Below are 139,161 nucleotides of genomic sequence, written 5' to 3' on the forward strand. Positions count from 1 at the left end.
TGGAGGAAGAAGGGGGGCATTTGCAACCCACAGGGACCTGGCAGACCCAGCTGTCTCTACAGCTAGCCTGCCCTCCCCAGGGCACTTACGTGGCATTGTGGTTCTTTACTGTGAGTGGGAGGGGCGTTCCATTCCAGGCCCTTGGGGCTACTCTTGTGTCTCCTAGCTGCCTGTTCCATAGAGGACAGGGCTGTCCTGTGGCTCCCAGCCACCCTACATGGCTATCGCAGCTATGCAAACCCACCCTTGCCCTCCTTGCTCTGGGCCCTTCTCAGCATCTCTTCCCAGTCCCAACACGGGAAGGCTGCTGTGGGTGACCTGCTCAGACTGCCCTGACGCTAGTCACTGTCACAACCCCAAGGGGCGAATGTGGCTTGGGGGTGGGTGCTCCCCAGTTCTCCTTGCATAAGCTGAGGCAGGCAGGCCTGTCTCCAGAAGGCAAGCTGATCCCACTAGGGCCAGATCCCCGGCTGGTGGGGAGCTTCCCAGCTTGATCTGGCCCTAGTTACCTGGCAAATTGTGGGCTTTGCTGGGTACACAGGCTCTTGTGCTCTTCCATGGGCAGGGCCCTGTGTCCCATTCAGCCACAGTCTGGGGAGGCCTGGCTAGCAGCTAGGAGCTCTCAGGCTTTCTGGCCCTGGGATGCGGCCATGTGGGGTCACTTGGAGGAGGGTAGAGTAGGCCAGAGCGCCTTGGGGCACAGCAGGGAGGGGGTGGCCAGGCCTGACCCTAGGTCATGCGTAAGTCTGGGGACCTCAATGGGACCTTTTGTTTGACTCTGGGAACCCTGGAGAGGGGATTGTTTGGCCTTCTGCACCAACCCCCTCCTGCCTTCTTTGAGAAGCCACCAGAAGAGCAGGCTTCCCAGGGAAAAGGAGCCCCTCTCAGCCAGTCAGCTCACCCAGTGGTAGATGGTTTCCTTTGGCCTCACAGCTCTGCAAAACAAGCTCTTCGAGGCTCAATCTTGGGTCCTGACAGGAAATGACCTGGTTTCTGGGAGCAGCCCTCAGTCCGGGGGAGGTCCGGCGTGGGCAAGAGGGAGACCTTTGGGGTCAAGGTCAAGGAGGCGGGGGGGGGGACTGTCATGGAAGGAGACCCATTTCCTTGTGGCCAGCAAAGAGGTGGGAAAGGCTGCACCATGGGGTGGGCACCCAAGGGAGCCCCTTGTCCTAAGTAAAGACTGTGGTGGCCAAGCTGGAAGAGCACTGGCGGGCAAGCTTCTTACAAATGTACCGCTAGGGACACCCAGCCTCACTCCTGAAGGCTGGCATGGGCAGAGTGGGCACTGTCTAGCCCCAGGGCTCCTTCCTTGGGACCTTCGATTCATGAGAATGTGGAGCTCAGCTGCTCTTGGATGCTCTGGAACTACATGAGGCCACTGAGGTCAGTGAGTGGTCACCAATATTTCTGGGGACCAGTGTGCCAGAGGTGGGCACTCCCCTATTTCAGACGTTTGGCCTCCAGAACGGGGAGAGAAGAAATGTCTCTTGATTTAGCCACTCAGTTTGTGGAACTTTGTTATAGCAGCCACAGGAAACTCACACATCTTATTTAGACCATACAGAAAAATGATTTTGACATGGGTTGTAGACCTAACAGTAAAAGCTGAAACAAAAAAAAAACCCATCTGAATAAAACATGGGAGAAAATCTTTGTCGCCTTGGGCTAGGCAAAGGTTTCTTGGACAGGATACAAAAAATATTAATCATAAAAGGAAAAATTGATAAATTGGACTTCATAAAAAATCCAAACTTTTGTTGTTTAAAAGATACTATCATGAAAATGCAAAGACAAGCCACTGGCTTGGAGAAAATAAAGTTAATACTTGTATGACCAAGGGCTTATATCCAGAATACGTAATACATATATAAACTCCTACAAGTCAATAAAAATGAGGCAAACATCCTAATTAACAAAATAAATAAATAACAGGCCAAAGATTTGAATACACATGTCAAAAAACTGTGTAGGACTGGCAATGGTGCTTGGAAAGATGCTCGCTGTCCTCATGGTGATGGCGAGCAGACTGGCAGCCACCTGGAACTGGGTGAAGGGTCACTGGCTGTGAGGGAACTGCAGAGAGGCCTTGCGGCTGATGGATATGGTCCGTGTCTTCTCCAGAGGGTGGTACAAAGAGGTACACGTTTGCCAAAACTCAACATCTGCCAAAACTCAATGACATGTCCTTTTCATGAAGATGGCGTCAAAAGCGAAGAAGATAGCCCCAGCCCCTCCCAAAGCCGATGCCAAAGCAAAGGCTCTAAAAGCAAAGAAAGCAGTGCTGAAGGGCATCCACAGCCACACACACAAAAAAAAAATTAGATCCACACACCACCCACCTTCCGAGGGCCCAAGACACTGCGGCTCTGCATGCAGCCCAAATATCCTGGGAAGGGAGTGCCCAAGAGAAACAAGCCTGACCAGTATGCCATCAGCAAGGTCCCCCAGCTACCGAGTCAGCCATGAAGAAGACAGAAGACAACATACAGTTGTGTTCACTGTGGACGGCAAGGCTGGGAATAAGCTCTATGACATTGACGTGGCGGAGGTCAGCACCCGGATCAGGCCTGATGGAGACAGAAGGCATATGTCCGACTGGCTCCTGACTACGACACTTTGGATGTTGCCAGCAAAATTGGGATCATCTACACTGAGTCCAGCTGGCTAATTCTAAATACAAATATTTTTTTGCTGTAAAAAACCAACAACTCATTGAACTGTACACTTAAAATGGGTCATTTTTTCCCTTCAAAGTGTACATAAATAAAGCTCATTATAAAAGGAAAAAAGAAAAAGAAGGAAATTAATGAACTTGATTACCTACAGGGGGTGGAAGGGACCTGAGTGGCAGGAACATGGGAGGGAATGATGTTCCCCTGGGTATATCTTCTTGTGTAATTTGACTTCTAGACACATGTTTTTATTTTACTACTAAAAAAAAATCAACAGGACGGGAGGGGAGGAAAAATTGAATACAAACAGAAATTACCCCAAGTGTATTTCAAATGAATAACATAACTATATTAAAGGGGAATTAAAAAAAAAACAAGCAAACTATCCAAGCAAAGTTTAAACACAACACTTTTACTTTATACCCTCGGTCTGATAGCAAAAGAGACCAGACAACAAAAATCCTGCAGACAAATCCCAAACTCCATTTAGTAGATTTGTTTGTCTTGGGCACATGGGTGCAGCTATTCTGAACGTGCTCTGTATGCATTGGATGATGGAGCAAATGAGTCCATAGATTGCTGATGGGAGGGAGCCAGGTCCCCTGCTGTTGGAGAAGGGAGATACAAATACCATAGATCAGGCAAAGGCTAAGAACTTTGTTGTGGAGTTGGAATGGGAGATACCAGTAGATAGATAGATAGATAGATAGATAGATAGATAGATAGATAGATACATACATACATACATACATACATACATACATACATACATGATGGATAGATAGATGATAGATTGATAGATAGATGATAGGTAGATAGATGATAGATAGATGATGGATATCTCCACACACACACGCATCCCACCTCTGCCCACTGAAAGTGCCAAAGAGCATGACATCCCAGTAGCAGTGAGCACAGCTTGCCCCTAGATCTTGGTTTCTAAATATTATTCTCCCTAAAAGGAACCAGGGCTCCTTAGAAGAATGGCTGATTCCAGGGCTGGGGTGAGGAAAGTGCAAGAGGCATCCCGAAGATCTTGTGCCAAAAGGAATAAAGTGCTTAAAGAATGATGGGGACATGTCAGAAGGATACAGGAGCCAGCTCGAAGGGGCCAAATCTGGGACAAATTGAGCATCAAAATAAATAGTTTACAATAATGGAGTCTAATCCATTGAATAAAATCAGTATCCACAAGTCCATACTGATAATGAATACATAGAAAAACAGAGGAACGCTTCCTGACAGTAGGATGCCAGCAAATAAATGTAGGAGGGACCGTGGAGGGAGGAAATCACTATTTTGCAAGCATCAGAGTAATCATTGATTCAGGCAAAAATTACCAATGATTGGGGACACTTTGATGAGTAACAGAATATTCACTTACTTTCAAAGTATTTTCCTACAAACTACTTCTTAGTTACAAAGGGAAAAATAGTAACTGGCCATTTGAGAAACTGGCAATCATGACCCTAGCCAAGTGTTCCAAGCGCACGTCACAGTGAAGGGGCAGAGACAACTCGTGTCTCCTGATAAGCACTGAAAGGGCCCAACCTTACAGCCAAGGGACAGTGCTGGTAGCACAGCCTGAATTTCATCATGAGAGAAAAATCAGGCAAACCAAAACTGAGAGACATTCTTCTAAATACCTGGCCTGCATGCTTCAAAAATGTCCATGTCATGAAAGGCCAAGAAAAGCAGAGGAATGTTCCAGGCTCAAGGGGACTAAAGAGGCATGAGAACTGAATGCAACATGGACTCCTAGACTGGATCCTGGATCAGAAAAAGCAAAGCTATGAAAGACATCATGGGGACAATTGGTGAAATTTGAATGAGATCTTAGAATGAATAATGTTATTGTATTAACATTTGTATGTTAATAGTTATACTATGGTTATGTAAGAGGCTATAGTAATTATATTGTGGTTATGAACTATGGAGTAAAGTATTGAGGGGTAAAGAGGCAAGATGTATGCAACTTGAAGTAGTTCAGAAAAACATTATTTTTATATGTAATAAATATGTTATATATGTATACATGCCATGGGGGGGAGAGAGAGAGAGAGAGAATGGGGCAAAATATGAACTACAGGAAAATCTCAGAGATATTGTGGGTTTGCTTCCAGACCACTGCAATAAAGCAAGTATCACAATAAAGCAAGTCATAATCTTTTTGAAGGTGAAGGGTCTTGCCTACAATTTATAAAAAACACTATACCTGAGAAGTGCAATAAAATGGGGTATGCTTGTATTGGTGAATCTGGGTTAAGGGTACACGGGAGGTCTCTTTACTATTTTTACAGCTTTTCAGAGTCTGCAGTCCTCCAACTTTGTTCTTTTTCAAGAATGGTTTGGCTATTCAGGGTCCTTAGCAGTTCCGTGAGAATTTTAGGATGACTTTGTCAGTTACTAAAAAAAAAAAAAAGCCAGTGGGAATTTGCTAGGGATTGATTAATTTCAAATCATAAAATTAAAAAGAAAGCAACCAAATCTATCCAACATTTGACTGGAGGTTCTAGCCAGGGTAATTAGGCAACAAAATGAAATAAAAGTCATCCAGATCGGAAAGGAAGAAGTAAAACTATCTCTATTCTCACATAACATACTCTTGTATATGCAAAATCCTAGGAAATCCACTAAAAAACTATTAGAGCTAATAAACAAGTTCAGCAAGGTTGCAGGATAAAAAAAACAATTGCATTTCTATACCTTAGCAATGAAGAGTCCAAAATGAAATAAAGAAAGCAATCCCATTGACAAATAGCATCAAAAAGAATAATAAAATAGGAATAAATTTAACAAAAAAACTGCAAGACTTGTACACTGAAAACTACAAATATCATTGAAAGAAATGAAAGAAGACCTAAATAAATAGAAGGACATCTGTTTAGTCAGGGTTCTCCAGAGAAACAGACGAGCACACACACACACACACACACACACACACACACACACACTTTATTTTTGAGGAAATAGCTCATGTGATTGTGGGGGCTGGCAAGTTGGCAAGTCCAAAATTTGTAGAGCAGGCCAGCAGGCTGGAGACTTCAGGCAGGATTTCTACATTTAGTCTTGAGGCAGAATTTCTACTTCTCCAGGAAACTAATTTTTGCTGATAAGGCCTTCAATTGAGTGGATGACATCCACCCACATTACGGAGGGTAATCTTTTCTCAAACTTAACCGATTGTTGAGGTTGACCACATCTACAAAATACCCTTAAGCAACACCTCAATGAGTGCTTGATGAAATCACTGGGAACTATAGATGAGCCAAATTGAAATTAATAAACACATAACATTAATCATCACAACATCCCATGTTCATGGCTGAAAAGGCTTAATCTTGTGAAGATGGCAACATTCCCCAAAGTGATGTACAGATTCCATTCAATCCCTAGCAAATTCCCACTGGCTATTTTTTTTTTAGTAACTGACAAGCTCATCCTAAAATTCACATGGAACTGCTAAGGACCCTGAATAGCCAAACCATTCTTGAAAAAGAACAAAGTTGGAGGACTGCAGACTCTGAGATATGGGATGAAAGGTGGGGACAAGAATGTGTAGACAAGCCCTGTGAGACCCTGGGCAGGGCGCAGCCCATAGAGCAAAGGGAACTTCCCAGCCTGGGCTCCAGGAGCCTGGCCTGGCCTGGCCTCGCATTTCCTGATTTTAAAACTTACTACAAAGGGGTGGCTGGTTAGCTCAGTTGGTTAGAGCGTGGTGCTGGTAGCACCAAGGTTGCGGTTTGATCCCCGCATGGGCCACTGTGAGTTGTGCCCTCCTTACAAAACAAACAAACAAAAAACTTACTACAAAACTACAGTGTTCAACACAGTGTGGCACTGGCATAAGGATAGACATAAAGATCAATGGAACAGAATTGAGAGTCCAGAAACAAACCCACATATCTACTGTCAATTGATTTTTTTTTTTTAATTTTATTTTATTAAATTTATTGGGGTGACAATTGTTAGTAAAATTACATAGATTTCAGGTGTACAATTCTGTATTACATCATCTATAAATCCCATTGTGTGTTCATCACCCAGAGTCAGTTCTCCTTCCATCACCATATATTCGATCTCCCTTACCCTCATCTCCCAAGGGGGGTGATTTTTTTTTTTTTTGGTGAAGTTGGCAAGACCATTCAATGGGAAAAGAATAGAATAATAGTCTCTTCAAGAAATGGTGCTAGGACAACTGGATAGTAACCACCTGCAAAAGAATGAAGTTGGACCACAACCTCACATCAGATACTAAAACTAAACCCAAATGGATCAGAGACCTAAATTTAACAGTAAAAATTATAAAACACTTAGAATAAAACATGGGGTAAATCTTTGTGACCTTGGATAAAACAATGGGTTCTGAGCTATGACAAGTAAAGCACAAGGAACAAAAGAAAGATAAATTAGACATCATCAAAATTTAAAACTTTTGTGCATCCAAGTACACTATCAACAAAGTGAAAAGAGAACCCACAGAATAAGAGAAAATATTTGCAAGTCATATATATATTTATAAAATTAATATCGAGAATATATAAAGAACTTCTACAACTCAAAAGCAACAACAAACCAAAACCTGATTAAAAGATAGGCAAAGAACTTGAATGGACATTTCAGATTTCTTTGTACTCATATATCAAAAAAGACATACAAATGGCCACCAAGGTCATGAAAAGATGCTCAACATCATTAGTCATCAGGGAAATGCAAATCAAAACCACAAGATACTATTTCACACCCACTAGGATGGCTAGAAACAAAAGTCAGATAATAACAAGTGCTGGCGAGGATGTGGAGAAATGGGAACCTTCATACATTGCTGGTGGGAATGTAAAATGGTGTAGCTACTTTTGAAAGCAGTTTGGTTGGTTTTTCTCAAAAACATTAAAAATGGAGTTATCATGTGACCCAGCAATTCCACTCCTAGGTGGAAGGGAAACGAAAATGTGTTCACACAAAACCTCATGCACTGATGTTCCTAGCACCATTATTCACAATAGCCAAAAGATGGAAACAACCCAAATGTCCACCAATTGATGAATAGATAAATAAAATATTGCATATCTATGTAATGCAATATTATTTGGTCGTAAAAAGAAGTGAAATACTGATACATGCTAGAACATGGATGAACCTCGAAAACATTGCATTAAGTGAAAGAACCCAGACACGAAAGACACATGCATATTGTCTGAATTCATCTATATGAGCTGTCTAGAACAGGCAAATCCTGCTCAGAAAGTACATCAGTGGTTGCCAGGAGCTAAAGGGAAGGGGACAGGGGAGTGACTGCTAATGGGTATGGGGATTTCCTTAGGGCGTGATGAAAATGTTCTGGAATTAGATAGTGGGGATGGTTGCACAACTTTGTGATTATACTGTTATTGAATGTTACACTTATATGAGCGACTGATATGATAGGTGAATTATATCTCAAAACTGTTTAAAAAGAAAGCAAGGGAATGAAACCCCCAGATTAGGGTCTGCTGGCCCGCTGGGGAAGGGGCCAGGTGTACATCACTGACAGGCTGGAATCCTTGCGCTGGGTATTTGCATATTATTAGCCATGGGCCCTACAGGTTATGGAACGTCACGGGAAGAGTGTCCTAAGCTAGGGCCGCGAGTCCTTGGCTGGTGTGTACCGGAGGGGCCAGGACAGGAGAGGCCGCGCCCCGGCAGCAGGTGGTCTCCGCGCGTCTCCGAGCGCTGGGGCGGGGCGGGGCCGGCGCGCGCCCGAGCCAGCCGGGCGCGCGCCCCGGACCCGAGGGGGTGTGGCACGGGCGCGCGCGGGTCCCACGGTTGCCCGAGGCAGCGGGTGGGGAGGAGGGGGAGAGGTGCGCGCTGCGGACGCGGCTTTTGCGCGAGGGGGTGGTCGGTTCGCTGGGCGGGGACCCCGGCAGCTCGCGGAGCTCGGGCTGCGGGCTGGGCCTCACCCCAACCCTGGAGAGGAGCGGCCCCGGCCCATGCGCCCGGCCCTCCCTGGGCTCCCCCGCCCGGCGCGGTGGTACGGTCCGGGTTTAAAAGGCCCCAGCGGCCGCGGGCTGGCCCAGTGTGTGGGCGGTGGCGGCGGCGGCAGCGGTGGTGGTGGCTCGCTGGGCGCAGGGCACGGGGTGCGGCAGTGGGGTCGCTCGAGCGGGGCGGGTGTGGGGCTCGGGGGCGCGTCCACGTGGCTGGCAGGCGGCCACCGGGAGCCAGCGGCGGTGGAGGGACAGGTAGGTGGTCGCCATCCCCCGCGGTCGGTGCGTGGCCAGCCTGCTCGATGGCCCGGGGCTTAGGCAGCCCGAGGATTCTGTCGGCCTCGAGAGGGTCGGGCCCTGCCTCTCCGTGCCCCTTGGGCGCTGGCCTGACTGGTCCTTAGTGTCCCGCGCCGGTATGGACGATCAGTACGAGCCCAGCCCCCTGCCCGATAGGGACCCTTTGTGGCGGAGGAGCGGCCTCTCCAAGGACTGCTGTGGCGTCTTCATCCACTAGGGTCCCCGTGGGTCGGCTGAGGGGTGCCCCTGGTGGGGGCAGGGAGAGCCGGGCCAGCAGCACGGTGGGGGGCATCGGGGAGCATTGCCCGGAGCTGCATCTCTGCCAGGGTCTGTCCCCATCCTTTGGCTTTTTGCTGGCAGTGCTGTAAGCAGAGGGGCTGGGTGTGCCTGTGATGCCCCAGGCTCCCATTTACAGGTGGAGGTTGGGATCCGGGCTTGGGATGCAAATCCTGCCTCCCGTCCTGTCCGGTCCCCATTCCGAGGCTTGTGTTCTTGTCTGGTGTGGAGGAGGTGAGGGTGGGATGAGACTTCTCTTTCGCCTTCCTTTCTTCTCTGGCTGTTGCGTTCCGGGTCCAGGATTCGGACCTGACAAAAGAGCCCTGGAGAGGTGATCAGTCTGAACTGAAACTTTGCAGTTTCAAGCTGGGCCTGCTCCTTGTTCTAGCAAATGCATTTTTTCCTTTCTCTCTTCTGCACCTCCTTAGTTTGGTCCCCTTTTCCCCTCCCCCAAGCTGGGTACCTCGAGTCTCCCTTGAGGCTTGGGCACTGAGACGGTAGCACTAAGACCTGTCCCGTTGTCTGCTATGACACTGATCTGCTATCTTTGCCACCTAGGGCTGGCAGGAGAGCTGGGTGTGGCCTGGGGGTGAAGACCCGGCCAAGCTGGCACTGTCAGTACAGCCCCAGGCCCATCTTCCCAAGGTCTCTCTGTATTAGGGACCATGTTCCCCTTTCATAGGGCTCCTTGGGCCCCCTGGCACCTCCCCTTCTCCAGCTACCCTCTGGATCTGGAGGGAGAGTCGTGCAGGACTGCCTGGGCCATCTGTCTGGCTGGGCTTGAGCAGAGCCTGACTTATATCTGTCTCGGTGGTGGTGTGTGTGTAGCTGTGGGGGTAGGCGCGACTCGGCTTTGTGTTGCAGCCGGTAGGCCAGACAGCAGGCTCCTGGACAGCCAGCCGAAGGAGGCCCTGGGGGTGAGGATGCAGCTGGGGCCAGGAGTGGGAATGTGGCAGTGCTGAGTCCAGTCTCAGGCCTTGCTGCCTCTTCAGACCTCTGTCCCAAGGATCCTGCTGGAAATGCCACTCTGGGGTGGTGTTCCCCCCAACCTCTGGCCTGTGATTGTTCTCTCCCTGCCTTTCCCCTTCCCCCAACTTGGGCGTAGGGTGTCTCTGTGGCCTGGGGTTTGTCTGTGGTGGCTCTTATGTGCGGCTAGCTGCCCTCAGCTCTTGGATCTGGTGTTCAGGGTCTCATTCCAGGAGGGCCTCCTGCCCTGCCTTTCCCAGCATCTGGCTCTGCTGCCCCCTTGGGTGTGGCCCAGCTGAGGCGAGGCCTCCTGGCTCCTTTCCAGGGGTGGGGGGTGGGGGAATGATTGATGGCCCCCAAGCCTGCCCGCGCTTACTGCTCACTCATTCGCCCTGGTGGAGGCCCCTCCTTTCCCAGCCGTGGTCACCATCTGGGGCTCTGACTGTGGCATGGTGGTGGGTGAGTGAGTGGCTCCCACCCACCGTGGCATGGAGCTTGGCCTGCTGGGGGTCCTAGGCCAGGTGTTGCAGGAGGAGGGCTGGCAGCCTGGGCCGGGGTGGGGGTGTCTGACTTGCATTCGCCATCTCTCCTCAGGCCCACCCCGGGGCACAGCCGCCGGCCATGCCCACTGTCTGCCTCCTCCTGCTGCTCCTCCTCACCATGGAAGGGGCCCTGTGTGGCAGCAGGCCCTTCCCCGCCTTCTCGGTGACAGACACCACACTCACCCACCTGGCTGTGCACCGGGTGACTGGGGAGGTATTCGTGGGTGCAGTAAACCGTGTCTTCAAGCTGGCCCCCAACCTTACTGAGCTACGGGCCCACGTCACAGGACCCGTTGAGGACAATGCCCGCTGCTACCCACCCCCTAGTATGCGTGTGTGCACCCACCGCCTGGCACCTGTGGACAACGTGAACAAGCTGCTGCTCATAGACTATGCAGCCCGCCGCTTGGTGGCCTGTGGCAGCATCTGGCAAGGCATTTGTCAGTTTCTGCGCCTGGACGACCTCTTCAAGCTGGGCGAGCCCCACCATCGCAAAGAGCACTACCTGTCAGGGGCCCAGGAGCCCGACTCCATGGCTGGTGTCATCGTGGAGCAGGGCCAGGGGCCCAGCAAGCTATTTGTGGGCACTGCTGTGGATGGCAAGTCTGAGTACTTCCCCACTCTGAGCTCCCGCAAACTCATCAGCGATGAGGACAGTGCTGAGATGTTTAGTCTGGTGGGTGAACCCACCTGTCTGTTCACCCTCCTCCCCTTGCCTCTCGTGCTGCCCCTCCCTCAAGAGCCAGCACCTGTCTCCCTCCTGCCTTCGCTCTGTCCTGGCTCCACCTCTAGAAGAGCCCTGGTCCAAGATGGACAAGCTTCTGAAGACAGGAGGATAGGCTGACGCACGGGACAGGGCTGTTTACCCTGCCCTCTGTGGCCCTTCTGCCTTGGGCTCCTGTGACCATGTGGGGCGGGGGACATCTTGTGAGGGAAGCCCTGGGGGGCTGTGTTGTGGGGGATGAGGAGCCAGGGTTTGGGAGGGTGACAGTGGACCCAGGCCTTGTCCCATGCTCTCTCCTCAACCTGCTCCCCAGGTGTACCAAGATGAGTTCGTGTCCTCGCAGATCAAGATCCCTTCAGACACCCTGTCCTTGTACCCCGCCTTTGACATCTACTACATCTATGGCTTTGTGAGTGCCTCCTTCGTGTACTTCCTGACACTGCAGCTGGATACCCAGCAGACGCTGCTAGACACAGCAGGGGAGAAATTCTTCACATCCAAGATCGTGCGCATGTGTGCGGGGGACTCCGAGTTCTACTCGTACGTGGAGTTTCCCATCGGCTGCTCCTGGCGTGGTGTGGAGTACCGTTTGGTGCAGAGCGCTCACCTGGCCAAGCCCGGCCTGCTGCTGGCCCAGGCCCTGGGCGTACCAGCCGACGAGGACGTCCTCTTCACCATCTTCTCTCAGGGCCAGAAGAACCGAGCCAGCCCGCCCCGGCAGACTGTCCTCTGCCTCTTTACGCTCAGCACCATCAATGCCCACATCCGCCGCCGCATCCAGTCGTGCTATCGCGGGGAGGGCACGCTGGCCCTGCCCTGGCTGCTTAACAAGGAGCTGCCCTGCATCAACACTGTGAGTGCGGCGGGTCTTAGCCCTGGAACACTCACTTCCCTCTCTCAGGGACCCCTGCCCTCTCTCATCGTCTTCTTGCATCTGCTGCTTCTCCTTCTCCCCTGGCCTGCCTTCTCACCGTATCTCCTGGTGGGCACTGTTTGTGGACCACCCCTTCCTTTGCCTGCCCCTCCTCCCAGCCCCAGTTTGCTGCTTCTCGCTCTATCTCATGGATGGCCCTCTCTGTCTTGAGTCAGTGACAGTCTCCTGGCCTTTCCCCACCTTACAGGCCCAGGCCTCGCTCTCCTTTCCCAAACTCTTGCTCCCTCTCCTTCCTCAGCCCCCAATTTCCTGTGGGGCAAACAGTTGGTCTTGGCTGGTGGGGAACAAGTCCCAGATCCTGCTCCCTTCTAGAACACAGGGTCTTATGGCTTCTGTCCAGCTGCTGCCCCCAAGCTTTGATTCTTACATGTATCCCTCCTGTTTCTCCAGCCCATGCAGATAAATGGAAACTTCTGCGGGCTGGTGTTGAACCAGCCACTGGGTGGCCTGCACGTGATTGAGGGGCTGCCCCTACTGTATGACGGCACTGATGGCATGGCCAGTGTGGCGGCCTACACATACCACCAGCACTCTGTGGTTTTCATCGGCACTCGCAGCGGTAGTCTGAAGAAGGTAGGCCCTGGTCCCCTTGGCATGTGGAGATTGGGGCAGACTCTGAGATGTGGGATGACAGGTGGGGACAAGAATGTGTAGACAAGCCCTGTGAGACCCTGGACAGGGCACAGCCAACAGGACAAGGGGAACTTCCCAGCTTGGGCCCTCGGAGCCTGGCCATGCTCCACGGGCCACCCCGGAGCCATCTGCCTGTGCCAGCACCACTAGTTGCTGCAGCCTGACTTGCTGACTTCCTGTGGCCATGGGGACAGAGACCAGACCTATCTCAGGGCCTCCTGGCCAAAAGAGGAGGTGGCTGTGGTTCAGGAACTGTCGTTGCTGGGTCCTCAGTTGAATGAATGCAGACATACGCCCTTTGCCGTCTTGTCCCCTCATGGGCAGCAGGGCTGCAGCTGCTTCCGTCCCAGGTCTGGGGGTGGCGTGAAACGGGGAGATGAGCTTCTGGGGGCTCTGATGTGTTCTAAAGGGACAGGAGTCAGGATAGCTGCCACGTTCTCATCCTGCTGGCCTGGCAGTTGTGGAGCGATCCCCAGGGAGGTCAGAGGTAGCCGGGGGAAGGTTTGTAAAGGGAGCTGCTGAGCTCTCAGCCGGGCCTGCTCCCCTCCTGGGCCCTTTTTGTCATTTATAACCACTTTATTGAGATATAATTCCCATCCCATATACTTCCCCTGCTTAAAGCATACATTCCAGTGGTTTTAGTATGTTTGCAGAGTTGTGCAACCCTCACCACTATCTCATTCCAGGACATTGTCGTCACCCTAAAAACCCCTTCCCGTTTGGATATCACCCTGCTCCCCCATCCACCATCCCTAGGCATCACCAATCTCTCTGTCTCTATCTCCTGGGAACCTTTCCTGGGTGGCTGTCACCGCCGAGGGCCTCCAGGGGGTGGCCTTTGAGCACTTGTTTTCCTGCTCTTGGTGCTTGTGGGGGCCAGCAGGTCAAGTGCTGAGCCCCAGCAGCCCTGGCTTCAGCTTGGCCACAACCTGGAAAGCCCCTGGCTTGAGGAGAGGATGCCTGGGGATGTGTGGTGCTGCTGTGGTGTCACATTGGCTTGTCATCCCTCTTCCCTGGCCTTGTGGCCCAGGTGCGAGTCGATGGCTCCCAGGATGCCCACCTGTACGAGACGGTGCCTGTGGTGGATGGCAGCCCCATACTCCGAGACCTGCTCTTCAGCCCCGACCACCGGCACATCTACCTCCTGAGTGAGAAGCAGGTGGGCCCGTGGCGGGCAGCGGCGGGTGGCAGTGTGGAAGCCGGATGGGTGCTGATGAGGCTGTCCCCAGGTGAGCCAGCTCCCAGTGGAGACTTGTGAGCAGTACCTGAGCTGTGAGGCCTGCCTAGGCTCCGGGGACCCACACTGTGGTTGGTGTGTGCTACAGCACAGGTGAGGGCAGTGGGAAGGGGGTGGGTGGTGACGATGGGCTCAGTGGAGCCGGCCAGGCCTGCTGTTGGCTGGGGAGGTCAGGACCTGCCGTCACCTGTGTACTCACTTCTCCCAGCTGTGGCCTTGTGGCCTTCCCCTCCCTCCCCTTCCACTTTCGCCAGCTAATGAGTAGAACCTCCACCCTGAATGACGTCCTTTGGACCCCAGGGGACAAGGCTGAGGCATGCTGTTGCCTGGCACTGTGGGCTGGGCCTGCTGTCCCCTTCCCCTCCAGGCCCCCACGGAGCTCTGGACAGGGCCCTCCCAGGGCAGCTGTGGGATGGGCTCTGGCCTGACCCCATGCAGATGCTGCCGTGAGGGGGCCTGTCCCGGTGCCTCAGCCCCGCATGGCTTTGCTGAGGAGCTGAACAAGTGTGTCCAGGTGCGGGTGCGGCCCAACAACGTGTCAGTCACGTCACCTGGGGTGCAGGTGAGTGGTGCGGTGGTGGTGGGGGTGTGCCAGTGCATGCACATGTGGGGGGACGCACCCTGCTGAGTCCTCTGCCTCCCCCAGCTGACTGTGGCCATGCGCAATGTACCAGACCTCAGCGCAGGCGTGAGCTGTGCCTTTGAGGAGGTGACGGAGAACAAGGCCATCCTGCTGCCCTCTGGGGAGTTGCGCTGCCCCTCGCCCTCCCTTCAGGAGCTCCAGGCTCTCACCAGGGGGCACGGTCAGTGGCTGGGGCAGCTCGGGATGGGGGCACTCTGTGTCCCCAGTGGGCTCACAGCCACCCTTGGGCTCATTACAGGGGCCACCCGCACTGTGCGTCTGCAGCTGCTCTCCAAGGAGACCGGGGTGAGGTTCGCCGGAGCCGACTTTGTCTTCTATAACTGCAGCATCCTCCAGTCGTGAGTACTGGCCTTCCTCACTGTCCCCACATGTCTCTGTCACTTGCTATGCTGTGCAGATGTCACTTGGGCCCTGGCACCTTCTTCCTTCGCTTCCCCATGTGTCCGACAAGAGGGGTGGTGAGGGGGCAGACTTGCCCTTCTCTTATTTCTCAAGCCTCTTTCCCCCAGGTGCATGTCCTGCGTTGGCAGCCCTTACCCCTGCCACTGGTGTAAGTACCGCCATGTGTGTACCAGCCACCCCCACGAGTGCTCCTTCCAGGAGGGCAGGGTCCACAGCCCCGAGGTGAGGCGGGCGCCACGCGAGGGGGCTGGGCTCCGTGTGGGCTGGCCTCTGGTTTTTCTGTCTTTTGGTCTCGGTGGTTTTTTGGAGCCTCCTCAATGCGGGGCTGGCCCAGCTAGGCCTGGATGTCAGCAGTCAGTGTGTGGCTGATGGCCGTTCTCCCTCCCAGGGTTGCCCTGAGATCCTGCCCACTGGGGACCTCCTGATCCCGGTTGGTGTCATGCAGCCTCTTACCCTGCGGGCCAAGAACCTGCCGCAGCCCCAGTCGGGCCAGAAGAACTACGAGTGTGTAGTCCGGGTGCAGGGGCGGCAGCAGCGCGTGCCCGCTGTACGCTTCAATAGCAGCAGTGTGCAGTGCCAGAATGCCTCAGTGAGTCCCCCCCACTTCCGCTGGTCTGCAAGCCTCAGGTGGCTGTGGCAGGGACCTTCTGACAGGTCACGTGCTCCATCTCTCCCAGTACTCCTATGAAGGTGATGAGTACGGTGATACCGAGCTGGACTTCTCCGTGGTCTGGGATGGAGACTTCCCCATTGACAAGCCTGCCACCTTCCGAGGTGAGGGGTGGGATGGGGCTGGGGAGATCGCCTCCTGCAGCAGAGTTGGCATACAGTGGGGCCAGGTGCAATGGGGACCTTCTGTCAGAGCTGCCAAGGCTCCCTGTAGCTGCCCCCCAGCAGTGTCCTCTGTGCCCACAGCTCTCCTGTATAAGTGCTGGGCACAGCGACCCAGCTGCGGCCTCTGCCTCAAGGCTGACCCCCGCTTCAACTGTGGCTGGTGCGTCTCGGAGCACAGGTGCCAGCTGAGGGCCCACTGTCCCGCCCCCAAGACCAACTGGATGCACCCGAGCCAGAAGGGTACCCGCTGCAGCCACCCCCGCATTGCCCAGGTTAGCCTTCCCCATCTTCCACCTGCCAGGCCCCTGCGTCTCCAGGCTCACACTCTAACCTCTCATCCTGTTCTGCAGATCTACCCACTCATGGGGCCCAAGGAGGGGGGCACCCGGGTCACCATCGTGGGCGAGAACCTGGGCCTCACCTACCGAGAGGTGGGCCTGCGGGTGGCTGGCGTGCGTTGCAACTCCATCGCCACCGAGTATGTCAGCGCCGAGAGGTAAGTGTGGTGTGCAGGTGCCCAGGCTGGTGCTCCGAGGCCGGGCTTGACATTCTCTGACCCCTAGGATTGTGTGTGAGATGGAGGAGTCGCTGGTGCCCAGCCCGCCACCAGGACCCGTGGAGCTCTGTGTAGGTGACTGTTCCGCTGACTTCCGCACACAGTCTGAGCAGCTCTACAGCTTCGTGGTACGTGAGCCTCCTACCCCTTCCCACGTTCACCCCTTCTGGGGGGCTGTAGCCCTGCCTGCACTGGGCTGCTTCCTCGCTCCCCTCAGGGCTGCTTCTCCCACAGACCCCAATGTTCGACCGTGTGAGTCCTAGTCGGGGCCCGGCTTCTGGGGGCACACGGCTCACCATCTCTGGGAGTTCTCTGGATGCCGGCAGCACGGTCACGGTGACTGTGAGAGATGGCGAGTGCCAGTTTGTGAGGTGCGCAGGGCCCTGCCATTCTTGGGCTGGGCATTGAGTAGGGGCTACAGGGGTGGAGTAGGGCCTGGGAGGGCCCTGGGCCACCTGCTCCAAGCGTGCTGCTTCCTGTTATAGGAGAGATGCCGAAGCAATCGTGTGTATCTCGCCCATCTCCACCCTGGGCCCCAGTCAGGCCCCCATCAGCCTGGCCATTGATCGTGCCAACATCTCCAGTCCTGGAGTCCTCTACACCTACACCCAGGACCCCACTGTCACTCGTCTTGAGCCCACCTGGAGCATCATCAAGTAAGCCCTGGGGAGAATGGGGCCCTGAGCTCCTGTCTCAGGGTCTTGCCTGGCGACTGGGTCCTTGGGCATCAATTCCACCTCCTGGGAACCTGAGCCCTTATTGGCAGAGGGGGCAGGGTCCTCCTGACCGCATAGCACCTGGCACCCACCCAGCGACCCCGGGTGTGGGAGGCTCCAGGCTCCCATGGCAGCCTTGATAGCTCTTCAGGGCCTGGCTGGGGGCAGTGGGTGATGGAGCCTGAGCCCCCTCCCCCTGTCCCCAGTGGAAGCACCGCCATCACTGTGAGTGGGACCCACCTGCTGACAGTCCAAGAGCCCCGGGTCCGGGCCAAGTACCGAGGCATCGAGACCACCAATGTGAGTGCCAACTGCCCTCGCCCCGCCCCTGACCCTGCCACCCATGGCCTCATGTACTGGGCTGCCTGCTCTTGTCCACACAGACGTGCCAGGTGATCAATGACACTGCCATGCTGTGTAAAGCCCCTGGCATCTTCCTGGGGCGGCCCCAGCCGCAAGCCCAGGGCGAGCACCCTGACGAGTTTGGCTTCCTGCTGGACCACGTGCAGACAGCCCGCTCCCTCAACCGGTCCTCCTTCACCTACTACCCTGACCCCAGCTTCGAGCCACTTGGGCCCTCCGGTGTCCTGGACGTCAAACCTGGCTCCCACGTAGTGTTGAAGGTACTGGTAGGGTGCAGGGGCTGGGAGGGGCAGGGAGGTGGGGAACCCTGGTTGACCGTGCCCTCTATACACAGGGCAAGAATCTGATTCCTGCAGCAGCTGGCAGCTCCCGCCTCAACTACACTGTGCTGATCGGGGGCCAGCCGTGTGCACTCACCGTCTCGGACACCCAACTCCTGTGTGACTCACCCAGCCAGACCGGCCGGCAGCCTGTCATGGTGGGTGGGGGTGGGAAAGCCACCAGGGGAGTGTGGGCTGGGGGTGGGGCTCAGCTCACAATGGGCCTATCCCTGCAGGTGCTGGTGGGCGGCCTGGAATTCTGGCTGGGCACCCTGCATATCACGGCCGAGCGGGCACTGACCCTGCCAGCTATGGTGGGGCTGGCAGTGGGGGGCGGGCTCTTGCTGCTAGCCATCACTGCTGTGCTGGTTGCCTACAAGCGCAAGACTCAGGATGCAGACCGCACGCTCAAGCGGCTCCAGCTCCAGATGGACAACTTGGAGTCCCGCGTGGCCCTGGAATGCAAGGAAGGTGCCTGGGGTGGGGGTGCACTGCAGGGCGGGCAGACTGGGGGGGCCTCCCTCCTCCTGCTCTGTTCACGCTTCCTCCCTGTCCTTCCTAGCCTTTGCTGAGCTGCAGACAGACATCAACGAGCTGACAAACCATATGGACGTGGTGCAGATCCCATTCCTGGACTACCGGACCTACGCTGTGCGTGTGCTCTTCCCTGGCATCGAGGCCCACCCGGTGCTCAAGGAGCTGGACGTGAGTCCCCCCTTACCTGCCCACTCCCTGTCACCCCCAGGGCCACTGCTGCACCCTCTGAAACTCTGCTGTCCCCTACAGACACCCCCCAATGTCGAGAAGGCACTTCGCCTCTTTGGGCAGCTGCTTCACAGCCGTGCCTTCGTGCTCACCTTCATTCACACACTGGAGGCCCAGAGCAGCTTCTCCATGCGTGACCGAGGCACCGTGGCTTCGCTCACCATGGTGGCTCTGCAGAGCCGCCTTGATTATGCCACAGGGCTGCTCAAGCAGCTGCTGGCGGACCTCATCGAGAAAAACCTTGAGAGCAAGAACCACCCAAAGCTGCTACTGCGCAGGTACTGTCCCAACCCCAGCCCTGCCCTCCGTGGGCCCAGCCCCTGAACGGTCCCACCACCTGCCAGGCCAGGGCCCCAGCAGTCTTTTCACCCTAGGACGGAGTCGGTGGCTGAGAAGATGCTTACCAACTGGTTCACATTCCTGCTGCATAAGTTTCTGAAGGTGTGCTTGGCAGGTGGGCTGCAGGGGAGGTGATGTGGGGAAGTAGCTGGCAGGTAGGCAGGCAGGCAGCAAGCTGTGTGCCCGACCCTGGCTGTAGGAGTGCGCTGGAGAGCCACTTTTCCTGCTCTACTGCGCCATCAAGCAGCAGATGGAGAAGGGGCCCATCGACGCCATTACAGGCGAGGCGCGCTACTCCCTGAGCGAGGACAAGCTCATCCGGCAGCAGATAGACTACAAGACCCTGGTGAGTGGGGTGCCAGGCGGGCAGGGCTTTGGGCATCAGGGGAAGCCTCGCCCAGAACCCACCCTGTGGTTCCCCTTGCCCTCAGACCCTGTACTGTGTGTGCCCGGAGAGTGAGGGCAGCACTCAGGTCCCGGTGAAGGTTCTCAACTGCGACAGCATCACCCAGGCCAAAGACAAGCTGCTGGATGCTGTGTACAAGGGCATCCCATACTCCCAGCGTCCCAGAGCTGAGGACATGGACCTAGGTGAGGCCCCCCAACTTGTGGCCACATTACCTCAGCTGGTGCTCGCGCCCCCCACCTGGGCTCTGTCCTCTGAGTGGAATGGGCCCCGGGTCTCAGGAGACGCTGAGCCGGACTGTCTGTGGCCCGCAGAGTGGCGTCAGGGACGCATGGCTCGCATCATCCTCCAGGATGAGGATGTCACCACCAAGATCGAGTGTGACTGGAAGAGAGTCAACTCACTGGTCCACTACCAGGTGAGGGGCTGGGGGCTGTGGCCCTGCCCTGAGGACATGGGAGCAGAGGCCCTGGCTCCTTGCCTTTCTGGCCCTTGAGCTCAAGGAACCTCGGGAGCTGTTCCACATGCACACTGCAGGGTCTGGATGGGTGGTGGCTTGGGCCGCTTGGCTTCTCAGCCTCCTGCGCTGCCCCTTCTCTGTCTTTGGGGTCTCCAGGTGACAGATGGTTCCTTGGTGGCACTGGTGCCCAAACAAGTGTCCGCCTATAACATGGCCAACTCCTTCACCTTCACCCGTTCCCTCAGCCGCTACGGTAGGTGTCCTCAGTGTAGTGGCCTCTGCTGGCCCTGTGCCCTTTGAGGCTGTGTTAGCCATCATGGGGAGCCCCTGTCTGAGCAGCCAGCTTGGCTCTGGTGGCCTCCCCGGGCCCTGCCCTTGGGAGGTCTCCAGTTCCTTAGAGCCTAGAAGTGGGGTGGCCCTGAAAGAGCAGACAGGCTTCCCTCAGCCTGCTGGGCTCCTGGGACAGAGTGGGGCAATAGCTCCAGCGATGGCTGGTGTGGTCCCACGGGCCTAAGGGGCAAACTGGTCCTCTGCCCCAGAGAGCTTGCTGCGCACAGCCAGCAGCCCCGACAGCCTCCGCTCTCGGGCACCCATGATCACGCCTGACCAGGAGACGGGCACCAAGCTGTGGCACCTGGTGAAGAACCATGACCATGCCGACCACCGTGAGGGGGACCGTGGGAGCAAGATGGTCTCAGAGATCTACCTGACCCGGCTGCTGGCCACCAAGGTGTGGGCCTGCCCCGTGCCACCCTGGCCTCAGGGCTGCTGACCCTGCAGGGAAGCCCTGCTCATTGTCAAGCCTCTGTCCCCCGTCTGTCCTTCTGTGGGGACATCCTGACCTGGCTCCCTCACAGCCTGTGTTTTGGCTGCACCCCCACAGGGCACCCTGCAGAAGTTTGTGGACGACCTCTTTGAAACTGTGTTCAGCACGGCGCACCGTGGCTCGGCCCTGCCCCTGGCCATCAAGTACATGTTCGACTTCCTGGACGAGCAGGCCGACCAGCGCCAGATCAGTGACCCTGATGTGCGCCACACCTGGAAGAGCAACTGGTACTGCTCTGTGCCTGGCTACTGCTGGCCCCTCTGGGGGCGAGTGGTCAGAAGAGGCTCGAGGCTGTGCCGAGACTCATGGACCACAAGGGCAGGGCTCCTGATAGGGGCTGGCTTGGTTGTGCAGGCAGGAGAGGACTGACATTCATGGTACCGCCAAGCAAAGGGGCTGAGAGTGCAGTTTGGAGGTGGGCTCTGTGGGGCATGTGGCCAGTTGGTAGTGGGACCAGCACCCAGGGATGGCCCTTAGCTGCCAGGGCCTTGTCCAGGGCAGAGAGGCTGGTGGCTGTTTACTTTTATGTTCACTGTCGGAAGTCTGGCAAAAACTTCACACAAAGACTCTTAACCCTAAATGTGTCAATCTTGCTGCTCTGGGCAAGGTATGGGCTGGCCAGACAGGAACAGGGTGGGAGGTGCTCACGGGGAGACTAGAGAGCTGCAGATGTGTGTCCTTCCGTCCAGCCTGCCCCTGCGCTTTTGGGTGAATGTGATCAAGAACCCACAGTTCGTGTTCGACATCCACAAGAGCAGCATCACGGACGCCTGCCTGTCGGTGGTGGCCCAGACCTTCATGGACTCCTGCTCCACGTCTGAGCACCGCCTGGGCAAGGACTCACCCTCCAACAAGCTGCTCTATGCCAAGGACATCCCAAACTACAAGAGCTGGGTGGAGAGGTGTGCCCCGTGCTGGGGGGAGGCAGGGCCAGGCAGTCCAGGGGAGACTGCTGTGGGCTGAGGGAGGCATCAGCTGCCCCTCTCTGGGCTGGCTTGTCTGAAGTGGGCCGACCACAGGAGAAAGGCCCAGAGTCCGGCCTGGCAGCCAGGGCAGGGCCTTTGGCTTTTGTGCCACCTGTCCACTTGACTTACTCAGGGTCCCAACAGGTACTACCGGGACATTGCAAAGATGGCATCCATCAGTGACCAGGACATGGACGCCTACCTGGTGGAGCAGTCCCGCCTCCACGCCAGCGACTTCAGTGTCCTAAGCGCACTCAGTGAGCTGTACTTTTATGTCACCAAGTACCGCCAGGAGGTATGTGCCATCCCTGGTGTGGCAAAGGCCCGGGCTTGGTGGTGGTCAAGGAGTACCACAAGGAAGTGTAGGGGACAGGGAGCCCATCTTTTAGATTGTTCATGATCCCTCTCCCGAGCAGGCCCCTGGACCGGTACAGGTGACACTCTCCTAGATGCTGGGATTTGAGGAACCCACAAGAGACGCCACTGGCTAGGGCAAAAGTGGAGGGTGGGGAGCACGGGGAAGGCCAGGATGAGGGCATGGGCATGGTTAGCCCTTTGTAGGGCCTGTGGAATTTGTGACTGGGCGTTTGAGTAGGCAAGGGATGTAGAGGTGTGGACCTCAGGATGTGTTTTTGGCTGGAGGTAAGAATTTTGTAAGCCAGGATATGGCCCTGGGATCCCTGCACCTGGACGAGCTTGGCAGGGGGGGCCGAGTGGATGGAGAGGGAGTAGCGACCCAAGCACTGAACCCTGGGGCCCTGAGACACTCAGGCGACAGAGAAGAGGGGGAGCGGACGGTGGAGACAGAAGGGGTGGCCAGCAGCGTGGGAGGGACCTCGAGTGCTGAGCTGATCCTGGACCATGTGTGAGGACACCCCCCTGGGGGGGGTCAGGGAGGAGGTGGTGATGGGCTGTCAGATGCTGCTGCTGGTCAAGGGAGGGGCCGAGAACACGGGCTGGGTTTGGCGACCAGATCATGGAGACCTGGACAAGAGAGGTTTGGGTGGGGGAGCTTAGGAGGGGACAGGAAAGAGGAAATCAGGAACAGTGATTGCCATGCCGCTACTGGGAGGGGCTGCACTCTGGCTGTGCAGAGGAGAAGAAAGTTGTGCAGCTGGAGGAGGATTTGGGGTCAAGAAGCTGGAGGATGTGTTCAGAGGTGAGAGGCTGCAGCCTTTCCCATGTGCCCAGGGCCCACGGGGAGGACGGATGTGCTGAGGTGAGAGGGATGGAAGAACTCAAGCTGGGGAGGGGCGTTGCCCAGGAGGAGCTGGCCCTTCCCCTCGAGCCCAGTTTTGGGGCCCTCCTCCCCCAGGTTCTCACTGCTTTGGACCGAGATGCCTCTTGTCGGAAGCATAAATTGCGCCAGAAGCTGGAACAGATCATGAGCCTCATGACGAGCAACAGCTAAGGGTGACAGGACCGGTGAGGAGGGGGCTTCTCAGTCCTGGGCCCTCTTCCCCTTGATGGGGGCGGGCTCTTGCCTGGGGCTCAGGGCTGAGCCCGGGATTGGGTGGCACGGGTGTGGTCATAGGGCCAATATGCCCCTGGCACACCTGGGCCCCCTTTATTAGTGCCTTGCTTTGGGCCCTGCAGGCGGGGAGAGGTGACAGGACCAAGCCCCCCACCCCAACAGCAGCAATACCCCCAGCCTCCTGCCCTTGTGCCCAGGTGTTGTGACAGCCCCTGCCCTCCTTGCTATTTATACCCCCAACCACCTATTTATTTAATTTATCTCCACCTCACCATCTCCATGTGTAAATATGTGTCCCCCCTGGGATCTTGCCAACCTCACTCACCTTCCCTCCTTGAGTCGTCCTGGCTCCCTCGTGACACTGTCAACTTTGGCCTAGCTACTGGCACCTCACCCTTGCCACAGCTGGCCCCACCCATTCCGATAAGGGGGCCTCGGAACCAGCAGCACTTGGGGTGGGGTGATGCCCCCAAAGCTTCCCTTGGTCTGTGGCTGTGCCAAGGGGTTCCCTCCAAACTTCTTGGGAGATGGACTGTACATTCTCACAGGGCCCTGTTTTCTCTGGGCACCTGGAGAACTGTAACCAGACATGTGCCAGGGCCTGACCTGGGCCCAGGGGCTCCAGAACTCTCCGTCTCCCAGCCCTACTGCCAAACTTCCTCAGTGTTGTCCGCACTTGCCCTGGACCCCCTCATCCTCAGCTGCCCTGTCCTGCACCTGCCCCAAGGGGCCGAGGCGGCAGTGCCTTACTCCTTTGTTCTGCCTCTTCTGAGGAATCTGGCCCCGTCTCATGGTCCCAGAAACCCCATTCTCTCCTCTTTTGTTGCATGAGTTTTCCTTTGTTCATGTAATTTTTTTTCCTAATTAAATCGTGGGAAAATGGAGTCAGTGTGTGGCTTTGCCCTTGGGGCAGGTGGGTGGTCAGTGAACATGGGAAGCAGGTGGGGAGACTGTTAAAACTCCAGATGAGCTGGACTCCCTTTGTGGGAGGAAGGGTACCTCACTGCAGGGTTCCTGAGGATTTAAGGAGGCCCAGGGTCATGTCCAATCCATCAGCAAGTGCTGGTGGCTCTACCTTCAAGGTCCATTGAGGACCTGGTCCCTTCTCCCCCTCGTCACCTGCCTGGATGCCAGTCTCCTCGTTTCTGCCCTGCCCGCCCTCAGCCTCTTCTCAACGTGGGAGGCACTGGGATCCTGGAAAGATAGAAGGTAGATCTTGTCCTGCTCTATTCAGAACCCTCCAGTGGCTTCATTGCGTCCCAAACTCTGTATCTGACAACTCCTTACTGTCCCAGTTGTATCTCCTTCATGATGTGCCTACCTACCTCTTACTCCCCCACACCTGTTAAGGTCATGCAGGTGGGGAGAAAGTGGGATGCAATTTTAAATAGTAGCCAGGAATGATATTTGAGTGTGCCAGGTGGATCTCTGTGGGAAGAGCGTTCAAGAGAGGAAACAGCCAGTGCAAAGGCCCTGAGGCAGGAGTGGGCCTGATGTGTCTCAGAAAGGGCACGAGGCCAAAGTGGCTGGCCCAGTGAGCAAGGAAGAAAAAGGAGGGGAGGACGCTGTAGAGGACGCGGCCCTGATTGTGTAGTGCTCTGTAGGCCACTGTGAAGGCTTTGGCTGTGTCTCTGAGTGAGAGCGGAGCTCAGGGCGGGTTTGGAACAGAGAAGTTCCGTGACCTGACTGAGGTGTGAAAGCCACCAGCAGCTTCAGCAGTCCTTCCATGGGGACAAGGCAGTCGACTCTGGTGATAAGGATAGTTACACAACCGTACGTGCTTGGCAAAAGTCCTAGACCTGTATACCTTAAAAGGGGGAAGTTTACAGTATGGGAATTAGACCTCACTAAACCGGAGTTCAAACACAAACAAGTAAACAAAAAGAAGAGATAAAAGAGTAAAGAGAAAGCTGCATGATCTAGAATAAGGATTCATGCTCAAAGGGAAGTTCCAGTGTGACAGTTGTGTGGGCAGGCAGCCTGAAAAGAACCAGGCAGGAACAGGAGAGAGCATGCCAAGGAAGATGGTTTTCAAAATGACCATTGTGAGATTACAGAAACTAAGCCAATGACAAGATAGGCAGTTTTTAACCTCAGGGGAAAAAGAAACCCTAAGAAGTGAATAGAACCATTTGGGGAGGAGGTGGAGTGGAAGGATCGTGGTGTAAAAGCTAAATTCTCATCTATCCATCATCAGTAATTAAGGTCTTAAGTCTGATTTCTTAAAAAAGGTAAAAAGAGACACCCCACTGTTGCCACTACAGCTGCTGCATGCTGTCAGGCGAGATTCTTCATCGCCATCATCATGACCCCATCAACAGCTTCTTTCTCCCTCCAGCTCACAATACCAGAGGTCTCCATGTTCTACAGTGGTAGACTGTTCACGCACATGCAGTAACAGGGACCAGATTTACCCTGCCACTTACTTGAAAGACACCCCCAACCACACAAAGTATACAAAATAGGCTGTAAAGAAATCGGGTATCAGGTAATGAAGGCCGGTGATCTCTGGCAAATGAGAGTTCAGCCATGCATTTGCCCCAGCTGACTGTCGGGAGAGGGAGAGGAGTTTCCTGGCAGAGCCCAATGGATACCCCAAGTTTAGGAGATGGAACTGAAATTCTCAGCACCTGGAACTGGCAGGATGGAGGACCAGAGAGAAGAGAGCGGCAGAGGGAGAGGACCCTGCACACACGCGGACAGTCCCGCTGGAGAATTCTGCAGACCACTGGTCAGCACAGGCATGTGAGGAAAGCACGCGAGGCTGGGGGAAGGACCACCCGAAAGGATGAAAGGAAGGGGACGATGCCCAGGGCTCAAGCAGGACAGGTACTAGTGGCTGTCCCCACCAGCCAGAATTGTTGTGACCTGCACAACACAAGCCGTGGGAAGGCGAGGGAGGCGGCGAGGGTTAAACTATAATAAAGAGACAGAGACTCATATACAGTTAAATCACAGAGGACCAAGGGACTCACAGCCTCAAGAGACTGGAGCCCCGAATCGGGTCACTGACAGTATTTATTGATTACAAACAATGAACATCACATGATTAGAGGCAGGGTCTGTGAAACTCTTACACCATTGCAAAAAAATGATTTCAATACCCCATTATTTGTCCCAAAGCAGCCAAAGCATGTTTCGTCCTAAGATGACTAAGGTGCGGTATGCACCTCCCTGGGGGTGAGAGTCTCTCATGGTGAAACTGTTCCATGAGCTGAGAAGAGAGAGCTTGATCTTATCGCTCTAATGGGCCTCTCTCACAATAAGGTGAGAGGAAATAGCAGAGGCAGGCAGCAGCTTCCCACAAGAACAAGAGGAAGGAGGGGCAAGGCTCCTTCCTATTATTTCTTATAACAGCTCATTGGGGTCTCAGCGGGGGGTCCTGTCTGGCTTGAGTTGTCCCTCCTGCAAGGAATCTTACTTGTCGTTGACCGCAGACCCTTCTCTTGAAGACCAGAGGGAGAGACTCAGGATATTATAAACTCCATCGCAGAGAGGCGCAGTCCCACAACTTCTTCTTTCCTTAGGGAAAGGTTGGGGGGGACAAACGGCTAGGCTGCTGTGTGACCACACAGAATGGTAAACCTCACAATTTGGGAGGCATCGGGCAGGGCGCTCAGGAGGAAGGGTCTTGCCTCAGTCGTGTGGGGAAAAAAATGACTCCCACACTGAAAGAGCCCACGCAGCAAATTTTCAGAGTCAGACTCTAAAGGATCCGACTGTTTCCAGCATCCAGAACAAAGCTCAAAACATATGTCTAGGCCTACAAAGATATCCAGCCCCCAAGGGAAAATCATGTCTGGCATCCAATCTAAAATTACCAGGCATGCAAAGAAGCAGGGGAATCCAACTCCATAACGAGAAAATATACTAACCAATAAAAAGCATCCAAATTGAAAAGGAAGTAAAATTGCCTTTATTCTGAGAAAACATGATCATCTTAGAGAAAATCTGACAGCACTTAAAGAGGAGCTGCTAGAATAAGTGAGTTTAGCAAGCAATGCAATGTATTTTATAGGGAGCTCATTCCTGCCAACGAAAGGCTTAACCAATTGTCCCAGCACTTTTCTTCACTGACCTGACACACTGCCAGTCAGCCCACAAAGCTCTGACTCTAGTATATCTGGGTTGTTTGCTCTTCTCATGCAAACTACGTTTTTAAAAATGTTTGCCAAGGAGACCCAGCAGTGGCAAGGAAGTGGGAAACCAGCATTCTGGTGGGAGGGTATATTTTCTGGAGAGCAATTCTGCACTGTAGATTGACAGCTTTAAAAAATAAATCATAAATATTTAACACAGTAAGTCTACCTCTTGGAATCTATCTTATGGAAACAATCATTCATGCAAAGATTTATATACAAGAATTCCATTGACTCATCCATTACCTATAATAGGACAAAAAAATTGAAAATACAGTTTCCCTGAAAATAAGACCTAGCCGGACAATCAGCTCTACTGTGTCCCCTGGAGCAAAAATTAACACAAGACCCTGTCTTATAGTAAAATAAGACCAGGTCTTTAATATAATAATATAATATAACATAATATAAAGACAGGGTCTTATTTTACTATAAGACCGGGTCTTATATTATAAGACCCGGTCTTATATTAATTTTTGCTCCAAAAGACACATCAGAGCTGATTGTCCGGCTAGGTCTTATTTTCGGGGAAACACGGTAATTTAAATAGCCAATAATTACATTATAATGTATCTTTTATGCCTCCATTCAATAATGCTTTTGAAGAATTTTTAGTGGAAATGTTCATGTTAGATTAAAAATATCAGTAAAAATGCAAAATATTATACATTATATATTATTGTTATACATTTACTATATAAAATACAGGTTTAAAACTAAGGAAAGATTCCAAAATGTTGACAGTAGTTAATACTGAATGACAGGCCCCATCTTCCATTTCCTAAATTGTCTTCAGTTACCTGGTAGTGCTTGAATATCTGAATCCCAGACCTCTCCTCCAACCCTGGGACAAAGGCAAGACTATTAGGTGCTGTAGTTTAAAAGAAAATCAGACATGGAATAGTAGCTCAGTTGTTGTCTGCAGTAAGGACCAAACAAATGAAGTGAACCCCCAGTGTCCAAGGGCCGGTACAGGCAAAAGATTTAGGGCTCCATAATAAAGTGGCAACTACTGCAATAATCACTGTCGTAGGAAGGATCCAGTGCCTAGGATGGGACACAAGGTTTTCCTAGCTCAGGCTTAGCGGGAAAGAGGGGGCCCAAAGCGCTGCATGGTCCGCATCACCAGGGAAAGCTGGTCAAGAAAGTTGATGATGGACATTCGGAGGAGGCGAGAATCATCAGCTCTCCAGCGGCTAAATGTGAGGAAAAAAGAAAATCAAGTTAGAGGTGGTGACGCCTCCCCATCCTTGCTCTGCCCCTCAGGCATCTGAAACCTTTGCCGTCTCCATTACGATATCTCCCCCTTAGACTGCACCAAGTCCCTCCCCTAGACCTAACCCTTGAGTGTCTCCACCTCTCCAATAAAGCGCCTCTCGGTAGAGACTGGCCCTGCCACCCTCCACCTCCTGTCCCTCCTAGAGCTTACACCGCTAGGACGCTGCCGCTCACTGTGAACTCCTTCCGAACCGCCCCTGGGTGGGGTTCCGCATCTGGGGCCAGAGACCCACAGGCGATGTCAGCCTCCAAGGGGGACGGGAAAGGCACACTGAGGGCGCTGGAAATTGTGTCAAGGCACCATCCACACAGACTTTGTGCCTCGGGTACCTTCTCTGGCCACCTTGACTAGTCTCACTCCTTACAGGACTCACTCCCAGACCACCCCTGGCCCTAATCCCCGCCCCCAGCCACCCCGTTCCCCACCTGCTCTCATTTCTTCTCCTCCTCCAGACTCCTCCTGGCCTGTACACCCCCAAGCTGCCCCTGGTTCCTTCTGTTCCCCTTTCCACACCCGACGCGTCCGTCCCTCTGCACCCAACGCCCCCCTCCCCGCAGACAGCCCCCAGCGTATTCCCCGTTGTCCCTTCGGGTAGGATACAATATATGTAGTGGGTTTCCCGGTCTTCTGGCCGTGGACGCTGCATCTCCGCCCGGCTCTGGGCCATGCTGTGCTCGCAGGACACGAGGAGCTCCGCCAGACGCTGGGGCCGCCGTGCTCGCACTGCCCGGGCCTCCCGGGCCTCCCGGGCCTTCCGCTCCGGTGCAGCCTGCGTCTGCTGCCCGCTGCATGGCCACGGCGCTCCGCCTTCGACCCCGCCCTCGCCCTCGGAGAGCTGGTCTAACCGACAGAGTGCGCTCTCCGCGGGAGGCTGAGGAACTGCCGCTCCTTTCCGAAGCTCTGCCCCTTCGCACTGACTCCGACCAGAGGCCGGCCGCCACCGGGCCCTAGTAAGGACTCCGGGTGTGTGGTGAGTTCCCGCCAAACCTGCCCGGCAGCCCGTGGGCCCCGGGAGACCCTGTGGTGGCCTAGACAATGAGCCCTCCCTCATGAAGCTCTGCCCCTAAGAGCAACATGTGGCCCCCAGTGTGCCCGCCTAACCCGTCCTGCCTTAGCCCCCTCCACCTACCTCGTGTGAAGCACCAGACAGGTGGTTGCTTTCCCGCCCTGTCACTTCCTTGGGCCCAATGTCCCCAAGAGATGTGGCTCAACGTACTTGCAGTGATTTGTGGAGGGAGGTGAAGTCGGGTAACCCACAAGGGATGGTGTTCTGCATCCCACCCCCATTGCCAATGTAGATGGGGAAACCAAAGGGGGCTTTAAAGGGGACGACGGCCCAATCATATCTGCATTTTTAGAAACGAAGTGGGCGGTGTGAAGGTCAAGCCTGACAGCAGGGAGACCCAAACAGAGGCAAGGAAGGAAACAATAGGGACCTGAGATAAAGTAGTGGCAGTGCTAACAGGGCTAATGTCATCTGTGAAAAATCAGGATGCAAAACCAAAATCACTAAAATCCCAATTTAGTAAATTACCATATACATGCACTGAAACTTAGAACAATACACCAAAATGTAAATACTCATTACCACTGTGTGATGGCACACTGGATTATAACTGCCTTTTTGTGTTTGTCCGCAAATTTTTGACGATGACCTTATATGACATTTTAAATCAAAAACAAGTTCTTAAAGTGACATGAAATTTCTGACAGTGATTGTCATGGTAGTTTTCTATTTTCCTCTTTTGTAATCATAAGGAAGGACATAAAGCTGAGCTATATCACCAAATCCTGTTGGAGCTCCCCCTCAAAACAGCCCCTCATCAGTCCACTTTCTCTACTGCTCCATTGCTAGTCTCCAGTGGGAGCCACCATCTCTCCCTGAACAGCTTCCTGTCTGGTTTCCTTCTACACTTGCTGCTCTAGAGCCTGTTCTCCACACAGAAGAATCAGGTCTTAATTTTTAGTATAAATCACATCATATCACATCCCTGCTTAAAATCCTAAAACGATTTCCCATTGCCCTTGGAATCAAATCTAAACTCTTTACTGTAGCTTATGTCAACTGATGGTTGTTGGTGCCAATTCAATATTACCTGGAATCCCCAGTTTGGGATGCAGTGAAGGACAATTTATTCAGCACAAAAAGCTTAATTGTGCCACAGCCCAGCTGTGAGAATGTTCAATAGTGTTACAGCTCAATTATGAGAGAACACAACTGTGGAACAGCATGCCTGTGAGGTGGCTCTGGGGCAAATCAGCCCCAGGGTGAGGGCCCTCTAAGGCTAGACAGCTCTGCTCTGCTCCACTCCATTCTGCTCCACTCTGCCCTGTTCTGCTCCACTTGCTCTTCTCCGCTCTGGTCCACTGAGACTTCTTGTGTATTTGGTCTTCAGTGTTTCAGCTCCAGCCTGGGAAACACACTCCAGTCTTCGGTGTAAAGGGAAAGTGTACTCTCCAAGACAGAAGTTAAGTCTTGCCCCTGGTCCCTGATTGGTCCATCCTCATGCAAATGACACTCCAAGTTCTTACAGTTTGATTGGTCCAAAAAGCACTGTCCTGATTGGTTAGAATGGAGCTTCTCTGATTGGTGGGTGAAGATGCTGATGAGGGTGTAATTACACAGCTCTGGTTGGATGGGGAAAGTTTCAGTCTTATTCGTTGAAATAGGATTCCAGGAACTACTTTATAAGGGTTGGCCCAGACGGCAGGAACACACTACAGGCAGGCAGTTCACTGTGTAGGCTTCTCCTGAAGCAGGGCTTGCATGAAAGGCCCCTGTTTAGAAACAGCTGCTAGGCTCTGTTTGATTTTTTGTTTGTTTTTGTTTTTGTTGTTGTTGTTTTTTGAACCCAGTAATCCACTAAGATCCCTTCTTAGTAGGTATCTTGTTAGGATCCACACTTGTAAAAGCCCTGGGTGACCTGGCTGCCACCTCCTCCACACTCTACCCTCACCTGCCTGCTTCCTCATTCTCTGCAACCTCTGGGGGTTTTCTGTACTCCTGACCAGAGGTGACCCACCCCCAGTCCTTTGCACTTACTCTTCTGTTTGGAAGACTATCCCCAAACTTTCCCATGGCTGGCTCTTTTTTTGTCATTAGGATCTTGGCTCCAATGTCACCTCTGAGAGGACCTCTGGGTCACCAGTCTAACATACTACCCCCAGGCATGCTTCATCACATTTGCCCACTTTAATTTGCTGCATAGCATTTCTAATAATCTGAAATTATAACCTTGTTTTGTTCACTTCTATATTGTTGATATACCATCTCTAGTACCTTTATTTTTTTTGTTCAGTGCAGTTTATGCAATAGGTGGTTTGTTGCCTGTTGAATAAAAGAGTATTACTAAGTACAAAACTCGATCACTGTCATGGACCCAGCAATCTGCAGGTAGAAAGTTACTTCACAAATAGGAAACAACATATGTACAATGTTGCTCCTTATAACCTAATCAGTAACAGAAAGTTATTGGATACAATGTACATGTCCACCAGCAGGGAATTGGTGAAATAAACTACAGCACCTTCATGCAACAGTCCTAAGCAGCAATAAAAAAAAAAGAATGAAAAAGTGAAATGATTTGCAGGATACATTATTATGTGAAAAAAGCAGAGTGCAAAGGATACACACACTCATGGACACCACGCACTCTCAGACACACATACTCATTGGGAAAAAGACACAAGAAGGAGATACCCCAAACTAATGAAAATGGTCACCTGGAGGAGGTTGACATGGGTATAGCATTTCTTGGAATATACCTTTTTGTGTAGTTTTGACTTTGAACCATGTAATATTTTACATGTCCAAAAATACATTTGAAAGAGTGGAAAAGATCAAATGCTAAAATTTAATAAAATCAAAAACAAATGAGGCTAAGTGAATATCCAATTTATAACAAAACCATACAGAGAAAATAATTCAGGTGCCTTTTAAACTCAGCAGTCTGACTGTACTCCCTTCACAGGATGTATTCTAAGGACAAAAGTCACTGGCCTTACTCTTAAGATGTTTGTTGTTGGCAACGGTAGTGATGATGTGACTCTGAAACTATTTTGGGTGTACTTTAAGACAGACTCTATCTGGTAGAGCAAATGAGTAAATATATCTATGTTGTCGGGAATGAGAATTCTCACTGTGGAATAAGGGAAGGTGACAAAGAACTGTGACACTGGATTGAAATTGGGGATTGCAGTATGAACTCTTAAAAATATATTTCCTAGTTTTGTCCACTGAAAGAGTCTAGAAGCAATGACACCCTGAGAGCAATGAGCACACCCTGCACCCAGACCTTGTGTCCACGACGACATTCTCCACTAAAAGGAACCAGACCTCCTCGGAGAAATGGCTGATTCCAGGGCTGGGACAGGAAAAAAACACAAGATGAGCCTGAAGTACATTACTCTTAGGAGTTGCTCATGTGGTTAAGGCAACCTGCACCTTGACCACGTGATCAAATTGAGCCTTCTCAACAGTGGGATGGCCTGACCAGAAAGTAAGGAAGTGCTTTAAAAACAAAAGGTCATGAGGCGTGTCAAAGGGACATAGTTGTCAACCAGGAAGAACCAAAGCTAGAACAATTTGAGCATCCAAAAGGATATTAAACCTATTGGAGAGGAGTATGACTGGAAGGGGGCACCAGGGAAGGTGCTGCAGTGCTGGCAATATTCTGTATTTCAATCTGGAGAGGATAGATACGTAGGAGTATTCACTTTAAAAATCCATCAATCTGTAAAGTGATGATTTATGCACATTACTGTACGCATGCTATAGTCCAATAAAAACTGCCCCCTAAAATGACACTCTTGGATTCTAAGTTGTTGAATAATAATAATAATAAAATGCATCCACGGTGATAACTTTGATAACTGGGCAAAGAGAGCAGGGAAAAAGGAGAAATGCCAACTAATAATTGTAGAAAAAAAGAATCAGAAAACCATCATTTGCAGCCACCAATGCAATTTATTCAGGGAAGAATCATCCTTGGATGGTGAAACCATTAGATAAAGGCTGTTGGGGAAGAGAATATTCACAGGGCCTCAAGGTATCACCCTAGATATTACTTGTGCATTAGGAAGGGAAAAATGCAACTTTGCCACCGAGAGACCTGGCAGCCTCCTCCTTGACCATGTGATCAAACTAACAAAGCCCCCCTAAGAGTGGGACAGCCTGACCCCGTGCCTCCTGATGGTGGGTGGGGGGGAGGGAAAGACACAGCACACCCTTGGCAGTGCTCTAGTCAAAACGCTTAAGCGGAATCTAATGAGGAAGGAATCAGGCAAATCCAGACTCTGGAACATTCTACAAGGCAACAGCTCTGGACTGTTCCAAAAATATTGTTCCCTGATTGCCTATGGAGAAGGGAGAGTTGGGAGAGGCAAAGGTAGCTTCCTGCTTCCTGTCATTAAAAGCCTGGCTGAGTGACGTTGCCATTCATCCAGGCAGGCTAATGTGGGTGCCAAGATGAAGGGAACTGTGTCTTCCAGTCCCGGTGTTGCTAGCATTTGGGACATGACAGGCACTCAGTGGACGTGTGCTAAAAGCATGAATGAGATGTCTGCAGGAGAGCCAGGAGCTGTCTCAGAATCACACCACAGACGCGGGAGTGAAGGTGGACAAGCTCCCCTGAGAGAAGAGAAGGACTCCAGGGACAGATAACTGTGCAGACAGAGTCCCAGAGAGCAGTTTCCAGGCTCTCGGCCTCACTGGGAAGGTGCTGGCTCGGGTAGTAGGTGGCCGTCAGCTGTGGCCAGTTAGCCATTAACCACTGATATAGCTGCCGGGGCTACATTGGTTGGTTGGCTGGCTGGCAGGCAGGCAGAGAAGTAGACAGTAGGTTGCAGATCATGTGGATCCTACTTCATGTGCTTTGCTCAGCCGCCAGTGAGACTGGGGTGCAGGAAGACCCCTTGTTGGGGTACTGGCGGATGTTTGCTCCCTGTGTCTCCAACCCAGCTGCCAGAGGGAATATAGTGGTATGACTCCCCTATCTATGGCTCCGTGGGTGTTCCATTTTGGCCTCACCATATCCTGCGTTCTGGTGCGGGGAGTGGGACCAGAGTCCCTGCATGACAGCCCTGGAGCCCCCCAACATTAAGAGGTGATGTATGTGTGTATATGGGGTTGGACAGGGGAAGAACCAGCAAAGGAGCCAGAGAAGGAAGGAGCAATGAAGTGGAAGAAAAAGCAGGAGAGTGAGTACAGAAGACAGCGAGGGATGAGGAATGCCAGAGTCATTTGTTTACCCCAAGAGGGTGGGAAGGGGGTCAATTTCCCAGGAGCTCAGGGAGGCCGCTCTAGCTGGGCCCTGGAGGTGGACAGTTCCATTGTCTCTCCTGCAAGCTTTTCAGAGCTCGTAGTCTGAGCCTGGCCACAGCTGTTGCATCTTTTTCAGGAGTGCCTGGCCTGGCTAAGCAGTGCCCCTGCTGAACCTATAGGAGCTGGCAAGGCCTGGTTTTGGCCAGGGGTGCATGGGAGGCCTGAAAGGTGCCAGCAAATTGTGGGCACAGCTAACCTGTCACCTGGGCACTTCCAACTGAACAAGCCCACCGCAAAGCAAATGCTGCTGTCCTCTGCATCTGCCCCTCCTCCCTGAGCCTTTGGGAAATGGCACCACAAGCATCTCAGTCCAGGTGCCAGACCATTTCTGTCTGAGAGGCCACCACTTCTCCTGTCTTCTAGTGTCATCATGATCACAACAGAGCCTGCAAGCTGCACCATGTCCCTGGGGGGCAAGGACTGCTCAAGGCCCCTCCTCGAGGCAATGGGTGTCAGGGCCCCACAGTGGGCAGAGGACAGGGAGGCACCCCCTCCTGGGTGGCCACTTGGTACAAGGGGCCTGCAGAAAAACATTCTGCTGCCTGTTGCAGGATGTTAGCATTTGGAGCCTGCAGGTATACATGGGGCCATCTCCAGACTCCAGAGGCTAAGGCGGAGTGCAGCCTGTGGTTGCTGCATCCTCACGGGGAGTCCCTCGTCTCCTGTCATGATGGCACAGGGCCTGGACCAGAGCCTCCTGGCCCCGAACCCCTGGGGCCTCCTCCCATCTCTCACTCCTGCAGCTTTTCCTCCCTCTCCTGCCTTCCCTTCCCCACCTGCCTGTCCCTGCTGTGCCATACACAAGCTTCTGAATTGACAGTTCCCCCGTCACCATCACCGCCTCCTCCCCTCCCCTTGCAACTGCTTCTGGCCCACAACATCACCAGCCAACTTGTTACTAACGCAGAGGAGGCTCCGTTCTGCTCTCACTTTGCCTCTTGGCAGCACTGGACAGCTTCCCGTGTGGAGGGCATTCTTGGCTTCTGACTCTGAGCTCTCCCCATGGCCTTTCATCTGAGGGGTTCCTGGCCTCTACTGCATCTTCAGTTGATCCCCAAGGCCTGGTCCTCCCCTCTCTTTTCATGCCCCATGCTCTGGGAAGCCACCTCATCTGTCGTCACAGCTTCTAGGATGTCCTGTCTACAGATAACTCCCCACCATCGTTGTAGAAGGCTGTAGAGGGCTCTGGCATCAGACTGGGCCTGGGTCCCAGGCAGCGCTTCCTTCAGCAGGGCTCCCATCATACATCCTAAAGACTCCACTCGTGTCTCCCCTCTCAGTTCCTGACCCCATGCCCAACTGCCCAGCAGATGGCTCCTAACTACCAGATGATTCTGCCACCCCCAAGCCGGGAGCCACTCGCCCAAGGGACTCAACAGCGACCATCTCTAGGGTCTGTCTGAAATGTTCATCTGCATGTGTCACTCCCCTGCAGCGGACAGTTGCTGTTTGGGGCCACTGTACAGCTCTCCCCAAGAACCTGGCTTTTGTTGCGAATGACCCTCTCCCTCCCACAACCCATTTATGTCCAGGGCGCTGGCATCCCACCACCCAGCTCACGACGGCCAAAATGATTGGAGGCACGACCCAGTTCTGACCAATGAGAGGACAGCATTTATTTGCTGGAGGTGGGAAAGAAGCTACACTACAGGGTGCGAAGGTGCTCCTTGTTGGAAGGTGCTCCTTGCTGGCTGTGAATGAGGGATTCGGTGGAAGCGGCAGGCAGCCATCTTTTGATCCTGAGGCGGCGGCCTGGGATGAAGCAGACACTGCAGAGTGCAGAGGGGAGGTAGGAAGAAACTGGGTATTTGGTAAAATTGTTCATCTGCTGCCAATACCCCTGGACTTCTCAGTTTTGTAAACCGGTAAGTTTCCTTTATTGTTTAAACCAATTTCCTTTATGGTTAAACCAGTTATTGGAAACCAAAAGCAGCCTAGCCAACAGTTCTTTTTGGATCAAAGTCTCACATTCACCTTTAGTGCTATTTAAAATTTCAACATAAACTTCCTGACTCAATATAAATCAGAGCATTGGCAAGTCTGTCACATGAGCTGCCAGACGACACAGGCTCCTAAGCTGGCCCTGCTGTTTGTTCCCAGCTCTCAGGTGGGGCCAGGGGCTTCTGTCTGCTCTTCAAAGCCTTCATCCATTGGGCCTCTGTCTGTCTTCCCAGCCCAGGGACCCAGCGTTTGCCCCACGAGGCCCAGGTAGGAGGGCCTCACGCAGGGAGGGTGGTGAGGCTGGAGTGTCCTCCTGTGCACGTGGCTTCCTTCCAGCCTTGGCTGCCCTGGGTGCCCCCTTCCAAGGAGCAGGTGCTTGGATGATGTCTAGTGCCCACACCAGGCAGGGTGGGATGACCAGTGTCACTAGCCTCTGCTTCTGCCCCCTCCCTGGTATCCCAAGGTTTCTTCTCAGGCAGTGAGGGGCGTGCAAGGTGAAAAGTTCCTGTGCACACTCGTGGCCAGGGAGGGTCCGCTTCCACACTGGGGGTGAGTGCATGGTGTTGGGGCCTGGCTCTGGCACTTCACCCACCATCCCTAAGAAGCAAGAACTACCCGCGTCCAGAGGGAGAGAAGCAGAGGGGGTACCCAGGGAAGAGCTGTGACAGGAAGGGCCAGGACCCCCCTCTCTGGGCCACAGTGGCCACTGATTGGCTTTTGGCCTCAGTTTGTTTAGAGAACACAAAGGGGAGTACTGCTGCAGACCTCCGCCCCCCAGGGCTGGGGTAAGGATGAAGGAAATTGAATGAGGTTTAAGGAGTGTCCCTCACTGGGCAGAGTCAATGATTGGGGATGCACGTGGCACAGGGACTTGCCTGAGGTCACACCACAGAGCTGGGCGACGTTCATCCCCGACTCCCCAACCTGCTTTTCCCACGTCGAGTGCACACGGGCTGCAGCAGCTGAGGTGCCCAGGGCTGGCTGTCACTTGGCTTCCTGCCAATGCTGGACCTGCCAGAGGTCTGGAAAGGAGTCACTTGAGGGTTTATTCTCAGTGGGCTTAACACGAAATGTCAAAGCCCATCCCTCGGAACCTTCCGAACAGCCCCTCTCTCCTCATCCTGAGGCACTTCTAGAAGCTGGATGGACTTGGATTCTGGCTCCCCCACTTCACTGCCAGGAACCTCGGCTGTCTCACCTTCTGTGCGAGGTGCGGGAGCAAACCCAGGTCGAGTGCTTTGAGTGGTGCCTGGCACCTAAAAAGAGCTGGGTACAGGTACCTGGTTACCTGCCAGCTATTATTATTATGAGCCAAATTGCAACATGAGAACACATTTAATGCTACATGCAGCTTGCAGCCTGGCTGGGCTCATCCCATACTCCATGAATCCTATTTGGAGAACCCCTTCTCCACAGCTTCAGTGACTTCGGGGTGCAGGAAGCGGCTAGCTAAACGTTCGATGTCATCCAGGGTCAGGCGGCTGAGGGACCTCTCATAATCCTGAGGAGAGAAGGCCCGAGGATTCAGGGATTGCCAGTGGGGGCACACAAGGGCAGAGGCCGGGGCTGGGAGCAGCTGGGGCAGGAGGGACCCGCTCAGGCTAGCCTTCTCACCCTCTGTAGTTGATCCAGGACTCTGCTGGCATCTGCAGCACTGAAGTGGCGGGCCAAAACTTTGGCAATCAGCTGCCAGGCCGGTGGACGCGGGGGTGGGGCCTCGGTCAGTCTGCGGGCGGCGGCACTTTCTTCCAGTAACACCTTCTCCAGAGGTTTGACCACTAGGTTGAGCTTGGAATTGGGCCCAATGCTGTAATCGGAGAGTCTTTTCCCATCTGCCAAAAAGAGATGGATGAAGTCGTTACCCACAGCGGTGGGGGTGGACTCAGAGAGCTGCGGCATCTGGCTCAGGAGGTTCTGCCACCGACCGGACGGTCAAGGCGCCGCCACCCCATCCATCACACTGCACCCTGGCTCGGCCTGGACACCCGGTCCGCCGACCTCCTGCGGGGCTCCCTGGGCATTTCCTCTCCCCGTTACCTGCCAGGGCCTTGCCCTTGAACAGCAGCCGCTGCTGGCGCACCGGGATGTTCAGCTTCTCTGAGACCACATGTTTCAGCGTGGACACCAGCTCGTCTTCCGACACCTGGCCAGGCCGAGGGTGGGAGCGGCGGTTGAGCCCGCGGCCCCCGCTAAGGACAGCTCTCTCGGCCTCCCCGGCGCGGCTGGCCCGCCCGCCCCATCCCCGCCCTCGGCCCGGCCCAGCGCCCGGTGGGGGGAGGGGGGAGTGCGCTGGCCGGACCAGCGGCGGAGACCCGGCGACGCTACCTGCAGGCTGCACTCGCGGCCCTGGAGTGCCTTCACCGTTAGCTGCATGGCGGCCGCGGCGTCCACTCCCGCGGGCGTGCACCCCAACAGTCCCCGCCGCCGCCCCGGGCGCGCGCCGGAACAGCCCGCCGCCGCCGGAAGCAGCGAGAGGGGCGCGCCCAGCGCTCTGGCTCCGCCTCCGCCCCGCCCCTTCCCTGTCACCCTCGCTGTCCCGCCTCGCACCCGCACCGGGACACCCCAGGCTGACAGGTCCCCGCTGGCGACCGTGCAGGAGGGCTCGCCAGGACGGGTAGGAGGACTGAGCTGGGCCAAGTGGGCTTAGTCTGGGAGCCGCTCGCCCGCCTGGGGCCTGGCCCGCCCTGAGTTCCCAGCCTGTTAGTGGAGCAGATCTGTGCAGTTGCCAAGTCACCGTCTCCCTGGAGTCAACAAAGGGCCCCGCCCTGCCACGCTTGCCCCACTCACTGCCCAGGGGCCTTCTGCCCCCTCCTTTCTAGTCTGGGGGCGGAAAGCCAACTGAGCTTGGGAACAGGCAGGGGAGGAAGGCCTCTGCCCTCATTCTCCCACCGCTCATTCTAGAACAGAGAGGCCCACCTCTCACAGAGAGGGGATGGAGGGGAAGGAGGACTGAGAGAGAAAGTCTGTGCATAAGTCACCGTGGCACCCAAGCCAGTCCTCCACCCTGGCCCACACCTACCCAGTCACACCCTTCGGACCCCCACCACCAGGCCCCAAAGGGCAAAGATCAGAAAGGACCCAAGCTTGCTTCTCTCTTTTATTGAAATATATTTTCTGGGCAGTGCCCACCTACCTAAATCAGCAAGGCCTCTTTGGCACTGAAAGCTGGAGAATAAAAAACCAGTAAAAAAAATAAGCCTGGATTTTTCTGAGTGCATAGTGCATGAAAACTAAAGGCCTTTGGTACACAAGAACTGTGGGGACAGTAGGTGGAGGGTAAGGGCTGAGGGTGGCCAAAGCTTGACCCAGGGGCCTCAGGGAACTGGGAACAGGCTGCTATAGATGAAGTGGCCAATGACCAAGGCCAGCATCTCTGAGGTGCCACTCAGTGCTACAATGAAGGGGGCCTGGGAGGCGTAGTCAGCCTGAAGGCGGCGGAGGGACAGCTGCAGCATGGCCAAGGCCAGTAGGCTGTTCTGTACCCCTACCTCAATGCTGACTGTCCGCCGTTGGGCCACTGGCAGCTTTAGGCATGTGGCCAGGCAGTAGCCTACCAGCAGGCCAACCAGGGGCACAGTGAGGCCCACCAGCACGATGGGCAGCCTGACGTCTGCCAGGATGAAGACCCCCATGCGGTAGGCGAGGAAGAGGCCGCCCAGGAGCAGCACAAAGCTGAAGGGCTTGATGACCTGCAGCAACAGCTGGGAGAGCTTGGGAAGCTTGGACTTGATAAGCACGCCTGCTGCGATGGGGATGGCGACGAACAGCAGGCTCCCCAGGATCTTGGAGATGGGCACGTGGAGTGTTTCGTGGATACTCAGCAGGCGGCTGTAGACAGCTGAGGACAGTGGCAGTAAGCAAGTGGCAGCCACTGTGGAGATGAAAGTCATGGAGATGGCCAGGGTGACATCCCCTCCCAGGAGGAGGCTGAAGAGGTAGCTCCCGCCGCCGCCAGGCGACGAGCAGGTGATGATGAGACCCAGAGCAAGGGCCTTGGGCAGCATGAAGACCTTGGCCATCAGGAAAGCATAGAAGGGCATGACTAGAAACTGGCCCAGGAGGCCCAGCAGCATGGGCTGGGGGCTCTGCAGGAGCTCCTTCAGAACCTTGAGCTCCACTTTGCACCCGAACGAACACTTGTTGACAAAGATAAGAGGCAGGAGCAGGTAGAGTATTGGGTTCTCCGAGAAGTGGACCTGGTCGGCACCAAGGATGGCGGGGGCATCTTCGGCAGGCAAAACCTTGATGCAGAAATCTCTCCGCTCCTCGATCAGCACGGGTGGGGTCTGACGGGGATCCATGAGCTGGATGTGGAGTGGGGCTTGCCCGGACAGACCTGAGTAGATGCTCACCACGAAGCCGCCGCCGCCGCCGCCGCCCCAGGTTATGGCACTCACATTCTTGATGGTCAGTACCTCTGTGTCCAGAGAGGTGACGCTCAGCACCGGGCTGGGCCCTGCCCAGTTGCCCTGGCCCGGGTACTGGCTTGAGATCACAATGATGCCCTCACTCTTCTCTGGGAATTCGAACTCCACCACGGAACCATCCCCGATGCTCAAGTAGCGGCCCCCTGGCAGTGGCCCAGGATGGCCAAGCGCCGTGCTGACGTTGGCGCAGGCTGCTCCCTGGGCCCCCCACGGTAGGCTGACAAGCAGCACGGCAGCCCTGAGCATGCCCAGGGAGGCTGTGCAACGACTGCCACCTCCCAGGCCAGGCCGTGACTGGGACCTGCCCCTCCGAAACACCATGGCTCCTTCCGGAGGACGGTGTGCCCAGGCCCTTTGCAGCTTAGGAGAGCAGCCCCACTGGTGCCTTCAGGATGTCATGAGAAGGGTCCATGGGTAGGGCCTGGCCCTGTTCTGCCTTCCTTGATGGCAGAGCTCTTCCTGAGGAGAGAAAGCACACAGAGAGGTGGCTGGTGAGGGTGAGCAGCAGGAAGCCCAGGAGCGTGGGGACCTGGAAGCTCACTGCTGAGACACCCATCAGGGCCCCCTGCCCCAAGCCTGGAAACAAAAAGGCAATGCCTAGTGCTGGCCCTTGAGTGCCATTTGGCTGTCCCCTCCCCCAGCACAGCTGCCTCAAGCTTGCCATCCCTCACCCAGAGAGGCCACCTACAGATAGGAGCTCCCGATCAGCCTGCCTACACCTGCTGACTTCCCTGGGCTTGCCCCCAGCACGGCGACCCTCTGGAGATGTCCTGATATCAAGGGATTCTGGAGAGTCACCTCCGATCCTGTCACCACTAGCCTGCTCCGCATCAGCTTCAAGACACAGTACAGCGGAGCCACATCAAGCAGTGCCACAACCAGGATGAAATCTCGGAAAGGTTGCCCAGCGACGACAAAGAGACAAGCCCAAGGAGAGCAAAGGGTGCTGATGGGAAAGATGGGCTCAGGCCAGATCAAGAGGCCATTAGAGAGCAGGTTAGGGCGGCTAAGTGTCATCCCTCGGGCAGAAAGCAATCGGCAAAGTGGTGTGGGCAGTGGTGACCATCAGGCCAAAGGCTGGTGTCCACAACTGACATGCAGCTGTGGCTACCTGGCCTACCCTACCTGCTGCCGGCAGTGTGATAGGGGTCCTGGGGGAGGGAGCAGGGAAGTTGCTGGAAAGGGCAGCAGGAGGGGGTCTGACAGGGCCACATGTCTGCTGGGGGGCTTCTCCTCCTTTTGTCAGAGTTCCCACTCCTCTGGCAGTCCCGGAATTGGAGCTCCTACAGCCGCTGTGTCACAGCTGACAGGCTTTGCTCGGAGTCCGGGGGCTCCTCCCCAGGCCCATATGCAATCCTACCAGAGCCCGGAACTCCCAGTGGGACTATGAATGTTTCTAGGAAGGACGGGAGCCTCGGGATGAAGAGGAGGTTCGCCTCGTTCTACTTCTCAATTTGGCCAGCCAACGCCCTATTGTCACATCCCCTGCTGGAACTGGGGCAACTAGGATGGGGACACGATGCTTTTTCATCACTGCTGTTGGTTGCTTCATGCCCTGCAGTGTCCCAGTCCTGGCAGAGGCCCCCGCTTCTCTAGATCCTATCAGTCTTTGGCCCTGGGCTCCCTCATCTGAGACCGGGGATCAAGAGTAGTAGGTGGAGGGCAGGTTAAGCAAAAGGCTCATCTGCGGGAAAGGTTCCTCTCTACCCCCTGGGACGCCATGGCCTCTGCTGGTTTGGAGTTTGGGTTACTTACCCTGGAGGCTTTGATCCAGCCTTGTGTCCCACCGCTGAAGAGGGAGGCAGGAAAAGCAGAGGGAGTATGAGGAATAAAGTGGAGGGGAGTCACAGGGAAAAGACGAAGGCACACGGGACTGCAGCCACCGTGGTGGCGTGAATCAGTTCAGAAGGGAGAGGAGGCTAAGGGCCATTCACCCCGTCCTTCCAGTACAGCTGGCGGCTTTGAGTCACTGCACGAGGGGTCTGGCCCAGATCCCACACCATTTCTGCTTGAAGGGTCGGAAGACTTTGAACAGATGCACCCCAAGGCAGGGAAGAGAACCCCGGGCCGGCCGCTTTCTCCACACCGGCCGAATGACTGTTCGGTGTTAGGGCAGTAGTCAGTGCTGACCCAGGGCTCCTCCCTACCTAGGAGTCGGGAAGTTGTCGGATTGGTCACCAGCAGAGCTCGGCGCGAACCCGGGAGTGAGGGAGGGAAGGGAAGGCGCGCCGTTGCCGGGCTCCCGCTGCCGCCCCGCAGCTGACAGCCCAGCGACCCGCCCGGCGGTCCCGGGGTTGCAGCGGGGGAGTCCTCACGTCATTCACAGGCCCCGCGATCGCGCCAGGCCTCACCAACACCGGGCGGCGGCCCTTCCACACCGGGCCTGGCCGCCCGCCCGGGCGAACACGGAGCCGGGCCGGGGCCAGAGGCCGCTGTCCGCCCGCCCTTTCCGGCCCGAGGCTCTCACCTGCCTACAGCCCCCGAGCTCGGCGCCGGCGCCAGCGCCTGCCGGGCCGGCGGACGCTTGCGAGCTCGGCCCGCTGGGGCCCCGCCCCATTCGCCTTCGGCCCCACCTTCCGCCCCGCCTCGCGCGCTCGCTCCGCCTCCACCGCGGCCGCGGGCTAACCTAAGGCGGCTGTGGCCGGTTACAACCGGATGTGACGGCTCTGGGAGCGACAGGCCGGCGCAGGCGCACGAGCCTGGACACCTTCCGGGTCGCGGTTGGTCTGCGCTGGGCGCGGCTCCTTATAGTGCTCTCGCTGTGGGTCCGAGTCTTCTGTGATTGCCGCCACTGGGGTGACCGGCTCCGGGTAGGGGCCCCAGTCATTCCCAAACATTCTGCGACCTCTGGGGGCAGTGGGACACAGGCTTAGCCGTTAGCAGAGCTGGGATGCCTGGACTCAGGGTTTCGGTCACGTTTCCGGGGGGCCCAGCCCCGGGGCCCGAGGGCCGGGTCCGACCAAGCCGGGGTCTGGGTCCCAGGCTCGGCCTGGTTCCACCTCCCTTCGTTCAAGAATAGACCAAGTGCCTCTTTGCACACTGTGAAACATCAGTGGACTTGTCCGCCTTTCAAAACTACTTGGCGCCACCAGCAAGGTCCGGAGGCTTCTCAGAAGAGGAATGCAAATAGATGGCATAAGGTTGGGCAGAAAGGTGGTGAGGGTGTACACAGGACATGGGAAGACTGAGCAACTGGAGAGTGGAACGGCATTTGCGTTCAGTCTGCCAGTGGGTCAGTGGCTACCCACTGCTCGGGAACAACCTGCTGTCACGGCTGTGATGGAGGCCACCGGTCCCTAAAGTTGCAGGGACTTACCCCCGTGAGGTGCGCAAGACAGACACATCGTTGAGAATGTCTTGAAAAACATATCGTCTCTACTTTTAATTTTTCAAATAAAGAGTAATTTTAATAAAAACCTATTAAACTTATTTAAATACATTTTATTTTAAAATTTATATTTGTGTTTTGTAAAGTTCAGACTCGTACATGCTTATTATACATAAGCAGATATACACATGGTGGGTATGCACACTGAGGAGGGTTTGATTTATGTCGGTGATCAAACACACTCAGAGGCCATAGCTCTAGGCTGTTCTTTAGCCTCAGAGCGTAAGTTGTGTGTGTGTGGACGTAGTGTCCTGGAACATTGGCACTGTCCCTCTCAAATAGGGTTGAGGGGTCCTGATGGAAGCAGGCTGGCACAAGTGAGAGGGCTGGCCTTGGCACAGCTGCGTTGAAGACTGGAGTCTGCCAAAGGGCGGTGGGGTAGGGCTGTCCAAGGACAGGGTAAAGCTGGCCAGAGGGAGGAGGGGAATGTGTCCAGGGGAAGAACCAGGGACGGAAAACCTAAAAGATGTGCCCCCCTGGAGGAAACCTGTGTTTTTATATTCCAACCGAATGGGAACTGCTATCAGGACAAGGAGAGCAAATGCAGCCAGAAGGCTGCTCCCCATCATCGTCAGTCACTTCAGCCTTCCCTGAGAAGCCAGAGTGGGCTGCTGGGGTGTCTGACATGAGGGAATTTGGAGGCCTTCTCTGCAGGCAAAAGGGATAGCTAAATTAAAGGCAAGAGAATGTTCATAGTTTATTTAACGAAATAATAATTTACCCAAGAAGAGGAGGAAGGGCTCTACAAAAAAAGTCAAAGATACCTAGTTTCAAAAGAGAAGTCACTGGACTGAGAACAGATTAAACAAATGATAGTGACTGCCAAAGCAACATACATGCACTGCAGATGGGAGACCTGCCACAGGACTACGTAATAGGGTCACGATGGTGACCATGAGGAGTGCCCACCCTCTGCTGTTCAGGCAGCGGCCTCCAGGAATACTATGTGGTGAACAGGTATGCATGGAAGGCATGTTCTATACAAGCACAGGATGGGATGCATGTAGTATTTACAGGGAAGTATAGTGCCTGCCCCGCCTTAGGTTACAGCACCTCAATTTCCTTTGGGGGAACCACCTCTCCTCCACTCTGTACACAAGGTTTGCATGTGGGTTACCCCGAACTGTGGCCTCTGGGGTGGGCACATCAGAGCCACATAGACTGATGCAAGGATAAACCCATAATCCTGTCTGGACCAATGAGAGTCCCCAGGGACTTGTACTGGAACTACTGGGAAGGTGGGAGCTCTTTAGGCTGAGGTTGCTAAACTGGGACCTCTCTATGATTGCTCCCCCTATGTGGGGGAGACAGCATATTTGAAAAGGAATCATACAGAGAAAAACAGCCAAAAGATGGAGAGAGCCCATGACATTGGGGCTAGAGTCCCCGGGGGCTTTGGGGTGCATCACAGGAGCAATAAGTCTCCCTCCTGTCATAACTTACTTATTTTTGCTTCTGTCAGTTTGAGTTGGGATTCTGGTACTTGTAACCGAGGATGTCAACTCCTAAAGGGCAGGACTGCACTCCACACCGACATCAGCTTCCGAATGTGTGTGAGGCCAAGTGGGGGATAAAGCTGGCCCGCAGTTTCCATCCATGTGACTTTGGCGACCCCCAGTGAGGGCACAGCCCCCTGAGGAGTTAGGGGCTATCACTGGGGCTCATGCCGTCTCCAGCATGTAACTGCCTGGCCCAGGGCGGGTCCTTGGTGAATGTTTGGGGATGGTCAGGCAGTCACAGCAGCGGTTTGAGAGGTAGTGGGGTCTACATGCCTCCCAGCCTTGCAGTACAGACCTTCAGTGAGGTTCCATTTCATTTGATCATTGTGATAGCCTGATGGGGACACTGGGGTTCACTTACACTATTCTACTTTGAGGGATGTTTGAAATTTTCTGTAAGAAAAAAAATGAACATATGTATGATACTATAACGGTAGATACACATCATTACATATTTGTCAGACCCACAGACTGTCCAACACAAGAGGGAACCCTAATGTCCACTTTGGGCTTTGGGTGATGATGATGTCAGTGGGGTGGGGTATGTATGTGGGAACTCTGTCTCTGTACTTCCTGCTCACATGGAAAATGCTTGGCACAAGGTCAGGCTGGGTGTCAGCTTCCATGATCACCATCTCCAGGGCAAGCAGCCTGGGCCTTCCTCGTGTCTCCGCTTCCCTGACTCTTCCCGCTCTTGGCATCACAACCAAAGCCTCTCCCTCCCGGGCTGTCCCCAGGCTGCCCATTCCTCTTCTGCCTGCTCCTTAAATCTTTTGTTTCTTGACACTGTGCTTGTACTCGGGCAGCACTGAACCCCTAGAAAGCAGAGGCTCAGGAAGCCCACCTCCAGAGCAGGACGTATAAGTCCATCAACCTGGCCACGGGCCCCTCGAGGTTGCCTGGCTGGCACCCCGATTCTTCACATATAGGAAGTTCAAAATGCCTTCTCTTCTTTTTCTGACCCCAGACCACTTCTGCACCCCTCAGATGTGGTAATCTAGCAAAACTCCTAGTAGTTTCTTGCTGATTCTTGATCAATGAGTGGAAATATAACTGTCATCTGTAAGAAATGCCAAATAGCCCATGTACTTGGCCCTTCGCAGCCCTGAGTTCAAAGGCATCCAAGATGAGTGCTGCAGGGAGACACACTAGCTCTTGAGGGAGGCTGGGTGTAGGGGGGAGGCACCTGGACTGGTTTTAATCCTCACCCGTGTCCTTACAGGCCTGTGCTGTGTCCGAGGGACTCAGTGGGTTTCCTTTGGCCCCAATGAACAGGACTCTCTCCCAGGCAAGGGATCGGGCTGCCAGCTGGGCAGCTGCTCTGCTCACCCATGAGTCACACACAGCTCAGCCCAGTGGCAGGAGCCCTGGAGACTAAGGCTGTGGGGACAGGTCGGCTGAGCCTCTGGGACATGTCCCTCCCCTCCAGGACAATGCTACCCCTGACTCCTCACTGAATGCACTTCATTCCACTGAGGATATCAATTTATTAAGAGTTCATCTAGAAGGCGGGCCATCTGACAAACTGCAGGACCACCACGCACTGCACTAGGGACCTTGCTCATGCTCGCTACGTTACTGCCCAGGCTGGCCAGGCTCCAAGGCGGTCCCTTCCTGCACACAGCAGGACAGGAGGCCACCAGGTCCCCTGCCTCGGCCGACATGGGGACACCATGGCTTTCACAGGTGCGGCTCACCAGAAGGAATCACACTGGAAACAGGACTAGCCTGCAGAGCAGTGAGCAGCTCTGGGATAAAGAGGTTCTAGAAGATGCCTCAACCAGCCGGCTGTGCAGTGAGGGGGTGAGCACCCAGGGCCTTGTGGCTGGAGGTGCTTGGGAATTGTGTGGGGGCTGAGTAGAGACAGAGGCTTTAGGAAAAGAAGGTGGGTACCTGGGCTCCCCTGACAAAGCACGATGGGCTGGCCCTTGTAGCCCCCACCACCAGTCATACTCCAGTCACTAGTCACCACCATGGAGCCCTGATGTGTTGGGGTAAGAGAGCACTCCTGGCCGGGTGTGGCGTCGGGCCTCAGCCCTGTGCTGGTGCTGCCGCCGCCGCCGCTGCCGCCGCCTCCAACGCCAGGCACACACAGCCTCCCTCAGCCTGGTCCTTGCGCTCGGCCGGCTAGCTGGCCGTGGTCTTCCTTGGGATGCAGCCTTCCATTTCTAGCGCCTCGGGCCAGCCTTCGTACTTATTGGTGTGCTTACTGTTCTTCACGTGCTGTGGGGTGGGAGGAGCAGGAAGTCATAGCCTCAGCCTTCAGGCACAGGGGACAGACAGAGCTTTCAGTTGCCTTGTGCTGGTCAACCAGCTGTGCACTCTCATGGCATTCATCCCCTCTGTCTGTTCCAGTGCCTTGATTTTCTCATCTAAAAATGGCAATAGCTGCACTGGCATGTCCCCCGTTCCAGGTGGAGTGTGTGTGTGTGTGTGTGTGTGTGTGTGTGTGTGTGTGTGTTGGGCGGTCAACTTCTCAGTACTTCTGTGGGCCTGGCACATACCAGGAAGGTAAGTGGGGAGTATGTGTATGTCCCCACCTTTCCCCAGCCCACACAGAGCTGCTGGAAGAGTAAGGTCAGAGGGCGTGTTTCTTCTTTGGGGGGTTAGCTGCTCTTTTGGCAGTGAGAGCCTTCTAGAAACCACTGTAACAGCCTGTTTGTCTTGTCCTGCAGTGGGAAGCAGGGCTTGGGGACACCATGGCATTCACAGGACTAGGAGCCTCCCAAAAATGAGGATGGCACCTCTCACAGGGCCTGACACATGTGGCCCCAGAGGAGCAGTCAGCCGATGGCAGCTAGGGATGGTGGGAGGAGAGCATGCAGTGGGAATTGGGGTACTGGGTTTTGGGAGGATGGGACAAGACTAAGTGCCTTGAAGATGTCTGGCAGAAAAGTTTTTTAGTTGTGAGTCTTGCCAATATGAAAGCTTTGCCCTTTAAAGACACTTTAGGATAAAATCCATACAGGACAGGGATGGTCAAAGTTACTGCCCCTCCTATGCAGACCAGGAGGAGATGAGGGCTGCCCCTCTGTGGGGCAGAATTTAGGGAAGTCTGCAGCATGAACAGAAGGGAACCTCATGGGATGCAGGCAGAAGGGGCAGGCCAGCTGCCCTGGGCTGGGAAGCAGAGGTGCCAGGCTCTCCACCCATACCTGCTCAAAGGGGCTCTTGTTCTGCACCCCCTTGGCCCCCACAAACACCCAGCTGTCCCGGAAGGCCAATTCCTTGATGTTTTTGCTGCCCAGATCACTGAAAAGCTTCCTGGTCTCTTCATTCATCCTGCCACACAGAAGGAAGAGATGTGAGCCATCACCATAGGACAGCGAGCCTGAGGCTGGCGCTTGGCAATCACTTACTTGGTGGCTGGGTCGTCATAGGATGCCACAAACACTAGGGTGCCTTCATGCAGTGGCCGGATAAACTTCAGCAGCTCGTTGACATCTAGGGATACAGGTCCCATCGAACACACAGCATCAAGCACCACTGAGCCCCCGCCCACACCAACCCCTGTCCTCCAAACAAGGACACTTAAAGTAGGGATCAGGCCAGGGACACACCTGACCAAGGGTCAGGAAGTAAGTACAGGGACAAACTGGGTTAAGAAGCTAGGGCTGTCCCCATGACCTGTCCCTCCCCCTGCCTTTTCTGAACCCAAGGAAGTGTTCAAGAAGCCCCCAGTGAATGGATAGAGAGAGAGAAGTTTTTCATGGAAGGACACCCAGTCGTTACGGTGCATAGTCAAAAATTGGGAGGCCATGGCCGCCACTCACCTCCTGCCCACATGTCGAAGGCCCGGGCCTCGATGAGCTCACCGCTGACCCCTGGGTCAAGTAGGAGATGGAATCGTGCTGGGCAAGCTGCCAGGGCAACTCCACCCTACCACCTTGGTTCCCCCAGACCAGGCTCACCACATGGCATGGCCACAGGGTGCAGCCCTTCTGGAAGCTTTTCAAATATCCCCCCATATCATGACAACTGTGCGCCCCTTGTTTAGACAGCTGCAGCCTACCCAAGGCTGCAGACCTTCTGCCTTGCATGAGGCCCACCAGGAGCTCCCCACAAAGCACCCTGCAGCTTCCTGGGGACTTCCTGGAGCAGTCATCCTTTATTGCTACCATGCTTCTGTTCATTGGGTCACTTACGTGGAGCCTTCAGCTAGCACAGATCCCTTACCCACCTTCCTGGGAATTCCCGAGGGGAGGGGAGGGCCAAACACCCAGATGAGGAGCAGGTGGGGAGGAAGGCAGCAGGTCACAGCAGGGCTCTAGTTTCCTGGACCGAACTGACTCCCATCACCGGGACTCACCATTCACCAGGGCGATGTTCAGTCCACGGCCCACGTTGTCCTTGACACTGCTCATGAGCCTGCAGGGGACAAAGCGCTCAAGTGGCACGGCTGCTCTGCTCTCCCTTGACCCTTGCCGACCCAGCTTCCAACCCCCATTCCCTCCCCCACCTCACCCTGTGCACCCCAGGGGCTCACATCTTGTCCTCAAGGCAGATCTTAGGTCCGATGACATTGGCAGCGCCACTGACCATGCGGAAGGCCAGGTGCTCTTCAGGACATGGCTGGGGCAGGCCACACTTGTACTTCCTGGCCCGTGGCTCTGGGTGGGGACAGCAGGGGTCACTGGAGGTCTGAGGGGGAGGTCAGGACCAGCCCACAGGGAGGAATGAGTGACCACATAGCAAGGGACCAGTGGGGGAGGGTCCATGGCTCAGGCCAAGGACAGGGACATTTCCAGACACTCTATCTGCTGGGGCTGGCCTCAGGGCATGGTGACAGGGACCTCAGGGAGGCTTCTCTGCCCCTGGTGGGAAAAGAGAAAGAAGGAGCAGCTGGGAGGGCAACTGCACAGATTAGTGCACGGCCAGACAGATTGCTGAACAGAGCACCTGATTCCCACAAACTGGAGGTGGGAGGACAGGAGGAGGACGGCCTCTGTCACAGGTTGAATTGTGTCCCCACAAAAGACTTGTTGAAGCTCTAAATCCCAGTACCTCATAATGTCACCCTATTTGGAAATAGGGTCATTGACGATATCATTCGTTAAAATGAAATCATTCTGGAGTAGGGTAGCCATCAATTCAATGATAAGTATCCTTATAAGAGACAGAAGAGAAGACATAGACATGGAGAAGTTCATGTCAAGATGGAGGCAGAGACTGGAGTGATGTGGCCACGAGCCAAGGGACACCTGGGCCACCAGAAGCTGGAAGAGTCAGTAAGGACGCTCCCCTAGAGCCTTCAGAGGGCACGGCAGCCCCAGGAAATCAATTCATTTGGATACCAGGAATTGGGCTGCTGCTGTAACAAATCCCTAAAAATGTGGACATGGCTTTGGAACTGTGTAATGAGTAGAGGCTGCAGAATTTTGAGGGTGCATTTAAGCAAAGACCCAGATTGCCTTAAAGAGACTACTGGTACAAATATGGATGTTACAGGTGATTGTGGTGAAGGCTCAGATAAAAAAGAGAGCAGAGCAGTAGAGAAAGCGTCTATCGTCTTGGAGAATACATATATATGATGACCAGAATGTTGCTGGAAATGGGCATGTTCAAGGCTGTTCTCATAAGATCGCAGGTGGAAATGGAAAGCATGTTACTGGACACTGGAGGAAACGCCATCCTTGTCATAAAGTGGCCAAGAGCTTGGCCAAATTGTGTTCTCATGTTTTGGAGAAGGTAAAACTTATAAATGCTGAACTGGGATATTTCGCTGAGCAAATTTCCAAGCAAAGTGTTGAGGGCACAGCCTGGCTTCTCTGGGACCATCTCACCGTAAGACGTGAAAGGAGAGAATAGAGTGAGAAAGGAATTGTTAAATAGAAAGGAACCAGAACATGAAGATTTGGAAAATTCTCAGCCTAATCATATTGCAAAAAGTGGAGAAAGCATGATCTGGAGAGAACCCAGGAGTGTGGCCAGACAATTGTTCACTAAAGAGCTGAGCTGGTGACTTGTGGATGCACTCAACCACATCAGCAAAAGCCAGGAGCAGACATGGGATTATCCAGGAAAGACCTGGAGGATCCTCTTGTCTTATAGGTTAGATAGACTCTCATGAATTGCACAGGGGACCAACAAAGTTTTTGAGAATTTTATAACCAGAAACACGGCTGGCCTGGACTGAAAGGGACAGAGAAAGGATGGAAGGGTGACTCTGTGGGCAGCACGGTGGCTGTAGAGGCCAGAGATAACACAGGCCCAGAGGGTAGGACCATCCCCCACACTGGTAGGCCCAGAGGACAGAGTATTGGGCCACAGAGGATTCTTCTCCGGCCTTGAAAACTAATGGAATTTGCCCCGCTAGGTTTTGGGCTTGCTTGGGACTGGTGACTGAACCCTTTATTCCTTCTAGTATCTCCCTTTTGGAATGGGAATGTCTATATATGCCTGTCCCACCAGTATATTCTGGAAGCAGGTTACTTTCTTTCTAGGCTCACACCATGCAAGCACCTCCAGCAGGCTGTGATAGCTAGTTTGGGGAGGGATGAATGGAGAATAGAAACCCTGGGGGACTAGGGGCAGGCAGGGGTGTCACAAAAGTAGTATGAGGGGCAGGCCCAGGGGAGGAGCAGGGAGGTGACAGGAGCCTTACCTGCTGTCACTGAGTTCTCTGTGCCTGTGGATAGAGAATTGTTTCTGTTAGCGTGGAGGCCTCCTGGGACCTGCAGAATGGCAGCCTGGCCCTATTCCATGAAGTCAAGGTGGTGGGGCAGCAGGCTCAAAGGCCCAGGGCTAAGCCAGGCTGACCTTGTCACATTACTGCTCCAGTCTAAATGATGTACAGATGCAAAGCTCCCTGCTCCAGGAAAAGGGCAACCTGGATTTGTAAAAGTACTTAGGTGACCCGTCACCAGTGATGGGTGTAGAGTCCCTCCCCATCTCAGAGCTCAGTGGAAAGCCGGCAAGGAGCAATCAGGACATCGACCTTAATGTTTACCAGATGTCCCCCTGCCCCTCACTTGGGCCCCACCGACTCCAACTGGGCCTAGAATTCTAATCAGTGGGGATCGGCTTTCCCAGCTGAATCAACTGGGTGATAGGGGAAAGGCTGTTCTGGGTGCCAGGAGACAGACTTAAGGCAGCTACATGTGGCCAGCCATGAAGAGGCAGACAACCCAGGCTTCACCCATCCCCACCCTGAGCTTCAGCCTGCAGGCCCAGGTGGCCACCCTGATGACCGCCATGGTGAGGCAAGGACCAGAGTTTCACACTCACTGATAAAGAGTTGCTGGATGCGAGGAAAGCCACTGCCTGGACCGCCCAGGAGGATGCTGGCCACGATCCAGGTGAGGCCCACAGTGACAACCAGGGCCACGATTCGGAAGGGGCCTGGAGGCAGGACACACAAGGTAAGGTCACTCCGATGCCAGTGAGCTCCAAATAACCCGAAGGCCTCTCATGACCACATCTCCCCGTCTACTCAGGAAGAAGTGACTGGAGGACAGGAAGGGGCAGACCTATTGCCATCCACCAGGCCCGAGTGGGGGACTCGAGCTCCTGGCAGGCAGAAGAAGGAATCTGAGTTCCAACTGCAAGGCTCTCGGCTTGCTTCTCCTTGGCAAGTATGGAGGGGCCTTCCTGAGCTCACTGTTCAAGAGGGCTCCAGCACTCGCTCAGGAGCCCCCTAACTTCCTGCCTCTGAGGCTGCCAATGTATTCGTGTCCCATCCATCCTGTCCCCTTTTTCTTCTGTTGTGACATAGGAGAAGGACCCTACTCCTTTTAAAGCCAGTCCTGCTGTGAACTGGACCCTGAGCTCTCCTCTCCGCCCAGGTTCCTTGTAACAGCCATCATTCCATCTCACTCTGTCTCTTCTATTTTCAACATCCCCCCACGTAAGACAGCACAGAAGGAAAAGGCCTCCTTCAGAATCACATCCCATCCACTGTTCTCTCCCCTCCCTTTTTCTTTTCCGTCAGCACCTCCAAAGTCATCTATGCTGCCTCTTTCCATAATCTCACCTTCCACTCTCTCTCAACCTACTCCAACCTGGCACTGCCTCTATCACCCCACCGAAACAGCTTGTTGCCAAGGCCACCTAGGACCTTCTTGGTGTCAACTCCCCAGGTCACCTGTGAGCCCTGATCTTCCTTGACATCTCCGTTAACGGCCTAGGCCCTCCTGTTGGAAACAGTTGTCCACTGGCTTCCAGGACAGCACACTCTGACCCTATCTGGACACTCCTCATCCTCCCTGCTTGGATCGTCCTCCTCTGCCCTCCCCTGAAAAGCTAGACTTCTGTCCCAGGCTGCCTTCTCTGCCTCTACTCTACTCTCCTCCCTCTACCCTCCCTATAGGTGCTCTCATCTACTCCTGGCCTTGAATTAACCCCCAGGGAGCAGTGCCTATTTCCTTGCCTCAGCCTTGAGGCTATACCCTCCAGGCAGTTCCTCACTAGCATGCTCCACTGGAATACATTCATAATGCTGCAACCTCAGCAGGTCTGAACGCCAATTCCTGAGTTCTGCTCTCCACCCCCAAGCTGTCCCTCCCTAAGCCATCTTCACCTTTGGTGTCCAGCTGTGCGGTTGGATATGAACCCGGCCCAGCACTGGGTTTATATCCAACCCCACAACCACTTTGGTCAGTTTCTCCTCTAAGACCATGGCCTCTGCACCCTGCCCCTCTCCATCCAGCCCTGACATTCCCTGGAGCTCTCTCCCACAACTCATTTTCCAAACAGCAGCCAGTTATCTGAGTTGGGAGAAACTGACTATCCCAATCTTCATCTCACAGCTTGGGGAGCTGAAATCCTCAGAAGTAAAAGGATTTGTTCAAGGTCATAGAAAGTGTGCTCGTGCAGCATCCTCCGTTTCCAAAAGCAAACCCAGTGGTCCACCTGGGCCCCTCCAGACACAGACCTCTGTACACCTGGCCCTCCAGATGGGTCCCTTTTCCAACTCTCTCAGGTTCACTGGGGATGCCACCCACCTGCCAACCTCATGTCCACTTGTCCCGCTGGGTTGGGGCCGCCGGCAGGTGCACTGTTTGGGGATAACAAAGCAGAGGAGCAGGTTTGGGTGGGGGTCAGGGGTCAGCCAGTGCTGGGCCGTTGCTGCGGGATGGGCGCGATCCGTGCACCGACTCGTTCGTCCAAACACCTGGCCAGGCTCCTCGGGAATGCGGAGAGAAGCCCTGTCAGGACAGAAGGGGCCTCAGAAACCTATTGGCTCACGATCGATTAAGCCCAGGGGAGCCTCTGGGGCTGGAAAGTGGCTCTTTCGGACACGGGCCCCTCCCGTGGGAGGCACTGAGCTCAGAACGTCCCTCCGTGCCTGGGGGCCCTGGGGGCTGGCGACGCGGGCTGGGCTGGACGGAGACTTGCCTGGCCGTGGGGAGATGCGAGCTCAGTCGGGGGCAGCCCCGTCAGGCCAGCCGGGGCGCCCCACTCTGCTCTACGAGGGGAGGCGAGAGAAGTACCGCAACTCAGCCCCACAGGCCTGGCAATGGCGGCTCGGGCGGGGACAGAGCCCGCCAGCGCCACCCCTTGCCTTGGGTTAGGGCTGTGCCTCTCAGAACCCCAGGTTAGGTGGACCAGCAGTGGCCCCGCCCCTGGCCCTGCGGAGCCCCGCCTCCACCTTTTGCTCCAGCTTGAGTGGGAGGGGCCACGTCACCCCGCCTCTGACGTATGCGCAGGAGGATCTGGCCCCACCCCTAACCCCACGTATGCCCCGCCCCAGAAGTCTCCCATCAGATTCCTCTTTGGTGGGTGATTCCAGCTCCCTAAACTTAAAGGGCTGGTTTTAGGTTGTTGCCCTACGGTAGGATTTCTTTTTTTTTGTGTATGTGTGAAGATTTGTTCCCCCAAATTACAGTTGACATTCGATATTATTTTATATTAATTTCAGGTGTACAGCATAGTGTTTAGACATCTATATAATTTACAAAGTGATCCCGGGATTAGTCTAGTCCCCACCTGTCACTATACGTAGTTATTACAATATTATTGATTATATTCCCTGTGCAGTACTTTACATCCTCGTGGTGACTATTTTTAAAACTACCAATTTGTAGTTTTTGATCCCTTCAGCTTTTTCACCCACTGCGGTTGGGTTTCTAAAGCCTGGGAAGAGGTGCATGGATCTAGGGCATAACTAGAAATTGTTTTAAAGTTGATATGTGTGCCTTTTAGAAACCTGAAGGTACAGAAGAGCACATAGGGGAGAACACCAGGACGTGACGAGCCAGAGGCAACGAGGCTCAGCCTCCCGACCGATGCCTTTCCTCTCCTGTGATGTCTACATGGAAGCTTGTTCAGTCTCCCACGTCGCTCTGATAATGGGAGGGGAAAACTCCTGCCTGCTTCTCTAGTCTCCTTCAGGAAGGCATCCGTCACACTGCCCGATGCACTGGGAGAGCTGGGGCCACCCCTGTCAGCTGGACCTGTCTTTCTGAAGGGCAGCAGCAGGATGGCACGGGAACCACAGAAATACCTGTGCCCTTTGACCCAACGACCCCACTTGTGGAAACCTTCCTAAGGAAAGAGTCCAAAATACAGAGAAAGCTTGTAGAGCCAAGCAGTGACCAGCTTTTGGTTAATATCCGGTAGCTTCTGCACTGGCATATACAACACTCTCATTCTCCTTAACAAGATCGCAGTAATCAGTTTCAGGACCCTACTGCTGCAGCAGGGGGTTGTATTTGGGTTTTGTCATGGAATCTGGGATTAGAGATAATGATGACTATTTGCCAAACGGTCTCTTATTTGTGGGTACTGAACCTTGGGCAGGCACCATGTCTCCCTCAGTGGTCTTTCCTGCAATGCTGCTATTTGTGGTGCCCACCAGAGGGAACTCCCAGTAACTCACACTCCAGGGTTGCCAGCCAGGCATGGGGCATCTGCCAGGCTGGTAGTTCTTAGAGCAGTGTTTACATCTTGTTCACAGCAGGCATTTTGGAAAAGTTGGTTTGAGTCCCCTTTGGGGTCCAGAGGCACATCCACTACCCCCAAGTATATACCACATGGTCACGTGATGGGCCAGAGGCCTAGGATTCAGTTCCAGGGCTGCTGTGCCTCGTGGGGCAGCCTCATACAAGTCCCTTATTTTCTCTGGGATTGTTTTTCAATGGGAACGCAGAGAGGATTAGGCCCTGCCCCAGTGCAGGCAACCAGCATGAGGTGGCCCTTTCGCCGGTATCCCAGGGGAGCTCCCATAGCTGAGGTGCCAGTTGACTGTTTTTCCGTGGGTTCTCATGTCTCTGCCTCAGTGTAGGCACCCAGACCTGAGGTGACAGTTGATGCCATCAACTAATCCCTCATTCCCCTCTCTGTTAGACACCAACCGTTGGGGTTTCAGTTGATGGTAATCACATAGGCCTGTGTGCTTCTGCCCCAGAGCAGGTACCTCTATCCCAGAGTAGGCACTCGGAGCTGAGGTGACAGATGGTGGCCTCAAGTCTTTGTTCAGTGTAGGCACCCGGAGCTCTAGTGACAGCTGACTGTCCTCACCTGGGGCCTCTTGCCTCTCTACCCTAGATTAGGCAACCAAATTTCAGGTGATAGTTGAATGCCCTCATCTGAGGCCCTCTCTGCTGCAGTGTAGGAATCTAGAGCTGAGGTGACAGTTGACGTCCCCCACTTAGTCCTTCATGCCTCTGCCTATATTTAACGACCCAGAACTGATGTGACAGTTGAACGACCTCAGTGGTCCTTCATTCCCTTCTAGTGTAGGCACTAAGATCTGTGTTTTCCGTTGACTGTCCTCACCTGGGCTTTCATGTCTCTGACCCTATGCAGGCACCCAGTGTGAAGTGATAGTTGATGGTCCCCAATTGGGCCCTTATGTCTCCGCCTGGCCCCTCATTTTCCTTTCTGGTGTAGAGATTAATATCAGGGCTTTCAGTTGATGCTGTCACCTGGGACCTAATGTCTCTGACATGCGCAACTGCACAGAGCTGAGGTGTTGAGGGCCCTCGTGTCTCTGCCCCAGTATAGCTCCCATTACTGGTGTTACTGGTGTGTCTTGGGTTCTCATGCTCTGCCTCGGGGTAGGGTCCCAGATCTGAGGTACACATGAATACCCTCATCTGTCACTTGAGCTTAGGCATCAAGAGCTTTGTCACAAGAGCTAATGTGGAAGGTGACTTTCCACTCCTGGGCCCTTAAGCCTTGCCCTAATCTAATCTAGGCATCCGGAAGTTAAATGTTAGTTGAATGTCAAAACCTGGACCCCACGCCTCTACCCCAGTGTAGGCACCAGAGCTGAGGAAACTGTTGGCTGTCCTCACATGGCCCTCCTTCTGTCCCAGTGTAGAGATTTCGTACCAGCCCTTATACCTTAGCACCAATGGTGCCAGCCAGAGCTAAGGTGACAGGTGTCTTTCCTCACCTAGGACCTGTTGCATCTGCCCCAGTGTAAGCACACAGATATGAGGTCTGTCATCCTTGTTCCTCATTGTATGGCCCCAGAGCTGAGGTGGCATTTGTCTCAATTCAGTGAGGCCCTAAGGTCTGTGTCACAATCTATTCACCCAGAGACGAGGTGACAAGTGACTGTCTTCACCTGGCCCCTCATGCTTGTGCCTCATTGAAGGTACTCAGAGTGGAAGTACCAGCTCAATGTCCCCACCTGGGACCTCATGCCTCTTCCCCATTGCAGGCTCCTAGAGCTGGCATGACAGTTGCCTGTCCACATCAGGGCTTTCACCTCTTTGTTCTTCATAGGCACCCAGAGGTCAGGTGACAGCTCAATGTCCTCACCAGTGCCCCAGTATAGCCCCCAGGTCTGAGGCGTCAGTTGACTGCCCTCATGCCTGTCACAGTGGAGATGCTCAGAGCAGGGTCACATCGGGAGGTCCCCACAGTCCTCCCTCCCTGCTCACACGTGGTCATCATGTGCTGAGGGCCAGGAGCTGGGTCCGTCTTCCAATTCAGGCTCCCGTTGCTGCCCCTACCTGGATCCTCCCACACTTCTGGGAGTGTCCCCCTAGGTGACACCATGCTAGCAGGTTTCCCCAGGGGACCTGGCCATCTGGGAGGACTATCCCAGCGCACAGCTCTACTAGGTACCCCAAAGTCGGTAAACGTTGGGGGGCGCACTGAGCATGAAGACCCCCACGGGGTCAGGAAGGGCCCGTTTATTAAGTTACCGCCCCCCCGGAGGGTTTGATGTCCTCCCCAGGCCCGTATTTTGAGGATTTTAGATTATACAACTGTGGGCCAATGCAAATAGGGATTTAGATGTATTTCCCTGGAGCAGGGAGGACGGCGCCCTCAGGTGGTGAGCAGGGGAAGGTGCGGCCGCGTCTTCAGCGACCCGCTCTGCCCATTTCTAGTCACCATCTCCCGGCCTTTTACAAAGCCAGATCGCAGCCATGTGGCTGCATCTCAGAGTCAAGCACAAGACCCCATGCAGCCACACCGGAGCCAAAGGGTTACAGGGAGCCTCTGAGTCCCTAGGCTGGCTCCACTGCCTCTTCTCCAGGGCACAGGCACCAGGAGTGAGGACCAAGCCCACGGACCTCCTGGCCTCTCATGCTGTCCACATGGAGCCTTCTCAGGTGCTCTGTGTGGACCACGGCTAGCAGGGATCACAAGGTCCACATTCCAGCCTTGGGAAATCACCGCACTTCAGGGGCTGTGACCTGACGCCCCATAAAGCTCCTCCTTTCCCCATTCAGCTGAGTCCAGGTGAACTTGACCTTGGTCCTCCCACAACCCAGAGTTGCTGCCACCTTTGGTTACAGGAGATACAAAATACAGGAATGACGCCCAGGGATAGTCTGTACACGGTATGCGTGCAGGGTTGGTGACTTGCCATCCTAGCATATAGGACGGAAACAAGCCAGGCCGCAGTGTGTTTCTCCTTCATCTATGTATTGCTTCTGCAGACATGGGTGGGAGTCTCAGCTCATCCCTCCAACCCGGTACTCCACCTGTCACGCTGCACCGGGTCCCCACCTGTTACCATCCCAGCCCAGGGGGACCGTGCAGGAGTAAGAACAGTTGGTTCGCAGTGGCCAAGGATGGTGGGAGGAATAAGCTCTGTGAAGTTGCCTTCCCAAGCAGTGTTGGGGGCTGGAAGGGCCAGAGGCCAAGGTGGAGGGAAGGGCCATGGTGGCCAAACTGTTTGCTAACAGCCCGAGGGCCTTCCCGATCCTGGAACACTGACCCCTGCCAGCCAGCTGAAGGGCCCCCGTCTTCACCTCCTTGGCAATAGAACTTTTCCTAACCTGGTCATTTGCTGGGTTGTTCCCTCCATAGAATATACCTCCATCTGACCCTTTCGTCTGATTTTGTTTCTGGTCAGTTGCACCTACCAGAAGCCAGGCCCATGAGTGCAGGGACGAGTGCTGGTTCCTGCCATCTCCCCAGTGTTCAGCTGAGAGGAGCTCGGGAGGGAGTGGGGTGGAACCTCAGGCGGTTTTGCCTTTGTTGGGAGTATACTGGGTTGAAGAGTGCCCCCCCAAATCCGTGTCTACCAGGAACTTTAGAACATGGTCTTATTCCGAAATAGGGTGTGTGTAGAGGTAATTAAGGTAAGTTAGGCTGAGGTCATGCTGGAGTGTGGTGGGCCCCTAATCTAAGGACTGGTGTCATCGTAAGAAAACGGAGACAGAGACACACATAGAGAGGGCTGCATGAAGACAGAGGTAGAGACTAAGTGTGCAAGCCAAGGAAGGTCCCTGCCCTAGAGCCTTGGGGGGAGCGTGCGGTGCCCACTTCTCCATTTCTGCCTTCTGGTCTGGCTTCCAGCACTGCGATAGGATAAACCTGCTGTGTCAAGCCCCCTAGAGCTTGACGCTTGTTTCAGTGGCCGTGGGGCACAAATACAAGCAAGGACTCCATGACCTCTGAAGCCCAGCTGTCTGTCCGAGCGGCCGGGCTGTGGTGCCTCCCTGGACCATTCCCTCCCGCCTGGCATCCAGCGTTAAGCACACAATCCCACTGTTTCTCCTTCCCAAAGACTTTTCACCTCGTGGACTGGCAGTGTGTGCAAACGGCCCACAGCGATGCCCGGAAGTGACCTGGCTGGGGCAGGGACATTGTCGGGGTGGAGGCCCGCGTGGGAAGTACACACAGTGAAGCATTCAGGTGAAGGGTGAAAATAATGTGACTTCCGCCTGTACCCCATGGAGTGGGGCAGAACGAGGGCCGACAGGTGAGGGGGACTCTGGAAGTGATGGGGCGCAGGGCTGGGTCACAACAGGACACAGGATTGGGGTGAAAGATACCCAGGTTTCTGGCACAGCCAGTGGAGGGAAATGGGTAACAGGGAGGGCGTGAGGAATGGGTCCCCAGAAAGGCAGGTGGTCACAGGCCCTCCACCAGGTGGGCTGGCCTCAGGTGCAGGCACCCTCCTTCATGGTTACAGGTGGCAGGAAGGAAATGACCAGGGGGCAGGTGGGTCTGTTCGTGGATTTAATGGCAGGGGGTTGAGGCGGAGTGTCCCACCTGCTGCTTCTCCCTTTCTAATAGCGAGGGGGCACCTGTGGTTGGAGTGGACTATGGAATGCAGAGTTGGGCTGGTGGGGCAGATGGACATTCAGGGGGCCCAAGACATGAGGGACTGCTAGGCAGCACAGGATTCCCCTCCAGTGGGTGACCAGGAATGTAGAGTGGACGCGCTTGCGCCCCTTCCCCGGGTTCTGAGGAGCTAGCCCACCCATCGACCCTCCCCCTCGTCCCTAACTCCTGTCCTAGGCTGAGGAGCCTGGGAGAGATGGAAGGGCCACTCTTCTCTTTTCTGTTGGGGCTCAGTCTGTGGACAGAAGCTGGCTCAGGCAGGGCCAGTGACGGATGGAGAGGTCACAGGGTGAGTGTCAAGTGCTTGAGGAATGTAGTTGGGCCCGGGGCCAGGAATGTGAGGCTGAGGCCTATGGTCCCGAAGTCCTCCCGATGTGGGGTCAGGTGGTGGGAGGGTGGAGATGGCAGAGACAGATGGGGGTGGGCGGGGGTGCCAGGGCTTAGAGCTTGTGGGGGTTCACCCACTTGTAGGTGCCCTCGTACTGGAAGCCCACTCTCTTCATCAACTCGTCTGCCTCCGCTGGGCCTCGGCTGGAGAGTGACAGGCAGAGGGGAGACGTGAGGGAGCCACTGGCCCCAGTGCCCTGTCCCCAATCCCTGCAGCCTGCCCCAACCCCTCACCTGCCATAAACGTAGGGGATGGGCTGGGGCTTCTCACGCTCAATCTGGTGCAGCAGCGGTGTGAAGATGCGCCAGGCTTCCCGGAGCTCGTCACTGAGGGGACATGCGGTGACTTGGGGGGGGGATGGGGACATGGTGCGGGGGAGGGAACGGGCCTCCCACATGGCCTGGAGCCCAGCCTGGCCCCCGCGGCACAGGCACAGAAACGCCCCTCACCTGCGCACGAAGTGCATCTGGCTCCCACAGAAGACGTCCAGGATGAGGCGCTCGTAGGCGTCGGGGAGCTTCACATTCTGCAAGAGGGGGTGTTGCTGAGGCTGCACGTGCATGCAGAGGCCCCTGGTCCCGCCCCGGCCGGGCGCCCACCTTGTATCTGTTGCCGTAGGTCAGGTCCAGCTCCGACTCCTCGGGGTTGAAGAACATGCCGGGCTTCTTGGTCATCATCTTCGTGTACACAGCCTCATTGGGCTGCACGCGGATCACCAGCTCGTTGCGCTTGCACTGCTGCTGGAAGATGTCTCCAGCCACGTCTCGGAACTGCAGACGCACCTCGGCCTTGCGCTCATTCAGGGCTTTGCCGCAGCGCAGAATGAAGGGCACACCTGGTGGGGGCAAGGCTGGCCTCAAGACTGGCTCTGCCAGCGGCCCGGGCCACATGCACATGTGCCCACATGTGTGAGGGAGTGACAGATTGGAATGTGTGTGACAGGCTGCGTGCGTCTGAGCAAAGGTGTGTGTGCATGCACGTGTGGCAAGGTGGCCGTGTCCCACCCTACTGGCCCTCTCCCCTCTAGTGTCCCCTGTGGGCTAGTCGCTGCTCCTGAGTGGGTCGGACCCCAGGGAGAAGAGTTCCATGAGGGCACACCAGCCCTGCCTGCCAGGCCCAGACATGTCACCTACCTTCCCACCTCTCGTTCTCCACATAGAGGACGACAGCTGCGAAGGTGGCAGTGGTAGACCCGTGGGGCACTGTGGGGTCATCCAGGTACCCTTTGGTGGCCTCACCCTCTCCACTGGGGTTCCCCACGTACTGGCCCAAGACCACGTTGTTCGCCTTTACCTCGGAGATACATTTCAATACCTTGACCTGGGAGAGAGGCAGGGGAGAGAGTGGTCCCTTGGGTAACGAGGTGGAGCAGCCTGTGCACGGGTCAGAGCATGCGGAAGCCACGTGACCTGGGGGTGGGCTTCCTGGAGGAGACACCGGTTCAGCTTTCCTTGCTGACCCACGGGCCCTCCAGGAACACTCTCACTTTTTCTGAAGCTGAGGCCTACAGAGACAATGGGTCTGTTGCCCTCGGTCACATAGCAGTGACCATTAGTCCCACAACATGACACCTTGGCCTTCTGACTCCTACCCCAGGGCACCCGGGCTCAGGGCTGGCTGCTGGGGCTGGTGGCAGGGACCAGGAGGGTGCACGGCCACCCACCTTCTCGTCGCGGACATCGTCCGAATCAGTGGAGGCGGGTTTCTCCATGGCCACCAGACACAGCATCTGCAGGAGGTGGTTTTGCATCACGTCCCTGGTGAGGAAGCAGGCAGAAGTTGGCTCAGGGGTTTCCAGATTGGGAGGAAGGCATGACAAGTGAGCCCACCTCAGCCCTTCCCTGTTGGCCAGGTTCTGGGGGCTCAGGGACTGAAGTGGGGCATTCAAGCAACAAGTTACAAGACTTGCTTCCTGATGCTGAGTGTCTGCCAGGTCACCTCAAGGCCAGGAAGGAGACGGTGACCCTCCCTTCACAGCCACGCTGACCACCCAGACACTCCCGCTGTGGAAGGTGAACCTCAGGTGGGGATGAAGGAGCCCCCTCGGACAGGGAAGGGCACCCCCGCATGGAGGTGGACTCTCACCGGATGATCCCAAATTCATCGAAGTAGCCCCCACGGCCCTCAGTGCCAAAGGGCTCCTTGAAGGTGAGGATGACGCAGGCGACATTGTCCCGGTTCCAGATGGGGCCGAAGATCCTGTTGGCAAACCTGCGGGAGGGGCAGGGCAGAGGCTGGCACGGCATCTGACAGGGCAGCAGCAGGCCAGGCGGGGGCCCCGTGCTGCCCGACCCGATGCCCCTGGGCTCTGGGGCCCACGCCTGGCTGTACCTGAGCACCATGAGATTCTGCACCATTTCCTTGCCCAGGTAGTGGTCGATGCGATAGATCTGGTCCTCGCGGAACAGGGAGGAGATGTGGTTGGACAGGCGGTCAGAGCTCTGCAGGTCCCTTCCGAAGGGCTTCTCCACGATGATGCGGTTCCAGCCTCTGCAGGAGCCCGGCACCTCGTCACCCCCAAGACCCCCTCCTCGGGGAACTGCTGGGGCAGCTGGGGGAGGGTCCTCAAGGGCACAACTATCTCCGTGGGTTTTAAAATGGGACAAAGTCCCTTTCTTTGCTAGTCCCCATTGACACTGAACGTGGCCTTCTGCATTCAGAACCAGGACGAAGTGACACAGAGATGGCTGTGGCCCAAGCCGCTGTGCCACAGGCAGCGGGACTGTTGTGGAGCAACACTGCCATCTCATGGTCGTCGGGGGCACCTTGGGAAACGCCAAAAAGCCAGAGAAGCAATCGGCAGCATTTTGTGGAGCCACAGTTCCACCTTGTGGTGCCAGCGGGGACTGCTACCAGGGCCAGCTGGGTTTTCAGGGAGACGGACTGTGTCTGTCTGTCTACAGGAGCGTTCGGAATGTAAACACGTATGGCTGTCAGAAAGCTACTGCATGTTAGGCTATTCCCTCCTTTGTGCAGCTAGTTCACGTAGAGAACACACAAGGGCATCCATCTTTTCAGACTCCCTAGAGCAGTTTGCCCCAGGGGCTCTGGACAGCTGCCAGGGCAGGCCAGACTACGGCAGGGCACACCTAGGAGGCAGGAAAAGGGGGCAAAAGACAAGCCTTACGTCTGGCTCATGCAGGTCTCTCGGATGTTCTTGGTGACGGCCTCATAGACAGTGGGGGGCAAGGCCAAGTAGAAGAGGCGGTTGGCCTGTGTCCCCTGGTGGAGGGAGTTTATGTGGCTATCAAGACGCTCATAGGAGGCTGCGTCGTCGTACTGGCCAGCCACATAGGAGTTGCGGGCAAAGAACTCCTCCAGCTTGGGCTTCTCCTCTGGGGTGGCCTGGGAAAGTGGGACACAGGGATGTCGGGCCCTCCTCGGCCCCCTCTCGCTCATCCCACAGCCAATCCTAGCTCTCCACTGGGTTCACCCCTATTTAGTCAGCTTTGCACACCAACAGGGGGAGGCCAGGGCTGCATGAACACTGCAGGAGATGGGGCCCAGCAGTCAGCCCTGGGGACCTTGTGCCCTAAGACAGAAGTCAGACTTCAGGAAAGTTTGATCTGGGAGAAACGCATTGCCGACAGATCTCTCTCCAAATTCATTACACCAAACTGTGGTGTGTTGGGAAAATGCAAGTCTATAGGATTTCCATGGTAAAGTGGCTTTTTCAGCTCCTGGTCCTGGGACACAGCTGCGAGGGACCTCCCCTAGGTGAGGGGAGCTGGGAAACAGGAGTCTCAGGGTGGCAGGGTCCCTGACCCCGCCCTGCGCCCAGTGCTCCTCCTGTCATCAAGGAAGAGCCGGGAGCAGGTAGGCAGAGTTTCTGCACCAGTTTGGCAGGGCAGTGTGGGTGGCACTGAGGAGGGCAAGAATGAGAAGTGCGAGGGCGTGAGTGGCCCCAGGCGGCTGTCCTAACATGGCTCTGCCCCTCTGCCAGGATAGCAGAGACAGGCCAGGCCTTGGGGGGAGAAGGAGCAGAGAGCGGGAGCAGGAGGAGGGAAGAGCATCCTGGGATGGGATGGTAGAATGCCCCCCTCAGAGATCCTGGAAGCCACTCACTTTGAAGAAGGGCTCGCTCTGCTTGCGGATGTCTGCCACCGTGAGGCGGGAGCGGGCATAGCCCACGATGAAGGTGAACTCGGGCAGAAGGCCATCCCGGAACAGCCACCTGAGGGCAGAGCATGGCTGTGACCAGGGCAGGGAGGAGTGCATGGAAGGCAAGGAGGGCAAAGGGCAGCGGGGTGGCACTTACCAGATGGTGGGGTAGATCTTCTTCTTGGCCAGGTCACCCTGTGGCAGAGGGAACAGGCATGGTTAGGAGAAGCTGGGGACACGACCTAGATCGTCCTCCCCACTTGGAGATGTGGGTACTCGCTCAGGGTCACCACTGAGACACGAGCATAGCTGTTTTGCCCCTGTAATGTAGCCAGAGGACTGTGACTTAGAGCCTGCTAGCCCTTTACCTTGACCCTGAGCTGACAGAGCCTGCACACCACAGGAGCCACTTTGAGGTGGATGGGCTTCATCGAGGCTGGCCGGGAGGCCCCGTGATCAACTGGCCACCCTGCAATCACACAGACCACCTCTGGTCTCAGTGCAAGCAAGCGAAACCAAACCCAGACCAAAAATCCCACTTTTGAACAGCTCATGGGCTAAAGAAGAAAGCCTGAAAACTCCATTCACTAGAAATATGGAAATAGCACAGATCAAAACTTGTGACGTGTGGCCTTTTTTTGTTAGGAAAAAAAAAAGAATGGTTCAAAATGAATGGGCTAAGCATTCAATTTAAGGAAGTTAGGAAAAGGACAGCAGAATTTTTAAGCTGAACAAATTACAAGGTAGGAAATAATGAAAAGTAAAAATTAATAAAATGGAAAACAAACCAAAAGAAAAGATGAAAAAAGCCAAAAGCAAGTGTTTGAAAAACACTAATATAAACAGACAACTCTCTCACAAAATTGCTTTTTAAAATGCACCAATAATTAGGAGTGCAAAGGAATAAAACGATATCGTGCCAACACAAAAGAGGGTTTTATGAACCATCTTTCTCCATGTTTGACAACTTAGATGAAATGAACAAACTTCTAGATAATCCAACATACCAAAATGGAGCGAGGGACCTGAGTGGGCAACAGTCATTAAGGAAATGGGATTGCAGACACCAACCTTCCCAACCAACACAACCCCAACCCTGACCCTGGCATTGGAAGCTCTGCCAACGGGTTCTATCAAAGTGCCAGGGAGAGAGAGCTCCAGTCTAAGGCAAACTGCTGCAAACAGAATGGGGAACACTCGCCAAGTCACTTTATGGGGCTTGTAGAACCCTGGTACTGAGACCTATGAGAAAGGCAAATGGGGACCCCCAGGCCATCTCACTTGTGTCCACAGGTGCTGATGCAAAATCCTGCAGAAAGTATCAGCAAACCCAATTGTGCAATGTTAAAAATGTGATGTGTCAGAACCAGGTTGGCGGGTACCCCGGAAACAACAGGTTCGTTTCATATTGAAATTCACATTAACAAATTAAAAGGAAAAAGCTGTAAGAAACCTTCGTCTACTTCTATTAATTTTTAAAAAATCTAGCAACCTTGCTAGACTTACCAGATGTAGATAAAGTGTACTAGAGAATTCAACATCTATCATGATTAGAGCTCTTACCAAATTAGGAACAAAAGGGAACTTCTTTACTTGATAAAAGCACCTATAAAAACCCCACAAATACCACACATAGTAGGCAAATGTTAAGAGAATCCAATTTAAACAACCAGGATCAAGAAGAGTGCCTGCTAGTGGCTTTTAGTCAATGCCCAGCTAGAGGCCCTAAGCAGCGCAGCAAGGCGGGAGAATGAAATGGCATAAGGCCCAGAGAGGCGGCGACACAACTGGCGTTATTTGTAGCTGGTGGTCTGTCTATTGAAACAAAACCACCTCAAGCCAAGCTATGGATAAATTACCATAACGAGAGTTTAGCAAGGTTGCTAGATCAAATAAGTCAATAGATGGGAGTAAGCAAAGATTTCTTAGATAGGACACAGACAGCAATAACCAGAAAAAAACTTGATAAACTAAGGCTTCATCAAAATTAAATACTCCTGTTCACAAGACAGCATTAAGAAGAGGAATAGACAAGCCACAGGCTGGGGTAAAACATTCACCCAATTTATCTGTACCCAGAATTTATAAGCCACCCCTACAACAAAATAAGAAAACAACCCAATTAAAAATGGGTAAAAAATTTGATCAGATGCTTTATAAGGAAGGGAAACGAATGACTAATAAACACTTGAGAAAGTCTAGATCATCAGTTGTCAGAAAAACGCAAATTAAACCACAATGAGACACCACTTCGCATCCACCAGAACTGGCTAGCCTCTGAAAGACTGACACCACCACGTGCTGGAGAGGAGGTGGAGCAAACACCTGCCCAGCAGCGTTCATGTACAATACCCCCAAGCTGGAAAGAAGCCAAATGCTCGAAACAATCAACAGGTGGATGGACAAGCTGTGCAATCATAGAGTGGGGTACAACTCAGTGACAAGCCATGAGCTAGTGATCCGCCCACCCTGCAGGTGAATCTCAAAAACATTATGCTCAGCTGAAAACTCAGACACAAGGCGACTCTATGAGTTCACTTAAATGAAGCTCCAGATTATTTAGGCAAAAATTAATCTATTGGGATAGAAATGACGTCAGTGCCTGCCCGGAGCAGGGGGTGGATTGACTGGGAAAGCCATCCGAGAATTCTCTGGGGAGATGAAAATGTCTTATATTGTGGTAAAGCTGTGTAACCAATTGCACAGTTAAGATCTGTACATTTCAATGTGTACCCATTTTGCCTAAAAAAAGAAGACTGAAAACAACAATTATTGAGCACTGGGTGGGGAGTGGGCGACACAGGACGGCAGAATGTCGTGGCAACTGGGCGACGGACAGTGCCGTTCATTGTGCTGTTCTGTCAACTTGGTGCCCGTGTGAAATTGTCCAGAATAAAAGTCAGGGTACGACACCCAGCAACTGCGAGCCACAATATGGTGAATCCCACAAATATGGCAGAAGACTCGCTAGAAAGAATCCCTGTTCAGTGGCTGTAGCCATTCCAACACGCTTTAGTTTTGTAACCTCACAAATGAACTCTCCCCTCCAGGTGGAAGAGGAAGAGGTAAGGATGGTCACAGGCTCCTGGCGGAAACCAGAACAGGGGGCCCTTTCATCTGCCTGCCCTGTAATTGGAGAATGGGATGGGCCTGGGAGCAACCCACGCTCCACTGAGCCTTGCCAATGGGGAGGGGGGTGAGAACACGCCACTTCGAGATGGACTGGGCTCGCCCCGGGCAGAAAAATCAGCCCCAAGATAAAGACCTGGGTAGTCAATGCAAAATTACAGTTTAGAAGTACTGTCAGCTCTGGATGAGTTCATTTCTATGAACGATTGCAAAATGGAGGCCATGTGACCAGAACCGAAGCAATCCTGACCTCGTTAAAACCCCCCTGGAGCCAGGCAGTTAGGAAGGCACCGGGAGCCTGGGCGGGTGCTCCTGGGTGGGAAATCCTACTATGAGTGGGAGTGGGTGCAGGACATTTCTGAGACTGAAGGCTCCGTGGCAGCTCAGGGATGCCTGGCGCCTGGAATGTTCATGTTCCTCCTGTTCTTGGCTTCGCCTCCAATCTCCTGGGGTGACCTGACCTCCCTACGCAGGGCTCCAGGTGAGGACCTGGCACGTGGACAACTCCCAGTGTCTCATCCCAGACTCTGCCAAGCACCAAGCGCACACCGGCAAGTGTCTGCTGGGCATCTCCAGACTTGACTGGGACCCCAAACTTCCAAAGGTGGAGGTTCCCAAACTACGGTTTCCTGGGTCAGTATCCCTGCCCAAACCTGCCAACTGCTCAGGACAGAGCTCCCAAATGCTCTGGAGTGGGTCCCTATCATAACTGCCACCTTCCACGTAAACCACTGCCACAACCACCTCAGATGGGTGCCCTCACTGGTGCCTCAGGGTCCAGCGCTGACCCGCAGCCCGGGCTTCCTGCTTCCCCTCCAAGTCCCTCAGCGCCCAGTAGCCGCGATCGCAACACTCCTCAGAGCAAATCGTCAGTGCCTGCCTCTGGCGTCTTTCATCACTGGGGCCAGAGGGGGACTCTGCTCGTCACCTTGGCTCAGTGTTGGCCCTGCCCACTCCAGAGCACTGGCTTACTAGGGACCAGCCCTCAGGAGAAATCATCAGAACCATGGCAGGCAAATGCCTGCTAGCCTTCCCTGTGCCAGGTAATGTTCGCTGACCATCAAATTCCAGCAGGCTGGGAGGAATTAGGGCAGACTATCGGCGATAGACTAGCGGCAGGGAACTAGTCTCCTGTCTGCTGAGTCACGGTGTCCCACACCCCAAACTGTTTGTTCTTGTGGCTTCGTTTGGGATTAATTAGCGATAGAACCTGCTTGCCTTGTTCAGCTCATCCCCTGCAACCCCTATAATTCTCAAAGACAGATCTGCTGGGCTCCAAGTCACCCAAGGGAGAGGTGACTTACGACCTAGGAAGTGGGGGGTGTGGGGCCTGGCAGCTGCTCTCCTTGGGCTGGGGGCAGCCTGCCCTACCTGCTGGCCTGGGCTGGACTCCTCTGCAAGAAGCAATGTGAGAAGATGCTGACCAAATCTAAGCAATCCACGTGTGGGGACAGGGCAATTACAGGGGCTCCTGGTGAGCTGTGGCAATCTTTCCCAGCCCCCTCATTTTGCCCGATGACTACAGCGGGGATGGGGGACACAGTAACTTGGTTGGAGAAGCACGACCTGATTAGGATCTCCAGCCACCAGGATGTGGCCTGGCTGGGGCAAAGGAACCTAGGCCACCACCTACCTGTGGCTGCCCAGCTTTGTCTTCAGTCTCCAGTGTTAGAAGTCCACACTACTGCTGATATCTGTCTTTGAGAATTGTAGGCGTGGCAGAGAGCTCCAGAGGCTGGCTGCCAGCTAGAGGGCCCACAGGGGTGGGCCATCCCATCCCCCTAGGGTCAGTCAGGTCAAGGATCTGCTGGGTCCCCCAGGGTGGAGCCCGGGTCCTGGCTGGGCCCCAGCTGGCTCCTGGCCACTGCAGTGAGAGGACTGGGGTAGGCGAGGCTGTAAACCAACAAAAGAGCTTCCCTCCTGCACCGTGGGGCTCATGAATCACCAGGACTTGGGGGTGCCAACAATCATCATGACACAGCAACAATCTTACTGGCCCAAGGGGGAAGGCAGCCCAGAAAGATCCTGAGGAGAGGGAGGGGCTGGGGCTGCCAGGTCATTCCTTGCACAGGCCCGTCATTGGGATGGGTTCTGAGCACTCAGTGAGCTCATGGCCCTTGTGGTCCGGGTGGGGAGACTGAGGCCCCTCGAGGCGAGGGGCTCACTGAGGACCCTGCAGTGAGCCAATGCTGCCCAGGCAGACTCCCAGTCCTATCTCTTTCTCTCACCCCCATTTCTCTCTACACCCCCTGGAGGGAAGCATCGCTCCAGGCTGGCCAAGGCCCTATCAGATGGGGGAGGACATAATGGACCAGGCCCAAGTTTCCTCCCCTTGAGCTGGTGTGTAGGGAGAAACTGGTTGCTTTCATTCCAGAGTTTTCTGGACTGGGACAGTAAGTACCTCCACTCCCTTTCTGCTTGGGGGTGGGAATCCTGAGATGGGGAGAAGTGGCTACATAGTGGGGCGAATAGAGAGCAGCCCCAAGCCCATTGGGTAACTCTGCGAACCAGCGTTGTGATGCCCCCAGGAAGGAAGCTGGGCGTTCAGAAGATGGTTGGGTAAGTGAGTGAGGGAGGAAGGGGCAGAGGATGGCCACATGGGCTCAGCCTGTCCCAGGGTGCCCATCAGCCACTGGGCAGTGTCTGCTCTTCCCTTTGTGTAGAGTCCTCCCTGGGCCCTGGCTCTGCAGGCCTTGCTCTGAAGGCCCTCCTCAGGAGATCTGTGTGCTGGGGGGAGGGGGGACTGGGGACACAAGGGCCCGTTTGTGTCTTCTGTCACATGCGCCACTCTGAAATCTTACTGGGTTGCTAACTCACCTTGGGTCCCAGTCCCCCAGCACACAGGTCCCATGAGGAGGGCAGGGCCTGTGTCGCTGCACTGCAGAGGAGGTACTCAATCGCCACTTGATGCCTGAATAAGCAGAGAACTAACTGGTTTCCCAGAGAACCACCGTGCCTACTTTCTACACGGAGGGAGCAGGCATGGGAGACCTGCTTCTGGGAGCTGTTCTAGGTGCTGCCTGAGCATGGGAGGCCCACCTACCCCACTCCAGCCCCCTTGAACTGCAGGATGGAGAAACAAACAAGGAGGCTCTTCTTCGGAGGATCCCCTCCCCACAGCCTGTCCTCCTCTACTCTGCACCACTGAAGTGGCACTTTCCACTTCTGCTCTGAAAGCTTCTGTTTATCGCTCCCAGAGCGGAGGGGAGCAAAGAGGAACCTCACCAATTGCAGGAAAACAAAGTTGCCCAACCCCAAGCTGGCCACAGCGGAAGGCAATGAGGAGCTACAGAGTCAGCTCGGCAGAGCCCAAGGAAGCCTTGGCATTTGCTTCAAAAACCCTTATTTGCTACATAGAAACATAGAGGTTCAGAGAAGGGAAGACACTTGCCCCAGGTCACACAGCAAGCTTGGATGATCTCAATGAAGTGTCTAAGAGTTGAGGGTCTGGAATTGTAAGCCATTTATTGTGGCCTGGGACGCTCTATTGGGGCATCCTGTGACTGGAGGGAAGGAAGAGAACTAATCCTGAGTTACTTTCTCCTCCAAAGTTCTTGGACAAAGGCCTAATGGTCAGAGTCCTTGGTATTAAGGTTTGTGGCCAACACAGGTATGGCTCCTCTAAGGGGACCAGGCTGGGGCCAAGGTGGACGTCACACCTGCCCCCTGTGTGCTGCTCCTGTGTACTCCCCAGCTGTGGACTTACGGGGAGTCAGAGGACAGTGCTTAGTGCAGGCCTCCCTTCCCTCCCACTGGCAGAACCTTTCTCCCCCACGCTGCCTCCAGCCCTGCATTCTGGCTCTCCTCTCCCAAGTTCTAATCAGAATCCCAAAGTTGGCAGGGAGCAGCCTCTGCAAAGGACAGTGGCATGCTGATACGTGAACAAAGAACCAAGGTCCTCCAGAGTGAGGGGAGCGTGATGTGGATGGCACAGAGAGACAATGCCTTCCCTGTCAAGAGCTAACTAGTTTGGGTAGAACTTTCCCTCAAGATGATATACTAAGTTACAGGTAAAAATGGTCACGCGATGCTTAGCAGATGCTTGGTCACATTCAGGGTTCAAAGTGAAAAGAGAAGGCCGCTTTAACTTCGAGATGAAGCCCTGGCAACTCATCTCACCAGCCCCTGCACACATCTTGCCACCTGGCAGAGATTTCATTTCCACATGGTACACTGGGTGGGGGCCTTATTGTGGGGGCCATGACCTTTCCTATCAGAGCAAAATGGCAGTGCCACTGGCTAGACAATGGGGCAGGTCACAGCTCCTCAGCAGGCCTTGGAAGTTGGGGCAAAGAGACAGTGTTCAAAGAAAGGTTGAGTGTTTGTCCCCAGGGAACTTGACGTGGTAGAGAGACAAGGTGGAGATTGGGCCTCAGATCCTGCCTCTGGAACTAATTGACTGTGTGACATTTGTCAAGTCACAAACAGGTTTGAGAAAGATATACACAGAATGAATAGCCTCCCTTGTTTGCATCTCAGTTTTCCCCATGGAGGAAGCAATCCAATCAGACAGTCCCTAAGGACCTTCCAGCTCCAGGACATGGGTCTACATTCAATGGCTCTGCAGGTTTCAGAAATGCCTCACAGTGTGTGGATACCCGGTGTGCTGAGGTGATAATGGCACACGAGCAGCAGTAAGAGGGAGAGTCCAACTGAGCAGAGCCCGTGTGGCCCCACGGCAACCAGTTGGGAAAGCTCAGGCACCCAGCAGGAAGAGACTTTAAGCAACTTCACACTTTTAAGATGTGGGGCCTGGGGGAGACTCACCGATGCACCCATGATGATGAAGATATGTGTATCGGACTGATGGAAGGCATCACCCTGGTACAGCTCTTCCCGCAGGATCCCGCACACTTGGGTCCGGCTCAGGGCCACCTGCTCTGCCATGATGCTCTCTGGTGAAAGAAAGACTTGTTGACAAGGCACGAGAACAGAAGAGCTCTGAGAAGATGGTCCCTTTCTTCAGGGGTCTTTCGGGCTCTCACCCAGCTGAAGTCTGATTATTTGAAACCACTGGCTGTGAATGGGGGGAGGTAGGATGGTTGGGGGGTTAGAAGCTGCTGGCTCTGGGCTCCGGCCATACTCCCCAGGCAGCCTTCTTTCACAGTGTACATTACAAAATTACCCAAAGCACTAGTGGATTCCAACGAGAGCCTCAATTCTGAGGGACTGGGTAAAATAAACCCTGCCGGAGCATCGCACGATGCTAGTTTCATCTCAGCCTGGAATCAGGCGGAAACCCCACAACAAGCTGGAGCATGTTAGACCCTGCAGCTCCAGTCCACCTCCTAACAAGTTGGGAGATCATGGCAACTCCCTGCCTCTCTCACGATCTCAGTCTCCTCGGGGGTCCACTGGAATGCGTTAAGATTCTCTGATTTTGCCCGGCTCCCCAGCAAGGCAAATCGAAAGGCCTCGCGGCGCAGCACGCCCCGACACCGGTGTGGCGCCCGCCCACTTCGTTACCTGAGCTTCCTGTCCGCCTCTGCCCGTTGGTCTCTCAGCCCCGGAGTTCCCGGACGTTTCCGGGGGCTGCGACCCGCGGGTCCATTTAACCAGCGGGGGCGGGCGCCTGAGCTGAGCTGACCGCCTCAGGCGAGGCGCGTGGGCGGGGCCTCCATGGGCCCCTCCCTCGCGGGGGGCAGGGCAGGCGCGCGCGCATCTCAGCCCCCCCCCCGCGAAGTCCCCTCCCTTGGCCCGCCCCATCCCTTGGGCACCTGGACCGGCCACTGCCTGCTGTTCCCGCCGCCGCTGTGTCGCGTCTCCGATGCCTCGCGAGTCCACGAGCAGCTCTGCGCCGTTCGCCCACGTCTCCATAGCCGGCCCTGCCCCGCCCCTACACTCTGATTTTGCTCCTCCGCCCCCGGCGGCCCGGCGCCCTCGTGGAGGGCTCACTTCCGCCGACAGTGTGGCCACGCCTCCTCGACCCCCGTTTATGGGCGGGGCCGCCTTCAGCCCCGCCCCCTCACGGACCGGTCAAACCTGTCCTGCTAGGTAACCTCGTCGTGGCTCCTCCCCTAGCAGGGGCGGGGCGGCCGAGCGCCCGGAGGCTGGATGCCACACCTCGAGAGACAAGGGGGATTGTGGGTTTGACGCCCCGGAAAGTAGCGGGTGGGGAACATCACTGGGGAGCGTCCTGCGGGCCGGCCGAGGGGGCTCAGGCTTCCCTCTGGAACAGCCTCCCTCACATCTCTTCTCGACCTCTTCGGAGGGGCGGGGCTTGCGTGTTTTACTTCCGGATCCCACAGTTACGACACCGGAAGCCGGAAGTGGGAATTTCGTGGGGGAGAAGGGAAAAGCGACCGCGGAACCGGGACTTTCTCGGAGCGACGGGGCCCGAGGATCGCTCGTGGCCCGCTGCTCCCATCCTTCTCACGTCGGACTGATTCTGCTGAAAGGTGTGGTTCTCTTCCCCGAAGACAGGGTACCATCGGTGGGCGTTCCGCCGCCTCCTAGATTTCCCCCGGACGTCCAGGCTTCCCCCTCCTGTTGGGCCCGGTCCGTTTCTGCCACCCGCTTCTAGAGTACTGACCCAGGCGGGCCGATGCAGGACTCGGGTTACCTTGGAGGCGAGCGGGACTGTTTCCGCCGGTCCCTCCTCCGCTGCCGCGGAGTCTGACCACACCCATAGTTCGTGGATGACTCTTGTAGTTCGGAGACATTTTCTGTTCAAACTTGCTTGTGTGTGAGGTTGTTAAATGCTTTAAAAAGACCTCAAACAGAGTTGGCAGCTAAGTGTCTTGTCTCATGTGCCTCCGTTTGCTCACTTTTCAAAAACGATTCATGTCTGCCTGACCTCATACCGTTTGTGTGACTTGAGGTTGAAAGGGCCATCATGGCATGTTGGAAGAAGAGCAAGGAGGCCATTATAGCTGGAGCAGAGTGAGTGAGGTACTTGGAGAAGAAGCAGTAGGGGATCAGATAATGCAGGGTCTTGTAGGCCGTTGTAGGGACTTTGGCTTTTACACAGGGGGTAATGAGGAACCATGCATGGTAGAGATCTGATTAGAGGAGAGACATGATTGGAATTACCTTTTAGGCCGATTGTTCTGACCGAGGTGGGGAGAACAGACTGTAAGGGGCAAGGGTAGGAACAGGGGTGACCTGTTAGGAGGTTGTTGCAGTAATCCAAGTGAGAGACAATGGTGCTTTGAGCATTTTATTAAGAAAAATTACAAAGGCGTACAAAAGTAGGAAGAAGAGTGTAGTAAATCCCATGTGCCCACCTTCCAGCTTCAACAATTATCAACTTGTGGCTAATTTTGTTTAATTTACACCTTTTACAATCCTCTCCCATTACTCTTTTTAACGACAGCTTTGTTGAGATATAATTCACATACCACACAGTTCACCCATTTAAAGTGTACGGTTCACTGGTTTTTAATATATTTAGAGTTGTACAACCATACCTACTAATTCCAGAACATTTTTATCACTCCAAAAAGAAACCCTGTACCCTTTAGCTGACACCCCATCACCCCATCTCCACCGCCTCTAAGCATCCACTAATCTTTCTGTCTCTGTGTATTTGCCTATTCTGGACCTTTCATATAAATGGAATCATACAATATGTGGTCTTTTGTGAGTTGTTTCTTTTTCTTAGCATAATGTTTGCAAGATTCATCCATTTTGTAACATGTCTGGATTTTGATTATTCATCAGTTGATGGGCATTTGGGTTGTTTCCATTCTTTGGCTGTTATGAGTAATGTTGCTGTGAGCATTCATGTATGGACATGTGTTTTCATTTCTTTTTGGTATATACCTAGGAGTTTCCCTATTATTTTGAAGTGAACTTCAGACACCATGTGTAAATATTTCAGTATGCATCTCTAAGAAAGGACTGAAAACAAACACATAACCACAGTACCATATCCCACCTAAAATAGTTAACATTAATTGCTTAGTGTCATCAGATCGATTCTGGGATACATTTTGGTAGAATTTCCTGATGGATCAGATGTGAGCTGTGAGAGACAGGAGTCAAGACGGACTCCACGGTATTTGTCCTGATAACGAGAGGATGGATTTGCCATCAGCTGACACGAAAGAAGGCTGTGGGACCTGGCTTTTGGGAACTGTCGGGAACAGTTTTAGAGAGATTAGTTTTGAGAGGACTCCTAGATTCCAAGTGGAGATGTTGAGTTTGATATGTGAGTGCGGTGTTCAGGAAAGAGGGCTAATTTGGAGCATCATTGACATTAAGGTGGGGGGTTAAAGCCATGAGGCTGGATGCTTAGTACTGGAGGGACTGGACAGAGAAGAGAAGAGATCCTAGAACAGAGCCCCGGGGCACCACAGTGTGAAGGGCTGGGTTACCAAAGAGGATTCAGTGAAAGGCATCGAGCACAAGCAGCCAGTGTGGTCAGAGGAAAACCAGGAAAGTGGGCTGTCCTGGGAGCTTAGAGAGGAATCTGTGGTTGGTCAGATGCTGCTGATGAGTTAGTGGTGTGTTCAGTGTGGTAGTCAAATGTCCACGTTTATCTGGTGTGAAAGCCTCCCTCAGCTCAGGCCTCAAAACTTGCACTGAGAGTGGCCTCCTCCGCCAGGTAGTCAGTCTTCTTGGGCAGGATTGAAAAGGGCTCCAGGCTGATACTGTCCCTCATGACCTGCTTCTTCTCTGGTTCACAAGAGAATGGGGACAGCTCAGCCTGTGTCTCTGCCCTGTGGTCTTAGGCTGTCAGCCCAGCTCCCACTTGCAGATTCTAAAGCAAAAAGTCAGATACTGGATTTCCCTTTTGTCCCCTCAGTTCCAGGGAACATTCATCAGGTTCTGAGTGGTCTCCTCGAAACCCTTCTTAGTAGGTGCATTAATTTTCTAGGGCTACTGCAAGAGATTTATTCTTTCCCAGTGCTGGAGGCTGGAAGTCTGAAATCAAGTGTGGGCAGGCTGTGCTCCCTCCAGAGGCTGTAGGGGAGGTCCTTCCTGCCTCTTCCAGCTTCTGGTGGCCCCAGGTGTCCTTTGGCCTGTGGCCACTCCAGTCTCTGTCTCCACCTTCATATGGCTTCTTCCTATGTCTGTGGCTGTCCTCTTTTATCTCCTATAAGGATACTGTCATTGGATTTAGGGCTCACCCTAATCCAGGAAGATCTCCTCTAAAGATCCTGCACCTAATTATATCTGCAAAGACCCCTTTTCCAAATGAGGTTACATTCCCAAGGTCCTTGGGGTCAGGACATGGATGTATCATGTTGGGGGGGCCACCATTCAATCCACTACACTAGGTGAGGGGCCAACGCCCTCTATTCCTGCTTGCAGGTGTGTGTATGTGGTAGGATAGCCAGCACACTGACACCTTCCTCCAAAATGAATTCTCTCTCTTATTTTCCCCTTTGGCGAAATTCTTCACTTCAGCTTACAGCCCGGAGATAGTTGCTAGGCAGGGCTTATAACTGGTGCTGAACCATGGCCTTCCCAAGTCCCACACGTGGGCCTGCACCTTCCTCTGGAATGGGAGTATGTGCCACTTCTTAGACCAAAAAGCCCATTTTAGCATGCTATTACACTCGACAAAGTGCTTGGCATTCTGCGTAAAGCTTGGCCCCAGAACTGCTGCACACACGACACCCCTTGTCCTGCAGGTAAGAGAGTTCTGTATGGGTCTCGTGTGACACCTGTGCTGCCGTTCTCTCCCAGACCTTGACTTGTTGGATGAGCGGGCCCCCCTGGAAGAGTCAGCTGTGTGAGATGGTGCAGCCCAGCGGTGGCCCGGCCGGGGACCAGGACGTGCTGGGTGAAGAGTCTTCTCTGGGGAAGCCGGCCATGCTCCACCTGCCTTCGGAGCAGGGCGCTCCTGAGACCTTCCAGCGCTGTCTAGAGGAGAATCAAGAGCTCCGAGGTAAGGAGGACATCGGGTGTGTGTGGTAAAAAGTCAGGGGACCCAGCCCTGCTGGGGGAAGGCTTATTCTACTCACCTATGCCTATGTGTTTACTGGGTCTGGGGGTGGGTGTGTATCCGGGAGCCAGCTAGCGATTACAGCTCAGCTGCCCTCCCTCTTTGTTTTAGGTGGGATTCCCCGGAAGCATCTTGTGAGATGGAGATGAGCTTATAGGACGTTTATTCTGAGTGCTCTGAGGACCCACACTGAGGGAGGGAGGGGAAGGGAAGGACAGGGAGGAAGCAGGGCTGGGCAGAGGGAGAAGCTGGGCTGCAGTGCAGGCCGAGCCTACGGGGAGCTCTGGAGCCGGAATGACACTCTGAGTTGCTCCAAGTTGGGCCAATACAGGCAGGCCTTCATATCTCTGTACTAATTGGTCACACGCTGGCTAGCCTGGGAAGGGGCACAGCATGGGTCTTGTGGGGAGGGGGCGTGGCCTGCTCTGGGAAAGGAAGGGGGTCCTTGGCCTTTGCCCCTGGGCCAGGTGGCTCTGTGAAGAGACCTCAGCTGAAGGCTGTCCTCCAGCATCCCCTCCCCCAGGTAGCTGGGAGTCCAGTTCTTTCCTGGCCATCCCACCCCTGTCTCCATCACAGCCCCTGCTCACCCACCCTCTACATCCTCAGCTGTATCTGGGGCAGCTTCTCCAGGTCCCAGTGTCCCTTGCACGGTGCCCCTCAGGTGGCATGGCTGCCCTTGGGTCGGCACATCCATGCCTGTCCCTCCCCCCCATGTGGCAGTGCCCCACCCTTCTGATCATGCGCTGGGGCGGGGGAGGTGGGCTCCAGATCTGGCCCGCTAGTCCTTTGGTACGTACGATTGGCCCTGGGTGCCCCTAGCTTCTAATTCAGTGAAAGTCTGTGTTTCTGCTGTGGGGACCTTGTAGACTGCTGAGCCCAGAGCCACAGGGAAGGGTGGCACATGTCCCTGTTTGCTTCATCCCTGGGCGCCTGGTGGGAGCTCAGGGCCTGGAAAGGTCACAGCCCCGTGTACACCACATGGCGCCTCGTCCTGGCCGAAACGGCCCCCGTGCCAGTGACTTAGTTGTTTGCAGTCAGCTGTCCACTGTCCTCGTGGACCGGGTTGGCATGGGCCACAACTAGTGGAGGCCACAGTCACGAGGCCACTCCCCCACCTCCTTGGCTGGCTAGTGTGTCCTGGTGTCATGGGCTGTTACATGGGGCATGTGCTGAGAAGTCACACGCTCTGTAACTCTTCAGAGAGTGGTGCTGGCTGAGGCCCTGCGGTCAGGAAGCAAACTCCTGCCAGGAATACGTGTCTCTCCTTCTTGTCAAGACAGATCGACTTCCCTTCCAGGATGCAAGGGGTCCAGTGCAGTTAGCTTGCCACCAAGGGGCTGTGTGGGGTTCTGGAGGCCTGGCCTGCTTCGCGCACTCAGAGCCGACAGGACCTGCCCGCCTTTAGGGCAGACACCTCCGCCTCAGCGCTCAGACATTAGGGGCCGTCGTGGCTACTGCGGGGTATTGAGCAGTATCTTGGGCCTGTATCCATGAGATGCCAGTAGCGCCCCTCCTGTTATAACCACCAACAGTGACCCCTGAGGTTGTCCAGTGTCTGGCTGTGTCGGGGCCATGTGGAACTGGCAGCCAGGTTGGGGGTAGGGAGACAGCTCACCCTTGATGGCCATGTGTGTGGCCTCTGCTCGTCCCCAGGAGAGCACTCTGGCAAGGGGGACTGGGGTGAGAGAGTGGCAGGCCATTGGTGCAGGGAGCACTGCACCCCCAGCTCCCCCACCCCCGACCTGGGAGCTCAGGCTCCAGTGGCAAGTGGAGTCCTCGAGGCCACACGGCCTGACCTGTGCCTGTGCAGCGAGTTGCCTTCACACATGTCTGCTAAACAGCTGCAGTGTGTCAGGCCCTCGGCCAAACCCCTGCGGTCCTGAAGGTATCTGCCCCCATCAATGCTCATGATTGTGTCTGTGGAGGAGGGAGCGGGAGGGGGGACATAGACTTTGCTTGGAATATTTGGGGGGAAACTATGGAAGAAGTTGCACGTACTGAATGTAGGAGCCCATTTATGTGACACGTGCGGGAGAGGCGAGTCCGAAGAGAGAAACAGATGAGTGGTGGCCAGGGGCTCGGGCAGTAGGGAGTGACTGCCAGCGGGTATGGGGTTTCTTTTGGGGGTGATGGCAGTGTTCTGCAACTAGACCGAGGTGATGGGTGCACAGCTTTGTGATTGCATTATAACCACTGAATGACTACATGGTTGACCCTCGAACAAGGCAGGGGTTAGGGGCACTGACCCTGCCCGCCGCCATGCAGTTGAAAATCTGCGTATAACTTGACTCGCCAAAACCTTCACTACAGTCGTCCCTCGATATCCACGGGGGATTGAGTCCAGGACCCCTCCCAGCCCCATGTTAAAATCAGCGGATGCTGAAGTCTCTCCTATGAAGTGGCGCAGAACAACGCATAGAGTCTGCCCTCTGCATCCTCAGGTTTCCAAACGCGGGTCAAAAATACCATTTTCATTCTGAGGGCGGTTGAATTCACCATGCGAAACCCAGGGATACCGAGGGCCTACTGTACATTTATTGAAAAAAATCCACGTGGAAATGGACCCGAGTAGTTCAAATCCATGTTGGTCAAGGGTTGCCTGTACTTTAAAATAGTTAAAACAATGAATTTGATTTTATGTGAGTTTTAACTCAACCAAAAAAGGAGTTGTACCTGAGCTAGGCCTTGGGTGGGGGACTGGGCAGGATTGGGACAGGTGGAGGTTGCTGGGGGAACGCTGTGCCTGAAGCACGAGGGCTTTGAGCTCAGTGTCACTCCCCTGCAGGGGAGGAGTCACCTGGGGACAGTAGAGTGCAGAACATAGCTTTGGAGGCAGGCTCAGAAGCCACTGCAGCTCCCGCAAAATAATGTTCCAGCAGCAGGAACTAGTTAGCTAGTCAAGGGTTTTGACCAGAGGGTGACGTGAAGCTACTCTGCCCCGGACTTATATAGCTCTGTCGTTGCTAGAGCTGTTGCATGTCACTGATTGATTTTGTCACCCCTGATGGGCTTCTGCTGCCTGGGGTGTCCCTTGGGTGTGTGGCTGTCCTTTCCTTGGCCTCTGCTGACTGCCTGCCTGGCGTGGGCTGATGCTCGTCCTTCAACCTGCTGAGGGCAGGACCGGCTGTTTCTTGAATTTGCATTGCACGCCGGGTACTTTTTCTCTTTCACCTAACCCTCCTCATCCTATGGCATGGGTGCGATTGTCGCTGTCGGACATGCACATGAAGATGGTGAGTCTCAGAGAGGTGAGGAACCGGTCCGCTCCAAGCCTCCCGGCCCTCCCCGGTGGCAACCAGTGATGCCACGGGGAAGTTTGCCCTGGTGGCCGTGCCCCAAGGCTCAGGTAGGTTAGGCCCTCCTGATCCCAAAGACATGGCCCAGTGCTCTGACCCCCCCTGAATACAAGTGAGTTGCAGAGTCACTTACAAAGCAAGTGACATTTGCATACACCTTAAGTGATGCTGTTGTGTTCAGTGTTTTGTTGGAGAAATGTCGGGACCTGTCATTAGCATCACTGAATTTGAAGCGTTTCGTTCCATAAAATTGAGAGAGGCAAAGCCTTCTGTCTGTGTGAGAGGCCGCATGGGATTATGGGGACAGCACTGTGACTGGCCCAAGGAGGGGCTAGCAGGCGGGCAGCCAGGGCTCATGTCCCCTGTGCTGTGTCGTGTGCTGCCAGATGCCATCCGGCAGAGCAACCAGATGCTGCGGGAGTGCTGTGAGGAGCTGCAGCGTTTCCAGAGCAACCAGAGGGAGGAGAAGGAGTTCCTCATGCAGAGGTTCCAGGAGGCCAGGAGCCTGGTGGAGAGACTGAGTCAGGAGAAGGTGGACCTGAGGAAGCAGAGGGAGCAGGCCCTGCAGGACGTGGAGCACCTGAAGAGATGCCAGCAGGTAGCCGAGGGGGCGGGCAGGCCGTTTCCCGGCAGCATGTGAGCGGGGCTTTCTGGCTACCTGTGCCACTAGCCACGTGTGTCCTGAAACCCCACGGGGATGTCAGTGTTTCCAGAGGGAACCTGTGCTCGGGTCCCCTAGAGTACCCTCAGGAGTGGTGGTGACTGTGGAGGGGTTACTGCCAAGGGGTCGGGGACGCAGGGGGCTGAGTCTCATCCCTGGGCTGGAGCAGCCTGTGGTCAGGGGGACCTGGGTCCGTACGGTTTGATGCGGGAGACCAGGCAGTGGGGATTTGGACAACTCTGGAATGTTGCCCAGGGTGGAGGTCTTATAGAAACAGTGGCAGTCCGTCTCACCTTGTAGTGACCTGGGGCCTGGGGAATGGGACGTGCACTTTTGTCGCTGTCTCTGCATGTCACCTCCTTTGGCATCTAGTCTCAGACAGGCTGCGAGTCCTGCGGGGCTCAGCCCTCACGCCTGGTTGTCAGCCTCACGACAGGTGAGGCTACTCTGTGCTCCGCTGTCCCTGGGTTTTATCGTGCCCCCTCTGCAGAGATGAGCAGGGGCTTGGAAGTATGGGCTCACAGGACTCAGTCCCTTTCCACTGCCTTACTTGCCATGCTGGGGTCGGGAAACTTCTGGAGGTGAGATGCATAGGGGTGCCAAGGGCCAGAGAGAAGCCCTCCTGGTGACACGTCTCTGCACTTGCAGGCTGCCCCAGGGTTGGAGGCCACCGGGGGTGAGCAGCTGGCGAGAAAGCATTGCTGACATGAAGTGGTTTTTTTTCATGTAGCAGATGGCCGAGGACAAGGCCTCGGTGAAAGCCCAGGTGACGTCCTTACTAGGGGAGCTCCAGGAGAGCCAGAGTCGCTTGGAGGCTGCCACCAAGGAGCGGCAGGCTTTGGAGGGCAGGTGAGTGGGGCGGGGACGCCCTCCCTGGGGGCCACTGTCAGGGTGCCTGAGAAGAATGAGGCTGTTTAGGAGCCTCCAGGGGTTCCTCTGTGAGGGGACGGACTGGAGAACGCGGTGTGTGACCCACGGGGCGTTGGGCCAGGTGCTTGGAGGAGCTGTGGGCCAGCAGTCCGGGACCTGGGTCGGAGCAGCACTTCTGGGCTCTCTGACCTTTTGCTGGAATTTGCATTATTTCCTTGGGGAGCATTTATGAGGGGCAAGAGCACAGCCGTGGTCCACAGTGAGTCTCTGGAAGCGCTTCCAGTGCCCCCAGGGCTGAGGTTGGTTACAGGGACAGGATACACGCCAGGCCCCGTGAGGACAGACGACACAGGTCAGGGGGAGAACCCCAGGCCTTAGGCTCCCTTTCTCCCTCCCTCCCGCCAGTGAAAAATGCATCACTGCACACCCAAGGAACCTAGTCAGCACACAGCGCACCCTGGCTTTTATTGGGAGCTGGTCACATGGGCCCCCTGCGCCAGGCATACACCAAATACCCAACTCCCAGCAGAAAGCAGGTGCTCCAGAAACCACGCTGTTGTGCAAACGGTCCAGGTGCGGGGACCGCCCTTATCAGTAGGGAAAGTGTCCTGTCGGCCTAGGGGACTTGCACCAGCCCACTACCCGGGCGCCACCCGAGGGCCACCTCTGCAAGTGGCCCTTCCGGAGCTGGCCGCCTTAGGCCTGCCAGTCGCTCTTTTCTGCAAAGGGGATTCCTGTAAGTGGGGTCGTTGGGTCAAAGGACACGGGTATTTGTGTGGTTCCTCTGCCATTGAGCTGCTGCCCTCCAGAAAGACAGGTCCAGCTGACAGGAGTGGCCCCAGCTGTCACAGCGCAGATGATCAGGGTACATTGGGCGGTGTCAGGGACACCTTCTTGAAGGAGACTAGAGAAGCAGGCAGGAGTTTTCCCCTCCCATTATCAGAGCGACGTGGGAGACTGTGAACACGTTTTTTCTAGAACTCACACGAGAGGAAAGGCATCGGTCGGGAGGCTGAGTCTCGTTGCCTCTTGTCACATCCTGGTGTTCTCCCCTATGTGCTCTTCTGTACCTCCAGGTTTCTAAAACCACGTGTTGCTTTGGGGACAATTTGGTGTCTTTCCTGCCTGTCTGTTTTCTGTGCACGTAAAAGCAGCTGCTGGAGGCATTACGCTGTCAATGCAGTCTGGCAGCTGACTGCGTCAGTTAAGCACGCTGCAGGGGCGTTTACTCTGGTAACTGTAGGCTCTGGACAGCTCTTTTCCCGTTCCTCCCCAACGCGGTGGAGCATAGAAATGCCGAGTTGGGCGGCTCAGGGCACGAAGCCTCGCTTGTATCTCAGGTCATTGGTGTGGCCATCTAAACAGCTTTCACCTTCAGACACGTGGCTGCCCTCTGAGCCCCTGGTCTGTCGTGTTGGATCGGCCCTCCCTCCCCTTGTGCCAGGGCCCCTGAAGGGCAGCAGTTCCATCTGGTAATGGTGATGTCCGTGCCTACCTGTTGTCTGATCACAGATGGAAATGCATGTTCAATAGATTTAGGCAACTGTGGAGAAACAGACCAGTGCAAACCTCCTGGGACCTCCCCACACCCAGAAACACCCACCAGTGCCCTCACAGTGGGGACAGCAGGATGACCTGGCTGGAGCCTGGAACTGGAGATTTCGGGAGCTGTGTGCAAATGGGAGGTCAGGGCCCCGGGGACAGTACAGGGCCTGGATCAGAACATGGCCTGTGGAGGGATTCAGAGGGGAAGAGATGAGCTGTACAGCAGGAGTGTAGAGGGAAAGAGGGATTCCCTGCCATGGCCATGGCTGTCTCCCAGGCAGGCAGGTGGGAGTCTGTCCTTACACGTGTGGACATTTGGGACTCCAGATGAGACATGGAGGTGGGCCGCCACCTCCTTGTCTCTTCTAGAACAGCGACTGGGAGGGAAAGCGTTGCCTGAGCACACTGACCCCGCTTCCCCCTCCAGCTGCCCCCCCCACCTTCTGAAAAGGCTTATCTTTCCTGCCTGCCTCTACTTCCTCTCCTAATCTCTCCTGATCCCTCCACTGAGACTGCTGTAGCAGGGGGCCCCAGCACTCATCGGTGGGAACCCAACGGGCAGTTCCCAGGGGCTCCTGTCCCCTGGCCCCAGCAGCACCCTCTTCTGGGATTGCCTCCTTCACCTTTGAAGGGGTTTCCAGAACAGGTGTCATGGGCCTGAACCTAAGCCCCAGGTCTCCTGGCTGCCCGCACATGGTTGCTTGCCGGGCCCTGCGTTGACACAAACACGTCGCCCCAACCAGGCCCCGTGAAGTCGTCCCTATCTCCAGTGATGGAACCGCCCCCTTCTTCCCCGTGTGGACTCTGCGTTGACAGGCTGTCCTGAACCACACCCCATCCTGTGCCCTGCTGCTAGACTGCAGGGCTTCTAGTGCTCTCTGGGCTCCTGCCTTCTGCCGGCAGCCCTTGTCAGCACAGCAGGGATCCTGTGAGCAGGCGTGCTCCTGACCATGAATCCCCTTTTCCTGTGCCAGGGCCCGGGTGGCCAGCGAGCAGGCCCGGCAGCTGGAGAGTGAGCGGGAGGCACTGCAGCAACAGCACAGTGTGCAGGTGGACCAGCTGCGCATGCAGACCCAGAGCATGGAGGCCGCCCTGCGTATGGAGCGCCAGGCTGCCTCGGAGGAGAAGTCAGTGGGTGCTGGCTTGGGAGGGATGGGCCCAGAGGGCGGTCAGCATCTTGCTGCCTTTGGGGGAGCCCTGTTAGGGACTGGCTGTGGCTGAGGGTCGGGTTTGGTCCCTTACAGCAGTACCCCCAGGTGATCTACCTTTGCTAGGATCACATGCTCCATTCGCCTGTCCACGTTCGCGTTCCACTGGGCCCTCATGTTAACAGCACCAGGCCCAGGATTCCGCCTTCCTTTCATGGGTGTGTCTTTTGAGTGTCTAACCTAGAATAGTCCTGCCATTCTTGGTTTTCCATGAAGTTGACTTTTTTTGAAGAGTGCAGGGCAGTTCTGTTCTGTTACAAACATTTCATACTTAAAACACTGTTAGCTTTAAGGAAAGCGATACTAATTAGTACTTAGCCAAGTGTGCTTCGGAGCTGATGTCCTTTAGGGCACAAATGTGCTCCGGAAGCCCCATTCGGGGGTGTGGACGTGACAAGAAGGAAGAGGGTAGAGTTGGATGCAGGACAAGTTGTGGCTGGCCCAGGACAAGGTGGTGTCCCCAGCGAAAGCTCCCTTTTCTTAGGCGGAAGCTGGCCCAGCTACAGGTGGCCTATCACCAGCTCTTCCAAGACTATGACAACCACATCAAGAGCAGCGTGATGACCAGTGAGCGAAACCGAGTGAGTATGGCGGGCACGTCCCCGGGACTGCCTACGACTGACCTGGCCCTGGTTCCAATCCCATGGGGCCTGCTCTCCCAAATTCAGGGATATTGGAACTCAAGGCCCTACCTAGAGTAGACAGAATTGGCTTTTGGGAGGGAGACTTAACTTGTCCTGCAGTTTCATCAAGGCCGCAGTGTGTTGGCTCAGGGCAGGCCGCGGGCAGATGGGCACACTTGGGCAGTGTTGCTTGCTGCCTATGGTGGACTGGGCTGGGCCTCCGGATGCCCCCTCCACGGTCCGGGTCCTCCGGCCAGCCATCACCACCTCGGCTCCTGGCTCGCATTTCCCCAGGGATCTTTCCATCCCAGTGTTGAAGTCGGCTAGGAGCCCTTTTCTCGTTTGTTCTCATCAGACCTGTAGTGGGTTCAGTTTCTAGCGATCACATTTTAAGAAGGATGTTGTCGAACATGAAGGTACCCAGAGGCAACTTTTAAGGGTAAAGCCGGAAACTGGGTTACACAGGAAAAGTTAATGACAAAACTATGGCCCTTTGATCTCCAGAGGGAAGGCTTGGTGGTGTGTGTGTGTGTGTGTGCGTGTGTCTGGGTGTGAGTGTGTCCGTGTGGGTGGTATCTGTGAGGGACCAGCAGACCTTTGACCAGGTGGCAGAGTAGAAGGACAAGTGGGTCTCGGCTTCATGGGCACGTGCTAGAGCCTTACTTCGGAAGACCAGCTCAGCATGAGTGGGCGGCCTGAGGAGGGAGTGTGACCCCTGTCTGTTGGAGGGTTGGAGGAGGGCAGTCCAGCTGGGGACCCTGGGACAGGAATGTTGACTTGGGTGGGAGGTGTGCCAGATAACCTCACATCCTGTCCAGCCTCCACCTTTCCTGTGCCCTGCACACACTAACATCCTGTGGTTGGCATCACCCGAGTGCGGCCCAGCTAGGGCCAATCTTTCGTTCCTGTTGGTTCTGCTTGCCTGCAGCAGCAGCCAACCTGGGGGTGGCATGACCCCTGCCCTGGGCTGGCTTGGGCTCCATCAGCTCCGTTGCCCATCCCTAGGGAATGCAGCTGGAAGATCTCAAGCAGCGACTCCAGCAGGCCGAGGAGGCCCTGGTGGCCAAACAGGAAGTGATCGACAAGCTGAAGGAAGAGGCTGAGCAGCACAAGATTGTGATGGAGACCGTTTCGGTGCTGAAGGTCCAGGTGAGGGCTCTCTGTGGCTTGCTTGCATGCGGCTGAGCAGACCAGGCCCACTGGCATGGGATCTGATGTGTCCCTGGAGTCATTTTGTACTGGCTTCTCAGAAGCTCTTGGAGCCCCTCACAACTATCCCTTGACCACTCAGTGCACTTGGGGTGACTCTTCCTGTGCTGTGGGCTCTGGGAGGCAGGAAGGGCTCTGCCTTGCCCCCTTGTGCCGGGCACAGAGGTCCAATGAATGGCTGACGGGTGGCGGCACATTCCCCCTCTTTTGGCTTTGCCAGGCGGATATCTACAAGACGGACTTCCAGGCTGAGAGGCAGGCCCGGGAGAAGCTGGCCGAGAAGAAGGAGCTCCTGCAGGAACAGCTGGAGCAGCTGCAGCGGGACTATAGCAGGCTGAAGGCCAGCTGTCAGGAGTCGGCCAGGTGGGCCTTGGAGCGCATGCCCCACGTGGAGGGGCGCTGGGCGCTGGGGGGCTCCAGGAGTAAGTGCAAGACACTGGGTGCTCCTGGCTTGTCCGGGTAGGGTGAGCTGGCCCTGAGCCTCCCCTTATGCCACCTACGTTCTGTATGCGCCCCCGGAGCTTGGCTCCCACATATTGATTGGGCAGTTTCTCTTTTCAAAGGATTGAAGACATGAGGAAGCGGCACGTAGAGGTCCCCCAGCCCGCCTTGGCCCCTGCCCCAGGTGAGTGAGCTGCAGGAGGATGGGCGGGTGAGGGCAGGGTGCTGGCACCAAGTGAACGAGTGAGCAGAGCCTGGGACGTGGGAGCTCACATTGGCCACCCCTCCTCATCGTGCCCCCGTCCCCCACACTGGGCCAGAGGCTGAGCGAAGGAACTAGCGGTGCTGACCCTGAGAGTTGGATCCGGTGGTCCCGTCATATCTCAGGACTTTCTGTCCCATCCCCTCCATGCAGTTGGTACCATAACCAGAGCCTGTTCTCTCTCTCCAGCTCACCACTCCTTTCACCTGGCCCTGTCCAGCCAGAGGAGAAGCCCCCCCGAAGAGCCGCCTGACTTCTGTTGCCCCAAGTGCCAGTACCAGGCTCCTGATATGGACACCTTGCAGATACACGTCATGGAGTGCATCGAGTAGGGCCGCCTGCCGATGACCAGCCCAGGACACTGCAATCTGCTTTCCTCTCCCATCTGCCCAGTCCTGGATGATGGGCTAGGTGACAAAGAGCGGGTTACTTATCTGAGCCCTAAGAGCTAGCTGTAGGACCTTACGCTTCAGCTCCCCCGTCTGCTGGTTCGCCTCTTTTAGGGTACACAGGGCCCCAGCTAGGCCTGATGCTCTGCTCTTTTCATTCGTGCTGCGTGTTTGAACCACTTGCCTCTGGGGCTCCCTCTTCTGCCACCTCCACTGGGGAAGTGAAGAATCGAGGCCGGGGCTCCCAGAGAGAACTACTTCCAGGCTGAGAAGGGAGGGGCTGTTCCTCCTGGCCCAGCTCCAGCATACCCGGCGCACTCGTGGGCCATGTGCCATTCCACGGGGAGGCTGCACCACGGCATTTGGCTTGTTGCCCATCTTCTCGTCATAAATAAGGCCGCAGTGGAAACCCATGCGCATCAGTTGTGTGTGTCTTTGGGTCGGATTCTTAGAAGCGGCAGTACTGAGCATCCGCAAACAGGGTAGATGGTGCTGGTGCCCCCCGTGCAGTTTCCTGCTGTCCCCTCATTCCCCGCAGCCTTGCCCCGGGGAGGGGTATCCAACCTGTGGGCTCTTGCCATCTGCCAGGCATGCATTTTCCTGGTAAGAGGGCTTGAGCATCTCGCCATGCTTCAGGGTCCTTTTCAGTTGTAGTGTGAATGGCTTGTTCGTATTCTTGCCCACTTTTCTCTTGGGCCATTGCTCTTTTGTTCCTCAGTGTGCAGGAGCTCCTTGGTCAGTAGTGGAATCAGCCCTTTGGTGTGATGGAAGTTGCGGTGATTTTTTCCTGCTGTGACTGTGTACTAGTGTGTTCTGGACTTAAACTTGGCTATTTCTGTGTAGTTGCATTTCCCCACCTTCCCTCCACTGCTTTGGTGTGGACTTGTTGCGACCACCTCGTAGTCTGATGGGGGGATGTCCCCACACGTATGCTTCTTCTTTCCTTTCCCCAACACCGCAGCGTGCTCTTGTCCTCCCCAAGAACACTGTCGCCCAGTGTGAGTGGTGCTGACGGTGGTGGTCGTGTTTCATCACGTTCCAGAAGTCCGTGGTGCTGTTCCCTGCACCAGCCCCAAATGCTCTGGCCTTGTGACAGGAAGCCATTAGACAATGCCTGGCAAGTTAGGGACACCAGAGGTCTCTTCCTGGTTGTTTGGCAACATTGTGACTATTTCCTGGGACGTCAAAGCCATGGGCATTAAGCCTGCGAGGTTGTAAAGAAGACGTTAGAGGAAGAATCTGCATCATTTTCTTCTCGGTGCCCTGGCTCTTGACTCTGCCCTCTTCCAAGCTGCCCAGGCTAGGAGTGGGATGTTGGGAATCCACCCCGGGGCTTATCTTGCGGCCTTTCCTGCTGCTTGGCAGTGAGAGGGCTGACTAGAGGGGCATTTTAGCCTCGTGCGGTAAGATAGCCAGCAGCCCATTCTGCCAACAATCCTGCACTGGAAACTGTGTTGGCATCTGCCGGGCGGGGAGAGACTTCCCGCTTCCTGAAGGCCCGGTGTCTAATTGCAGGTGGTACTTGGGGGAAGCGTCAGACGCCCAGTCGGGTTCCCCACCCATGGGTGCTGCATTTCAATCCTAATCCTAATCCTGCAGTTTTTCTAGAGCACTTTTAGTTTTGGGGGGATGTGTTAGTTTCCCCTGGCTGCTGTCCGAAAGTGCCACAAACTTGGTGGCTTAGAACACCAGGCATTCATTCTTTCCCAGTCTGGAGGCCAGCAGTGTGAAGTCCAGCTATGGGCAGGCTTGGTTCCCTCTGGCGGCTCCGAGCGACAGTCAGTTCCACGTCTCTCTCCCAGCTTCTGGTGGCAGGTTTTGGTGTCCCTTGGCTGGTAGACACATCACTCCACACTCTGCCTCCGTGGTTATATGCCCTCTTCTCTTCGTCTGACCATGTCTTCCATTCTGTCTCTTCTAAGGAGAGCAGTCACTGGATTTAGGGGCCCCCTGTGCCATCCAGGATGATCTCATCTCGAGATCCTCACTGTCATTACCTCCACAAAGACCCTTCTTCCAGATAAGCTCTAAGGTCCCATTCCCAAGTTCTGGGGGTGGGGATGTGTTCGAATCTTTTGGGAGCACAATTCGACCCAGTATGGGGACATCTGGAGGCCACAGATTGGGACCGGTACAGTCACAAGCAGGTCTCCCCAGGACCGCAGCTCTATTAGAGGCCATATTCTCCAGGCTGACGGTGCTGCTGGGCTGCAGAGGCACATGGTATTCTGTGGCAAGGAAAGCTGGGGTTTGATATGGGGCATGCCCTTATAGGCGCAGGGACTGCTGTTCCTTAGGACATCTCGTCTCCGGCTGGACACCACTGCTGGGGTCCGTGCACGTGGGCAGAATGGGGTAGGCTGCAGTAGGATGGCACTGTTAGGCCACCAGCGCCCTGGGTGGCGGCTGCTGGCTGGGTAGGGACAGGCCTCACCCTTCTAAGAGGGTGAACAAAGGCACATAGGAGCCCTTCTCTGTCCAGCTCCCTCTTCGGAAAGGGGGTTGAAAGAAAGGAGGTGAGACCCAGCAGCCGTGAGAGAGGTGGATATTCTCTTCCCCGGGAACTTCTTCGGGCTCTGGTGGTGGCTCCAGGTGGGCCACACAGCAGTGGCAGCAGCTGGGAGCTTTGCAAATGTTCCTGCCTGGGCCCTGGACCAGGGTCTGGTCTGGGCATGGGACCAGGTGGTAGCTGGGAACTGCTGCTCTTTTGAACCTTCTCTTCTGCCTCCTTCCTTCTGTAGGGCTGACTGTGCATTCGACACCAAGGATTTTAAACCAGGCCGTTTGCCCGGAAGTGAGGGATTCTGCTTTCTTCCTTTCTGGCTTTCCTTAGGTTGGGCTTCTGGAACAAGTGGTTGGATTCCTTCTGTGAGGGAAGCAGCCTGCTTGCCTTATTAGCTGTGGCCCCTTGATATTCACGACCCTGGGTCTGGGAGGTAGAGATAAACAGCTAGAAGCACACCCTGCCAGAAATTTTATTCCCTGTTGCTCATACACGCACCCCCCCCCCATGTTACTGCTGCTCAACGCTCAAGAGAAATCCAGATGGCCAGTAAAATAAGCACAATAAGAAAGCATTTCTCCCTTCGCTAGTAACTAAAACAACACAGACTCAACCTAAACCAAAAGGGATTGCAAATGGTAACAAATGAAGACTTCTGGTACCCTGCTGGCAAGGTGCAGGGGACAGGCCCGTGATGCCACCGGTTCGTGCAATGGAACAAGCACTTAGGAAGCGTCCTCAGCCTATTTAACTGTAAGAGACAGTCGGGACATATGGTGACTTTGGCATTGTAGAGGCGCGCACTGCACCATCATTCGTAGCTGCCAAAGGTCATGGTGAAAAAAGAGACTGTACTTCCCCGACAACGTGGGCCTGCACAGCCAGCTTTGTGAACATGTCTCACGGAACACGCTCTGTAGCATGTTGGTGTGAAAAAACCAGTAGACAAAAGGATGTATCTAGTGTGACCCCAATAAAAAAAGTAAAAACTGCAGGTGCACAACCTGCTCCCATTTGGGTGGGAAAATGGTACTGTCAGTGTACTTTCCAAACAGAAAAAGGCCCTTTCTCTTAATGACACAACCTGCAGTATTTATGGATGGAGTTATATGATGCCTTATTAAGTGAATGTGAGAGCCTTCACAATTTTTCTATTCTCTGTAAAAGTTGGTAGAACATTAGGGATATCTGCTCTTTGAACGCTTGGTAAAACTGCTTCTACCGAATGGATTCCCTGTGGGTGAGGGTAGATTTAAACCACTGTTTCAATTTCCTTAAAGTATTCAGTTGTGCTCAGGTTTTTTATTTCTTGAGTAAGTTGTATTTTCCTAGCACAGTGTCCAGTTAATCACTTTTCAGATTTACTGCAATGAATTTATCTTATTGAAAAAATCTCTGCTACGTCTGTGTGATGCATTATTTTTCACTCTTAACATTTCTATTCATAACATCTAACTTTTTAAAATCAATCTTTCCAGAAGTTGGCCTAGTTTGTTTTTTCTCTCTTTTCAAACATGTCTGGGGAATCCTTTTAAAAATATTCCTTAATTTCTATATTAATTTTCTTAATTCTAATTTTTTCATATCTCTTCCATCTAATTTCTCTGGCTTTACTCAGCTTTTAAAAAATAATGTATAGACTTGGAGGCTTAGCTCATTTCCTTTTACTCACTGTTTGTTTACTTATTTACTCTGAGCCTTCAAAGCTTTAAATTCACCTCCCAGAACCACTTAAGCCACATTTAACAAGTTTTTGTAATTCTCTCTATGGGCAAATCTTGAAGTGCATCTTACTGTTCATTCTGCCTAGAAGGAGGTGGGTAACAGTGTATATCTGCTCTGGTGAGTGAGAGAATTTCTGCTTCATAAGTGGAGTCAGAAAAGTATTTCAGAGGCCCACAGAATTTTGGAGGGCCCCCGCTAGTACTGCTACATACAGTGGAAAACTTTAGAGGAACACGGCAGCCACCCCTTGTGGACAGGACCAGGCAGGGCTCAGTCCCGTCAAGAATGAAGGCTTAGGTTACCTCATCTGATAAAGAATCATAATCAGCTGAAATGGGGGCTGAGGACAAACTATGCATGGATTGGATAATAGAAGAGGGAAATGAAAAAGATCAAATTTTTTTAAATTTAAAACTCACATTTCCTGCCGCCTCGACAAGCCACAAACAGCACGTGAGCACCTCACCGAGGCAACCAGGTGGGATAAGGTTGGCCCCTGCCACGAGTTCCCCTTCCTACACTACCCTTACGTCAGGTGATCTAGTAACATTCAAACACACCAATGAAATCCCCTTGTGCCTTGTGTTGTGTACTCCAGCCTGACTCCCAATAAAAGCACTAGCTCACAGGTGCTCACTTCCTCTGTTTCCCACTGGCGTGGTTAAGCCCACGACCTGGGAACTCCCACCCACGTGACCTCCTCTTGGCGTGCAGTGCAGTGACTGTCTAGAAACTGAGTATAATCATTTGGGGTTTTTTGCCTGTCCCTCTCCTGTGTTCCCTCTTGTGGCCTTACCTGACTGCCCATCAATTAGAAGGACACCAAAGAGACGCTTGTATGCGTAATTGCAGAAATGAGGACCACAGTAATGCATGCCTACTTCATTGTTACTTGGTGCATATTTTTATTTGTATTAGCCAATTTCCTCCTTTTCCCACAAAGAATTTTGAGGATGCACCAAAACAATATTTGTAAGGCGGACCATAAATCTTTGTTTCTGTTTTATGAAATGGTTTTCCTTCACAAATATACAGAGGGTGCCACAAAATGTATACACATTTTAAGAAAGGGAAAAAAATCTATTAAAATTGTAATAATATATATCGATCACAAAAGATGAATACAAGTCACATGTGACTTCTGCAATGACAAGAGGTGCTCAAAGTGGTTACCATCAGTGTCCAGACACTTCTGATGACGGTGAGCTACTGCTTGAGCAACGTTGACCAAAGTGTCCTCTTGTATACACTTTTTTGGCACCCCTGGTATAAACGGTTCACAATTTACCTGAATGGCATTGCCTGAAATTCAGCCCCTGACACAGTATTGTGAAATCAATGGCTTCAGTGGTATTCAGTAAGTTACTGTGTGACTCAGATGTCAGAAAATATACCAGATGTTTTCCCATCTGTTTTAATGGTAAAAGTTCAGGTTTCAAGTCACCTTTCCTTCTTTTGAGTCTATATATATAATGTGTTTATCAGGTAAGTGATGAGCCCTGAGAATCATGAACTACAAATAAACACGTTTCATTTTGTACAGTATGTGGTGCCCTCTCAAGGAGAGGCTTCACATAAATTGACTTGTAAATTATAAAGATAAAGCTTTGATTAAAACTCATGCAGAATCTATTTTAACCAAGTTAGACAGACATATATAAGCATACATCTATATCCATTGCTTAATCTATTCCAGATACTGCTACTGAGTTCTTAGGCCTTGCATACATCTCTTCACGTTTCTCTATACTTGTTTCTTCAGGTACAAAATGGGGATTGTAACACCTATGACCAATGAGAATAGCAAAATAAATGAGCTCCTTACCCATATTTACAATATGGTCAGAGAGAGTGACATCAGCATCATGGCAGAGTGAAAAGACCCCTTTGTACTCCCCTTAAATTTACAGCAAGTCAGACAACTATAGTTCAACAAAACTTCCTCTGCTCAAACCACAAACGCCCATGAGACCCACGCCACGCATTGGTACATCTGAAGGTGGGGGTATTGGAACAGGTAGTGGAGGTGGGATGGGGGAAAGGACAGGGATGGTGTCCACAGAGACAGTTTGGCCCCTGCGGGGGCCTCAGCTAAGGTGGTAGTGGTAGAGGAGTTGGGCTACATAGCCCGGATGGTAAGAGGGGCAGAACCAGCCTCCCTGCCTGACAACCTGGCTCCCTCCCCCATCGTGGCGGAACCTGGAAGCAGCAGCTGAGGCCCATTGAACAGCACAGCTGTGCCAGAGGCATTGCCAACAAGGAGGCAGCACTGTGGTCTTGTGTACATGCCTCCCTTCCCCAAACCATTGGGGCAGAACTTGGCAGAGGTAGCAGAGATGTGTCAAACAGCACAGTGGGGCCGGAGGCCATTGGTAACAGGGAGGCAGTGCTGGGAACTCACAAACTTGGTTCCCCACCACCTGCCTGTCATGCCGGGTGTCATGTAGGGTTTCAGCTCCCGCTCCCCACATAAGAACGCAGAATATGGTGAGGCCAAAAAGGAACACCCACGGAGCCATAGATAAGGGAGTCATACCACTATAGTCTCGTTGGCGGCTGGGTTGGAGACACAGGAAGCAAGAGCCACACTATCTGCAACCTGCCGTCCGCTTCTCTGCCAACTAACCTCACTTGCTAACTGCAATCTGCTCTTGCTAGCTCAGCCACCATCTTCTTGCTAGCCCCCATTTACTGCTAGCATAGCCACGGCAGTTATATTAGCGGCCAATGGCTCACTGGTTACAGCTGACAGCCAACTAGCCATAGCTAATGGCCATCCAATCACAGTTGATGGCAATTTACTACCTGAGCCAGCACCTTTCCACGTGAGGGCGAGAGCCTGGAAACTGCACTCCTGGCTCTGTCCCCACAGTGACACATGACCCCCACACCGTGGTGGTGTTGCTCCAACACCGAGGTGATCTGGACACAGAGGGAACACCCACCACCCTGGTGGGTATGCAGCCATTTCCACAACCAAAGGGATGCCACCCACCACCATCCTGGAGGTGCAAGTATTGCAGGTAAGAGAAAACAGAAACTTGCTCTATGGTGCCATCTACTGGAAAACAAAAGAAAGATCTCTGCTTGTCAACCTGCTGAATTGTTAAGAGCAAAACCATAAACAAGATTTCACTATCTCAAATGCACAGGCAAAAAAACAATTCAATTACCATGAATAACCAAGGTAACATGGTAGCACAGATAGAAAATTAAAACTCTCCAGAAACCAAACTCAAAGTTACAGGAGACTGAGATTTAAATGACAGAGAATTCAAGATTGCAGTTATGAAGAAACTCGCAATATAAGAAAACTCAGTAATGCAGTTCAATGGGCTCAGAAATAAAATTAATGACCAAAAGAAACACTTTGCCAAAGATATTGAAATTATAAAAGAGAACCAAACAGAAATTCTGGAGCTGAAGAACTCTTTAAGTGAGACGAACAATGTATTAGAAAGCATTGGAAATAGGACCATATGGAAGAGGGAATTTGTGAGCCCAAAGACAGAAATCTAGGAATGAGTTAAGTGGTAGAAGAGAGAGAACTAACATTTTTTTTTTAAATGAAAAAACTCTGGGGGAGGGGGTTATCACTTTGTGAGGGGTGTAAATGTCTAACTATTACATTGTTTTGGACATCTGAAATTAATTAAAAAAATGAAAGAACTCTACGAGAACTACTTGACTCCATTAGAAAGAACAACACAAGGAAAATGAGTATCTCTTAAGGGGAAGAGAAGGAGAAGGGAACAGAGAGCCTATTAAAAAAAATAATAATCAATGAGAAATTCCCAAGCCTATGGAAGGAGCTGGATATTGGAATCCAAGAAGCTAACAGAACACCTAATTATCTCAACACAAAAAGACCTTCTCCAAGACATATTATATTAAAACTGTCAAAAGTTAAAGACGGTGAAATAATTCTCAAGGCAGCCAGGGTAACCTACTAAGGAAACCCCATCTGATTATCATCAGAATTTTCAGTAGAAACCCTACAAGTCAGGAGAGAATGGAATGATATATTCAAAATACTGAAAGAGGAAACCCCCCCCCCCAGAATAATATAGCCAGCAAAGTTATCCTTTAGATATGAAGAAGAAATAAAGGCTTTCCCAGACAAACAAAAGCTGAGAGAATTTGCCACCACAAGGCCTGCATTACAAGAAATGTTGACAGGATCTCTTCTACCTAAAACAAAAAGACAAAACTTTAAGTAAGATGACAGACAGAAGCAGGAAATCACAACACTATTTCAGAACAGGATATTAAACACTTAATTATAACATAAAGGTTAAAGGGGAAAAGGCTACAACTACTGCAATTTGGTAATGAGTGCACAACATAAAAAGGGATAATTTGTGATGACAAAAGCATAAAAGGGGAGGAGGAAAAGGACTGAACTCGTATAAGTGAATGAAGATTAGATGTAAACAGAAGGAAGAGGATTACTGTATCTATGCCACATTAAAAACAAAATTTTTTATTGGGGAATATTGGGGAACTGTGTTTCTCCAGGGCCCATCAGCTCCAGGTCGTTGTCCTTTAATCTAGTTGTGGAGGGCGCAGCTCAGCTCCAAGTCCAGTCGCCGTTTTTAATCTAGTTGCAGGGGACACAGCCCACCATCCCATGTGGGAGTTGAACCAGCAACCTTGTTGTTGAGAGTTCACGCTCTAACCAACTGAGTGATCCAGCCACCCCTCCGGCAGCACCCGCAGCTCAGCAGCAGCTTTTTGTCTTCAATCTAGTTGCAGGGGGCGCAGCTCACTGGCCCATGTGGGAATCGAACTGGCAACCCTGTTGTTCAGAGCTCATGCTCTAACCAACTGAGCCATCTGGCCGCCCCTATGAGACATTTTATACAAACCTAATGGTAACCACAAAACAAAAATCCAGAGCTGAGACATGACATATTAAAAAAAGAGGAAATGGAGGAAAAAAAGCATAGAAAACCACCAAACTAAAGTAGCAAGCAGAAATACAAGGGAAAAGAAACAACGGAGATACAGAGCAATCAGAAAACAAAAGATAAAATGGCTGTCGTAAGTCCACAGGTATCAATAATCACCCTAAATATAAATGAATTGAACCAATCAAAAAGCACAGAGTAGCGGGATGGATCAACAAACAAAACCCAACTATATGCTGCCCTCAGGAGACACATCTCAGCTGCAAAGACCTAGGCTCAAAGTGAAGGGGCAGAAGATCATACTCCACACAAGGCATCCAGAGAAAATCGTGTGTATCCATACTTATATCAGTCAAAGTAGATTTTAAGACACAACAGGTAACAAGAGACAAAGATGGACATTTTATAATGAAAAACGGAGCAATCCATCTAAAACGTCCTGTAATCTTGTAAAACTCAGTAATTAGTTCTAGTCACGCTTCTGTAGATTCCATTGTATTTTCTCCATAGATGATCATGTTATCTGTCATAGAGGAAGTTTTACTTCTTCCTTTCTGATCTGGATGCCTTTTATTGATGGATTTACCCCTTATAACGAGATGGACTGATTTTACTGAATATTTGCATGCCAACTGATTATTGATTGGACAGCAGGCATTGGACATTCCACCGTGGGGACTGTATGTTTCTGTAGTCCTAAACAAAATTTTGAACCTTGCTCTCAACTACCGTAGTTACTTGGAAACAACTGGATTCTTGAAAGTCTTGCTTTTAAGATTTGCTCCATGGGATCAGAGCAGCTTTCAGTGCAGGATTAATTATTTTCCACAGTACCGGGGCAACCCTGAGTGCCTCAGTCCTTCCCTCATATCTCCTGAATTAGGATGTTCCCATTCTAGCCAGTAAGGACAAATGATCACTCAGGTCCAGCTTGAGCATTCAATAGTTACTTTTAATCCTTTCTGGATGCCCTTTCTTAGGACTAGGATAGTTTCCTTACAAGCTTGTCATGATCAGTATTCTCCTGGGTGCTCAGGGGACCCTTGGCAGACCTCCAGGACCCTCTGCCAGCGGTCCTTGGTCTACAACACTGACTGAGCTTTAGGGCCCCGACTTCAGTCTGGGCCTTCCTCCCTCGCCGGGCAAACCCGAGTCAGTTGACTGCCTTGGCCCCATGGAAGGACTTGGAAGCTGCTGGTGGCTTTAACACCTCAGTCAGGTCACAGAACTCCTCTGTTTCCAACCTGCCCTGGGCTCCCATCTCACTCAGAGACACAGCCAAAGCCTTCACAGTGGCCTACGGAGCCCTATGCGATCTGGGTCTCGTCCTCTGCGGCCTCCTCCACTCCGGTTTCCAGTGTGCTCACTGATTCAGCCACATTGATCTCGTCCCTTTTCTGAGACACATCAGGCCGACTCCTGCCTCAGGGCCTTTGCACTGGCTGCTTCCTGTCTGGAAGTCTTTTTTCCCGGGGATCCACCTGGCTGACTCCCTGACCTCCTTCAGGTCCTTCTCAGAAGTTATCCCCTCCTGGAGGCTCTCCTGGCCACCGCATGAAAATGGCACCCCACCTCTCCCACCCCCTGCATTCCTTATTGCCCCGTGCAGTATCCCCACCTGAGAACAAGGCATGCCTGGCATACAGGAGTCCAAGTCACACATGCTCTTTAATCAGACTGCGGTCTCTGTCAGCTGAGTGTCACCAAAGGCCATTCTCTTGGCCCAGAACCCTCCTGACCTGCCCCTGCTCGCCTCCCTCCCCCTGCATTCATGGGTGGGGGAGGGGAGAAGAGGCTGGTATGTTAACCATGATGCACATACAACCGGGACAGGAAGGAGTTGCCAGAGGTCAAGGAGGTTGGGTGCATTGGAGCCACTGGGGGTGGAACGTGCCTTGAACACAGTGATGATATGATCTGCCTTCCATCTTAGCAGGTTCTTTCCTCCAGGTTGCGCACAGCCTGAAGGAGGCCAGGGCAGAAGGCTGGTCATAGGTTGGCAACGTCCCACAGGGATACATATTTACACATGGAGATGGTGAGGTGGAGGTAAATGAAATAAGTAGATGGTCGGGGACACAAACAGCAAGGGGCGTGGGGCTGTCACAACCCTGGGCACAAGGGCAGGAGGCTATGGGTAGTGCCTCTGCTGGCATGGGGGGTTTGGTCCGGTCAACCCCTCCCCACCTGCAGGGCCCAAAGCAAAGCCCTAATGAAAGGGGCACAGGTCTGTCAGGGGCATATTGGCCCTGTGACCACACCCGTGCCACCCAATCCCGGGCTCAGCCTGAGCCCCAGGCGAGAGTCTGCCCCCATCAATGGGAGGAGGGCCCAGGACTGTGAAGCCCCCTCCTCACCGGTTCTGCCGCCCTTAGCTGTTACTGGTCCTGTGGCTCATGATCTGTTCCAGCTTCTGGGCAACTTAGATGAAGTAGACAAAGTCTCTGAAAGACACAGACTACTGAAACGAAGACAGGAAGATAAACCAATATCTGAGCAGCTTTGTATCAAGTAAGGAAAAGGCATTCATGACTGACAACCTCCGCACAAATGAAACTCCAGGCCAGGTTCTACGTTTATTGCTTCTATCAAACATTTAAGGATGTAGCAATTGTGCTGGTCTCACACATTGTTTTCCAAAAACAGGAGTGAGAACAATGTTATAGTGAAACAAAAACAGACAAATAAAACAGCAGGAAGACGACTGCAGACCAATATCTCCTATGAGCGCTGATGTGAGAAAACCAACAAAAACTCATAAACCAAATTGCACAACATACTAAAAGACTAACGCAGCACGGTCAAGTGCAGGTTACCCTAGAGAGACAAGGTTAAGGGACTAACACAGCTAATTTTAGGACTTACTCTAAATGTACAGAAATCAAGGTGGTGTGGAGCTGGTGCCACCACACACCACTCACTTACTCACTCACTGAGTCACTCAGAGCAACTTCCATTCCTGCAAGCTCCACTCACAGTAAGTGCCCTGTGCAGGTGGACCATTTTCATCTTTCATACCGTATTTCTACAGTCTTTTCTATGAATCTACACATAGAAATACTTACCACTGTGTTACAGCTGCTTACAACAGTCAAAACAATAACATGCTGTACAGGTTTATAAGACAGGAGCAATAGGCTGAGCCATATAGATATTGTGGCAGCTATTTCTTATATTTGAAAGAGCTTGATGAGGGGACAGAGAAAGAGAAAGGGAGGGAGGGGAACGTAAGGGATGGAGGGGAGAGAGAGAGAGAGAGAGAGAGAGAGAGAGAGAGAGAGAGCGAGCTATGGGGCTCTCAAACCACTCCCATCTCAGAGGAGCAGTAGTTTTCACAGGAGAGATGGGAGCCATATGTGGAAGTACCAATGGGAAGCGAGGAGAATGCCAACCTCACCTCCCCACCCTGAAGGACGTGAGCAGCATCTTTCTCCAGTGGGCCAGTGATGTCCTCAGGAGATGGCTGGGTTTCAGTCAAAGCCAGAGGTACATGAAGGCTGAGAAAAGACCCTGAGCTGTGGGGGAGCCTGTTGGTGATGCAAAGGCATGGTTGAGACTAAGTGAACTTAGTCTGTTTCATTCCAGGGTGCAGAAAGGAAAAGGGAGAGAAAGACCAATGTCATGAAGTCCTTTCGGTCACAGATGCTGGGAACATTTAGCAAGGCTTGTGGTAGAAGAAATTCAAGCCTCAGATGAGGTGTTCTTAATGGCTCCTTCCAGCCCCAGTATTTTATAATTCTAAGTCAAGTCCTTAAGCGTCAACTTGACTTCTGTCTTGAAGAATGAGTGGAATGATTGTCATCCAGGGTTAGACATATTTGACTCATGGTGAAAAGGGGAGGCCTGAGCAGACCTGGTCAGAAGTCTGACATGTGCCCACGGAGCGATCCAGTGTGATCACCGTGCCCCAGGGTCTGTCCTCAGTTGGGCCGGTTCAGAAGTCCAGCTGTAGCTCCACAGCTGTAGTAGTCCAGAAAACTTTCATCAGATTGAACAACGGACTCATGCAACCGAGCTCATGGGCACTGATGCATAAAGCCCAGGTAGCAAATAGCAATAGGAATGGGAACAGTAACTTTGTCAGGTAGACCTGCTGCTCAGCTGACTATGGTAGAACTGTTACAGGGGCCTCAGGGAGGCCCTTGGAGTGACTTCGTAGCCTCTCTTCAGTTACCTTCTAACCTAGAAACTAAATCACCACTTGCCTGAAACATTGAATTCACCTGGGAAATGGGCCCCACTCTACCTGCCAAACTTTCCTATCATCTGAGGTCTCATTCCTTGAGGGCCCCAGAGGTTCCTCCTTTGTTTGGCTCTCTCTTGCATCAGCCTTCCCCAAAGTGTTTCTCCCATGTATTATGCTGCTGCTGTCTTCCCGAGAGTCATGACAAGGGTCCTTGAGGGAAAGAAGAAGGGGAGGCGGTCTCCTGAGCTGTGGTAGACAGATGAAGTAGATTCTCATTCTTTTTTTCTTCCTTTAAAGCCCCTATTTAAGCTCCAGTCCCGGATTCAGTGGCTGCCTGCACCCCTGAAACCCAAAAGTGTCACTGGTTGGATAGGATCACCTTGGCTGGAGGAAAGCAGTGCTCTGATTGGTCAGGCCTGAGACACACGCTCACCCGTGGAATCAGAGGTGCAGTCAACCCCATCAGAAGCATAAATGCTGAGGGGAGGGGAAAAGCACATGTCACGGAGGAAATAAGGATACTGGTACCAGGGGAAGGGCAATGGATGCTGGGTGACAAAAGCAACAGATGTCTGCCACTGTGGTGCCGAAATTTCATCTAATTTAAAATCCAATTCCAATATTCCAAAAGAATAAGAGTAGAAAAGATTATTCCTTAATCTAATAGAATGAAACTGTTTTCACGTAGTTTGCCAGAATCCCAGAACAAAGGTCTAGAATTATATTTGGGAACACTAGTATCACCCAAGGTAGAATTACACAATGTGTGGCATCCAATCTAAAATTATCAGGTATGCAGAGAAGCAAGAAAATTCGATCCCAGTATGAAGAGAAAAATCGACCACAAATAGGCCTCCAACGGAAAGGAAAAAGTGCAACGGCCGTCTGTGCAGACAACCTGATCATGTATGCATTACAAATCTGACGTCATCCTCCATAGAGCTACTAAAAGCATAAGTGAGTTTGCCAAGGAAAGAAGTTATGTAAGAGGGAGTTGACCCCTCCCCACAAATGCTGAACCAGTAGTCTCAACACTTTTCTTCATTGAGCTGAAAGGTTAGTAAGCCACAAAGTTCCAATTCTAGTGTTTCTGGGTTGTTTTATCTTCGCAGGCAAACCAAGCCTTTTATTCTGGCAGGAATCGGACTTACTGGTATCAGTAGGTGGGCAAACTAGAATTCTGGTGGGAGGGCACACTTTCTGAATAACAATTGTGTACAGCAGAATAACAGCCCCAAAAATAAACAGAAACGGAAATTTTTAACTCAGTAATTCCACATTTTGGAATCTGTGTTGAGGAAATAAACATTTAGGCAAAGTCATACAGGAGATTTCCATTGATTCATGGCTTATAATAGGGAAAAAGTGGTCAACAATTACATTGTAGTACTGTTACACATCCACTTACATGTATTTACAAACTTTTGAAAAAGAGGGAAAGCTCACATGTTAAATAAACATAGCTGACTAAAATTCATTCTGAACTTGTAAAAAGTAGACCTTATGTATTACTGCTATGCATTTAATATATCAATGTAAGTGTAAAACGAAAAAAGTATTCCAATATGAAGATAGCTGTTAATGCTGGATGACAGCACACAGTCAATTTTCTTCCTTTTCCTAAATTGTTCTCAATTGCCTGTACTACTAGAATAGCTGAAATCAGACCGCCCATCCAAACCGTACATGAAGGCAGGAAAATGAGGAGGCGCAGCCACTTGCAATAAACTCAGGTGCACAGGAACAGTTCAGTTTTATTTTTCTGCTGTAACAAACAATTAGGACCCCTCTCTTCCAGCAAAGGGGAAACAGTATAGTTGAGAATGCCTGAGGCCTCACTAGCAAACAATTAGGACCCCAGTACAAAGGAACAACTACGGCAGGAATCAGTGCCCTAGGGAAGGATGCACTGCCTGGGAAGGTACTTTAGGTTAGGCCTAGGCCCCTCGTCCTGGGTTAGACATTGAGTAAGATGGGGGCACAAAGCGCTGCATGATCCAAACCGACAGGGCAAACTGCTCGATACATGAGTTGACACACATTTCGAGTTGGACAGGGTCTTCAGCAGTCAGTCGGCTACATGAGGGAAAAGGAAAATCAAGTTACATGTGATAGATAACTCTATCTATAACACCTATCGCTCTCTGCCTCCTCAGGTGGTTACAGGCACAGTGTACTACGTGTACCCTTTTAAATCTCACCTTTGGGTGCCTCCAATTCACTACTACAATGACCCTCGGTTCCATACCAGAAAAAGCTGAAGGAGTCCATCACCACCAAACAGTATTACAAGAAATGTTACGGGACTTCTTTGAGAAGATATGGGAGAAGAAGTAAACAAACAAACAAAAGAAGATAAAATATGAATAATAAAATTGCAATAGCCATGCACCTACCAATAATTACTTTAAATGTAAATGGATTAAATGTGCCAATCAAAAGACATAGGGTAGCTCAATGGATAAGAAAACAAGTCTCATATATATGATGTCTACAAGAGACCCACTTGAAATCGAAAGACGCAAACAGACTGAAAGTAAAGGGATAGAAAAAGACATTTCATGCAAATGGAATTGAAAAAAAAAAGATGGGGTAGCAATGCTTGTATCAGACAAAATAGATTTTAAAACAAAGGCAGTGATATAGACAAAGTGAGACTTTATAATCATAAAAGGATGAATCCAACAAGACGACAGAACCCTTAGAAACATTTATGCACCTAACATACGAGCACCTAAATACATAAAACTTATATTGAGGGACATAAAGGGTGAGATAGACAGCAATACACTCATCACAGGGGACTTTAAACCCCATGGACATCATTGGACAGATATTCCAGACAGAAACGGACAAGAAACAGCAGCCTTCCATGACACATTAGACCAGATGGATTTAATTGACTTTTTTTGAGCATTTCACACCAAAGCAGCAGAAAATAAATTCTTTTGTATTGCACATGGAACTTTTGCCAAGATAGACCGTAGGTTAGGCCACAAGACAATCTCAGTAAATTAAAGAAGACTGAAATCAGATCAACCATCTTCTCTGGCCACAGTGGTATGAAACTAGAAATAAATTACAAGAAAAACACTGAAAAACATACAAACACATGGAGGCTACATAACATGCTACTAAAAAATGAATGGGCTGATAGTGATATCAAGGAAGAAATTGAAAGATACGTTCAGACAAATGAAAATGACAACAAATCTATGTAACACAGTGAAAGGAGTTCTAAGAGAGAAGTTCATAGCAATAGAGTCCCACCTCAAGAAACAAGAGAAGTCTCAAATATACAATCTACCCTTACAACTAAAGGAACTAGGAAAAGAACAAGAAAGAAAGCCCAAAGTAAGTAGAAGGAAGGAAGTAATAAAGATCACAGCACAAATAAATGACATAGATTAAAAAAAAAAATCCATACAAAAGATCAATGAAAACGAGAGCTGAATCTTTGAAAACATATATATAAAAATAATAATTGACAAAATTTAGCCGGACTTATTCATGAAAAAATGAGACAGGACTCAAATGAAAAAAAATCAGAAATGAAAGATGAAAAGTGACAACTGACACCGCAAAAATACAAAGAATCATAAGAAAATACTACCAACAGTTATATGCCAAAAGTTGGACAATGTGGAAGAAATGGTTAATTTCCTACAAACATACAATCAGACGAGACTGAATCAAGAAGAAACAGAAAATGTGAACAGACCCATTACTAGTGATGAAATTGAATCCATAATAAAAAAAACTCCCAACAACAGAAAAACCCAGATACAAGAGAACGTGATAAATGATACTATTTACGTAAGTACAACAATAGAGACATGTAGTCTGTTCCGTCACATGTCAGGATAGTGGCTGCCTGGGGTGCTCAAGGCAGAAATGACCTGGCATGTGGGTGCTGGTTACCTGGTCTTTCCAAATTGTGACAATTGATCAAGGTCTATAATTATGCAGCTGCACATGTCTCCATGTGTAGGTCAAGTTGTTTTATTTTGGTTCCTTTTTTTATTGAAGTAAAATTTATTTACAATAAAAGGCATGGTTCCTCTGAGAAACAACTTCCAACAAATAAATGAATTCCGTAAAGTAACCGGATACAAAATTAATATTTAGTAGCTGACTGCATTTCTATACACCAATAATGAACTATCGGAAAGAGAAATTAAGAAAATAATCCCATTTACAATTGCATGAAAACAATTCCTAGGAGTTACTTAACCAAGGAGGTAAAATACCTATACTCAGAAAACTATAAGGCATTGATGAAAGAAATTGATGAAGATACAAATAAACAGAAGCATATACCGTGCTCAGGCTTAGCAAGAACTGACATTGCTAAAATGTCCATACTATGTAAAGCAATCTACAGATTCAACGCAATCCCTATCAAAATACCAAAGACATTTTTCACAGAAGTAGAAGAAATAATCCTAAAATTTATGTGGAGCCACAAAACATCACGAATACTCAGAGCAATCATGAGAAAGAAGAACAAAGTTGGAGGTATCACACTACTTGATATCAAACTATACTACAAGGCTATCCTAATCAAATCATCATGGTTCTGGCATAAAAACACACACGTAGATCAATGGAACACAACAGAGAGCCCTGAAATAAACCCACACCTATACGATCATGACAGAGGAGGCAAAGATATACTGTGGGTTAAAGACAGTCTCTTCAATAATCAGTGTTGGGAAAATAGGACAGATACATGCAAAAACAATGAAATTAGACCTCTTCGTACATCATATCCAAGAGAAAAACTAAAAATGGATTAAAGACCTAAATGTCATACCCGAAACAATAAAACCCTGGAAGAAAACATAGGCAGTAAATCCTCTGACATTGCTCTTAGTAATATTTTTCCTGATATATCTCCTAGTGCAAGGGAAACAAGAGAAAAACATAAACAAATGGGACTACATCAAACTAAAAAGTTTTTGCACAGTGAAGGAAACCATCAACAAAGTGAAAAGACAGCCGACTGAATCGGAGAAGATATCTGCTAATGATACATCTGATGAGATAAATCCAGAAGGAATAAAGAACTCATAGGAGACAACACCAAAAAAACAAATAATCCAAAAAAAATTAGGTAGAGGAGCTGATAGAGATCTCTCCAAAGAGGACATACATACAGCCAATAGACAAATGAAAAGATGCTCAACATCCACAATCCTCAGACAAATGCAAATTAAAACCGCAATGAGATACCACCTCACAGCTGTCAGAATGGCTACCATCAATAAATCAACTAATGACAAGTATTCCTGAGGATGTGGAGAAAAGGGAACCTTCATGCATTGTTGGTAGGACTGCAAATTGGTGCAGCTAGTATGGAAACTTTTGGAGGTCCCTGAAATTGAAAATAGAACTGCCTTACGACTCAGCAATTCCACTTCTGGGTATTTTTCCGAAGACACACAAAACACTAATTGAACAGATATATGCACCGCAATGTTCACTGCAGTGCTTTCCACTATAGTCAAGATATGGAAGCAACAGAAATGCCCATCAATAGACGATTGCATAAAGAAGAGGTGATACATGTATACAATGAAATATTACTCGGCCATAAAAAATGAAATCCTACCATTTTGGACATCACTGATGGATCTAGAGGTTATTATGCTATGTGAAATGAGTCAAATCGGAAGCCAAACACCATACAGCCTCGTTAATATATGCACTTTAAAGAACAAAATAAATGAACAGAAACGAGATACAGACTCCTAGATCCGGAAAGCAAACTGATGGTTGCCATATGGGAGGGGGCTGGGGAAAGGGTGATAAGGGTGAAGGGATTAAGAAGTAGAAGTTGGGGGCCGGCCGGTGCCTCCGGTGGTTGGTGCTCCGTGTTCCTAATGCCGAAGCCTGCCAGTTCAATTCCCACATGGGCCAGTGGGCTCTCAACCACAAGGTTGCTGGTTGGACTCCTCGAGTCCCGCAAGGGATGGTGGGATCGGTCCCCTGCAACTAAGATTGAACACGGCACCTTGAGCTGAGCTGCCGCTGAGCTCCCAGATGGCTCAGTTGGTTGGAGTGCAGTCCTTTCAACCACAAGGTTGCGGGTTGGACTCCTGCAAGGGATGGTGGGCTGCGTTCCCTGCAACTAACAACAGCAACTGGACCTGGAGCTGAGCTGCACCCTCCACAACTACGATTGAAAGGACAACATCTTGACTTGGAAAAAATCCTGGAAGGACACACTGTTCCCCAATAAAGTCCTGTTCCCCTCCCCCAATAAAATCTTACGCACAAAAAAAAAAGACTCAGACGTCATCAAAATGGCAGAGGAGGTGAGCTTCTGTAAATCTCCCCTGGAATTTACAAAAAATCTAACAACTATAACTACAAAGGACTCCCTGCACAACAGACAGGCAGGACGAAGAGGCCCACTACTGAATACACCTAAAGGTGGGAGAATCGTGCGAGCGGGGGAGGAGCGAAGGGAGCAGTGCGGAGACGGAGCTGCGGGGGTGTAGGACGCAGACCTAACTCAGTTCTCCGAGCTTGCTGCATCCTGGAGCTACCGCAGCTGCGGGAGAGGGAAGAACTCGGACTGCTAGGGCTCCGTTTATATACCACAGAGCTGAGAGGACAGCATATAACACGGCTGAACCCAACGCTCACGGCAGAGACCTCGGAGATAAGACCGAGGGAAGAAGGCTGAAAACGGTGGTTTAAGCCCTCACTGCCGAGCAGAGAACGGAAAACTTAGGTACTGAGACTAGCCGCCCCCTCCCTCCCCTCCCAGAGCTCGCCCCGCCCCCACCCGCCCAGTGGTATAAGCGGAACAGTTGCGGTCAGATCAAAAGAACAGAATATTTGCTGTTCTGAGAATTATGTTCCTCAGACACTGATTTGCAGCCCAACTAGTTCGGGCAAAGGGGAGGGAGCTGTGGAAGCAGGACTGGCAGTGGTGGTGGGCACCGCCATTGCTCTGCGCCACCTCTCACAACTCACCCCGCCCCTGTCCCCACCTATCTAGGTGGATCCCTGCAGGAGTAAACAACTGCTGAAACACACGGGCTCTGAATCTGGTGCAGGAGGAGCTTTGGAACTTCAAAACCTCTCCGCATACCCAGGCGAGAAGAAGAGGAGGAGGAGCCCGTCTCCTCCTTACCAGAGGAGAAGCCCGTCCCCCAGGGAATCGCCCCATTGTGTGAGAAGCTGGAATAGTGCAGAGAAAACATAGCACTACAGTGTGAGAGAGAAAAAATGGCTGTGGTAGGAGAGAAAATAAAACATTCTACCAACAAGTACTGGAAAACAAAAGAAAGCTCTCTTCATATCTACCTGTTGCAGAAGCCACTCCTGTAGATGTCTAGGAAGAGAAATAAGAAATCAGTAATTGCCATGAATACCCAAGTCAACAAGACAGCTCAGAAAGAAAGTGAAAAGTCTCCTGAAAAGGAACTTAAAGATATGGAAATATGTGACTTAAATGACAGAGAATTCAAGATTGCAGTTCTGAAAAAACTCAACGAGATGCAAAAAAACACAGAAAAGCAGTTTAATGAACTCAGAAACACAATCAAAGAACAACCTCAACATTTTATGAAAGAGATTGAAATTTTAAAAAAGAACCAAATAGAATTTCTGGAGATTAAGAACTCAATAGAAGAAATTAAGAACGAAATAACCAGCTTAGGTAGACCAGATGGAGGAAAGAATCAGTGACATCGAAGATAGAAACCTGGGAATGACACGGATGGAAGAAGAAAGAGACTTGAGACTTAAAAGAAATGAAATAACTCTACAAGAACTTTCTGACTCCATCAGAAAGAGCAATATAAGAATAATGGGCATACCAGAAGGAGAAGAAAGAGAGAAGGGAACAGAGAATATATTCAAACAAATTGTCGATGAGAACTTCCCAAACTTGTGGACAGAACTGGATCCTCGAATCCAAGAAGCAAATAGAACACCTAATTACCTCAATCCCAACAGGCCTTCTCCAAGGCACATTGTATTGAAGCTGTCTAAAAACAATGACAAAGAATGAATCCTCAAGGCAGCCAGGGAAAAGAAGACGGTAACCTACAACGGAAAGCCCATTAGATTATCATCAGATTTTTCAGCAGAAACTCTACAAGCCAGGAGGGAGTGGAAAAAAAAATTCAAACTATTGAAAGAGAAATTATGAGCCAAGAATAATATGTACAGGAAAGATATCCTTTAGATATGAAGGAGGAATAAAGACCTTTCCAGACATACAAAAGTTGAGGGAATTTTCTAATACATGACCTGCACTACAAGAAATACTAAAGGAGGCTATTCGACCACCATCAACAGGGACAATTTGTGGCAACCAAAACATAAAAAGGGGGAGAGTAAATGCCTGAACTGGAATATAGGAATGGAGAAAGTAAGCGTGCTGAAGAAAATGGAATACTCTAAATATCAAACTTTCTTTTACATAAACTTAAGGGTAACCACTCAAAAAAAATCCAGAACTGAAATATATACTGTAATAAAAGAAGAAACAGAGGGAAACATCATAGAATACCACCACACAGAAATAATAGACAACAACAAAAAGGCAAAGAAACAATGGAGACACAGCCTTACCAGAAAACTAAAGATAGAATGACAGGAAATCCTCACATATCAATAATCACCCTAAATGTAAATGGACTGAACTCACCAATAAAAAGGCACACAGTAGCAGATTGGATCCAAAAACTAAACCCAACCCTACGCTGCCTCCAAGAGACACATCTCAGCTACAAGGACAAGCATAGAGTCAAAGTGAAAGGGTGGAAATTGACACTCCAAGCAAATGGTACCAAGGGAAAATCAGGTGTAGCCATAATGATATCAGATACAACAGACTTCAGGGTGAAAAACATAACGAGAGACAAAGATGGACATTTCATAATGGTAAAGGGGACTATACAACAAGAAGACATAACAGTCATCAATATTTATGCCCCCAATCAGGGAGCAGCGAAATATACCAAGCAACTACTAACTGAACTAAAGGGAGAAATTGACCAAAACACAATTATACTAGGGGACTTAAATACATCATTGACAGTTATGGATAGATCATCCAAACAGAAAATAAATAATGAAATAGCAGCCCTAAATGACACATTACATGAAGTGGACATAATTGACATATATAGAGCACTTCATCCTAAAACATCAGACTAAACATTATTTTCTAGTGTACATGAAACATTCTCAAGGATAGACCACATATTGACACATAAAATCAGCGTCAGCAAATTTACGAAGATTGAAATCATACCAAGCATATTCTCTAATCACAAGTCTTTGAATTTGGATATCAGTTGCAAAAACAATGCAGGAAAAACACAAATACATGGAGATTAAACAACATACTTTTAAAGAACGACCGGGTCAAAGAAGGAATTAGAGGAGAGATCAAAAGATACATAGAAACAAATAACAATGAAAATACATCCTACCAAAATTTTTGGGATGCAGCCAAAGCAGTTTTTTATTTTATTTCATTATATTTATTAAGTATTTTTTTTAATTTTATTAGTTTCAGGTGCAGTTTTAAGAGCGAAATTTATATCATTACAGGCCTATCTCAAGAAACAAAAACAAAAAATCCCAAATACATAACCTCATGTTACACCTTAAAGAACTAGAAAAAGAACAAGTGAAACCCAAGGTCAGCAGAAAAAAGGAAATAACAAAAATCAGAGCAGAACTAAATGAAATAGACAACAAGAAGACATTACAGTCATCAATATTTATGTCCCCAATCAGGGAGCACAGAAATATACCAAGCAACTACTAACAGAACTAAAGGGAGAAATTGACCAAAACACAATTATACTAGGGGACTTAAATACATCATTGACAGCTATGGATAGATCATCCAAACAGAAAATAAATAACGAAATATCAGCCGTAAATGACACATTAGATGAAATGGACATAATTGACATATATAGAGCACTTCATCCTAAAACATCAAATTATACATTATTTTCTAGTGTACATGGAACATTTTCAAGGATAGACTGTATATTGGGACATAAAATCACCCTCAGCAAATTTACGAAGATTGAAATCATACCACGCATATTCTCTGATCACAAGGCTTTGAATTTGGATATCACCTGCAAAAAGAAAGCAGGAAAAAAGCACGAATACATGGAGATTAAACAACATACTTTTAAAGAACGACTGGGTCAAAGAAGAAATTAGAGGAGAGATCAAAAGATACATAGAAACAAATGACAATGAAAATACATCCTACCAATATTTTTGGGGTGCTGCGAAAGCAGTTTTAAGAGGGAAATTTATATCATTACAGGCTTATCTCAAGAAACAAGAAAAATCACAAATAAATAACCTCATGTTACACCTTAAAGAACTAGAAAAAGAACAAGTGAAACCCAAGGTCAGCAGAAGAAAGGAAATAACAAAAATCAGAGCAGAACTAAATGAAATAGAGAACAAAAAGACAATAGAAAAAATTAATGTGACAAAGAGCTGGTTCTTTGAAAAGATTAACAAAATTGACAAACCCTTGACTAGGCTCACTAAGATAAAAAGAGAGAAGACACTAATTAACAAAATCAGAAATGAAAAAGGGGAAGTTATCATGGACAACACAAAATACAAAGGATCATCCAAGAATACTATGAAGGACTATATGCCACCAAATTCAATAACCTAGAAGAAATGGACAAGTTCTTAGAAACATATAGCCTTCCAAGGCTGAACCATGAAGAACTGGAAAATCTAAACAGACCCATCACCAGTAACGAAATTGAATCAGTCATCCAAAACCTTCCCAAAAGCAAAAGTCCGGGACCAGATGGCTTCACTAGTGAATTCTACCAAACCTTCAAAGAGGATCTAATACCAATCCTGCTCAAACTCTTCCAAAAAATTGAAGAAGAGACAGTACTCCCTAACTCATTTTATGAGGCCAACATTACCCTGATACCAAAACCTGGTAAGGACAGCACAAAAAAAGAAAACTACAGACCAATATCTCTGATGAATACAGATGCAAAAATCCTAAACAAAATTCTAGCAAATCGAATACAACAATGCATTAAAAAGATTATTCATCACGACCAAGTGGGGTTCATCCCCGGGGCACAAGGATGGTTCAACATCCGCAAATCCATCAATGTGATACATCACATAAACAAAATAAAGGACAAAAATCATATGATTATATCAATTGATGCAGAAAAAGCATTTGACAAGATACAACATCCATTTATGATTAAAACACTTAATAAAATAGGTATAGAAGGAAAATACCTTAACATAATAAAGGCCATATATGACAAACCCTCAGCTAATCTCATAATTAATGGTGAAAAACTGAAGCCCTTTGCTCTACGTTCAGGAACACCACAGGGCTGTCCCCTATCACCTCTGCTTTTCAACATAGTGTTGGAAGTCCTTGCCAGAGAAATCAGGCAACAGAAAGAAATAAAGGAACCCAAATTGGCAATGAAGAAGTTGAATTGTCACTCTTTGCAGATTACATGAGGCTACATATAGAAAACCATAAAGACTCCACCAAAAAGCTATTAGAAACAATCAACAATTTCAGTAAAGTTGCTGGCTCCAAAATCAACGTATGAAAGTCCACTGCATTCCTATATACTAACAATGAAATCTCAGAAAAAGAAATCCAAAAAGCAATTCCTTTTGCAATTGCAGCAAAAAGAATAAAATACCCAGGAATAAACTTAACCAAGGATGTGAAAGACCTATGTGCTGAAAACTATAAGGCATTTTTGAAAGAAATTGAAGAAGACACAAAGAAATGGAAAGACATTCCGTGCTCATGGATTGGAAGAATCAACATAGTTAAAATGGCCATATTACCCAAAGCAATATACAGATTTAATGCAATCCCCATCAAAATCCCAATGGCATTTTTTAAAGAAATAGAACAAAAAATCATCAGATTTGTTTGGAACCACAAAAGACCCCGAATAGCCAAAGCAATCTTAAGAAAAAAGAACAATACTGGAGATATCACACTGCCTGAGTTTACCTTGTACTACAGGGCTACAATAATCAAAACAACATGGTATTGGCAGAAAAACAGACACATAGACCAATGTAATAGAATTGAGAACCCAGATATAAAACCACATAAATATGAATAGATAATTTTTGACAAAGAAGCAAAAAACATACAATGGAGAAAAGACAGCCTCTTCAATAAATGGTGCTGGGAGAATTGGATAGCCACGTGCAAAAGAATGAAACTGGACTGCTATCTGTCACCATGTACCAAAATTAATTCAAATGGATCAAAGACTTAAGGATAAGATCTGACACAATAAACTGCATAGAAGAAAACAAAGGTACTAAACTTATGGACCTTGGGTTCAAAGAGCATTTTATGAATTTGACTCCAAAGGCAAGGGAAGTAAAAGCTAAAATAAACAAATGGGAGTATGTGAAATTTAAAAGGTTCTGCACAGCAAAAAAAACCATCGACAAAATAAAGAGGCAACCAACTGAATAGGAGAAGATTTTTCCAAATAGTGCCTCCGATAAGGGGCTAATATCCAGAATATACAAGGATCTAATGCAACTCAACAATAAAATAACAAACAACCCAATTGAAAAATGGGTAGAGGACCTGAAGAGACATTTCTCCAAAGAGGACATTCAAATGGCAAATAGACATATGAAAAAAATGCTCAACATCACTAATCATCAGAGAAATGCAAATCAAAACCACAATGAGATATCACCTCACCCCAGTCAGAATGGCTATCATCAACAAGACAAATAGTAACAAGTGTTGGAGAGACTGTGGAGAAAAAGGAACCCTCATACACTGTTGGTGGGAATGCAGACTGGTGCAGCCTCTATGGAAGGCAGTGTGGAGGTTCCTCAAAAAATTATGAATAGAATTACCATATGACCCAGCAATCCCTCTCCTGGGTATCTACCCAAAAAATCTGAAAACATTTATACATAAAGACCCATGCGCTCTAATGTTCATTGCAGCTTTATTTACAGTGGCCAAGACATGGAAACAACCAAAATGTCCTTCGATAGATGAATGGATAAAGAAGTTGTGGTATATATACACAATGGAATACTATTCGGCGGTAAGAAAAGATTATATAGGAACATTTGTGATAACATGGATGGATCTTGAGAGTTTAATGCTAGGCGAAATAAGTCAGACAGAAAAAGCAGAGAACCATATGATTTCACTGATGTGTGGTATATAAACCAAAAACAACAAAAGAACAAGACAAACAAATGAGAAACAAAAACTCATAGACACAGACAATAGTTTAGTGGTTACCAGAGGGTAAAGGGGGATCAAATATGTGGTGATGGAAGGAGAACTGACTCTGGGTGATGAACACACAATGGGATTTATAGATGATGTAATACAGAATTGTGCACCTGAAATCTATGTAATTTTACTAACAATTGTCACCCCAATAAACTTAAAAATAAGACTAAAAAAAAGAAGTAGAAGTTGGTAGGGGCAAAACAGTCAGGGGGATGTCAAGTAAACCGTAGGAAATATAGTTGATAATACTGTAATGACTCTATATGGTGCCCTGTGGGTACTAGACTTACCAAGGGGATCACATTGCAATTGTGTGAATATCTGACCACTATGCTGTACACCTGAAACTAATGTAAAGTAATATTGAATGTCAACTGTAAGAATAAATTAAACATAAATAAATAAAACACGCCATATAAGAGAATAACCCTTGGGTGGTCAACACACAATGTGAGATATAGATAATGTATTACAGAACTGTACTCCTGAAATCTATGTAGCTTTACTAACAAATGTCGCCTCAATAAACTTTAATTTTAAAAAATGCCAAAAGGAAAAAAAAGAGGAACCCTTGGAAGAGTAACGCTGGCCACCTGCCAACACCCACCACCTGGCTTTTTTAGAACTTACACCGATAGGACATTGCCAAACATCCTGAACTCCATCCGAACCGCCTCTTGCTCTTGTTCACAACGTGGAGTCATGGCCCGACGGGCCACGATTGCCGCCGCGACTGTTGGGAAACGCACCCTGAGGAAGCTGGTGGACATTCGTTTCAGGCACATCCGATAGCGACTTTGCCTGCTTCGCCCCGGGCCACTCTCACCCGACTCAATCCCCTCACATCTGCTCCCCTCCTTCCTGCTCCCTCAGGCCATCTGCCCCCACCATCACCCCTGGCCACCACCGGCCCATCCCCCCAGCCACTGCTGGCGTCTCCCGCCTTCACTCCGTACCCCCAGGCTGAGGCCCTCTTCCCCGGCCCACTGCCTGCCCTGGGTCCGTCCCCCTGGCCACCCGGCCACTCCTCAAATAGGATACTATCGTAGCAGTTGGCGTCCTGGCCCTCCGGCTGCGGGCCCAGCCTGCCCGCTCCGCTCCGATGCGGCCTGTGCCCCGGGGCCTGGCACGGTGTTTCCGCCCGGCATTGGGGCCGCGGCACCAGCCTCTCCCTCGTCGCCTCTACCGGCGCCCTCGTGGCCTGCAGGGCCATCTGGGCCACCAGAGTCACCAGGAGTGCCATGGCCTTCATCACCGCCAGCTGCACCGCCTGGGCCTTGGTCTCCGGCCTGCATGGTACCTCAGCCTCTACCTCGAAACTGCGAGCCCACAGCCCACGCTCAACCGCTGAGGTACTGGGCCTCCCTCAGGAAGCTCCGCCCATATATGGTGACGTCACTCAGGCTCAACGGTGCGCCTGCGCAAACATGTCTTGCCACCACTCCACGAAGACCGTTCTTGTGAGGCTGCTGGGCACATGACTGTTCCCCCCCAAGCCTGCCACATCTAGGTCCCTTCATTAGGGCCTTGCTTTAGGCACCCAGGTGGGGAGAGGGTGACAGGACCAAACCCCTAATGCCAGCAGCAACAATTCCCATAGCCTCCTGCCCTTGTGCCCAGGGTTGAGACAGCCTCGGCCCTCCTTGCTCTTTGTACCCCCGACCACCTATGTACTTAAGTTATCTCAACTTCGCCATCGGCATGTCTAATATGTGTCCACCTGGATGTTGCCGACCTATCTCTAGAGTCTGCCATGGCCTCCCTCAGGCTATGCACAACCTGAAAGAGAACCTGCTGGATGGAAGGCAGATCATGTCATCGCTGTGTTCAAACTACCCACCCTCCACCCAGAGTGGCTCTAATTCCCCCATCTCCATAAACTCTGGCACCTCCTTCCTGTCCTGGTTTTATGTCCATCATGGTTAACATTCGGGTCTCTTATCCCCTCCCCCACCCATGAATTCAGGGCGAAGGCAGGGAGCAGGGGAAGGTCGTGAGGGTTCTGGGCCCAAAGAATGGACACTGGTGACCCTCGGTTGAGAGAAACCATTTTGCTTAAAGAACACATGTGTCTTGTCCTTCTGTGTGCCAAGCACGCCATGATCCCAGGCTGGGGATACTGCATGTGGTTAAGGAATGTAGGGGGTGGGAGAAGTGGTATATTGTTTTAATGTGGTGGCCAGAATATCCTCTCCGAGTGGGTAACATCTGAGAAGGAGCTGAAGGAGGTCAAGGAGTAAACCAGATGGATCCCTGGGAAAAGAGAATTCAAGGCATGAAACAGCAGGTGCAAAGGCCCTGAGGCAGTAGTGTTCTTTTGGGTCTCAGAAAGGGGATGAGGCCAAAGTGGCTGCATCAGAGTGAGCAAGGAAGGGAAGGGAGGGGAGGAGGCTGCAGAGGATCCGGCCCCAATCGTATAGGGCTCCGTATGCCACTCTGAAGGCTCTGGCTGTGTCTCTGAGTGAGACGGGAGCCCAGGGCGAGTTGGAAACAGAGGAGTTCCATGACCTGACTGAGGTTTTAAAGCCACCAGTCCTTTCATGGGGCCAAGGTAGTCGACTGACTTTGTAGCTTGCTCGGCGAGGGAGAAAGGACCAGACTGAAGTTGGGGCACTAAAGCCTAGTCAGTGTACTGTAGACCATGGGTGGCAGGCAGAGTGTCCTGGAGGTCTGCCGAGGGTAGATACCTGACAATGAGCTGTACACCTGAAGTTGAGGCTGAATAAGAATGATTGTCAACTATAATTTAATATATATGTAGTCATAGCATGTGGAGTACAGCATAGGGAATAACGGTGAGAATGGAAACGTAAGAGCTATATACGATGTCAGAGACATAGTAGATTAGGGAAGAGGGGTTATCACTTTGTGAGAAGTGTAAATGTTTAACTAGCACATTGTTTTGTACACCTGAAACTAATAAAAACAAAAGAAATAGTCAACCCAAACGAGAAGAAAGTACTACAACTTTTTTGTGCAGACATGATCAACTGGGTGGAAAATCCAACAGATTCTACAAAAGAGTGACTAGAACTAAGTAGTGAGTTCAGCAAGATTGTCGGATAAACGCTGGGTTAGACAGAGCTTACTGCCCCTACCCAATTTCTGAACCAGCTGTCCCAGCACGTTTCCCCACTGACCTAAGGAAGTCCAGTCAGCCACAAAATTTCTATTTTAGTGGGCCTGGGTTTTTACTCTTTTCTTGCAAACTAAGCTTTTCTTGTAGTAGGAAACCAACCCAACAAGGACAAGATGTTGGGAAACCAGAAATCTGTTGAGAAGCGTTTTCTGAAGGGCAAGTGTGATCCAGAGCATTGAAAAAGAAATAGAAAGTAAACATTGAGGTCACCATCTCTACCTTTTGGAATCTATCTTCAGGAAATAACCATTCATGGAAAGACTTAAATACAAGAATTCCACTGAATCATTAGCCACAGTAATGGAGAAAGTGGGCCTAATTTAAATGTTCAATCATTACATTATAATACATCTTTCATTTATCCATTCACTAACATAGTTTCGAAGGACATTCATAGAGGTAATGTTCATACGTTCAATGGAATACCTTCAGGAGAACTTTATGCTAAGCTTACAAGGACATTCTTATAACTAATGATCTTATACATTTAATGTATCACTACAAGTATAAAAGTACAAAGAAATCCAAAATGTTGACAGTACTGAATGGTGAATGTTAGGATACAATTGATTTTAATTTTCTTGCATTTCCTAGTTGTCTTCAATTACTTTGTACGACTATCTGACTGCCAGAACGTCCCCACCCCTCCAACGTGAAGTCAAAGGCAAGAAATTCTGCAGGCATTGTAGCTGAAGAGAAAATCGGACACGGAACACAAGCTCAATGTTGATTTCTGTAGTAACATGCATTTAATCATCCCATTTGTCAAGAAACAGGGATACAGAACATGTGGGCCCAGAGAGCAAAACGCAAAATGGGCAAACCTTGAGGCCCCAGGATGAGAGACACTACTCCAGGAATCAATTTCCTGTGTAATGCCTAGTGGGGGTCACAGGGTTAGGTCCCAGCCCCCTTTCAGCGGCCGAGATTTGGTGGAAAGTGGGGTCGAATGCGCCGAATGTTCCGAGTCACCAAGGAAAGCCGTTCCAAGAAGGAGTTGATGGAAACTCGGAGCAGATCAGGGTCTTCAGCAATCCATCTGCTAAACGAGGCATAAAAATCAAGTCAAAGGTGAAGACTCTCTCTTGCACCCAGCACACCACACCCCCTCCTGAGATCTAACACTTGAGTGTCTCTTTGTATCTCTTACGGAGCCCCTCTGGGGTTGAGATTGCAATTTAGGCCACTTGCCACCCCCCCCATCTCGGCTCATTCTAGAACTCACACAACCAGGATATTGCCATTCACTGTGACCTCCTTTCGAACCCCCTGCCAGTAGCGTTGATCATCTGCATCCATGGCCAGGCGGGCCATCTCTGCCTCCAGGTAGAACTGGAAAGGCAGAGTGAGCGTGCTGAGGGGCGTGTGGTTAAGGCTGAATGTGCCAGTGCCTCAGGCTTCCTTATGTCTCAGAAGGTCACCTTCACCCGGGGGCTTCCCCTCAGGTGGGGGATCATCCACCCCCTACCTTCTCACACACACACCCAGTCCTGCCAGCTGAGGCCACCTGGCCTGCGTCCCTCCTCACTCAGGTCATCCTGTCCCACCCCCTCCCAGTTCCTTCAGGCCTGCTTCCCCACCTCCAGTCTCCTCAGATGTCTACACCCCTCCCACTAGGCTGCCCCAGGTTCCCGTCCCTGCTCCCACTTTTTGTCTCCCCCAGGCTAACGTGTACCCTGTCCCCAAATGACCCTGGCCTTGTGGGACGTCCCTGACCCATCACTTGGCCATCAGGCCTGAGGGGCTCGTTGGAAAGGATACAAGACGGTCTCTGGGTTTCCTGGTTCTCCGGCCACTGCTGCTGCATCTCCACCTGGCCCTGAAGCATGTGCTGCCTGTGCGACACTGGGAGCATCTACGGCTGCTGATCCCGCTGTTTCCTCGACTCCCGGGCCGCCCAGGACACCAGGGCCATCCGGGCCATTAGGACTGTCAGGGCCACTCTCGTTGTCAAGGCCACCAGCGCCATTAGGGCCACAAGGGCTGCCAGGACTACCTTGGCCTTCCAGATCGCTGGCGAGACCCAGGTCTTCAGGGCCGCCGGGGCTACACCCTGCATCAGCCACACCGCCAGCATCTTCATCTGCAGCCTGCACGGCAGCGGCTCCGACTGCCCTGTTCTCCTCAGAGTCCATGTTGAATATGACCGCACTCTCAGCCCGCTGCTGAAAGACTGAGGCCCTCTCAGGATTTGGCCGTTTGACGCACAATGCAACTTGGGATATCGAAGGCGCCTGCGCAAATAACCCCTCTGGAGTGTGACTGATTCCTGCAACCTTGTCACAGAGACCCTGTAGATTCTATCGCCAATGACGACTCCTCTGTGAAGCTCCGCCTCTCAGAGGGGCATACATGCCCAGTGCGCATGTGCGAACAGACACGCTAGCTTGTTTTCTGCTGTCTTTTGTCTCTGTCTCTGGCCGGCCCTCTTGTAATCCCAGCTACAATGGGCCGTGTCTTCCCATAGTGGGTGAAGTGGAGTCAGGAGCACAGTAGGCATAGGACCTGTTCCCAGGCTGATGTCCCCTTCCCTGCCCGGGGAGTGTCGTGTCTCTCCCCTTCCTCTGCAGGGACAGGCAAAGGCCACTGCCTCCTGTCCGAGCATAGCCGACAGCTCTGGAAGTAGCTGGTCTGTGGACCCTGCTGGGAATGTGCCAGCCTCGCAGCCCTGGTCAGGTTCCATGGCCCTGGGTACACTGTCTTATTATGTATCTTTTTAGCCATTAGTCTCCCAAGCTTGACAGGCAGCTTCTGAAAATCTTGTACTTTTATACTTGTAGCTGTACATTAAATGTATAAGATCCTTAGTTATAAGAATGTCCTTGCAAGCTTAGCGTTAAGTTCTCCTGAAGTTATTTCATTGAACGGATGAACATTACCTCTATGAATGTCCTTCGAAACTATGTTAGTGAATGGATAAATGAAAGATGTATTATAATGTAATGATTGAACATTTAAATTATGCCCATTTTCTCCTTTACTGTGGCTAATGATTCAAAGGAATTTTTGTATTTAAGTCTTTCCGTGAACACTTATTTCCTGAAGATAGATTCCAAGAGGTAGAGATGGTGACCTCAATGTTTACTTTCTATATCTTTTTCAATACTCTGGATCACACTTTCTCTTCAGAAAACATGCCTCCCACCAGATTTCTGGTTTCCCAACATCTTGCCCCGTTGGGTTGATTTCCTACTAGAATAAAAGCTTAGTTTGCGAGAGAAGAGAAAGGACTCCGGCCCACTAAATAGGAATTTTGTGGCTGATTGGACTTCTTTAAGATCAGTGAGGAAACGTGCTGGAACAGCTGGTTCAGACTTTTGGAAGGGCAGTAAGCTCTGTCTAACACACCGTTTATCCTGCAATCTTGCTAAACTCACTGCTTAGTTCTAGTCACTCTTTTGTAGATTCCATTGGATTTTGTACACAGGCGATCATGATGTTCCCACAGAAACATATAATGCTTCCTTTTCCATTGGGATGCCTGCTTCTGACTGATACAACTCCTCATGATGGGTTGGATTTGTCTTATTCTTGGCATTCCTGATAATTTTTTTTTCTGTATTAAACACAGTGTGTATTTTCCCTTGGGGCCTGAGGATCATTTCTATTCCTAAATAATTTCCTGAACTTTTTAAATGGGACGTCATTAACTTACTCGGAAATGGTTTGATCCTTCTGAGTCTTGCTTCTAAGATTTGCTCCGTGGGTCCAGAGCAGCTTTGGTGTAGGATGAGTTGTTTTCCACACTAGTGACACAGGATCCCTCTGATGGCATGCCTCTGATGGTCGGTATTCTCCTGGGTGCTCGGAGGACCCTCAGCAGAGCTCCAGGACCCTCTGCCTGCAGCCCGTGGTCTACCAGACTGACTGGGCTTTAGTGCCCCGACTTCAGTCTGGGCCTTCCTCCCTCGCCGAGTAAACTCTAGAGTCAATCAACTGCCTTGTCCCCATGGAAGGACTGCGGAAGCTGCTGGTGGCTTTAACATCTCAGTCAAGTCATGGAACTCCTCTGTTTCCAACCCGTCCTCGGCTCCGCTCTCAGTCAGAGACACAGCTAAAGCCTTCACAGTGGCCTATGGAGCCCTACGTGATCTGGGTCTCGTCCTCTGTGGCCTCCTTCACTCCAGTTTCCAGCGTGCTCACTGATTCAGCCACCTTGATCTCGTCCCTTTTCTGAGACACATCAGGCCGACTCCTTCCTCAGGGCCTTTGCACTGGCTGCTTCCTGTCTGGAAGTCTTTTTTCCCTGAGATCCACCTGGCTCACTCCCTGAACTCCTTCAGGTCCTTCTCAGATGTTATCCCCTCCCGGAGGCTCTCCTGGCCACCGCATGAAAATGGCACCCCACCTCTCCCACCCCCGGCATTCCTTATTGCCCCGTGCAGTATCCCCACCTGAGAACAAGGCATGCCTGGCATACAGGAGTCCAAGTCACACATGCTCTTTAATCAGACTGTGGTCTCTGTCAGCTGAGTGTCACCAAAGGCCATTCTCTTGGCCCAGAACCCTGCTGACCTGCCCCTGCTGGCCTCCTTCCCCCTGCATTCATGGGTGGGGGAGGGGAGAAGAGGCTGGTATGTTAACCATGATGCACATACAACCGGGACAGGAAGGAGTTGCCAGACTTGAAGAAGGTGGGGGAATTGAATCCATTGTGTGTGTGTGTGTGTGTGTGTGTGTGTGTGTGTATGGTGCCGGCATTGTTTGAACAGAGCAATGACATGATCTACCTTAGATCCTAGCAGGATCTGTCTTGCAGGTTGTGCATATCCTGAGGGAAGACAGGTCAAAAGGCTGGTGATACGTTGGCAACATCCTCGAGGGAACATATAACAGATGCAGATGGCAAAGTGGAGATAACTTAAGTACATAGGTGGTCAGGGGTACAAATAGCAAGGAGGGCAGAGGCTGTCACAACCCTGGGCACAAGGGTGGGAAGCTATGGGGATTGCTGCTGTTGGGGTGGGGGCTTGGGTCTGTCACCCTCTCCCCACCTGCAGGGCCCAAAGCAAGGCCCTCATGAAGGGGACCCAGCTGTGTCGGGGGCACATAGGTTCGGTGATCTCATCTGTGCCACCCAATCAACTCATCCATCTTTTCTTTTTACTGTTGCTTCTGGATTTTGTGTCCTATGAAAAGCTCTACCCACAACAAAATTAGAAAACTGTTCACTCACAAGATCCTTTAGTACGGTTAACCTACTGGGACTTTAGTTCGGTGATAAAGGACATTGGGATGTGACTTTGTTTTTCCTACACAGTTTTAGTTAAGTGTCCCAACACCTAATTATAAATCCACATCTGGGAATTTCTTAATGTTTATGTATTTTTGTAAATTTATTTTTCAGTTCCAGCTGACAGACAATATTATATGAGTTTCAGGTGTACAACATAGTGATTAGACATTTATGTAACTTATGAAATGATCACCTCGATAAATCTAGCACCCGTCTGACACCATACATAGTTATTACAATATTATTGACTGTGTTCCTTATGCTGTGCTTTACATCCCCATGACTAATTTTATAACTGGCAATTTGTGCTTCTTTCTTTCCCACTGTTTATTCTTGCATATTTGTTTTCCCTGCTGATTTAGGTTGGGTGATTCCGTTATTTTAGGAAACAATGGGAATGATACAGTCGGCAAGGTATGGAACGGGGTGAGGATAGAGAGAGAGAGGAGATAAGAGGAGAGAGAGAGAGAGAGAGAGAGAACACAGGAGAGAGAGAGAAACAGGGAGAGGTTGAAGCAGAGAAAACTGGTTTCTTTTGGCAGTGAAGGGAATGAAGGCCAGTGATCTCTGGGTGATGATAAACGAGAGGTGAGTCATACATTTGCACTAGCTGACTGTCTGGAGAGAGTGAGGGGGAGAGAAGTTTCCTGGTAGAGCCCAGTGGACACCCGGAATTTAGGAGATGGAACTGAATTTCTCAGCACCTAGAACTGGAGGGATGGAGGACCAAAGAGAAGAGAGCGGCAGAGGGAGAGGACCCTGCACACCCGCGGACGGTCCCGCTGGAGAATTCTGCAGACCACTGGTCAGCAAAGGCGTGTGAGGAAAGCACGTGAGGCCGGGGGAAGGACCACCTGAAAGGATGAAACGGGATGACGCCCAGGGCTCAAGCAGGACAGGCACTAGTGGCTGTCCCCACCGGCCAGAATGGAAAATTTCACAATTTGGGAGGCATTGGGCAGGACACTCAGAAGGAAGGGTCTTACCTCAGTCGTGTGGGGAAAAAATGAATCCCACACTGAAAATCTTCCGAGCCAGACGCTAAAGGATCCAACTGTTTCCAGCATCCAGAACAAAGCTCAAAACATGTGTCTAGGCCTACAAAGATATCCAGCCCCCAAGGAAAAATTATGTCTGGCATCCAATCTAAAACTGCCAGGGATGCAAAGAAGCAGGAGAATCCAACCCTCAGTGAGGAGAGAAATCAAGCAATGCAAGGCATCGAGACTTGGAAGAAGAAGAAATACTGCCTTTATTTGCAGACATGAGCATCTACATAGAAAATCTGATGGCTACTACAAAAGAGCTACTAGACCAATTAAGTTTAGCAAGTTGGCAGGATACGACATATTTTTAGGAGCTGCTATAAGAACTTGTAAAAATTAAAAATAAGAGGCTTAATCTTCCCTGTTGAAATAGGGGAAGAGACAACCCCCTTGTTCCTTTTTTTAAAGCTTTTACTTTAGAGAACTTTTTAGTTCTTCCTCTGTCTCTTTGAAAGCATGTAAATATGTCTAAATGTTACAAGAGCCCGTTGTCGGCTTTATGACCCAGGAATATCCTTTTCAAGGAGTTAGGAAACGTCTCTTTGGAATGTATACATCAAGCAAGATCACGTCCCCATCTCGTGGTTTCTGTGGGAGGTTAGGAGTCTAACTTCAGTGGGCACCTGGCTCCAAGTTACAAATCTAGTTCCATCATAAAGATATGAGACGTTATTTTTCCCTTGGATAAAGCCAATTGTATTAGTGTGCTCAAGCTGCTCTAACAAAAATACCACACACTGCGTGGCTTAAACAACAGACATTGATTTCCTTGGCACGTTGAGGTCCACAGTTCTGGAGGCCCATGATCAAGATGCCAGGAAATTCAGCTTCTGGTGAAGACTCTGTTCCTGGCCTGTAGATGGCCATCTTCTTCTATGTCCTCACAGGGTCTTTTCTCAGTGCATGTCGGGTGAGAGAGCCAGCGCGAGAGCAAGAGCGAGAGCGAAAGTGAGAGTGAGAGTGGGAGGGAGAGGGAGAGAGAGAGAGAGGGAAAAAGAGAGAGAGAGAGAGAGAGAGAGAGAGAGACAGAGACAGAGAGCAGGAGGGAGAGAGAGAGCACGCGGGAGGGAGAGACACAGAGAGAGAGAGAGAGAGAGGAATGGAGAGAGACAGAGCAAGACAGAGAGAGATGGGAAGGGAGACAGAGAGAGAGACAGAGAGGAAGGGGGAGACAGAGCGAGAGAGACAGAGAGAGAGAGAGGAATGGGGAGAAAGAGAGAGAGAGAGGAGAGAGGGGAAGGGAGAGAGACAGAGAGAGACAGAGAGAGACAGAGAGGAAGGGAGAGACAGAGAGGAAGGGAGAGACAGAGAGAGAGAGAGAGAGAGAGGAAGGGGAAAACAGAGAGAGAGAGAGAGAGACAGAGAGGAAGGGAGAGACAGAGAGGAAGGGAGAGAGAGAGAGAGAGAGAGAGAGAGAGAGAGAGAGAGAGAGATCAGAGTGTGGGCGAGCTCTGATGTCTGATGTCTTCTTGTAAGGACACTAATCTTACAGGACCACGGCCCCATTCTCATGACCTCATTTAACCTTAATTGTGTCCTAAAAGGCCACATCTCTAAAGACAACTGCACTGGGGTTTAGGGCTTCAATATTTGAATTTGGGGTGTGGGAAGAACACAAAATTTCAGTGCAAAACACTAATGAACTAAAACATATGGTCAGCCCAGTTACCTGGTAAATTTCAGATGAACTATATGTGACACCCGGCAGTGTCAAGTCCTCTTATTTGAGGACCAGTTATATATACCTTGAGAACATGTAATGAGTTCTATCTGCTTCCTATGCAAAAGGGTGAGATGTCTTTGTCCTTGGAATCTCTTAGCACGTTGCCTGTGATGTACGTCACATTCTGGTGCAATGGTTACTCAATGATGAACGCTGTTTTTCTTCAACTTTGTGGAGTCGTTTTCTGGGTTGGCAGAAGATTTTGTTCTACTTTTTAAAATTTCTTGGCCACCAAAATACCTGAGAAGAGCCCTCCTCGTAGTTGAGGAGACACGGAGGGGGCAGGGAAGCAGTATCTCCATTGTACATCCATTTCAAGGAGGGTCACATGAGCTTTCAAGATGCCAAAGGACCAGGGACTACAGGAAAGCCAGTGGAAAGCCAAGGTTGCGTTTCTAATCAACCGTCTCTTCTCCTCCACTTTTCTTACGTTTGTCCATTCCTGCATTTTCATTAGTCACGTGGATGTTCCCTGGAGCCATCAGAAGGAAAAGCACTATCCCAGGCTCCTCGTGTCTCCGGATGGCAGTGCTGAGGTTAGTGTGATATCGTGGCTAAGAGAGTGAGTGCTTGAGTGATATAGACCTAGATTCAAATCCAGCCTCTGCCACTTCCTAGCTGAGTGACCTTGAGAAAATTACTTAGCTTGTCTGAGCCTCAACTCTTCACCTAAAAAAGGTATAATAATAGTAGCACGTACTCACAGCGTTGTTGTGAGAGCTATATATCATGATGTAGGTAAAGTGTGTAGCATACACCTGCACACAGATGATTTTGTTCAGAATTATATTTTTCCAAGGCTACACTACACTGCCCCCTCTCCCCACAGAACTCTTAACAAGTTATCCCAGCACTTTCCTTTTCTGATCTGAAACAAAGCCAGTAAAGCACAAAATTCTTATTCTAGTGTTTCTGGATTCTTCTCTCTGCTCACGCAGGAGCCCGGCACAGATTCAGAGCAACGAACCACAAGCAGCAAAGACAGAATTAAACAGAAGACCCCCTGTACACCCAACACCAAAGCCAGTGAAATGGTCACCACAGTACCCACGGTTCTCCTTTTCTTTCCGTCCTACCCCACTGCCAAGACTCCTGCCTGTCCTTGTCTGGCACAAGGCCCCTCCTCAGCCCACACCCCTGTATAGATCCCTCCTTCCCATGCATCTTCCGTCCACTGCCTCCAAACTGATGTCCTGATGGACTCATTCTCTTTCCCTACCAGTCAAGGAAGACAGTGGAGAACATCAAAGTAGCTCTTCCACCGAGTTCAACGAAACCAAAGAAAACAGAAAGCCCCAGGCATCACTCTGATACCGCAGAGGGTATATAAAGACGAATCCCAATAAGGCAGCCCAAAACCAGAGAGCACAGACAACGTGGCTTCTGCCAGCAATGGCCTATGTGTAGTAGAGCCCAGAGAGCTGCAACCACCCTCTGTGTCTCCTGGGCAGGCTGCGCAGAAACAGCCAGTCCAGAGAGACTAGATCTCACCCCGAAAGGTACACTGATGGTGACAATAAAATCAACCAGTTTTGAAAGCGATATGTGTACATGGGTCCTTGAGGGTTGTCTGATGGTAGGGAGGGAGGAAGAAAGGGAGGAGGCAGGTGTGAGTAGAGAGGGAGGTGGAGTCCAGCAGAGCTGGGGATCAGACTGGCAGGTCGGCAGTTCCACAGACATTGGGTCCAAGGCCTGGCTCATGACTGAGCACTGATGACAGATTTCCCTCCTTGACAATTTAACCCACAGGCAGGGACAAACAAAACTTTGGTGTTTTTGTGGAAGGCGGGAAAGAGAAAAGAGGGGTGACATCGGGGTTCAGATGACCAGAACCCAGATGGGAAGCGAGGAGAATGCCAACCTCCCCTCCCCACCCTGAAGGACGTGAGCAGCATCTTTCTCCAGTGGGCCAGTGATGTCCTCAGGAGATGGCTGGGTTTCAGTCAAAGCCAGAGGTACATGAAGGCTGAGAAAAGACCCTGAGCTGTGGGGGAGCCTGTTGGTGATGCAAAGGCATGGTTGAGACTAAGTGAACTTAGTCTGTTTCATTCCAAGGTTCAGAAAGGAAAAGGGAGAGAAAGACCAATGTCATGAAGTCCTTTCGGTCACAGATGCTGGGAACATTTAGCAAGGCTTGTGGTAGAAGAAATTCAAGCCTCAGATGAGGTGTTCTTAATGGCTCCTTCCAGCCCCAGTATTTTATAATTCTAAGTCAAGTCCTTAAGCGTCAACTTGACTTCTGTCTTCAAGAATGAGTGGAATGATTGTCATCCAGGGTTAGACATATTTGACTCACGGCGAGAAGGGGAGGCCTGAGCAGACTTGGTCAGAAGTCTGACATGTGCCCACGGAGCGATCCAGTGTGATCACCGTGCCCCAGGGTCTGTCCTCAGTTGGGCCGGTTCAGAAGTCCAGCTGTAGCTCCACAGCTGTAGCAGTCCAGACAACTTTCATCAGATTGAACAACGGACTCATGCAACCGAGCTCATGGGCACTGATGTATAAAGCCCAGGTAGCAAATAGCAATAGCCATGGGAACAGTAACTTTGTCAGGTAGACCTGTTGCTCAGCTGACTATGGTAGAACTGTTACAGGGGCCTCAGGGAGGCCCTTGGAGTGACTTCGTAGCCTCTCTTCAGTTACCTTCTAACCTAGAAACTAAATCACCACTTGCCTGAAACATTGAATTCACCTGGGAAATGGGCCCCACTCTACCTGCCAAACTTTCCTATCATCTGAGGTCTCATTCCTTGAGGGCCCCAGAGGTTCCTCCTTTGTTTGGCTCTCTCTTGCATCAGCCTTCCCCAAAGTGTTTCTCCCATGTATTATGCTGCTGCTGTCTTCCCGAGAGTCATGACAAGGGTCCTTGAGGGAAAGAAGAAGGGGAGGCGGTCTCCTGAGATGGGGTAGACAGATGAAGTAGATTCTCATTCTTTTTTTCTTCCTTTAAAGCCCCTATTTAAGCTCCAGTTCCCGGATTCAGTGGCTGCCTGCACCCCTGAAACCCAAAAGTGTCACTGGTTGGATAGGATCACCTTGGCTGGAGGAAAGCAGTGCTCTGATTGGTCAGGCCTGAGACACACGCTCACCCGTGGAATCAGAGGTGCAGTCAACCCCATCAGAAGCATAAATGCTGAGGGGAGGGGAAAAGCACATGTCACGGAGGAAATAAGGATACTGGTACCAGGGGAAGGGCAATGGATGCTGGGTGACAAAAGCAACAGATGTCTGCCACTGTGGTGCCGACATTTCATCTAATTTAAAATCCAATTCCAATATTCCAAAAGAATAAGAGTAGAAAAGATTATTCCTTAATCTAATAGAATGAAACTGTTTTCACGTAGTTTGCCAGAATCCCAGAACAAAGGTCTAGAATTATATTTGGGAACACTAGTATCACCCAAGGTAGAATTACACAATGTGTGGCATCCAATCTAAAATTATCAGGTATGCAGAGAAGCAAGAAAATTCGATCCCAGTATGAAGAGAGAAATCGACCACAAATAGGCCTCCAACGGGAAAGGAAAAAGTGCAACGGCCGTCTGTGCAGACAACCTGATCATGTACGTACAAAATCTGACGTCATCCTCCATAGAGCTACTAAAAGCATAAGTGAATTTGCCAAGGAAACAAGTTATGTTAGAGGGAGTTGACCCCTCCCCACAAATGCTGAACCAGTAGTCTCAACACTTTTCTTCATTGAGCTGAAAGGTTAGTAAGCCACAAAGTTCCAATTCTAGTGTTTCTGGGTTGTTTTATCTTCGCAGGCAAACCAAGCCTTTTATTCTGGCAGGAATCGGACTTACTGGTATCAGTAGGTGGGCAAACTGGAATTCTGGTGGGAGGGCACACTTTCTGAATAACAATTGTGTACAGCAGAATAACAGCCCAAAAAATAAACAGAAACGGAAATTTTTAACTCAGTAATTCCACATTTTGGAATCTGTGTTGAGGAAATAAACATTTAGGCAAAGTCATACAGGAGATTTCCATTGATTCATGGCTTATAATAGGGAAAAAGTGGTCAACAATTACATTGTAGTACTGTTACACATCCACTTACATGTATTTACAAACTTTTGAGAAAGAGGGAAAGCTCACATGTTAAATAAACATAGCTGACTAAAATTCATTCTGAACTTGTAAAAAGTAGACCTTATGTATTACTGCTATGCATTTAATATATCAATGTAAGTGTAAAACGAAAAAAGTATTCCAATATGAAGATAGCTGTTAATGCTGGATGACAGCACACAGTCAATTTTCTTCCTTTTCCTAAATTGTTCTCAATTGCCTGTACTACTAGAATAGCTGAATGCCAGACCACCCATCCAAACCGTACATGAAGGCAGGAAAATGAGGAGGCGCAGCCACTTGCAATAAACTCAGGTGCACAATAACAGTTCAGTTTTATTTTCTGCTGTAACAAACAATTAGGACCCCTCTCTTCCAGCAAAGGGGAAACAGTAGAGTTGAGAATGCCTGAGGCCTCACTAGCAAACAATTAGGACCCCAGTACAAAGGAACAACTACGGCAGGAATCAGTGCCCTAGGGAAGGATGCACTGCCTGGGAAGGTACTCTAGGTTAGGCCTAGGCCCCTCGTCCTGGGTAAAACGCTGAGTTAGATGGGGGCACAAAGCGCTGCATGATGCAAACCAATATGGCAAGCTTGTCGATACAGGAGATGACACACATTTCAAGTTGCACAGGATCTTCAGCAGTCAGTCGGCTACATGAGGGAAAAGGAAAATCAAGTTACATGTGATAGATAACTCTATCTATAACACCTATCGCTCTCTGCCTCCTCAGGTGGTTACAGGCACAGTGTACTACGTGTACCCTTTTAAATCTCACCTTTGGGTGCCTCCAATTCACTACTACAATGACCCTCGGTTCCATACCAGAAAAAGCTGAAGGAGTCCATCACCACCAAACAGTATTACAAGAAATGTTACGGGACTTCTTTGAGAAGATATGGGAGAAGAAGTAAACAAACAAACAAAAGGAGATAAAATATGAATAATAAAATTGCAATAGCCATGCACCTACCAATAATTACTTTAAATGTAAATGGATTAAATGTGCCAATCAAAAGACATAGGGTAGCTCAATGGGTAAGAAAACAAGTCTCATATATATGATGTCTACAAGAGACCCACTTGAAATCGAAAGACGCAAACAGACTGAAAGTAAAGGGATAGAAAAAGACATTTCATGCAAATGGAAATGAAATAAAAAGCTGGGGAAGCAATGCTTGCATCAGACAAAATAGATTTTAAAACAAAGTCAGTGATATAGACAAAGTGAGACTTTATAATCATAAAGGGATGAATCCAACAAGACGACAGAACCCTTAGAAACATTTATGCACCTAACATACGAGCACCTAAATACATAAAACTTATATTGAGGGACATAAAGGGTGAGATAGACAGCAATACACTCATCACAGGGGACTTTAAACCCCATGGACATCATTGGACAGATATTCCAGACAGAAACGGACAAGAAACAGCAGCCTTCCATGACACATTAGACCAGATGGATTTAATTGACTTTTTTTGAGCATTTCACACCAAAGCAGCAGAAAATAAATTCTTTTGTATTGCACATGGAACTTTTGCCAAGATAGACCGCAGGTTAGGCCACAAGACAATCTCAGTAAATTAAAGAAGACTGAAATCAGATCAACCATCTTCTCTGGCCACAGTGGTATGAAACTAGAAATAAATAACAAGAAAAACACTGAAAAACTTACAAACACATGGAGGCTACATAACATGCTACTAAAAAATGAATGGGCTGATAGTGATATCAAGGAAGAAATCGAAAGATACGTTCAGACAAATGAAAATGACAACAAATCTATGTAACACAGTGAAAGGAGTTCTAAGAGAGAAGTTCATAGCAATAGAGTCCCACCTCAAGAAACAAGAGAAGACTCAAATATACAATCTACCCTTACAACTAAAGGAACTAGGAAAAGAACAACAAAGAAAGCCCAAAAAAGTAGAAGGAAGGAAATAATAAAGATCACAGCACAAATAAATGACATAGGTTCTAAAAAAAAATTCATGCAAAAGATCAGTGAAACCAAGAGCTGAATCTTTGAAAATATGTATATAAAAATAATAATTGACAAAATTTAGCCGGACTCATTCATGTAAAAATGAGACAGGACTCATATGAATAAAATCAGAAATGAAAGAGGAAAAGTGACAACTGACACCGCAAAAATACAAAGAATCATAAGAAAATACTACCAACAGGTATATGCCAAAAAGTTGGACAATGTGGAAGAAATGGTTAATTTCCTACAAACATACAATCGGACGAGACTGAATCAAGAAGAAACAGAAAATGTGAACAGACCCATTACTAGTGATGAAATTGAATCCATAATAAAAAAACTCCCAACAACAGAAAAACCCAGATACAAGAGAACATGATAAATGATACTATTTACGTAAGTACAACAATAGAGACATGTAGTCTGTACCGACACATATCAGGATAGTGGCTGCCTGGGGTGCTCAAGGCAGAAATGACCTGGCATGTGGATGCTGGTTATCTGGTCTTTCCAACTTGTGACAATTCATCAAGGTCTATAATTATGCAGCTGCACAGGTCTCCATGTGTAGGTTAAGTTGTTTTATTTTGGTTCCTTTTTTTATTGAAGTACAATTTATTTACAATAAAATAAATTGTTCCTCTGAGAAACAACTCCCAACAGATAAATGAATTCAGAAAAGTACCCGGATACAAAATTAATATTTAGTAGCTGGCTGCATTTCTATATACCAATAATGAACTATCGGAAAGAGAAATTAAGAAAATAATCCCATTTACATTGCATGAAAACAATTCCTAGGAGTTACTTAACCAAGGAGGTAAAACACCTATACTCAGAAAACTATAAGGCATTGATGAAAGAAACTGATGAAGATACAAATAAACAGAAGCATATACCGTGCTCAGGCTTAGCAAGAATTGACATTGCTAAAATGTCCATACTACGTAAAGCAATCTACAGATTCAACGCCATCCCTATCAAAATACCAAAGACATTTTTCACAGAAGTAGAAGAAATAATCCTAAAATTTATGTGGAGCCACAAAACATCACGAATACTCAGAGCAATCATGAGAAAGAAGAACAAAGTTGGAGGTATCACACTACTTGATATCAAACTATACTACAAGGCTATGCTAATCAAATCATCATGGTTCTGGCATAAAAACAGACACATAGATCAATGGCACACAACAGAGAGCCCCGAAATAAACCCACACCTATACGGTCATTTTGTCTATGACAGAGGAGGCAAGGATATACCGTGGGTTAAAGACAGTCTCTTCAATAATCAGTGTTGGGAAAATAGGACAGATACATGCAAAAACAATGAAACTAGACCTCTTCTTACATCACATTCAAGAGAAAAACTAAAAATGGATTAAAGACCTAAATGTCATACCCGAAACAATAAAATCCTGGAAGAAAACATAGGCAGTAAACCCTCTGACATTGCTCTTAGTAATATTTTTCCTGATATATCTCCTAGTGCAAGGGAAACAAGAGACAAACATAAACAAATGGGACTACATCAAACTAAAAAGTTTTTGCACAGCGAAGGAAACAATCAACAAAATGAAAAGACAGCCTACTGAACTGGAGAAGATATCTGCTAATGATACATCTGATGAGATATATCCAAAAGGTATAAAGAACTCATATGACTCAACACCAAAAAACAAACAATCCAAAAAAAATTAGGTAGAGGAGTTGAATAGAGATCTCTCCAAAGAGGACATACATACAGCCAATAGACAAATGAAAAGATGCTCAACATCCACAATCCTCAGACAAATGCAAATTAAAACCGCAATGAGATACCACCTCACAGCTGTCAGAATGGCTACCATCAATAAATCAACTAATGACAAGTATTCCTGAGGATGTGGAGAAAAGGGAACCTTCATGCATTGTTGGTAGGACTGCAAATTGGTGCAGCTAGTATGGAAACTTTTGGAGGTCCCTGAAATTGAAAATAGAACTGCCTTACGACTCAGCAATTCCACTTCTGGGTATTTTTCCGAAGACAAACAAAACACTAATTGAAAAGATATATGCACCGCAATGTTCACTGCAGTGCTTTCCACTATAGTCAAGATATGGAAGCAACAGAAATGCCCATCAATAGACGATTGCATAAAGAAGAGGTGATACATGTATACAATGAAATATTACTCGGCCATAAAAAATGAAATCCTACCATTTTGGACATCACTGATGGATCTAGAGGTTATTATGCTATGTGAAATGAGTCAAATCGGAAGCCAAACACCATACAGCCTCGTTAATATATGCACTTTAAAGAACAAAATAAATGAACAGAAACGAGATACAGACTCCTAGATCCGGAAAGCAAACTGATGGTTGCCATATGGGAGGGGGCTGGGGAAAGGGTGAAAAGGGTGAAGGGATTAAGAAGTAGAAGTTGGGGGCCGGCCGGTGCCTCCGGTGGTTGGTGCTCCGTGTTCCTAATGCCGAAGCTTGCCAGTTCAATTCCCACATGGGCCAGTGGGCTCTCAACCACAAGGTTGCTGGTTGGACTCCTCGAGTCCCGCAAGGGATGGTGGGATCGGTCCCCTGCAACTAAGATTGAACACGGCACCTTGAGCTGAGCTGCCGCTGAGCTCCCAGATGGCTCAGTTGGTTGGAGTGCAGTCCTTTCAACCACAAGGTTGCGGGTTGGACTCCTGCAAGGGATGGTGGGCTGCGTTCCCTGCAACTAACAACAGCAACTGGACCTGGAGCTGAGCTGCACCCTCCACAACTACGATTGAAAGGACAACATCTTGACTCGGAAAAAATCCTGGAAGGACACACTGTTCCCCAATAAAGTCCTGTTCCCCTCCCCCAGTAAAATCTTACACACACAACAAAGACTCAGACGTCATCAAAATGGCAGAGGAGGTGAGCCTCTGTAAATCTCCCCTGAAATTTACAAGAATTCTAACAACTGTAACTCCACAGAGGACTCCCTGCACAACAGACAGACAAGAGGAAGAGACCCACTGCTGAATTCACCTAAAGGTGGGAGAATCACACAAGCGGAGAGGGGGGAGGGGGGAAGGGAGCAGTATGGAGACGGAGCCGCAGGGCCGCAGGACGCTGACCTAGCTCAGTGCTCCCAGCTTGCTGCATCCTGGAGCTACCGCAGCTGCATAAGAGGGAAACTCGGACTGCTAGGGCTCCGTTTATGGCCCACAGGGCTGAGGGGACAGCATATAACACAGCTGAACCAACGCTCATGGCACAGACCTCGGAGAAAAGACCGAGGGAAGAAGGCTGAAAACGGTGGTTTAAGCCCTCACTGCCAAGCAGAGAACGGAAATCTTAGGCACTGATACTAGCCACACACTCCTTACCCTCACAGAGCTCGCCCCGCCCGCACCTTCCCAGTGCTAGAAGCAGAACAGTTGCGGTGTCAGATCAAAAGAACAGAATATTTGCTGTTCTGAGAATTATGTTCCTCAGACACTGATTTGCACCCCAACTAGTTCAGGCAAAGGGGAGGGAGCTGTGGAAGCAGGACTGGCTGTGGTGGTGGGCACCGCCATTGTTCTGGGCCACCTCTCACAACTCACCCCGCCCCTGTCCCCACCTATCTAGGTGGATCCCTGCAGGAGTAAACAACTGCTGAAACACACGGGCTCTGAATCTGGTGCAGGAGGAGCTTTGGAACTTCAAAACCTCTCCGCATACCCAGGCGAGAAGAGGAGGAGGAGGAGCCCGTCTCCTCCTTACCAGAGGAGAAGCCCGTCCCCCAGGGAATCGCCCCATTGTGTGAGAAGCTGGAATAGTGCAGAGAAAACATAGCACTACAGTGTGAGAGAGAAAATAAGGCTGCGTTACGAGAGAAAATAAAACATTCTGCCAAGAAGTACTGGAAAACAAAAGAAAGACCTCTTCCTATCAACCTGTTGCAGAAGCCACTCCTGTAGATGTCTAGGAAGAGAAATAAGAAATCAGTAATTGCCATGAATAACCAAGGCAACAAGACAGCTCAGAAAGAAAATTGAAAGTCTCCCGAAAAGGAACTTAAAGATATAGAAATATGTGACTTAAATGACAGAGAATTCAAGATTGCAGTTATGTAAAAAAAAAAAAAAAAAAAAAAGATTGTAGTTCTGACAACACTCAACGAGATGCAAGAAAACACAGAAAGGAAGTTTAGTGAACTCAGAAACACAATCGAAGAACAACCTCAACATTTTATTCAATAGATTGAAATTTTAAGAAAGAACCAAATAGAATTTCTGGAGATTAAGAACTCAGTAGAATAAATTAAGAATTAAATAGCCAGCTTAGTTAGTAGAGTTGACCAGATGGAGGAAAGAATCAGTGACATCGAAGATAGAAACCTGGAAATGACACGGATGGAAGAAGAAAGAGACTTGAGACTTAAAAGAAATGAAATAACTCTACAAGAACTTTCTGACTCCATCAGAAAGAGCAATATAAGAATAATGGGCATACCAGAAGGAGAAGAAAGAGAGAAGGGAACAGAGAATATATTCAAACAAATTGTCGATGAGAACTTCCCAAACTTGTGGACAGAACTGGATCCTCGAATCCAAGAAGCAAATAGAACACCTAATTACCTCAATCCCAACAGGCCTTCTCCAAGGCACATTGTATTGAAGCTGTCTAAAAACAATGACAAAGAATGAATCCTCAAGGCAGCCAGGGAAAAGAAGACGGTAACCTACAAAGGAAAGCCCATTAGAACATCAGATTTTTCAGCAGAAACTCTACAAGCCAGGAGGGAGTGGAACCAAATATTCAAACTATTGAAAGAGAAATTATGAGCCAAGAATAATATATCCAGCAAAGATATCCTTTAGATATGAAGGAGGAATAAAGATCTTTCCAGACATACAGAAGCTGAGGGAATTTCCTAATACACGACCTGCACTACAAGAAACACTAAAGGAGGCTATTCAACCACCATCAACAGGGACAATTTGTGGCAACCAAAACTCAAAACGGGGGAGAGTAAAGGCCTGAACTGGAATACAGGAATGGAGAAAGTAAGCGTGCTGAAGAAAATGGAATACTCTAAATATCAAACTTTCTTTTACATAAACTTAAGGGTAACCACTCAAAAAAAAAATCCAGAACTGAAATATATACTGTAATAAAAGAAGAAACAGAGGGAAACATCATAGAATACCACCACACAGAAATAATAGACAACAACAAAAAGGCAAAGAAACAATGGAGACACAGCCTTACCAGAAAACTAAAGATAGAATGACAGGAAATCCTCACATATCAATAATCACCCTAAATGTAAATGGACTGAACTCACCAATAAAAAGGCACAGAGTAGCAGATTGGATCAAAAAATTAACCCAACCATATGCTGTCTCCAAGAGACACATCTCAGCTACAAGGACAAGCATAGACTCAAAGTGAAAGGGTGGAAATTGACACTCCAAGCAAATGGTACCCAGAGAAAATCAGGTGTAGCCATAATGATATCAGATGAAACAGACTTCAGGGTGAAAAAGA

The 139,161-nt window shown here is 51.1% G+C and overlaps 7 protein-coding genes across 11 annotated transcripts; 2 read left to right on the plus strand and 5 right to left on the minus strand.

Annotated features, from left to right (window-relative positions):
* Positions 1 to 8,530: 8,530 nt before the first annotated feature.
* Positions 8,531 to 24,197, plus strand: PLXNA3 (plexin A3). Of its 2 annotated transcripts, XM_019719164.2 has the most exons (33): positions 8,532 to 8,890; positions 10,769 to 11,392; positions 11,754 to 12,293; positions 12,765 to 12,947; positions 14,038 to 14,166; positions 14,237 to 14,337; positions 14,683 to 14,806; positions 14,891 to 15,047; positions 15,126 to 15,225; positions 15,397 to 15,511; positions 15,678 to 15,878; positions 15,967 to 16,063; positions 16,205 to 16,395; positions 16,474 to 16,619; positions 16,687 to 16,807; positions 16,914 to 17,050; positions 17,165 to 17,335; positions 17,602 to 17,695; positions 17,779 to 18,018; positions 18,093 to 18,236; positions 18,315 to 18,549; positions 18,641 to 18,783; positions 18,865 to 19,121; positions 19,218 to 19,284; positions 19,382 to 19,528; positions 19,614 to 19,773; positions 19,903 to 20,006; positions 20,205 to 20,301; positions 20,588 to 20,778; positions 20,932 to 21,101; positions 21,564 to 21,776; positions 21,984 to 22,134; positions 23,155 to 24,197. In XM_019719164.2, exons 1-33 carry the CDS (start codon positions 8,642 to 8,644, stop codon positions 23,248 to 23,250), a joined length of 5,895 nt encoding a protein of 1,964 aa, XP_019574723.2. In that variant the 5' UTR covers positions 8,532 to 8,641; the 3' UTR covers positions 23,251 to 24,197. The 2 variants fall into 2 exon arrangements, with proteins under 2 accessions (XP_074179604.1, XP_019574723.2); XM_074323503.1 differs by lacking the exon at positions 23,155 to 24,197 and having other exon boundaries at positions 8,531 to 8,890; positions 21,984 to 23,122.
* A 3,912-nt stretch (positions 24,198 to 28,109) lies between these two features.
* Positions 28,110 to 29,663, minus strand: LAGE3 (L antigen family member 3). The gene is made up of 3 exons (XM_019719152.2): positions 29,332 to 29,663; positions 28,882 to 29,010; positions 28,110 to 28,648 (listed from the first exon to the last, which is right to left on the minus strand). The coding sequence occupies exons 1-3, from the start codon at positions 29,520 to 29,522 to the stop codon at positions 28,534 to 28,536; spliced, it is 435 nt and encodes a 144-aa protein (XP_019574711.1). The 5' UTR covers positions 29,523 to 29,663; the 3' UTR covers positions 28,110 to 28,533.
* Positions 29,664 to 38,310: 8,647 nt separating this feature from the next.
* On the minus strand, positions 38,311 to 39,477 carry UBL4A (ubiquitin like 4A). Its single transcript, XM_019719171.2, has 4 exons — positions 39,320 to 39,477; positions 39,032 to 39,137; positions 38,609 to 38,826; positions 38,311 to 38,495 (listed from the first exon to the last, which is right to left on the minus strand). Exons 1-4 carry the CDS (start codon positions 39,365 to 39,367, stop codon positions 38,385 to 38,387), a joined length of 483 nt encoding a protein of 160 aa, XP_019574730.1. The 5' UTR covers positions 39,368 to 39,477; the 3' UTR covers positions 38,311 to 38,384.
* Positions 39,478 to 40,077: 600 nt separating this feature from the next.
* Positions 40,078 to 43,993, minus strand: SLC10A3 (solute carrier family 10 member 3). 2 transcript variants are annotated; one of them, XM_019719173.2, is made up of 2 exons: positions 43,889 to 43,993; positions 40,078 to 41,880 (listed from the first exon to the last, which is right to left on the minus strand). In XM_019719173.2, the coding sequence occupies exon 2, from the start codon at positions 41,740 to 41,742 to the stop codon at positions 40,309 to 40,311; it is 1,434 nt and encodes a 477-aa protein (XP_019574732.2). In that variant the 5' UTR covers positions 41,743 to 41,880; positions 43,889 to 43,993; the 3' UTR covers positions 40,078 to 40,308. The 2 variants fall into 2 exon arrangements, with proteins under 2 accessions (XP_019574732.2, XP_019574731.2); XM_019719172.2 differs by having other exon boundaries at positions 43,177 to 43,960.
* Positions 43,994 to 47,775: 3,782 nt separating this feature from the next.
* Positions 47,776 to 55,826, minus strand: FAM3A (FAM3 metabolism regulating signaling molecule A). 2 transcript variants are annotated; one of them, XM_019719165.2, is made up of 10 exons: positions 55,645 to 55,826; positions 55,251 to 55,454; positions 53,536 to 53,649; positions 52,913 to 52,936; positions 50,795 to 50,918; positions 50,618 to 50,676; positions 50,082 to 50,132; positions 49,668 to 49,752; positions 49,464 to 49,590; positions 47,776 to 48,531 (listed from the first exon to the last, which is right to left on the minus strand). In XM_019719165.2, exons 2-10 carry the CDS (start codon positions 55,261 to 55,263, stop codon positions 48,436 to 48,438), a joined length of 693 nt encoding a protein of 230 aa, XP_019574724.2. In that variant the 5' UTR covers positions 55,264 to 55,454; positions 55,645 to 55,826; the 3' UTR covers positions 47,776 to 48,435. The 2 variants fall into 2 exon arrangements, with proteins under 2 accessions (XP_019574724.2, XP_019574726.2); XM_019719167.2 differs by having other exon boundaries at positions 55,251 to 55,303; positions 55,645 to 55,785.
* A 5,840-nt stretch (positions 55,827 to 61,666) lies between these two features.
* Positions 61,667 to 75,610, minus strand: G6PD (glucose-6-phosphate dehydrogenase). Of its 2 annotated transcripts, none has more exons than XM_074324268.1 (13): positions 75,121 to 75,610; positions 74,171 to 74,298; positions 66,432 to 66,469; positions 66,239 to 66,347; positions 65,301 to 65,518; positions 64,505 to 64,663; positions 64,259 to 64,384; positions 63,837 to 63,930; positions 63,307 to 63,493; positions 62,773 to 63,008; positions 62,623 to 62,699; positions 62,407 to 62,499; positions 61,667 to 62,316 (listed from the first exon to the last, which is right to left on the minus strand). In XM_074324268.1, exons 1-13 carry the CDS (start codon positions 75,218 to 75,220, stop codon positions 62,226 to 62,228), a joined length of 1,656 nt encoding a protein of 551 aa, XP_074180369.1. In that variant the 5' UTR covers positions 75,221 to 75,610; the 3' UTR covers positions 61,667 to 62,225. The 2 variants fall into 2 exon arrangements, with proteins under 2 accessions (XP_074180369.1, XP_019574715.2); XM_019719156.2 differs by lacking the exon at positions 75,121 to 75,610 and adding an exon at positions 74,870 to 75,039.
* Positions 75,611 to 75,664: 54 nt separating this feature from the next.
* On the plus strand, positions 75,665 to 89,881 carry IKBKG (inhibitor of nuclear factor kappa B kinase regulatory subunit gamma). The gene is made up of 10 exons (XM_019719158.2): positions 75,665 to 75,801; positions 79,040 to 79,241; positions 82,981 to 83,192; positions 83,986 to 84,104; positions 86,645 to 86,797; positions 87,363 to 87,459; positions 88,507 to 88,650; positions 88,931 to 89,073; positions 89,274 to 89,335; positions 89,603 to 89,881. Exons 2-10 carry the CDS (start codon positions 79,055 to 79,057, stop codon positions 89,743 to 89,745), a joined length of 1,260 nt encoding a protein of 419 aa, XP_019574717.1. The 5' UTR covers positions 75,665 to 75,801; positions 79,040 to 79,054; the 3' UTR covers positions 89,746 to 89,881.
* Positions 89,882 to 139,161: the final 49,280 nt, after the last annotated feature.

Source organism: Rhinolophus sinicus, chromosome X, assembly GCF_036562045.2.
Source record: "Rhinolophus sinicus isolate RSC01 chromosome X, ASM3656204v1, whole genome shotgun sequence".
In the NCBI taxonomy this organism is placed as follows: Eukaryota; Metazoa; Chordata; class Mammalia; order Chiroptera; family Rhinolophidae; genus Rhinolophus; species Rhinolophus sinicus.

Coding starts and splice junctions, on each gene's coding strand:
- PLXNA3 (XM_074323503.1), top strand. CDS start 8,642: ATGCGCCCGGCCCTCCCTGGGCTCCCCCGCCCGGCGCGGTGGTACGGT. Junction 17,051..17,164: donor GGCGAGTGCCAGTTTGTGAG/GTGCGCAGGGCC, acceptor TTCCTGTTATAG/GAGAGATGCCGAAGCAATCG. Junction 19,529..19,613: donor AGATAGACTACAAGACCCTG/GTGAGTGGGGTG, acceptor CCTTGCCCTCAG/ACCCTGTACTGTGTGTGCCC.
- LAGE3 (XM_019719152.2), bottom strand. CDS start 29,522: ATGCAGCGGGCAGCAGACGCAGGCTGCACCGGAGCGGAAGGCCCGGGA. Junction 29,011..29,331: donor GGAAACCCACTACATATATT/GTATCCTACCCG, acceptor CACAATTTCCAG/CGCCCTCAGTGTGCCTTTCC. Junction 28,649..28,881: donor AGCGGCAGCGTCCTAGCGGT/GTAAGCTCTAGG, acceptor CCTCACATTTAG/CCGCTGGAGAGCTGATGATT.
- UBL4A (XM_019719171.2), bottom strand. CDS start 39,367: ATGCAGCTAACGGTGAAGGCACTCCAGGGCCGCGAGTGCAGCCTGCAG. Junction 38,827..39,031: donor CAAGGGCAAGGCCCTGGCAG/GTAACGGGGAGA, acceptor TCTTTTTGGCAG/ATGGGAAAAGACTCTCCGAT. Junction 38,496..38,608: donor TCCTGGATCAACTACAGAGG/GTGAGAAGGCTA, acceptor TTCTCTCCTCAG/GATTATGAGAGGTCCCTCAG.
- SLC10A3 (XM_019719173.2), bottom strand. CDS start 41,742: ATGGTGTTTCGGAGGGGCAGGTCCCAGTCACGGCCTGGCCTGGGAGGT.
- FAM3A (XM_019719165.2), bottom strand. Junction 50,677..50,794: donor ATCTGCCTTGAGGACAAGAT/GTGAGCCCCTGG, acceptor TGTCCCCTGCAG/GCTCATGAGCAGTGTCAAGG. Junction 49,591..49,667: donor TATGACGACCCAGCCACCAA/GTAAGTGATTGC, acceptor TCTGTGTGGCAG/GATGAATGAAGAGACCAGGA.
- G6PD (XM_074324268.1), bottom strand. CDS start 75,220: ATGGAGACGTGGGCGAACGGCGCAGAGCTGCTCGTGGACTCGCGAGGC. Junction 74,299..75,120: donor GCAGGCAGTGGCCGGTCCAG/GTGCCCAAGGGA, acceptor TTCTTTCACCAG/AGAGCATCATGGCAGAGCAG. Junction 62,500..62,622: donor CAGATGCACTTCGTGCGCAG/GTGAGGGGCGTT, acceptor ATGTCCCCTCAG/TGACGAGCTCCGGGAAGCCT.
- IKBKG (XM_019719158.2), top strand. CDS start 79,055: ATGAGCGGGCCCCCCTGGAAGAGTCAGCTGTGTGAGATGGTGCAGCCC. Junction 84,105..86,644: donor CGGCAGGCTTTGGAGGGCAG/GTGAGTGGGGCG, acceptor TTCCTGTGCCAG/GGCCCGGGTGGCCAGCGAGC. Junction 89,074..89,273: donor AGCTGTCAGGAGTCGGCCAG/GTGGGCCTTGGA, acceptor CTCTTTTCAAAG/GATTGAAGACATGAGGAAGC.